Raw genomic sequence first — 107,678 nt, 5'->3', positions numbered from 1 at the left:
ATCAGTGGGTGGGGTCAGCACCAATGATGGGTGTGACCCAAGGCAAAAGCAACAGATGTGACTCTTGCCTTTGCGCAGCCAGCTGTGGTTCAACCACACAAGTGTCAGATTTGTGTGCACACATCTGTCATCCTCCATCCAGGCAAGCAATAGGTTTCATCACAGGTCAGGAACATATTCCAGTCAGGCAAAAGCACAGAGGGCCAGGTCTGTTGCAGGCATGGCCTGAGCAGAGTCCCCAGGCCTGGAGCACAGTATTTGGCTCCCAAATAAGAGGTTCCCCACCCCTGCGTAGAGGATCTCTGGTGTCATCATATGGGTATCTCGGGGGTAGTGGAAAATCACCTGCCAGCACTTTGGGGCCCCTTTTACAAGGCAGGAGCCTGCCTCTCCCCCCTCAACAAAGAAATAACCCAGGCCACAAAGTATAGATACAATGGGCAGCAACAGGGTTGTCAGGAGTGGGTAGATCTTTGAGGCTGGCAGCTGCTTGGTCCTGCAGGAAGGGAGAGATGAGCAGGAATTTGTTTTGACCTCATGCTGGGTCAGAGGAGCGAGGACAAGTCTTGCTGCTGCCAGTCCAACGCCAGAGACAAGTTGCTGTTCTCATACAATCACTCTGTGTGGAGGGGTCTGGTAGCTACAACAAAAATGGTTGGCTACTGAACCCAGCCAAAATTTGTGGACCCCTGATCAGGTGACACCATGGCAGGTGTTGGCAGAGAAAATGAATCCAGATGAGGCGGGAAGTGAACCCAGCTGCATGCAGCAGAGGAAGGCAACCTCCCCATACCCCACTTTTAGAGAAGCCATCCCTACTGGAGCAGAAACTTCTTCCTGGCTGCAACACGGCCACTTGTTTTAAACTGTTTTTAATGTTGTATTTTAAATTGATGTGGCCTGCCCCTGGGACCTTACGGTGAAGAGTAGGAAAATATATATATTAATGGGCGGTGTTCAACAAACTTGTTATGCCAGCGCAAGGATTTATATTTGCACAGTGAAACCTTCCTCCCCCTGTACAGTCCCTAGATCTGTTCTGGGGTTTTCCCCAACCCTCCAGAGCAGATGGTGGGAGGGCACTGGAAGATGAGATCAGGGGGAAGTTCCATTACATGAGTTGGAATGCTTGCATTAACAGAATGACCATATAGCGCTACATTTGATACCACGGAATAATAAATCACGACGCTAAGCATGACAACAAAACCCATCTCCAAGTCTTCATGCAGCTCCACGTCATTCATCAGTTGTGACAGCCACCCCACCCTGGCCACTGACTCAAGGATTTGGGCTCTTGAACTGTCACCTGTCTCAAATCTGACCCAATCACGTGCACCTCCAGGACAGATTACAGCAAACATCATGTCTACCACAAGACCTGGTAGTGTTGTTGTTCTTTAATTATTATTTTTTTGTAACACAAACCTTGCAAGCCAGGAGCAGGAACCCCAATGTGGGGGAAGGACCTCAGGGCAAGAATTAGCACCCTGTTTTGTTCTGCTCTGCCTCTCTGTGCTGTGGGAGCCACTGTAACACACTGCTTCCTGCACTGCTCAGGTAACATGAAAGCCTGCAGCTTTCTACATTACCTAAGTGGCTCCCATGCTACAAAGATAATGCAAGCGGAGGTCATGCCAATGACAAAAAAGGCAGTAAGCAATTAACTGTGGAGTAGCAGCTGGGAATAACAGGTTCTCACAATCTCATACTCCAGAGCAAACAGATAACAGTGCTGGAACTCTCTTGGAACAGTCAAATGCAGAACAGTCTGGAAGGGACGGACACTGCATCAGGTATTACTGTCTATGCTGGGCAAACGGGATAGCAGAAAGCATCTCAAAAGGCAGGGGTACCAACAGATGAGAGGCAAGAGGCATACGAAAGAACCACAGAGTCCGAATGTGGGGCTCACAGTAAGGAACAAGGCTGGCCAGGATGCAGCCAAAGGAAAAGTAAACACTTCTGGCAGGGGCACTGGTAACCGCCAAGACAAGGAGCATGAGTTGGCGTCTTGGAAAACCCACTGCTTTGACTCAGCCCTGATATTTTGCATTCCCAGGATGGTCTCCACAGCACAGGGTACACCAGAGGCAGCAGCCGTCCTCGCCTTCCTAAGTAACTGACAGGTGAACCAGCCCCTGCCCTTTGTCCTGACCATCTCAGAAGCTGGCTTCCTTCTTCCTTTTGCCAGACCACCCACCAGATCCCCATGGCAGGAGAAAAGAGGAAGCATCTGTTGGGTCTGGAGCCTATGGAGTACTGCTTGAAGGGTGGGGAGAAACAAACAGTCCCCTTCTCCCTGTAGCATCATCTGGTTCTCACGATGTGCATTAGAGGAGCACAAGGAGCCAAAGCAGGGCATTCATGACTCCAGGCCACCTACTGGGATTGGTGGAAAGCACCTGATAATCCATCCAGGAGCCTCACACAATCTGGATGCCCAGTTCCTCAGCTGTCTTCTGAAGCCTGTCCATGACGTTCTCCTCCAGGTCCGTGGCAAACCCACTAGGCGCAGCTGCCCGGCTCTGAGAGGGTGCATTGGCCATGACGTAGTATACAGTCTCGCTCTCCCCACGCTCGTTGGTCCTGTTCACAACACGAATGATGGGGCTGGATGGCGTACTTGGTTCTTGGTCTGGAGACGCATCAGCCTCTGGCTGAGCAGGCCCCTGAGGGGGCGTGGCAGCTTGCAAGTCCACGTCAGCATCTTCCTCCATTGACGGTTCCAGTATGATGCCCTGCAGGCTGCCCTCAGCCCCCGCCAGGACCACACACTGGGCTGTGTCATCCAGGACCTCACCCTGCTTCTCCCGGTCCTTCAGCAGCTGCTCTGTCAGTTCCACGCTTTCATAACGCACCAGCTGCAGCCTCATGTAGCCGTCCTCGTGTTCCTTGTACCTGGGGGAGGAGTGTTGTGGGGTGGTGGGGAGGAGGAATAAGCCATTATGGAACGCTGCATTCTAAGCTGTTTGTGCACAGCATCTACTAGGGCTGAAATCACAACCAGACCAGGTGGAGATGGCTGATATAAGAGATGGCCAATTTCTAAAGATCCAAGGGACACGCTGGAAAGGTGTCATGCCACCTATGGGGCAAATTCACATGGTAATTCTTTATACGGAAATCTCACCTCAAGGTGAGACAATGCTTTAAGGGCATAATAATCCCAGAGAAAAATATTCCATCCCACCTGGCTATTAAAGTAACGGGAAATGAGTCAAAGTTCTGTAAAAGGCAGAATATGAATGTTTTTGCAATGCAAAGGCTAATTGGTGAGTCTTGCAATGCCAACTGCCCCACCTAGTGGCTCTTGCAAGGAGCACAAGAACTGGTGATTTGATAGAGACTGCTTCAGCCTGTTTTTGCAGATCACAAGCCACTGTGCTGTGGCAACCACAGCCATTGTCGTTTGTGGCCTTGGATCCAACTGGATGGCAACATGCGTAGCCTTAGGGATGTGAATTGAGGAGGAGCAATCCTGCTCTCCAATTAGTCCCCTTGCTTGTTCTGTGCAGTCTGAAGGAAAAGGCCAGCAAGGCCATGTAGGTTGGGGGAGGGAGAGAGGTTGGAAGCAAAATAAAGGTAAAAACACCCACACCCAGCTTTGTTTGCCTTTTTTGGGGGGGCACATGATTTAAGAGGGGACTGGCTAGAGCACCTTGAAGGCTGGCAGCTCTGATTAACTTTCCCCCAGAATGCCATTGGGTACAAGATGGCAGCCAACAGCCCACTGCAGTAGCAAGCTGATTTCCCCCCTCAAAATCTTGCAAACCCCGCCCCCCAAATCACTCAGGCTCTCATTGCCTGCAAATGAGGGCCACAAAAGAGAGGAGGGAAGGATGAAATACCATCCCTAAGCCTACATACCTGAAGCGAGGATGACCCGAAGGCCACTTGAATTGGTGTTTTTTCCTGAGGTGCACAGTAAGGTTGTTCCCACGAGTGAAGCACTTGTCACAGACGTGGCACTTGTAGCGGGGCTCCGAGTCACCCTGAGCGGGTGCGGAAAAAAAAGAAAACAAAGGTATGCATCTTTTGGTTTGCTGGAAAGTTCCTATACATCATCTGCTTTCTGGTCAGTACAGCAGTGGCGAGGCACAAATATCTTCTACCAGTGCATCATTCAAGAGCACACGGTTAAAGTCCTGGATGAGAAATTCAGCATGCTGCAAACCTCAGCTTTCATTGTTGCTTTAAAAAGCAAGTTTCTAGATTAGGGTAGACAGCATGGTGCCCTCCAGATGTTGTTGAGCTATTACTCTCATCATTCCTAACCACTGGCCACTGGGAATGATGAGAGATGTAGTTCAACAACATCCTGCGGGCTTCACATTGGCTAACCCTCTACCCAAAAAGTCAGGCTGGTAAAATCTTTAAATAAGGGACTGAGCTGAATTTCCAGTACTGAAGGGGGAGAATCCCAGTTAGTCTTCACCCCACCCCATGGCTGCAGTATTTTCAGGGAGATAATAACACAAAATTAGCTGGTGCAAATATTATTATTATTATTTATTAATTTTGTATACTGCCCTATACATGCTGGTCGCAGGGTGCTTCACAAGATAAAACCAGAATATAAAGCCTCAAAATAAAAACAAAAACAGCCCAATAACCCTTCCCCAACACATTTTAAAAGGGCATAGGATGTCAATCAACCAAAGGCCTAGTTAAAGAGGAATGTTTTTGCCTGGCGCCTAAAGGTGTATAATGAAGGTGCCCTATATCCATATGCCCTTTTGCTGGAAAACTGAATTTCACTTTAGCTCTAGCCATTGGCATTGTCAAATCTCCATCATATCCTTCATGAATGCTGCAAAGATTTTTGTTGTCCCCTGGGCCTTGATGCTCATTTGAAAATCGAAGAGTAAACAGCCCCAGGCTCTGTGACTCCATCTCACCTCATGAACCTTCTTGTAGTGCAGCTTGATGGAGCAGAGGGACCGGGCGCTGAAGTTGCAGGACTCGAACTCGCAGCGGTAGGCCGGCTCTTTGCTGTGTGTATCCAAGTGCTTCCGTAGATCAATGAGATTCTTACAGCTGGAAGGAATAGGCAAAAGGAAGGATCTCAACCTCTGGCACACTAGGACCGCAGCTGACAGTCTGCAGAGGCTCCAAGCCAGAAGGTGCACATGTTGTACCTGCGCTGCTAGTGAAAACAGCCCTACTATTTTCAAGTGCAGGAGAGTTCCCAGGAAGAATGGCTTGGTTTTGCAAGAGTGAAAAATGTCAAGCAGTGACTCAATAAAAGCATGCACCAAGGCTGAGTTTTCCTGCTACTTTTGGACCCAAGTACTAGAGGGACTTCCTTCCACCAAACAACCCCCTGCTCCACATTCTATGATTATCCTCAGAAGCCACCCTCTGTTCACCCTCCTACCCGCAGATTGTGACCAGGAAGAGGGTCTTCTCAGTTGTGGTATCCCATTTATGGAATGCCCTCCCCAGGGAAGCTCATCCAGTGTCAATTCTGATGTCAATCAAGCATCAAACAAGGAAGCTTCTATTTACCCAGGCACTCCAACATTTAACATGTACTAGTTTTCAGAAGGCTTTTCCTGCTGAACATTTTTTGTTTTGACCGCTGCTGACCTACCAGCTTTATGCTTGTAGTGACAGACATATATTTGTTTTTACCCCTTTAATGTATGCAGCCCTGAGAGTTTTATACTGAAGGGTGGCATAGAAATTTTAAAAATGAAAATAAATAAATACATTTCCCCCAGAGGACAGGACAATAGTGGCCTGACAGATCAATCCTTAAATCCACAGATATTTGAATATCATTTGAATTAAGTATGGTGGCTTCTTTTATTAAAGTTAACAACCCCTATGTTGGGAAGATGGGTAGATTAGGAATTTTAGGCCACAATAGCAATAATACAATTCAGGGCCAAACAATGGGACACAGTTGTCTGTGTGTTTCCATCCCACTTACGCAATAGCTCTTTTTTGTCAAAACTCAGGCCTCTGTAATTCCCAAAATCTTAAGACAGTGAAAAAGAGCCAGTTGCAAAAAATGCTGCTTCCTTCCTTAATGTCCAGCCTCCCTCTCTACCTTGCTCTGTGATTCTGTGCCCACCCTCCCCCTGCTTCCCTCTCCCTGGACCAGCCTCAGTTTACCTGTGGTCACAATAATTGCACTTGAAGGGCCGCTCCTCGCTGTGCCTGAAGCGGATGTGGTTGCGCAGGGAGGAGGGCAGAGGGCAGGTCATGTCACACAGAGGGCACTTGTAGTGGTTAACTGCCGAAGAGGAAGAAGAGGAGAGGTTAGCACAGGGAGGGGAGGAGGGAACAGAAGGAGAAGCTCCTGCCACCACCTACCATGATTCCTCATATGATCACGCAACAACCTCTCTGTGGCGAACCTCTTGGAGCAGTGGGAGCATTGGAATCGCTGCTCTGTAAAGAGGAGGAAGCAGGTGAAGATGAATCAGATAGGGAACAGAGAGGGGCAAGACTCAGGTGGAGAGTGTTTCTCCCTCTTGGCACCTGTTGACAGCAACCAGCCCCCTCTAACTGCAAAACCCACAGAGGGTATCCTGCCACGGACCCTCGGAACATTCTCCCATGTGCAGTTCATGAAGTGGAAACAGTAGCAAGCTTCAAATGCTTCCTGAAAACCCCTCTATCTATGCAGTCTCCCCGTCTCACAAGATTCATCACACTGCTTTGTTCTACTGATGCAGACTTCCTATTCACTGGAATTTGTTTAAACTTTGCTTATAAATGCTGTGATATGGATTTTTTTTTTAAGAAATGATCTCATTGTGCTTTATGTAAACCACTTAGGGATCTCACACAGTAAGAAGAATAGTTCTTTATCAAGACGGTGGAACCTAGGAATTGACAAGTTATCAAAAATGGTATATGGATATTGTAAATAAACCATCCAAGTCAGGCATCATGGAACTGCCCTGTCTGTGGGCATGTCTAACAATTTCTGTTGCTTCTGGAAAGACATCTCAGGATTTCCAGCATCAGCTTAATTGTTTCTTTAAAAGGACTGTTTTTAGACCTCATTGTGATGCCTGTCAGAGGACATTTTCATAAGGGGCACAACTAATGCACTTTCATTCCCAGTATGGTTTTACAAAACGTGTAAATGTAGTTGACCTGTTATGTGGAGTGATGAAAAGTCTTTTTTTTTTTTTGTCCAAATGATTCCATATATGAGGACTATTTAAACTCATATATTGTGGACAATCTTCTTTTCTAGCTCTGGTAACTAGAAGAAGCTTTAAAGTTCCTAAAATACCACCATCAAGTGTCACTTTTGCCAGAAAGAAACTGTGTCTAGGCCCTCTGCCTGCTTGGCTGCTCAGATACTCACGTTCTAAAGCTGTCTGCCGCCGAATGTGGTCAAAGAACTTGGTGTTGTTGGAGAACATTCCGCCGCAGGTGGGACATGCCACCACCTTCTCCTGTGTGTGGCTGCGCAGGTGTTCACGCAACTTACACCGGCCTTTGAAGGCGCAGTCACAATCTAGACCCGAGAGGAAAAATGATTAGAATCATATTTGTTCTGAGCAGGTCTAAGGATGCTAGTTAAGTATGATCCATTATGAAATCATCCAGAGGTGCCCTCTGGGTTGTCTCCTGTGTTACAGAGGCCTGACTGACCTCATCTAGAAGCTGGGCATTTAGTGTTGCCCACCCCATGCTGAGGAACAGTCTTTCAGCAGAGATTCCACAGGCACTCCCTGCCCCGTTTGACTTTCTGGTGTCTCTTGAAAACTTATTTATGCCAAGAGCTTAATGATTATGTTTATTGTTTTTAAATGGTGTGTTTTATTACTACACGCTGCCCTGAGATTTTACCATATTGCAGTATAAACAAATAAATAACAAACACACTCAACAGAACTGTGAAAAAAGATTTTCTAAATCCCACAGTATTTTAGATATTTTGTTCTGGCTCAAAGCAACAGGAAAACCTGGAGTTGCCAAGATGCTCTGAATGCCACTGTGTAGATCCACTTCACCTCAAACCCCAAAGACTCTCATGCAAGGTGAACTCCTACCTTTCCAGCCACAGAAGAACATGTGGTTCTCCTTCCCAATTGCCTTGTACTCCGTGCAGAAACTGTGATCTTCTACATGCCTGTAGAACCACTCAGGGTTATCAAACCCTCTCTGATGAGAAGACAGGGAAAGGAAGATAATTTCCTAATGAGCTGCAAGTCGGGCAGCGGAGAAATAGTCACATCTTGTAAGCCAGCTAGAGAATATGTGGCAGGCCAGCTTATCAAAATTAAAAACCAATAGGATTTATATACATGTCAATCTCAATTTCAATCCCCAGACGTTTTTGGCCTACAACTCCCATGATCCCTAGATAGAAGGACCAGTGGTCAGGGGTGATGGGAATTGTAGTCTCAAAACATCTGGAGGGCCGAGTTTGAGGAAGCCTGTTCTAGAACTTTAGGTGTGTTTACTCAGTAGTGAGAAGAATTTGTACAAATTGATAGTTTTGTTTTAGAAAAAGAAAAGTGCAGTTTAGTTACAGTTCATTAACAAACTCCATTGCCTTCCTCATGGAATCTGGCTGTTCTCCAGCTTCATACACTGAACAGTCCACCCCCACCACCCTGATGCTTCCCCTGGAAATACTTCAACACCCATCCTGTCTCTCACCTCACAGTACTCCCAGAGGCAGAGGAAGTTCTCTTGGATCTCGGGGATAATGTTGCGACTCTGGAAGTCCAACTGACAGGGGGTTAGGTCCGACTGGCTCTGTAAGGCGTGTAGTCCCCACTGCTTTAGCTTGGTGTGGTAACAATGGAAGTAAACATGGCGGGCCAGCTCTGTAGGGCTCTCGGGAGAACAGAATCCACACTCCTGCCAGAGGCAGGAGTATTTTTCTAAAATGCAAGAATACAGGAATTCATACTTGCAGGTAGATGAGGGCCTGCAGGTCCAAGGAACTAGTATGCATGGAACCAGAAGACCTTTCAAAGGCAGTTCTCCTCCATAAGTATGGGAATGACAAGCTTTTTTCATAAAGCAAACAACAAAGAGTCTTGCTCACAATGTATCTGGTCTGTGGCAAGTGCTAGTTTTAGAGTCTTCCCTTCCCTTCTCTTTTGGGAAATACCACCCTAACTTATGTGTAAGGCTGCTAACACTACTTCTTTTTTTAAAAAAAATGTGAAAGCCTATGTTTCCCAGATTTCATCAAGCGGTGTTCCCTACTTTCTAAGCCTATTGGAATGCCCACATTTTCACTAGTCACATTGAAACTATACTGTGTGTTATCTGCTTGGTTCTTGCACTCCTGATCTGCCACTCCATGCTACTTAAATTCTACACACAGAGAACTGAGGGCACAGCAGAGAAGGACTTGCAAATTCACTTCATACAACCCTAGTGTGATCTGGACCACACTTTTGCATATCCCAAGCATTAAGTCTTTACAGCTGTAGTTTTCCCACTACTAGTGTCCACCACCAACCCTGGATACTGCTCTTCAGTTTATCAAACCACTGACGATCCCACCCCCATTCAATAAAATCAAGCAAGTCAATGCAATTGTTATGGCAGGGCTGGGGAAAGAGATCTGTCTTGTGGGGGGACCACAGAAGTAGCAGTTTTCAGAGAGTAACACTGTAACTTACACTAAAGACTAATTCAGGGTCAGTCTCATTTTATACTGCACCCCTTACCGAGAGAATCCACTTCATCATCCTCATCTTTGTCATGGAGATGCTGCTGCAAGTGCTTTGACACATGTTCACAGAACTCCTCCATCTTTGAGGCCACAAAGCTGCAAATGTCCCACTCACACTGCAGGACCAAGGCTTGCTTGTGGCTCACCTTCCCAGGAGGCATGTTAAGAGCACTAGAGAAAGACAAAGAAGAGATTCTCTAGAGAAATACAATCTCTCTTAGATTCAGAGATAGAGACTGACAGCCTTCCTCTCATTCTCTACAACAAAACAAATTACCTCAACAAAAGCATATATATACAGTGTGTGTGTGTGTGTGTATCAGATAGATAGGAGTATCATCTTCTCCCATGTGCCTCCCTTAGCTTAACATTATTTAGTGGAATTTTACTGGAAGGCTTTTGACTTTTTGTTTTTTAAAAAAGTATCCAGCTTCCACAATTAGAAGAACCTTGGCTTTCTTATATTTCCTCGCCTGCAAAACGCACACACGCGCGCGCGCGCACACACACACACTGCATTACACTACAATTATATTTGAACTTCTAAATGTGAACTTTTACAGGTTTTGCAGTAACCGTTTTGAGGCTGTGACTGCTATATAGAATCTCAAACTGAAGCCATTTTTAAAATTAAGATTTTCCATTTTTTAATCTGATAGTTGAATTAACTGTGTAAGGTTTAAACACCGGACAGAACAGAAATCCACACTTGGCAATTTACAGTTCAAGTGCTTTTTACATTATTGCAATTCGATGCACAGTTACCTGAGAGTAAGTTCCACTGAACTCAACAGTACTCACTTTCACATAGATATGCATATGATTACACTGCAAAGAAGGGGTTCGTCTAAAATGGGATAGTAAGCGAGAATGCAATGAACTATTTTCTAATTTAAGGTATCTATACACTGTTTTGTAGTTTAGCTTCACATAAAAAAAAACAGCCTGTAGAAATAAAAGTGATAAAATAATACAGAAATCTCTACATTGCACTTTTCAAGTACTTCAGATACATTACAGTACCTTGGTCACTCTTGGAACCACCCTTTAAAAGTGGTAGATTTTGTTATCTGACCCACTCTGCCAATGGGCAAGGATGGCTTAGGTGTGGGGAACCTTTGGCCCTCCAGATGTCGCTGAACTACAATTCCCAACAGCGTGAGCAAGGAATGATGGGAGTTCAACATCTGGAAGGCAAAGGTTCCCCACACTTGCAGGAAAGCAGATTGCCAGAGGCTAGTTTGAAAAACTGGACCACAAACCTTTCAACTTCCCCAGTCATTTTACTTATTATTTTTAGACCACACATAAAGCCCTGACAGTCCTAAGTTTTTCGTTTAGAGTTCCTGGCAGGGAAGCTGCAGCCTCTCCCAAAGCGAAAGGACAGTTGCTGGAGCGATAGATAAGAGATATATTTTGTTTTTCGGCTAGAGAAGTGGAAGTTGGTTATGTTTCATGGCGCTGCCCCTTACCTTCCTCAGATCAAGCTGTCCCCAAAGAAGGCCAAGGCAATCTCTCGATATACTGAATCTTATCTCCCCTCCTTCAATTCGGAAGCCACCCCCCACGAACGTCCCATTCTCCCCCCTCCCAGGCTACTCCACCCTGCCCGATTTTCTAGGGCTCCGAGCAAGACCAAGCAAGACAAGGCAAGGGGCTTCCCAGTCCCTCCCCACTCAGGAGCCCAATTGCCGAAGAAGCAGAAGCTCAGGGAACGAAAAAGACCTTCGGGCCTTGAACCCAGGGCTTAGAGGCCGGCACTAGGCCCCGTTTCCATAGTTACCGTCAGTTTTCCGCCCTTCCAACTTCCAGCGCGCGGTCGCCTTCCCCTCCCACCCCCGCCACCTGTGCGCCGACGAACGGCCCGGATGAACCCTCTCGGCCAATGAGACCGCCAGGAGCAGCTGAGGCAGCCAATGGCGTCGCATGAAGGGCGGGCCCCAGCCGGGCTGTCAAAACATAAAGTGGGTATCGGGCTGCGGAGTCCGGCTGGGAACAAGCGGCTCCAATGTTTTGGTTCCGGGTGGTTTGAAAGCCTCGCGGGTTTTTAAAAGGGGACATTTGTATGGAGAAAAACATAAACAAATCGAAGGATAGAAGAAGACGCTGTGCGCGCGTGTGTAGTAACTAGTACTTAGACATAGACGTTGTTTCCAGTTGTTATGGATTGGAACTAAGACTTCACCCTTCAGCTCGATCTTGTGGATGCTTTTATTTTTCTATGTAGTTGTGTGTTAGCCTGCTCATCAATAAACAGCCTCTTGTTTGGGGCTTCCAAAATGATTAAACTTGCCTTGTATTAAATAAGCACTGTACTATAAACGCCCAGAACCATCTCATGCCCCCACCCACGATGTAAACTTCTGGTGAAACACTCCCTTGGAGCCTCTCCCAGGGGATCTTGGGAATTGTAGGGAGCCTTCATAAAAGTTAGGGTCCGGCAGACTGCCACTCTAATTTGAGCCCTGCATATGAATTCAGTTAGCTTCTTAGCAAGACAATGCGCTGAACTGGGTGATCGCTAAGATCCCTTTCTACAATTCTGTATTCCATGGTTTCCACCAGCTGTACCAGACATTATACTGCTCCTGTTCAAAAGGAATAGAGTGTGCCTATGGAAATCTATGCCAGCATGGTGATCTCCCCATATTTTGGTTGGGCTGCCATATGCTCAACAGTGTTGGTGGTTTGCTTAAAAAACAAACAAACTCAACAACTGTTATGTACTGAGTTGAATAAGATCCAAAAATGCAGCAGTCTGATTGGTCCTAGAACAATAGGATTCAAAATGCAGCAGGAGCCACCCAATCCAGCTCCAGGTGGAAGTGAATCTGCAACCTGATTGGCTTACAGGAGAATCCCGGCATTAGCCAATCATGTGGGGCCCATTGTGTAAATAATGTATATAAAGCAGACATTCTGGGGGAAATTCCATTCCTCCTCACCACTATGAGCTGAATAAAGAGCATGAAATCCACTCTTGACTCTGAGTATATTTCAACAACTTTTGGGGTGTCCTGGTTTTTACTTTTTGAAATATGGCAACCCTATTTTTGGGTTGGGGCTGATGGAAGTTGTAGCCCCAAACATCTGGAGATCACCAAGTTGGTGAAGCCTGTTTTTTGGAACAGGGTGGCCCGGGCTAAAAATATGGCATAACCTTCTGTTCATGTCACTCCTCCGGTGGGGTGTTTAGTACCCTTTTATGGTTTGCCTCGGGCAAAAATGTATTGTGCCATCCCTGTGTGAAACATTATATGGTACATCACTTTGAATGTTGTGTATAGCTTTGGTTACTGCATTTTAAAAAGGGTATTGTTAGGGCTGTAAAGGTGCAGAAATGTGCATGCAAAATGGAGTCATTTCCCTTTGGAGAACAGCAGTCATGAAATTAACAGATGCCTGCTTCTTGGGAGAAAAGCAATGACAAACCTAGACAGCATCTTAAAAAGCAGAGACATCACCTTGCCAACAAAGGTCCGTATAGTTAAAGCTATGGTTTTCCCAGTAGTGATGTATGGAGAAGGCTGATCGCTGAAGAATTGATGCTTTTGAATTATGGTGTTGGAAAAGACTCTTGAGAGTCCCATGGACTGCAAGAAGATCAAACCTATCCATTCTTAAGGAAACCAGCCCTGAGTGCTCACTGGAAGGACAGATCGTGAAGCTGAGGCTCCAATACTTTGGCCACCTCATGAGAAGAGAAGACTCCCTGGAAAAGACCCTGATGTTGGGAAAGATGGAGGGCACAAGGAGAAGGGGACGACAGAGGACAAGATGGTTGGACAGTGTTCTCGAAGCTACGAACACGAGTTTGACCAAACTGCGGGAGGCAGTGGAAGACAGAAATGCCTGGCATGCTCTGGTCCATGGGGTCACGAAGAGTCGGACACGACTAAACGACTAAACTACAACAAAAAACAATGTTTGGCGCTTTTTAGTTTAGAAAAATGTCAAGTATGTGGGGGACATTATTCAGGTTTATAAAACAATGCATGATGAGCAGAAAGTGGACAGAGATATTTTTCTTCTCTCATAATGTTAGTACCCAATGGGGTCACCCAATGAAGCTGAATGGTGGGAGACTCAAGACAGCGCCAAAGTGGGGCAACAGATGCCAGGGACATCAACAGAAGGTGAACATTGTAAGATTCAGGATGGACAGAAGGGAGTCTTTGTTCACACAGCAGCACAAAGTTAAACTATGGAATTTGCTTCTGCAAGTTGCAGTGATGGCCACAAACCTGGATGGCTTTACAGAAGTTGAGACAATTTTGTGTAGGATAAGTCTGTCCCTGGCAACTAGCCACAATGACTATGTTTTGCCTCCACTGTTGGAGTCAGCATGCCTCTGAACACCAGTTGCTGGGAATTCCAAGAGGTATCTTGTTGGCCATGGTGGAAAACTGGATGGGTAGGTTTCTGTCTGATCCACCCAGGCTTAATCCAGGGATTAAGAGCAGTCAAGAGTTAGGCAATCAATCTAAGAACAGGAGGTGGGAACAAGAATTAACCAACTGGGCATGGAGATACACAGCCAAATAGACCTATCCCATAACCAGCCATTACTGTGAAATATTTATACCTAGCCAGGATAATCAAGGACCAAATCAGTACCGAATGGTGACAGCAAGCAGTGGAGGAAGGTGGAACAAAGGTTATGTACACAGTATTATATTTAAAGCCCACTTATTTCCCTAAAGAATCCTGGGTGTTTCCCCCCCACCCCCATGGAGCTACAATTTCAAGCACCTTAAACTACAGTTCTCAATATTCTTTGGGGGAAAGTAATGTGTTTTATACATGCATGGTGTGCACACAGCCAAAGACACCTGCAGGCTCATAGAGGGGCATCTTCGTGGCAATGGCATCCTAGCCCTCTGAATGTCAGGGTCTAGGTTTTGAGAAGCACCACCTCTCACACTTCCTGCATTCAGAGAAAATAAATTGGGTATTATTCAACAAGAATGGTTAAGCCTCATGTTCATATTCATCACATCCCCGATTACTAAACTCTGATCTTGCAAAGCTTATCTTGGGTTACTGATTGCTAAGAATTCTGGTTTGATCAAGCAGCTAAGCTTTGTGAAGCTTCAGGTGCTCACTGCTCATGCAGCTGGTTATCATGAGCTTTAGGGATTTCAGATGCAGCAGAATCCACGTTGCTTTTCCACTGAAATTTGACAAAGTGTTAACAAAACAAAAAGCTATTTCCTGCAACATGATATGCCCTGTGTTGTGCTGCATTCGATCAGAACATGAAAAAGACGCTGGACTTGTGTAAACAACTTGCTCTTTACACCACCATCCCATAATATAATCCAGCTCCTGACAGCTGCAGTTCGCTACCAAAGCAGAGTAAACACGAACCATTTGACTATTCATCAAGTAGATGGTTTCAGCTGAAAGATAATGTTATTGAACACAAATTGGCAAATACCCCCCTTTACTTATAGATCTGAAATTCTGCATAGGTGAATTTGAATTCTGAGATGCTGTCAAATTTTGAAGTGTACATTTCATTTCAGCTCTTTTTTTTAGAGAGAGAGAGAATAAGGCAAGGAGCATTTTCCTATGCAAAATTTATTAAGATTTAAAAATATATATAACAATAAATTATACTAGAAATGAAAGAGAAGAAACCTAACTAAAATTAGAACAAAATTTAAAAGTTTTGAAAAACTCCCTTTGGAAGAGGCTTCTAAAAATTGAATGATGTTGTTAATTGTTAAAGGTAAAGACTCAGGTAACCAGGCTTCTATGCTGTAGTGTACTTAGCAGAATGGTTCAACTAGCCCTTACAGGGGGGTCTCTTGACTAGCCAATCCTCTGTGGAACATTTAGTTCAAAAAGGGTCTCTGTAAGCAATTGAGTTACAAATGCTGAATAGAAATTCTAAGAATAATCTAAGCAAACAGTTTTGAACAGGTCCCATCATCTTTAAGCAGTCAAGCACTTGAGGAATTTTATGTTAAAACACTCTACTGCAAAAGCATTTAATTTTTTATCAGTAAAAGAACACCCCATTTATTTTATTTTTATTTTGCCCTCCCCTGCTTCTTTCTTCTGAAGTATCCTTTTGGTCCAGTGAAAGAGCCTTTTCATGGTGTTCCTCGCCGGCCATGCAAATTGCATCTAAACAGACATCAAAGGATTTGCATGTACGCAAATCCCAGGCAAGCCATTTCAGAGGCATTGCCCCAAATTGTGGAGAAGGCCATTTCCGTCTGGTTCAGAATCAAGCTTGACCAGGAACAGCCCTTTGCAGTGGCTTCATTTGCAGATCGGAGCTCATGAAGGTTGATCATCCCGCCGTGAAGTCCTGTCGAATGCAGAGGTGGAAGTGATCACTCTTCGCCATGGAAACGGGTAGGTGTCATCGACGGCACACTCTCTTGATGACAGTCGTGTGGTGATTGTTACACAAAAGATCAATTATTGACAATTGAAAACATACATATTTATGTACTTATTCCTATAGACACAAGACAGAAAATGGGGCCCCAGACTGGGGTGATGCCTTTGAAGGATAGGTCCATGGTGACGTTAAGAGCCTGATCATTTCATTCTTAATAGGGTAGCCTCAGGCAAGAAACCAGCCCTCAGGCTTAGTCCCATAAGAGCAGTATGGTAATGATGTCACTCTTTCAAACAGGGTTGTTATAGGAATAATGGTACATTTTGGACAAAGGTACTGTGGCTTAATAAGCTGAGATGTCCACTTTTGCCTATGCATGTAGCCCTTTTTCTTCTGCCTCTGCAGCCTGAACCAAACGTGGACATCTTCAATTAAACATAGTATCCTCTTTTGTCCAAACTAGGAAACTGTGATTACTAACGTCAAGATTTTAAACCATGGTTTGAGATCCTGTCTTGTCCTAACCATAGTTTCTTTATCTGGACAAAATGAGAAACTGTGGTTAGCTATAAATTTCTGCAGTTCATTCAGGTACAACACACAGAGAGGAGAGGAGAGGCCATGTATCTAAGCAAAAGGTTCCTGTCTGCACATTTCAGCCTATTAATCCAGTGTATGGTTGTTGAAATGCAGCCAATGTATTGTGTGAAGCATTTGAAAATGTGTTATGTAAATTCTACCTAGTATTTATTTATTTAGCATAATTTATATGCTGCTTGATTGTAACAAAAAATCTTCTAAGTGATTTAGAAGAATAAAACATTTTCATTATCAAGAAAAGGCAATCACTGAACATTTGGCAGACCAGAACCCACTAACTATGCACACAGGTTTATGACAAAATCTGACACATCAATCTTCTGTTTCGGGGGGAGGAGATGGAACTGGGGGAAACTTAATGTTTTGTTTATATTTTGTTGAAAATCAATAAAAATCTTTTATAAGAGAAAATTAAAAGACAATCAAAACCAGGTATTAAAATTTTCCAAAAGATAATTAAAATCAACACCAATATAAAGATAGATTAAAGCATATGTGATATTTTCTACATGTCTCTGGATAGGTTGCCTAAACAAAAATGTTTTAAGCAGGTGCCAAAAAGAAGAAAGCAAAGGTGCCTGATTTCAATAGGCAGGGAGTTTCAGAGTGTAGCTGTTGCCACACTAAAAGATCAATTTCTTACAAGTGTGGAACAAATATTATTTAGCACCAGTAACAGTCCCAGTTCAGCGGATCAAAGTGGTTAAGTGGGCATATATGGAGTAAGGCAATCCTGCAAGTAAATGGTCGTCTTCTTGATAGCTCAATTGGTTAGAGCATGGTGCTGATAACACCAAGGTCACAGGTTCAATCCCCATACGGGACAGCTGAATATTCTTGCTTTGAACTAGATGATCCTTGGGGGTCCCTTCCAATTCTACAGTTCTGTGGTCTTTTGTGCCAACTAGGAGTGGGTGGTGGCGATTACCTGGCCTCCTATTACCAACAATGCCATGGCTTATCAGGAGGGGAAGGGATGAGTTTGCAGTGGTCCTAATGCACCTACAGAGGCACTGGATTGACTCTGCTGCGTGTTTGCACTGTGCCAGTTTCGGTAAGCTCAGCTCCACCACTGACTGCTACTGGTACATATTACAAGAATCCTATCAGATTACTCTAGGCTCTCACTGGGCACTCAACACAACAACAAGGTGCTTCCGGGTGCGTGTTTATTGTGAGATTGGCACTCCTCGTGCACGCAAGTCTTTTGCAATGATGTAATTGGCATCAAAACACCAGTCAATTAAAAATAATTAAAATCCTTATGCCATCCTGATTTACTCTTTCTGGGAGATATCCAAGAATTCAAAAAAACTCTGTTGCCAAAAACCTGACTGAAACATTTCAGTGACTCATTTACAAATCAAACCCTCATCTGGAAGCATCCTTTGACTCCACTTATTAGCTTAGGGTGGCAGCAGTGTTGACCAAGTCTGCAGAGGTTCAGGGCATTTGATGTCTACAAATATATGCTTGCCTTTCCTAGGTGTTGGTGCCAGAAGCTACCTGTGCTATAAAAGGAAAAGTAACATTTATTCCCAGTTTTTAAATATAACCAGGGCTTTTTCTTCAGCCAGAGCTCAGCTCTGGCCCCTCTCAGATGGGCACCATTGCCACTCTAAGAGAACAAGGGAGAAGTTCATGGTGAGCTCCAGCACCTCTTTTTCTAGAAAAATAGCACTGAATATAACATATAGTAGGGAAAAAAGCAGAGCAATTCAAACATACCTTTTTTCAAATCCACAAGCCTGCCTTGGCCAAGTTGGGGTCTTCAGATATTTTGGACTATGACTCCCATCAGCCCCAGGCAGCATGGTCATTCTAGCTAGGGCTGATGGGAATTGTAGTCCAAGATGGCTGAAGAGTACCATGTTGAGGAAGGCTGCTTTAGCTTAAAGAACAAACCATTTAAATATCTGAATAGTATTGGTGGTAGTAGGGTAGATGAACCTTGTGCCTAGGGCTGTGTGCAGTGCACAGACTGCTATTATTATTATTATTATTATTATTATTATTATTATTATTATTATTCCCCTTTCAACATATATAAATACATAATGGAACATTAAACATTAAAAAAACCTCCCAATGCAGGACTGCCTTCAGACATCTTCTAAAGGTTGTGTAGTTACTTATCTCCTTGGCTCAGGAGTCACAGTACTCCATAGCCTCCCAACATTTCTCTGGTGAAAATAGGGATGTCATAAGTAAAAGCGGGACATTCCAGGACCAAATCAGAAACCAGGACAGCTTCTGTAAATCCGGGACTGTCCCTGGAAAAGAGGGACACTTGAAAGGTCTGACAGCCTAAGCGGGAAATTGGAGAAAGCTAGAAACCAGATGGTCAGCTTCTTTTTTCTTGCAGGTAATCTCAGGGCTCGTCCAGACCTCCGCCTAATGTGAGATTTGAACCCCTGGTACCTCCTTTAATTTACCCTCATCTGTGCGATGTTCTCCTCTGAATACTTCTGTCCCACGCTTTGTCCTGCTTAAAGCTGTAGACTCCCTATATGCAATCCACATAGCTCTCCTGTTTGGATTTTCAAAGTATGGGGAGACTCTGGATTTAAGGAGGAGAAAGAGCAGGGCAAAAGTAGTTGGAGGAGATTGCCACATGGATGATGAAGAGGAATTAAATGAGGCCCAAGGGGTTCACAATCCACATTCAGCCAAGGTATTTTATAGGCCCCCATTCTTGGGGGGTGGGGTGGGGTGGAGGAGCTTCTGTTGAAGCTCCATCCCTTCCTACCAAAACTAATCTGGCTGCCGCAATCCAGGTGAAACAAAAGCTCCAAATGCAAACCCACAAAAGGTCCGAATTTTGGAACGGCAAACCAGCACTGGGAAAGATCAAACAATTCCCCCGTAGGGCATGAATGTTTGTTTTAGCTCAGGAAATGCTCATCTTTGTTGTTTTCTAAAGGATTAAGCAGAGCACCACGCTCCCACCTGTAACATTTGACTAAAAGCTCTCTCCAGCCTGATGCAGGCTTCCATCACAGGTGCAGGCTCTTTCCATGGGGCAAATGGAAGAAAAGAGATCCTGCCTCATTATCCTGGGCTGGCTGGCACAGGGATGGGCACTCTCAAAAAGGTCAAAAACATACAAACAAATAGCCGGTTTAAAGGCACGACTCGAGAGACATAATGAAGTGAACAATGGGCATTTTTGCGAGTGCGAAACGAAATCCTTTGTTGCGAAGGGCTGGCACACGGTTCTCTGCACAAGGGGCAGTTGTTTGTAGGAAGAGGCAGCACCACTTAGCCAAGCTGAATGTTTTATTCATAGCACTAGAAATCACGGACATCCAATGAAGCCGAATGTTAGAGGATTTAGAACAGACAAAAGAAAACCCTTCTTCACACAGTGGAACTCACTCCCACAACAGGGTACCGACAGCCACCAGACTGGAGGGCTTTATTTATTTTAATTTTTTTCCAATTTTTTTATTAGTTTTCCAAATTTATAACAAACAAAAAACATCAAAAACAAACATACAAACATTTATCCTAGCTATAACAGTTCCACTTTTGTTAACATTGTTGGGTGACTTCCTCGAATCCCCCTGGCTGAGTTTCCATATAAATCCTTGTAGCAGTTTTCCAAAATTATTTTCACATAAAATTTACTTAGTCAATTAACATCTTTCTTTCTTTTCATTTCAGCTTTTAACATAGTATTCTACACCATCACATATTTAAATCCTAGACCTATCTGGTACTCACAAGTAATTCTATTTAAGTTATCTTAAAATATTTAGCCAAGTAATCTTTGAATTTCTTCCATTCCTCTTGGTACTCCTCCTCCTTCTGGTCGCGGACTCTTCCAGTCAGGTCAGCTAACTGGAGGGCTTTAAAAGAGTGCTAGACGAATTCAATGGCTACTAGACACAATCACCAGAGGTGGCTGGAAACTGCAGGAGGGGTGTATGCTCTTGTGCTCAGGGATGCTTAAGGGTTTCCCATGGGCATCTGGTTGGCCACTGTGAGAACACGATGCTGAACTAAAAGAGCTCTGGCCTGCTCCAGTGGGCTCTTTTGTTATTATTACTGTTGTTGTTGTTTAGTCGTTTAGTCGTGTCTGACTCTTCATGACCCCATGGACCAGAGCACGCCAGGCACTCCTGGCTTCCACTGCCTCCCACAGTTTGGTCAAACTCATGCTGGTAGCTTCAACAACACTGTCCAACCATCTCGTCTTCTGTCGTCCCCTTCTTCTGTCGTCAGGGTCTTTTCCAGGGAGTCTTCTCTTCTCATGAGGTGGCCAAAGTATTGGAGCCTCAGCTTCAGGATCTGTCCTTCCAGTGAGCACTCAGGGCTGATTTCCTTCAGAATAGATAGGTTTGATCTTCTTGCAGTCCATGGGACTCTCAAGAGTCTCCTCCAGCACCATAATTCAAAAGCATCAATTCTTTGGCCTTCAGCCTTCTTTATGGTCCAGCTCTCACTTCCATACATCACTACTGGGAAAACCATTATTACTATTAGTATTTTTATTAAATTTGTATACTGCCCTATAACCGTCAGTCTCAGGGTGGTTCACAACACAATTGTTACAGTATACAAAGCACAAAATACATAAGAAAAATAATCAAAACACAAAATACATAGTAAAAATAATCAAAACAAAAAGGCAGGCTCTTATCATGTTCATATTAGTTTCTGACTCCCACATTTTTAACAATAGCTACAAGAAAAGGCACCCCATCTAAATTAGATTGCTGAAGCAAAGAAAGTTTGTGGGGAAACCAGAACTGAATTTGTGTGTGAAAGGACTATGAGATGAGTTCTGGTCCTGAAAGCAAATTGCTGGGCTAAGTATGTGCACAGAGTATGGATGGGGGAGAAATCCAATATTGTTTGCATTTTAAAGAGACCCTACTAATTTAATCTCAGATCAATACATGAACCGAAACACAGCTATCCTCTGAAATTTGCAGTTGCCCAACCATTGTGTGCAAAAATGCATATAGGAAGGGAACCGTAGGCATAAAAATATGTGCATTTGTGAAAACAATGTACCGAAGTACATTATATTAGGGAAAATAGTTGTAAAATGTGTATATTAGCCAAAATCGCACACAGGATGTTTATCGGAGAAAATTCACACTAAAATGCTGACAAATTTTCAGGAGGACTTTAAAAAAAATAAAAATGCAAATTGCTGCAGAAATGTAAAGAACCAAATTTAAGAATGCAAAAAAGAGAAACCAAAACTAATGGACTCCTCCATCCCTACATGTGCTTTTTTGGGGGGAAAGGCTGTGCTGGCTGCAGCTTTTGGAAGCTGTAGTGCAAAACATCTGTAGGGCATCAGTTTGTTGGAGGCTTCATTGATCTCTGCCCTTCAGTCCACCAAAATCCATCAGGCTTCGCCCCCTATGTTATCAAAACCGCCCAGGCTTTGTTCCTGTCCCTGCCCATTGATCAGGGAGTGGCGTCAATAGCATTGCCTTGTTTTATCCTCACAACGACCCTGCAGAGTAGACTGGACTACCTAGTGAATAACCTGGCTGAGTGAAGAACGTGTGGGCCTCCTCAATGATTAAGCACTGGGCTCAGAATGAAGTCCCTTTTGGGTGTCCTCCTCCCCGCTCATGGTTCTTTCTTTGGTTCAGTCCCTGCAGACTACGGCAAGCGGGTTTACCAAGGAGTCCGGGTCAAGCACACGGTGAAGGACCTGCTGGCTGAAAAGCGTTCAAGGCAGACCAGCAGCTCACGGCTGAACGTAAGTGCATGTTGAAGAGTGCAGTGCAGTGGCGTCGCGTGGGTTGTCAGCACCCGGGGCAAGGCAAGTAATTTGCGCCCCCTAACCCATGGATTTGCGCCCCCTAACCCTAACCCCCAGATTTTGTGCCCGGTGCAGCCGGCCCCCCCTGCACCCCCCACGCTACGCCACTGGTGCAGTGTGATCTGGAGCAAGGATGCTGAACTGTAGGCTTGGGAGCCAAATGCGGCCTCTCTATCCGGCCCTCAGGACTCTCCCCAGGCTTCTAGGCCATGCCCCACACTGGCCCTGTGCCCTTCTTGAGTGCATTTGCTTGGATGAAGGATGGGGAGATGGAGGTGTGCGTGTCTTGCATGGTTGCAGAAACCTCTGGCTTGCGTGTGGCTGGAATGCAACCAGCCATTGCACAGAGGTAAAAGTCACATCCATTGCTGCGACTCTGGCCTCACCCATGTCAAGGTTCTTCCCAGACAAAGGAATGCATGCACACAGCAGACAGTTAAGTATTTATTGTCAAATATAACACTTCTGCAGCTCTGCAGACCTACGTACACCAATCTAACAGCTAGGCAGCTATTTCCAGGTCCATGCTCCATGGAGCAGTTGCATCAACAGGAGACCACTCCCCCTTAACCAGTTTATGTATCTTCCCCTGATGGGCTACACATACGCAAGCAGAGACTGTGCCTGCGTGGGAACTTCCTCTGCTCATCCCTTTTCATTTCCCTGCTGGTTCTGGAAGGCAGGGGTGCAGGAGGTGGGGAAGCACCTGGCCTTTCATTTGCCTGACCTGCCTCTTCCTCCGACCCATCCCGTGCTTCACCCTCCAGCTCTGAAGCTTTCCCTGCCTCTGATTCTTGCCTCCTGGCTAGTACAGGTCCCCACAAACCATTGCATCCCTCTTTTGAGTCTAGGCTCCAGTTAGCCCTGTCCTTGGTGTGCACTCATCAGCGTCTTGCTGGTCCCTGATATCTTTGGAAGTCTGAAAGAGGTACATATTGAAAGCAGATCTCAAAAAGCGCACTAATGCCAAAAGCTGGGTAATGATCAGTGCTGGTCTGCCTGCAAACCAGCAAAGCCACAGAACAAAGCTGAAACCTCTTTGGCTCTTTAGAATTGCCCTTTGCAGACTCTGGATCACAGGTGTTCCCCAGATGTTCTCCAAATGCTCAGAGATTCCCCATATATCTGAAATCTGTATTTGATGTTCAATGGTATTTGATGTCAGCATTTGACAGTTGAAGTACGGCAGCATTTGACAGCCGACATGCGGTGGCATTTCATACTTTACATTGATGGATGTCTCATACTTGATGTTGATGTTTCATACTTGATACTGATGGCACAAACAGCATTTAGTCATCTGGCATCATGCAATGACATACAGAATGTGACAGGGTGTGATAGCTAACATGCAGCGGCATTTAGTATATGACCACTTCTTAGGCGATTTCATATTTGAGGGCTGACAAAACAATGATGAGTTGCCAGCAAAGCCACATGTCTTTCAAGTCTTGGGTAAAAATTCACCTTCGAAAATGTGAAGAGGATTTAAAATCTGAATGACAAAATCAAGCTTAGAAGTTAGAACTATCCTGCAAGGTAGGTCTCCACATTTTGCAGATGTGGAGCTGAGGTTAGGAATGTCAGAGAATTTGGAAGAAAATGGGAGTATACCTGTATACATTGTTCAGCCTGGCCACTGAGGTCCAGCTCCGTTGGCCTTCTGGCAGTTCCCTCACTGTGAGAAGTGAGGTTACAAGGAAACCAGGCAGAGGGCCTTCTCGGTAGTAGTGCCTGCCTTGTGGAACGCCCTCTCATCAGATCTTGAGGAAATAAACAACTCTCTGACTTTTATAAGACATCTGAAGGCAGCCCTGTATAGGGAAGTTTTTAACGTATGATGTTTTACTGTGCTTGATTTTTTAATTTGCTGGAAGCTGCCCAGAGTGGCTGGGGCAACCCGATCAGATGGGCAGCATATAAATAATAAATTATTATTATTATTATTATTATTATTATTATTATTATTATTATTATTATAGGAAATTGCCAAAGTTTGCTTATTTGGCGCATATTTGGAGCAGAAATAAATCCATAGTTATGAGTATGACTGTTGCTGTTGATTTCAGTTTGATAAAAATACATAATTGATTATATACCCCATTTGCATTATGCTTCCTTTGCATAGGAATGAACGGGGTGGAATAATGTTAATGGAAACATAATTTACGCAGTTAATCATCTCAGTTATGTATATTCGCCACAGGGGGCAGTGAGGTGAATAGGGTGGTTCTTGGTGGCAGGTGAACTGTGGCTGAAGGGAAACAGTGCTGTATATGATGGATACAGGGCAAGACAGAAAACAATGCCTTCTTGCATCCCTAGCTGAGGCTGAGAGAATAACAGCTCGCCTAAGGATGCTGAGTGGGTGGCTGTAGGGCATCAGCAAACAGCGAAGCAAAGACCTCTTGGTTCACAGCCAGATCTGCCTCTCAGAGTCAATACACTCCGGCAGCTATCAATGGGCCCATTCAACCCAATCCAAAAGCTACAGTGTGGGAACAAACTTCCTTGTTTGCACAGAGCCCAGGCGGCACTCTGGTCAGTCTCGCAACAGTGTTATCACAGTTGTCGCAAAACAGATACTATAACCCTGAAAGCAAACAGCAGGTGAGTGGGGGTGATTCGGCCAGCTGATGAGGAAGGAGCTTGCCTTTCCTTGGAACTGATATTTAGTGCACCCAAAACTCTGATTTGCCAAAGCAAAACAAAAAAGCAAAAACAAAACTTTTCATGGGCAGATGATTCTAGACCTGTCTGTGGAGAAAGAGGGTGGGGTTCAGCAGATGGCCTCTTGTCTAAATGAACCATCAACACTGTTGGGATTTTGAAGTCCTGGCTCTTACCTGACAATCACGAGAGGCACAATTTGCATGGTGATGATATATGCGCTGTTTGCATTTTTTATTTCCCAGGAGGGTAGACTTGGGCTTCATGTGTGCCGTGGATCAACAGGGGTTAGCCAGGGGCAGTGGCGTAGCGTGTGTTGCCAACACCCGGGGCAAGGCAAGTATCCTTGGCTCCACCTGCCAATAGGTTGCAACGGACAGGCAATGGCTTGGCAACCTACCCGAGTGGCAGCCGCAGCACCCCATGAGTGTTGAGTACGGCAGAGAGCGGGATGGGAGATTGGTCGGGAGCGGGTATCTTTCTAAAGCACCATAGCAACCAGCCTTTTCCCAGATCCTCTCCTCTGTCCGCCGAGAGATTTTCTGTGTGATGGGGAGGGCAGGCTATTTTTTAATTTTTCATTACTTCTTTCTTCTGAAATTTTGCGCCTCTAGTAATTTTGTGCCCAAGGAAACTGCCCCTGTGGCCTCACCCATGGTATGCCAGGGGATTCATTTAGGAAAAGCAGTCCCTTAGAAAACGCCACTCACATTTCAGGCCACACATTCTTCTCCTCTTCCATATCTGGCCAGTTCTGCACATCTCTGGCTCTGTGCATCTTTTTCTTTTGGAAATGAGACTTGATAGTATAAAACTATCAACTAAAAAGGTTTGTAAAGTACCATGTGTTGCTATATAAAGCAGCAGCAGCAACAATATCCTATCGTCTCCTTCCAACTGTAAACTCAGCGGGTGAGTGCCAACTGCCATATAGTTAGGGATGGGTGAACCTGTCAAATTTGGCTTCTCATTTTTCCAAATTTAAGTTCAGTTTTCCACATCTCCACGTAACTTTGAGAATCTTTTTTACAAGGTCTTCATGAAAATTCATCAGCATTTCAGTGCAAAAATTCTCCTAATATGCACACAAACACCCCCCTCTTTGTATGCAATTTTGCCAAATACACACATTTTTGCAAAGTGATGTCCCCAAACATACAGCATTTTTGTATGTTACCTGCACTAGCATATGTAGTTTCTGGCACCCCCCTCCCCAATAGAGACATTACTAGGCTGGAGAACTGCATTGCAACATTTGGAGAATTGTGAATTCTCAAGGGTGGCTGCGTTTCTGTTCACCTATTGATTTAGGAAGTGCAAATTTGGAGGATTTGCCTCAAAATGCAAACTTGATTGAATTTCCCATCTTTCTCCACTTGTAGCCAAAACAGGGAAAAGCAAGAGGAATGTACTAGCATGTTCAGGAGAACCCAGAAGGGGAAACCTAAAGGTCAAACAAACAAACAAACAAACAAACAAACAAACAAGCCCTTTTGGCCAATGACCACAGAATGCTGTCTGTCTGTTTGGGGAATGAAGGAGAAAAATGGGGGATGCAATGAAGTTTCCTGAAAGGGGATATGGTTTCCCAGCTGGAATCCTGAACAGCAGCATTCAAGTCAGTAACATTCTGTTGCAGACCTCTACCTATTGATTCTTTTATAATTTTACATTCTTATGATGTTTTAAGATTTTAACTGTACATTGCCATTATATTTTTCTTATGGGTAGGGCTTTTTTGCCCAGCCAGAACTCACTGGGACTGAGTTCTGTCACCTCTTTGGCCTTTGTAGCATTGCAGTGGCAGGAGAAGAAAAGCTTTTTTTTTTAAAAAAAGGTCCTCTCTCTAAAAGCTCAACCACTTGGGTTGGCCGTTACCCCATTCCACCTCTTTTTCTAGGAAAAAAGCCCTGCTTATAAATTACCATTTTGTAAATATTCTTATAAAATAAACAACACTTATTGTGCAGTCATTTGTGCTTGAATATCCCAGACATCACTAAATGCAAACCAGAGAGAATAATAACTATTTCTAGAATTTGCAAATGCTCCTTTTTAAACACTCAGGGCAATTCCAGACTCTCAATATTTTCAAATGGGATTCAATCACATACCAGCATATTGAGGTTGTGCAGTTTTAAATTGTTGTTGTTGTTGTTATTAATACCCTGCTCATCTGGCTGGGTTTCCCCAGCCACTCTGGGCAGCTTCCAACAGAACACTAAAACACTACCTTATAGGGAGGTTTTGTGCAACAAACCCACTTCCCCCAAAGATCGGACTTGTTCTGCATATGATCTTTAAGAATTCTTGGAGAACAGGTGGGGTCCCTGCAGGCTGCAGGTGGGCAAATGTTGTCCACATCTTCAAAGGTGGGGGGGGGGGGAGACCCAGGTAACTACCAACTGGTGAGCTTGGCATTGATACTGAGAAAGGTTCTAGAACAGATCATTCAACGGTCGGTCTGTGAGCACTTAGAAAAGGATGCTGTGGTTACCAAGATGCAGAATGGGTTTCTCAAAAACAAGTCATGCCAGACGAATTTCATTTTTAAAAAATGGAGTTACAAGCTTGGTGAATCAGAGGAATACTGTGATTGTAGTGTATCTTGGTATTAAAGCATCTTGATTTCAGTAAGGCTTTTGACAAAGTCTCCCTTGGTATTCTTGCAGAGAAGCTGGTAAAATGTGGACTGGATGAGATAACTGTTAGGTGGATTTGTAGCTGGTTGAATGACTGGACCCACCAGGTGGCTCCACACTGCCAGTGATTTTGAGGAGTCGTTGGCTACAGACATCCCTGCCCCAGTACTGAAGGTCCCTATCTTAGAGAGCTTGCATTGCTGGAGAGCTCCTGTCAGCCAGAGCCAATAATACTCAGCTAGGTGAACCAATGTTTTGAGTCAGTGGTAGGCAGATTGGTAGGTAACCTAATGAGCCCCCCAGAGTGATGACGTGAATCGGTTTTTCCAAAACAATCCCTGGGATGGTGTCAGTTTCGACTTGCTGATGGAATATTGCATCGCTTCCCCCCCTGCCCTGTGGTTTGTAACTACGGCAAGATCCAATGAACTCATTTCCATGGAAGAGCACATGGCCAGGTGGGAAGCTGAGCGTTGTTAACCCAAAGGAAGTCTTGACACTGGCAAATTTTAATTCAAATCCAAACCTCTAAATTTGGTTGCTTGCCATGTCAGGAACTTCCTATTTGCACTATGCAAACTGGAAGGAGGTTCAAAGCCAATGGGAGAACTTCCTACTCACTGCAATAGTCTTGTTTTTAGTGGAGGATGGAGGTTTGGGCGAGAATGAAATGGCCCAGTTTGTATTGAGAGAAGGGAGCTCTCTCACACATCAGCCTTTGCAAACCTAGTAGTGACTTCCAGATGTTTTTGGACTGCAACTCCCACCAGCTCCAGCTACCTGGGGACCAGGTTGGCATAGTTTGTCCTGCATCACTGCCTTGTCACTAAGTTTATGCTAGCACTTCAAGCTTGTGTCACTGGCAAGGTATTACCCAGTCAAACCTGGTAAACGTGAGAGGGAAATTATTAAGATTTAAACACCTTGCTCTTTTTCCTTTCAGGGGAGTCTTGCCACAACACAGTCGTCATTTGTCCCACTGGCAGGTGAGTATATTCCTTCCTCCAAAGAGCCCATGGGGACATAGACGGGTTGTGCTGGTTTGTCTTTCTTGAAACAACTCAGTGAGCATGAGATGCCATAGACGTGTGTGTGTGTGTGTGTGAGAGAGAGAGAGAGAGAGAGAGAGAGAGAGAGGGAGAGAGAGAGAGAGAGACTGAGTGACTGAGAGATGGTTAAACATCTCCAAAAAAAAATCTCCTGGTCACGATTAGTGGGAGAGAAATAATTTTAAAGGGAATGCTAAAGAAGGGAAAGAGAAGGGTTAAAGTGATAGAGTTGATTTCTAAAGAAGCAAGATGGACCGTAGAGAAATCTGTGGCTTGCGCAATTTAGGAACTGACTATAGGGTATTCAACTAAGTTTTACTCAGAGTAAAAAGGTAAAGGTAAAGGTAGCCCTGACCATTAGGTCCAGTGATGGACGACTCTGGGATTGCAGTGCTCATCTTGCTCTATAGGCCGAGGGAGCCGGCGTTTGTCCACAGACAGCTTCTGGGTCATGTGGCCAGCATGACTAAGCCGCTTCTGGCAAACCGGCGCACGGAAACGCCGTTTACCTTTCTGCCAGAGCAGTACCTATTTCTCAACTTGCACTTTGACCTGCTTTCGAACTGCTAGGTGGGCAGGAGCAGGGACCGAGCAAAGGGAGCTCACCCCGTCATGGGGATTCGAACCACCAACCTTCTGATCGGCAAGCCCTAGGCTCAGTGGTTTAGACCACAGCACCACCCGCGTCCCCTTTACTCAGAGTAGATCTATTTAAATTAATGGACCGAACTTACTCATGCTCATTAATGGCAGCTCTGAGTAAAACATAGCTGAATGCTGCTCAGAGCAATACAGGCAAGAATTGGCCACAACAGCTGTGCAATAGGCCATTGACTAGTGGATAATTGTATGGCTATTCAACTGAGTTTAGGGGGTCTAAACATAGCTGTCAACGTTTTCCTTTTTTAAGGGAAATTCACTTATTCCGAATAGGATTCCTCACAAGAAAAGGGAAAAGTTGACAGTTATGGGTCTAAAGCAACCTGGAAATTCTGAACTATGGGCAGGGTGGGAAACCATTAAAGCTGAAAGCATTAGATGGGGGATGTTTTGAGCAGACGCCCTGTGAAAAACGAGTGAACAAAGTGTGGCTAATTCATAATAAATGTGCAGCATGGAAGCAGCCAGAGTGTTTCTTTATTCACAACGACTGTTTTTACCTCTATGCAAATGCAATCAGTTGTTCATCTCAACCTTAATACAATTAATCAGCTGTGATTACTTTAATGGGATGGCAGCTCAAACGTTAGTGTGTGTATTGATATGCTGTGTCTATCCCCACGTCAACTCACTTCTGGTGCTATGGTAACTGATTTCTCCACTGCCAATAGGTTCTTCTGCTATGTCTGGTTACTATGGCATCCGAAGATCCCTAATGGCAGATGTGGATTTACAAAACAATAAGCAGATCTCAAGTGACACTTCCTCTCTCATAGCAAAGCCATTTGCGTATGAATCACCGGCAGTTCAGGGATATCCTTCGCTTCTAGACACCCATTTCATTGACCAGTATACCGACCACCGAACTGCATCTGTCACCTCTGGAGCCTCATCCCTCTTTAGTGCCTCATCGCCACTGACGTCGGTCATGCCATCCTTCCCAAGTGACTCGGCACATTTTTTAAGTGTAAGTACCTAAGATAGAACACACCAGGCCCATTAAGCTGGATCAAGCCCAAAGGCCCATCTAGTCCAGCCTCCTGTTCTCACAGTGGCCTGGAACCAGTGTGGTGTAGTGGTTAAGAGCGGTAGACCCGTAATCTGGTGAACCGGGTTCGCTTCCCCGCTCCTCCACATGCAACTGGGTGACCTTGGGCTAGTCACACTTCTTTGAAGTCTCTCAGCCCCACTCACCTCACAGAGTGTTTGTTGTGGGGGAGGAAGGGAAAGGAGATTTTTAGCCACTTTGAGACTCATTCGGGTAGTGATAAAGCAGGATATCAACTCCAAACTCCTCTTCTTCTTCTTCTTCCTCCTCTGGCGAACCCCCAAGCAGGACATGAGTGCAGCAGTTTGCTCCCCACTTGAGATTCCCAGCAATCGGTCTCCAGAGGCATACTGCCTCGGACAGTGCAGGTAGAAAAGAACCATCATAGCTAGTAGCCATTGACCTACCTAGCAGATTCTTCTATCCAAGAGCTTAAGAAGAACCCTGGTGGATCAGGCCAAAAGCCAATCAATCAATCAATCAATCAATCAATCAAATAAATTTATACCCTGCCCATCTGGCTGATCCTCCCCAGCCATTCTGGGTGGCCCCCAACAGAATATCAAAAACGCGATAAAACATCAAACATTATAAACTTCCCTAAACAGGGCTGCATTCAGATGTCTTCGAAAAGTCAGGTACTTGTTTATTTCCTTGACATCTGATGGTAGGGCACCAATACTGAGAAAGCCCTCTGCCTGGTTCCCTGTAACCTTACTTCTCACAGTGAGGGAACTGCCAGAAGGCCCTCGGAGATAGACCTCAGTGTCCGGACTGAACGATGGGGATGGAGACGCTCCTTCAGGTATACTGGACTGAGGCTGTGTAGGGCTTTAAAGGTCACACTAACAGATTGAATTTTGTGCTCAGAAACATACTGGGGGCCAATGTAGGTCTTTCGGGACTGGTGTTATATGGCCTTGGCAGCCACTCCCAGTCACCAGTCTAGTTACCGCATTCTGGATTAGTTGTAGTTTCTGGGTCAGCTTCAAAGGTAGCCCCACGTAGAGCACATTGCAGTAGTCTATCTAGTCACCATTCTGTTCACACAGGGGCCAACCATATTCCCGTTATGGGAAGCCCTCGTGCAGGACCCTGATGTGTCCCTGCAACAGTTAACTCTCTCATGTATGCACACACAAAGAAATAAATGGAGACTATCTAGGGAAGGCCTTATCATGCCTCCCGGCCCAAGCTGCTACCTGTAACTCTGTAGGGAGGTTTGCTTCTTGACTCCCTTTCTAAGCTGTGGGCCGTTTTCTTCCTTGCAGAGAGACTCCTGGGAACAGGCCATGCCTGACAGCCTTGGCCAATCGGATGTGTGTCCTCCCGACTCCCTTCAAGCACCTTCCATCACTGCTGGCTGCCTCTCCTCTCATGAGCCGGGAGTTTCCTCCCAGTACAGAAATCCCAGCTGGAATTCGCCCATCTCTGGGACTCAGTCCTACTCTTTCCATGCTCTGGATGATGTCCACTACGCAGCCGGCTACTCTGCTGCGTCTCCCTACCCATTCTCATCTTTTATGTCCAGTGTGGCCAGTGACCTGACTCCCAAGATGCTCCAGACCTCTTCAGAGGAGTCTTCAGACACAGCCCCTCTCCCTGACAACAGCTCCCTCTGGCCAAAGGAAGATGGGAGCCCCCTTTGGGGGTCGTACGAATGTCGAAGGACTTACTAAACCAAAGAGACTCACGACAGAGACGCAAACATAAGCCCCTCTGGTTTTATTTAAAGAACTGCTTAAAGGGTTCTGACCATCTTGAGAGAGCCTTTGTGGTGTAGTGGTTGGAGTGTTGGCCTATGAACTGAGAGGTTCAAATCCCCACTCAGCCATGAAGCTTGTGGGGTGACCTTTGGCTCGTCACAATCTCTCAGCCCAACCTACCTCACAGGGTTGTTGTGAGGATAAACTGGAAGAGAACCATGCATGTCACATTGAGTACCTTGGAGGAAAGGTAGGATATATGTGTAATCAATCTAAGATGTGGGTGGACTTTAGGCTTACGGGATCTGTTTTGGTTTTTGCTGCCAGTATGCCAACTGGGGCTCAGTGCAAAATTGTGGCTCAGCTGAGTGAGTATTCTTGAATAAAAAAAAAATTCCAGTAGCACCTTAGAGACTAAGTTTGTTATTGGTCTGAGCTTTCGTGTGCATGCACACATCTTCAGATACCGAAAGCTCATACCAATAACAAACTTAGTTGGCCTCTAAGGCGCTACTGGAAGGATGCTTTTTTATTTTGTTTCGACTACGGCAGACCAACATGGCTACCTACCTGTAACTATTCTTGAATAATTGAGGAACATGGTGCCCCTAGGCACATGCTGAAGCCAAGAATGCGTGATCAGAACCAGTGGCGTAGCGTGGGTTGTCAGCACCCGGGGCAAGGCAAGTAATTTGCACCCCCTAACCCGTGGATTTGCGCTCCCTAACCCGTGGATTTGCGCCCCCTAACCCGTGGATTTGCGCCCCCTAACCCCCAGATGTTGCGCCCGGCCCCCCCTGCACCTCCCACGCTACGCCACTGATCAGAACTAGAGCCAAGCCTGCACAAAAATCCACTCCTTGTTTCCCCCCCAAACATTCTTTTCAGCAACCTGGGGACATTTTTAAAATGTTGCTGCTCTTAAGACAGCTGGCCATCAGAAGCCCTTGCCAATCTACTGCCGGTTTCCCAGAGATCTACCTTCTGCTCATCCCTAGACTAAAGCTGCACACACAGAAAAACTCCACACTTATCAACAACCAGCCAGTATCATCCAGATAATAAGGCCCCATCTGCGCTACACATTTACAGCAGTATCATAACCATTTTAAACAACCTTCCCCTAAAGAATCTTGGGAAATGTACAGTAGTTTGTTAAGGGCGCCAAAAGAAATTGGGAGACCTCTGTTCCCCTCAGAGAGCTCCAATTCCCAGAGTTCCCTGGAAAGTGGGATTAGTTGTTGCAGCACAATTCTATGAAGGCTAGCAAACTAAGATATTCAGGAGAGCTCACCCATACATACCAGTCGCCCCTTGATGGTGCAAGAGTCTCTGTTCATCACAGGCTTGTTAGCTAGGGTTGTGCAGAAGCAAAAATAAAAAATAGAAATCCAAGAAACTGGAATTATTCTCCACATCTGCCTTCTCCAACCTATTCTGCCCACCACACCCGTTTGGGATCCGTTTGGTATGATGCTGATATTGAGCAGGCAAGACTGAGATCATGCAGGAGATCATCACTGGATGGTTTTGACTCTGCATGAAGAAAAAGAAAGGGGAAATGCAAGATTCAATCATATGCTGACAGATTCAGGTTGCACGATTATAGTTCGTTGAGAGGTCTTCTGCAAACATACCCATGTCTGCCCAGAAACAGACCTTTCACAATCAGGAAAGTGGTGGGGGAAAACACGGCAAAGTGTGGGGTGGCACTTCCTTGATGCTATCCGAAAACAAAGCAGAATAATGTTCAATAAATAGCTGGTGTGCTCCAGCCTTCTCTTCCTGCAAACAAATCAGGGCAAATACTCAAGGAGCGATGCTGCAGGAGAAACTGTGGACTTCTGAGAATATTTCCTAGCCGCCAGGGGGTGCTGTGCACACACCATGAAACTCTGCCTGCATTTTGCCATCATTCAAAGCATGAAAAGAGCACCAACCTTGCATTGCAGCACTAATGTAACAACAGCTGCTTTGCTCTGCTCTGTTCTGCTATAAAAAATCATTTGCATGCCAAAAACCATTTCCTCCTTTAGGGTCATAGAACTCGGAGAGAACCAATAGGTCGCCTCCTGTCCAGTTCCCTGGGTTTCAGGCCACACTCATAATATGAATCCCCCCAACTTGAACCCTTTGAATGGATGAATTTTTCAATTTTGGTTTCTCATTTTTCCAGTTTTAAGTTCAGACCTTCATGTTCCTTCATCAGTTCATGAATAGTTTTGTTTTTTTAAGTCCTCATTAAAACCCACCAACATTTTAGTGCAAATTTCTCCTAGTACGCCATTTTTCCTGACATGCACATTTTTGCAAACAATTTACCACAACGTAAAGCTTTTAAATGTTATTTTCACTAATATATAGGCAGTTTAATGTACATTTCCCCCTAATAGAGGCACTTTTGTACACATTACTGGGTTGGATAACTGTTTTACAAAATTCAGAGAAGAAAAGCTGTGTTTCAGTTTGCAAACGGTTTCAGAAAATGCTAATTAAGGAGGGTCACATTAATTCAGAGCCAAACCAAATTTCTTCCCTTTTTTACCCAATAATTATTAATTAATTAAATTATTGCTTTCATTCTTAGATTTGTTAATTGCTTGCTACCAGACGTTTTCCAAGTGATTTACAATACTGTTTTAAAACACGAATATATTGATAATACCAGAAAACAATGTGTGTGTGTGGGGGGGGGGAATCAAACTCCATAATCGTCACAACAAGTTTTGGTAGCACAGAATAACAAGCAGTATCATCCTAAGTCTATCAAAAGCCTGGAGAAAAAAATGCAAGTATTTACCAGGTGCTGATAGAATGCAACTGCAGTCAGGCAGACCTCACTGGGGAGAGCATTCCACAAATGAGGAGCCAACGCTGAAAAGGCCTTATCAACAGCCTCTGATTCTCCCTTGGACGTGGGACCTGGAAAAGGGCATGAGAAGATGATCTAAGGGCCTGCGTGGGAGAGGCATTCTAGAAAATATTGGTGTCCCACGCAATGAGTAGCTTTAAATATCAAAACAAGCACTTTGAATTGGGCTCACAAGAGGCAGCCAGTATAGCTGGAACAGAAAATTGATGTTATATTATCTGTTCATCTGAAACCTGTCAACAGGCAACCACATTTTGCATGAGCTTCCAAGCTTGTTTTTCTATCACATTCACATTCTGTCACATTGACCAACCAAATGCATGGCATTCCCAGATATGATCACCAGGTGGTGGTGTTTGCGCATATACCCACCCACCCACCCCTGGCTTTTCTTGGAAACTTGCTGATGATGGTGGGGCTCTCAATATATAAGCACCCCACATGAACGATGCATTCTGGGATATATCCCAGAATCCTCTGCTGTGCACAGTGGTTCTGTGGCAAATGCAAGAGACTGCTCCTCAGTGGATAAAGCCAATGTGGGAATATTTCTCTGAGGATAGAAAGTGTCTAAAACTAACAGTATAGCATGTTAATTCAGAAATTTAAACTCACACAATAGGCATTTTTTATCTATTTTTCATAGTCCAGCTGTAAAATCCTAAATACATATTTTATATTATATCTTTATATATATGAAAATAGCTCTTTTCTGCTGTCAAACATCCACACACTGTCACAAGGGAGGCTCAAAAGCAGGGGAAAGGTTTCCTTTCACCAAAATATCAACTAAGAGAGATTGTCATAAGGCAGGCAGAGAAACCATTGAGTTTAGAGCCAGCCTGACTTCTGGGCTGGTTGGTCAATGGTTTCTGGCTCGCAAGATTCCTGCTGCATTCCCTGGAGGTTGAAAATGCTTCGGATCATTCGCTCTGCTATCTCCATCAAGCTGATCTATCTATGATACAAACTGAGGTGGTAGAATTCTGGATTGGACCGTTTTAGATTACACAGCTTGGAATGCTCTTCCCGTTTACCAACAGCGGCAATTCTGCCGTGCAGTAAGGTAGTTCACCAGAGAGAAGGTTTGAGCAAAGTATTTTGTGCTACTTTGCTTCACACAGGGGACCTGTGATGGAACACACACACACACACACACACACACTCCTACAGTCTCAAGTGTAGTTGGAATTCCTGTGTACAGTTCTGGTTGCTTCACCTCTAAAATAATATTTCAAAGTTGGAAAAAGGTTCAGAAAAGGGCAATCCAAATGATCAAGAGCAGGCATAGGCAACCTTTGGCCCTCCGGATGTTTTGGACTACAACTCCCATGATCCCTAGCTAACAGGACCAGTGGTCAGGGATGATGGGAATTGTAGTCCAAAAACCTGGAAGGCCGAAGGTTGCCTATGCCTGATCAAGAGGATGGAGCAGCTCCCTATGAGGAATGGTTGCAGCATTTGGGGCTTTTTAGAGGGAAAGTGAGGGACGCGGGTGGCGCTGTGGGTTAAAGCCTCAGTGCCTAGGAATTGCCGATTGAAAGGTTGGCGGTTCGAATCCCCGCGGCGGGGTGCGCTCCCGTCGCTCGGTCCCAGCGCCTGCCAACCTAGCAGTTCGAAAGCACCCTCGGGTGCAAGTAGATAAATAGGGACTGCTTACTAGCGGGAAGGTAAACGGCGTTCCGTGTGCTGCGCTGGCTCACCAGAAGCAGCTTGTCACACTGGCCACGTGACCCGGAAGTGTCTGCGGACAGCGCTGGCTCCCGGCCTATAGAGTGAGATGAGCGCACAACCCTAGAGTCTGTCAAGACTGGCCCGTACGGGCAGGGGTACCTTTACCTTTACCTTTAGAGGGAAAGTGAGTTAGAGGGGACATGATAAGAGGTGTATAAAACAGAGAAAAGCTCTTTCCCCCCTTTCATAGCACTAGAATCCAATGAGATAATCCAGTGAAGTTGAATGTTGGAAGATTCAGGCCAGACGAAAGAAAAGACATCTATGGAACTCACTTCCACAGGAGGCAGTTATGGCCACTGACTTTGGATGGCTTTAAAAAACGATTAGGTAAAGACATGGAGGATAAGGTTATCAGTGGCTATTTAAGCCATGACAGCTATACTCTGCCTCCGTGGATGGAGGTAATAAATGCTTCTGGAAACCAGTTCCTGGAAACTGTAGGAGGGTGTTGCTGCATTCAAGTTCTGCTTGTGGACTTCCAAAAATGGGCACCTGGGTGGCCGCTGTTAGAGCAGGATGCTGGACAAGGTGGGCCATTGGCCTGATCCAGGTGGCACAGCCCAGAATTATTAGGCCTTCCTGCTGGCTAAGTGAAGAAGACATCTGAAGGGGGTCCCACAGGTTTATGAGAGAAGGGTTGTATGGTTTGAGGAAGAAGACGGCTGGATTTATTATGGGAAACGGGTTCTCTTTTTGCATTGTGGTGTAGTGGTCAAGAGCGGTGGACTCGTAATCTGGTGAACTAGGTTTGCTTCCCTGCTCCTCCACATGCAGCTGCTGGGTGACCTTGGGCCAGTCACACTTCTCTGAAGTCTCTCAGCCCCGCTCACCCCACAGAGTGATTCTTGTGGGGGAGGAAGGGAAAGGAGAATGTTAGCCGCTTTGAGACTCCTTTGGGTAGTGATAAAGTGGGATATCGAATCCACACTCTTCTTCATTGCCTTCAGTTTTGAAAATTGGGACCAATTTTAAAAACCAGGAGAATATTGTGTTGCCGTTGTTTTGAACATATGGTGCCTACAGTTTTAAGGAATTTAGGAGCTTTTTTTTTTTTTTTTTGCAAAGGGAGGAACCCCCATTTGTTTTCCTCGTGTAAGACCAGGCATTTTCACCTTCCTCAAAGACAGCTTTCACCAGCCATGATGCTCTCCAGATGAGCACCAGGCCAGGACTGATGATCTCTACCTGACCTTGAAGCTCAATGGGTGACCTTGCATCACTCATTGTCTCTCAGCCTGTAACCTACCACACGGGGTTGCTGTGAGGAGGAAGAGAATTGTGCATGCCACGTTGAGCTCCTTGGAGGAAAAGGTGGGTTATAAATACGGTCAATTAATTAATGGGACATGTAGCCCAAGACCTCTGGAGGACCTCTGGAGATATCTGCCTTAAGATATCTGAGCAAATAACAGAAAGTCTGACTCCTTGGACTTGTTGGGTGCCGAAATTTGGAGCTTTGGATCCCAGCACCTGTCAGTTGCTCAACATTTCATTCCATTTTGGAATTCCTGGTCGTTTTTCTTCTCTTTCTCAAAACCCTGTTTCGACTTGTTAGGATGGAAACCCAATCGCTGCAGGCTATGTGCACAGCTGACCCAACCTCCTCAGGGTTACTTTGGGCTGTTGCCACATCGCTTAGGAGGCTTGAACCAAGCGAGACCCAGAGAGGAAAATTACACTATTATACACATATATATTCAAGCAATCCTGGACTTTGCCCCCAAGACAAAGCAGGATGTTAAGGAAGGCAGGTGCCACGCGACAGCTATGGCCCAGACTTGTGAGATGCAGATTATAGCCCGGTAAACGAAAAGGGCCCCTCATTTTCAGACCTTGCTTGCAACATGCAGTTCAAGGGCGAACTCTGCAGCATAGCTAGAGGCTGGGTTCAGCCCGCTGTTAAGAAAACAAGAGGAGGAGTCCTTTTGGATCGAATCAAAGATAGTTCGGCATTCTGCTTCCAGTTGTAGAAACCAGACTTCCCTCCCCACTTTTAATTCTTCTTAATTAGCTGTGTTTATATTCTGCCCTTCCTGAAATATGCCCTCAGACCTGGTACAGAGAGAGCACCTTAGAGCATGTACAGAGTGCATCTCTCACCACCCTCAGAACAGCAGCCTTTTAAGGAACTGAATCCTGGAAGTTTGCTCACCAGTGCTTCATTTGTGATCCTGAAAAAAACAACACATTTTGGATGCTATGATTCAGTTCTGCCTAGTATCTGTTGTTGGGGTTTTTGGTAGGTAACCTCTGGTACTTGCTTTGAAACTCCCCCATTTGGAGGTGGATAAAGAAGTACCTTGAACATATACAGAGTTCACATTTCTGTCATGCTGCATGAGAGGGATACTCAGAAGAAACAGGGCTGGCTCTTAGGAGCCCCACTTTGGTCGTGAGGCCTGACAGGCTTACCTGGTAGGAGAAGGGCTCTGCTCCAAGTGTCCTAAATAGTGGAAGGCTGGGCTAAGCACCATTAAATTTCCCACAGTCCCTTGGTGGAAGCTAAGGAACCACACCCTGTGCATCTTTCTTTGCTCTTCGGCATTCCAGGCAGGGATGATTTGGATTTAATCCCAACCAAGGAAGATGTAAGGGTGGGGTAGTCTGTTGATTTCAAACTCTCATTATTCAAGACTTCAGATCATCTCTCCACATTTCCACATCAGTTCGCCATTTTGTAAAATAATAAAAAGTCATCGTGAAAATTCACTGGCATTCCCCCCCCATTTTTATTAAGTTTCGCAAAATTATACACAAACAAAACACACAAACAAACAAAAATCATAACCTTATTAAAATTACACTTATTAACATTGTTAAGTGACTTCCTCGCTTCCCCTTGGTTGAATTTCCATGCATATCCTTATAACGGCTTTCCAAATCATAATTCTTATAAACTTAACTTAGTCCATTAACATCCTTATATCTTTTCAATTTGAAATTGTACATGTTAAACATCACTTAACTTATATAAATTCCTAAGCCAATCTGTTGCTTGCAAGCTATTTCCAATTAGTTTAACTTAACAGAAAATTCACTGGCATTTTAGTGCGAATTTCTCCAAATAGAAAAGCTTTTTGCAACACAGTTTCCCCTAACGTAATGCACGGCTGCATGTTATTTTCACCAACACATGCATTTCTCAAGCCACACTTTACCCTAGCAAATGCATTTTTGTATATGTTACGTGGCTGGGGAACTACCGTGCAAAATTCTGAGAAGTGCAGTTTTGTTTTGGTTTGCATCTTGTTTGTTTTGGAAAGGGAGAATTAGCATGAACTGAATTGAATATATCTCCCATCCCTAGTGAGAAGATTTTTTTTGAAAAAAACACATACACAACTGAATTCCAGATAACATTTCTTTTAGGAAAAAGAGTCTACATTCAGGTTGCCTCCAGACTGCCTGTATTTTATGGGACAGATTCAACTGCATGTTAGAACTTTGTTAGGAACATGAAGAAGAAATGCATTCAGAGTGTGGAATAAATGACTGACTAACAGCAAGACACGTATCCTCCACACAAGCAAATACAAATGAATGTTCAGTAAAGACCACAAATGAATGTTCAGTAAAGACATAATCTAGCCTCTGTATAAACTTTGTGCAAACAAATCAGAATGAATATACAGGTTATCTGGAGAAGCCCTCTGTCCTTTTTCAATGGTCAACTGAAAGCTGAGATGTGGCAGCTGGGCCCTGGGGCAAATTTTACTGGGGGTGGGGTGCACAAAGCCAGCTCCAGAAGCTTCTCCCAAGTCTCAAATGCCTTCACAATTCCTATAATCTGCCTCCTGATTTTAACAGATTCCAAAACACGTGGGCTTGCCCATTGCTCCAACATGGTCCATGATGGAGAGAAGGAAGCTCTTCTGACATGCTAGCCACCATTGGCCCCTCCCTCAATGGTTGCCTAGCAACAACCATTCCATCAGGCTACCCAAATGGTTTCCATTTCAGGGGACTCTTGTCAGAACTGTGGGCTGTACCAATTAGCGCCCTTATGGGGAGCACAAGGACCTTTGATCTGGTGGAGCTATCTGCTAGCAGAAGGGGATCCCTCTCCCTCTGACAGTGCCCAGCACCTCCCCAAACTGCTCTGGACAGTTGGGGGATCCCCTCTGAGTACAGGGTGAGACAGCATGACCATGGAAGGGCTGCTCCCCCTCTTTTACCATAGGTCTCTGCTGCAGAAAAAAACACACATGAAGTTCCAGTTGGATTTCCACCCTTCCAATTTTAAAAAAACGGTGCCTGAGCTTGTGTTTTTCCTCTTCCCTCCCTCTACCCTTTTCCATGCGTGCCACGTCTTTTACATTGTAATCCTGATGGCAGCGATGATCTTACTACCTATCTTGTAAGCTGCCCCAGCAGTTTTCCCAGCCTGGCAGTGGGGTTTTTTTTGAGCAGCTTCCTCGTATCAACTCCCTTCTCTCCAGAGGTCTCCTTGAGAGGAGGGGATTTCCCCCAAGACTTTTGCTCCAGAGGAGTCCTTGCCTATAGTCAGGCACTTCTCTAGATAGACCTTGGTTACCATCTGTTTTGGGACTCATCCTCATTGCAGAATTCTGGCTCTTTCCCCAAGATGGAGCTTGAGCTACAGAGCACTGTAAGGCCAGGGCGTTCTGGGCCTCCTCTGATGAGGACTCCCCTACAATTTTCCAGTGACAAAACAGCCCCAAAGAATTTTCATCAGCCAGTAGAGGATGCATTTCATCAGAAGTGTGGTGTTATCAATCTTCTCAAGGATGCTGGTTCAACTGGATGGGATTAAACAAGACTAATGTGTTGAGATGGTCTTTCAACTGGTATCTCATCTTCTGACAGACATTTACCCTGTTGTTTAATTGTTTTGGTATTGATGTATACGTTCTTCAGCTCAATCACAGTACCATTTTCATATTTGCATCTTGTTGTTTATGTACTGCTTCCCTGATCTTTTAATGCTAAACAAACAGTGCTGCATTTTGCAACTCATAACCAGATTTCACCCAAGCAAATACTGAGGCAGTGGAGAATTTGAGGGGTGGTTTTTGCACTTGCAGGATTGGAAGTATGCCCTGACACATTCAGTGGAACTTAGTATTCCCCCCCCCCCAAAAAAAACCACGATGCATAGGATTGTAGACTAACAGTGCAGGATCTGAGTGTCAGGACTGGACCACATGGATCCTTAACTGCCACCAGACAGCAGTTGGAGCATCAGGCCAGGACCAGGGAGCTGGGTTCAAATCTACACTCAGCCATGAAACTTCATGGGTGACCTTGGGCCTGTTGTCAGATACCCCCCTTGCTGCGATTCCTACCCTCAAAATGGATTTACCACAGATAAATCTATCAGCCTAGTCTACCTCCAAGGACTGTTGTAAAATAGGGAGGTTGGGAACCTTTGGCCCCACCAGATATTGTTGGACTGCTTTGTAAATGGATAAAATTCTGGCAATACAGCGTCGCCATGACAACCTCCAAATGCACTTGCCCCATGAACAGACTAATAGGAAGCTGTTTGTCCGGATAGCATGGGGCTGCAATGATGACGAATTAACATGGCCAGTTTCAACTTAAGTTACCACAGAGTGCCCTCGCTTATTTTATTCGCAAACTTGAAGAATGTCATTTTTCATTTCAGCCACATCAAAGCTGGTCTCAGTCTGGGCACAAGCCACAACTGGGCTGTCCACACCCCACCCCCATCCTGGGATTAGCAGCGAACAGAGCTTTTCCCTTTTGTTTTTTTTAATTAAAGAGGATAAGGGGGAGAGAAGAAAAAGAGACAACATTCACATAATATAAAAAATAAAAAAATAAATGCATATTGGGATTAAAAACTAGAGTTTATTTCTCTGAAATACAGTCTTACTCATGTTTACTCCAATGCTTGACAGAACTTTGGAGGCCCTTACTCTCTGGTAAGTGCTCATTTTACACAGATATTTTTATCACATAAAAGTGGTTTATATATATAAAAAACCCCACAACTTTTTAAAAAATGACATGTTGAGGTGAGGGGTGGAGGAGAAATTCAATTCAGTTTGCCTTTAAAGGCAAGCCCACCTAATTTGCACCTTCCAAGACACACACACAAAAAAGTGAACTGAAACATAGACATCCTTCAAAATTTGCTGAGAGTTGTTAAGAGACCCCTTTCTCCCTCACAAAACTACAATTCTCAGTGGTTTAGCAACCCATCCCTCTTCAGAAGCTCTGGAGATTGCAGCGGTGCGAGAGGAATAGGGGACTCCTAACATCTCTCAGCACCCTTAAGAAATGACAGCTCCCAGAATTCTTTGGGGAGAAGCCATGACAGTATAAATGGATGGCATGAATGTGGCCATTGTCTAACCTCCCCACAAGCTCTGTGCAAACGAATCGGGTTGAATGCTCAATAACCAGGTCATCTAGAAACAACCTTAGAATATGGCCAACTCAGAAAATGGCGCTTTATGTGGCTGGTTTTTTTAAAATGGTCGTGTCCAGTCCATTCACAGCTACCGCTTTCTGTCTTCAGTTGATTCCTGCGTTAGAGGCTACCATGTAGATTCTAAATTGTAGCATCAATGGCCAAATAAATGTTCGAACTAGAGCTCTTAAGACCTCTGCATCATCTCGCAAGATATTCGATTATGTTTCTAAAATTGGAGATCAAAACATATCTGTGTTTCAACCCATTCCAGTGGGTTGGTTTCGTTTCTCATCTCTGAAGCCCATAAATTAATTAGAATTCAAACTCAGAAAACTGTCTCAAGTAATCTGCCGCACCATTTACTTAAACAAAAAATCAGCTTTATTTTCACATCTCCCTCTACCTGTCAAGCGTTGAACTTTTTGAAAATATAAATTTGGAACACGTACATCAAGGCAGCGTCATGGTACCCTCGCTGGAATTTTTAATTTCTCCAATGTAAAAAGAAGAGGTTTGAAAAAAATGACTATGAATATTAAATCAACAAGAGAAAGCACAGCATACCCCATATATAGACCAATCAACTCAACTTGCAGCTACCCAATTTAAACAGGTGATTTATGAGAGGAGGGGAAAAAAGAAGTCTCCGTTTCTTTTAACATTAGACAGATCTGTCGTAATCCAAACAATACACTCGCTTCCTTTGACAGAACTCAAGCTCCTTTTGTTTTCTGTTTTTTCTTTCTTTCAAATGTTATTTCTTTGTTTCAAAAATCCAAGAGTTGAGAGTACCCAAGTTTTCGCACAGAAGGTTAGCAGTATTGCTATCAGGCCTTAATAGGGGTCTGTGTTCTGCCTTAGATGGCAGAATGCAGCCCTGGAAGAATCTAAGTAACAGCAACAAGGGTGTCCCTGAGCATGTGCAGAATGCCTCTCTTCCCAGATCAATCACAGCCCACTCTCGGCACATCTGGAATCGTGAAGCAAGGCTTCTGGGCAGTTGTCTTGAGATCTGGCATCCTTTCTGTTAAAAATTAACACACTAGCTGTTGCCACGGGTCAGCGATGTGTTCATGATTGAGCAGTAATCCAAAAGTGTCTGTTTAATAAATGCACACTTCAGGATGCGAGGCAGCTTCTCAGTCAAGTCCTCCACCCCAAGCAAATGTTCTGAACGTTCTTAATTGTCGCTTTTAACTTTAAAGAAGAACAACCTGGTAATTTAATTGTTTTGTCCTCTTTGTAAACCACTTTCAGGTTTTACTGTGATCAAGCTGTATATAAATCTTGTGAAATAAATATGCAATTTCTGCCTCTCGTGAGCAAAGTGTTTTTATCACTATCGATATGGTTTTTTGGGTGGGAAGCACAAGACACCTCCTCTTGAACAGATATCCAGTTATTTTTCCTGCATCTCTCAGAAGTCTTTTCATCCCCTCTAGTGTACTTTTAAGGAGATTTGCATATATATGTATATATGAAATTTATGTATATATGTGCATATATATGTATTATTATTTTTTTTAAAAAAGGATTACAGGTTACAAGTGCCAGAGTCTATGGAGTGATGAAAAGCCAGTAGAAAAGAAGTATTTCCAAACCCATACCACTCCCTAACTCAAATCAAGTTATATTTGTTGAACTTTTGTAATAAAAAAAAATGAACTGGAACAATGGCCAAATTATAACCAGGGTAGATGATTAACAGCTTCGCCTACACGCTGGTTGACCCAGCTGTCCCTGCCTGAGGCCTTCTGCTATCCCGTGAAAAGGGGGGGGGGGCAGGATTATGAAAATGCAATGTGAAATTTTTGGGAAATTTCATCCAAGGGCAACATTATCTCACAACACCCAGTGCCGCTGCGAGAGAACTGGGGCCGGGCGTGGGGGTGGGCAGCGATGCCAATGCATTTCTTTCCCAGAATGCAAACCAGAACAGCTGTATTGCGAGGGAGGGACACATCTGTCTACGTGAAGCAAAACTTTGGTGGGGTGGGGGAGCCACATGCAACGGGGAACACGAATAGGAAATGCCAGTGGAAGTGACTGTAGCTCTGTTGCCATCCGCAAGCATTCCTTGCAGGCCTCGACAGCCTTTCCTGGCCCTGCCACACCCCCCGAGGGCCATATTCGCTCCCAGAAATCTCACATGTGGCCCCCCAAAGCACACCCCAAACCCCACTGCCCCCCACCTGTTGCAGGAGCCCCCCCGACAGCTGGCAGGGGACATCAGAGGTCCGCAGGAGAGCCTGCCTTCCTCTCCCGTGAAAATACCCCCCATCCCCAGAGATATCTGGGTTGTTTGTGGCAAGAATGGTAAAAGGTGGGCGATGTCCCCCAAGCAGGGGTCCCAGGGAGGCATCAGCGATGGATTTTATTCCCTCAGACCCTCTGCTATGTGGGGAGATGCTCCTTTTCACTCAAAGGTAGGCCATTTTGTGGAGCCTTTGAATATTCAAATTGAAACTATCGCGCAATCATTGATTGTCAAATCATTGGATTCTTGAGGTTTTAAATACTTGGCTTGCGGGGAGAAAAATTCAAACTTATATCTGTAGGTATAAAACATTAATATTGTTTGTCTCCCACTCGAGATCTCCACAAAGGGTTTGGAATGATTTTTTAACTGAAAAAACCTTGTTTTCTTCTCTGTTTTCCTCTTGAATTAGGAAGCCCAGCTGAGGATCCCTTTTTTGTCCACAGAAGATCCCTGGGTGTAAAGGAAAAAAAACACAACCCAGAATAAAGATTTTTTCTTCTTCTTCTTCTTGCCCTGGAAAATGTCAGGTAAGTTTGATTTCAGTCTGTCTCTTTGTGGGGTTTTGGTGGGGAGGGTGGATTAATTCTCACCCGTGTAGTTTGTTGGGACAGTTTGCTTTCAAATAAAACAGGGTGGAAGAGGAAAGGGTGGGGAGAGTTAAGAACAGGAGGGCACCAGTGGCTCCAAAATGCAGTGAAATCAATGTTTCTTTAAGTGCATGCAAGTTAAATCTAACCAGATGCAAACTCATATACATAATAAATATATAAATATATATGCACAGGCGCACACAACACATCAGAGCAACAGGGCTACAGGAAAAAGAAGCGTCTCAGCTGGGAATGTTTAGGAGTGGAGCTGCTCCAAACTTCACTGTGAAAGGCAGCATTTAAATATATATATGTATATGTATAAGTATATATTTAAAACACACATTGCTTATGTGAAATTTTCACCTCCAAAGCCAGCCTCTCTGCCCAGGCAACCAGGGGCTACGGATCTCCAAATTACAAGCATTTCGCCCCCTCCATCCCCGGGGTGCAATTTAAGACTTCAGCCACGTAACTTGCCAGGTGATTAGTTGTGGATTTTAATATTCAGGGGACGATCAGAGCCCACCCACCACGACAGCGGGGCTTAGCCAGCCACCTGGCTCTCCCCACTTCCCGGGAGGAAGAGGAGAGGCTAAATGAATGCACCCCTAATACAGTAGGGTGGGGTGCGGTAGTTGGGGGGGGGGGGAGAGATGGGACTTTTTTTTTAATTGAGTGCGGCGCTCAATAAGGGTCGCTTGTGCCCAGATGTCCCCCGTGCTATTCCTTTTGCGTCCAGCGGCGGCGCTGCCGCGCAAGAAAATCCACGCGGGGGAAAAAAACCCCGCTGCGCTCCCCACGCGCGATCGCTTTCCATTCTTCCCACGCGCAATATACGCTTTCCGTGCACGGCTTGGGAAGGCAGGCAGATATGCGAGGTGGAAGGAAATGGGTATCTCAGGTGGGTCTCTTGCGGGTGGGGTGTAAAGTAGGGGCAGGGAGATTGTCGGTTGCGAAGAGTAGCTGGGAAGAGAAGCCGGATACTTCCGAGTAAACAGGCATAGGATTGCGCTGCACGCGAGTCCCATGGATTGCGACGGCTCTTTCTCCGGAGCCAACGTGCACAAGGTTGCAATTATTATTTTTTTGGCGGGGGAAAATAAATGCAAGCGATCATAAACTGTGTATAGAGTTTGCAATTGCTGTGCACGTTGACTTCGGAGTCCCGAAGCCGGATCCGGGCCACGTTTTACTCGGAAGTAAGCCCCACCCCCGTGCTCCACGGCGCTTCCTTCTTTCCAGGTAAGTAAGGGCAGCTTGGCAGGCGAGGAGTCGCCCGCCGCCTTGGCAAGGAGCCTGGCTGGAGACGGCGCGGCGCCTTTACTCCCGAGCAAGAAGGCTGCGGTCCCTCCTAACCCGACCTCGGGAGCCACCCGCAGCGAGATTCCTTGGAGCGGATCCGGCCTGCCCCCGCCCGCTTTCCCGTTCCCACGTGCAGGCCTCGGAGCGGGGGTCTGTTGGCTGGCGGCGCGGATAGAAGGCAGGCGCGGAAGGGAGCGCGGCGGCCCGCAGTTACTCACGGCGCTTACGAGGGAAGCACCGACCAGGCACCCTCCGGCGCAGCCAGCCTAGCGCAGGGCTCCGATCCGTGGCGCGCTTACTCCGGAGTAAGCCCCGTCGAACTGGCGTGCCGTGGAATCGGTTTGCAAACGGCTTGCAGCAGCCCGCTCCCCGTCTGTCCCCCCTGCTCTTCTTTTTCTTATTTTTGAGGAGCGGGGAGGGATCAGAGCCCCCCTCTCCAAATTTCACCGCTTCTTCTCTCCCCCCCCCCCAGTTCCCAGCCCTCAGATGCCTCTGCAAAGCTCTCTCTCACACACCCTCCCAAAGCAAACGCGGGATTTACTCACGAAAGCAAGGGTTCTTGGGCGAGATGTTTGCACCACCCAGAGACATGAAATGGCAGGATTCTGGGCTGCGGAGAGTGAATAGGCTTTTCCTTCAAAACTACCCTTCCCAGGCGGCCCCACAAGCCCTAACATTTAAACCGGATTGGGGATAAACGCATTTGTGACCTAGGCGCGCCTAGTGCAAAACGGACAGTTCAGGGAGCTGGCCAGACACCAGTTGTTCCTCTCCCTCGTGGGAATCGGCTCAAGTGTAGGTGGTTGGTGAGTGGCAGATACGGAGTAGCGGGAAAACATCATAAAGTTGGGCAGAAGAACCCATTTCATCCATACTTACCGCTGAGTTCAGAGGCCCACTACAATTTACAGAGTTGGTTTGCAAAGAATTACATAGGGTTGTACCCAGTGCTGGTCTTAAGAGTAGACCCATTGCCGTTATTGGAACTTGACATACTTAGGTTCATTGATTCCAGTGGGTCAGCTCTAGCATTGAATCCAGCCCACGATAGGAACAAAGGAAGCTGCCTTATATTCAGTCAGACCAATTGTGTGCTGTTGTCTAGACACTGGCAGGCAGCAGCTTTCCAAGGTTGCAGGCAGAGAGTCTCCCCCAGGGCATGCAATGCTCTAAGTTGCAGCTGCTCAAAAGCTCTTCTGAGTGCTTGCCTTGCATACCCATCTCGGTGGCTTTTTAAAAAAAACAAGGGATGAACTTATTTACTGATTGCATTTATATCCAACCCACTTTCCTGGTAGCGCCAGGTGGCAGGCACGATTCTCCGCCTCCTCCTTTAACCCCCACAGCAACCCTAATCTAAGAAGCAGCGACTAGCCCAAGGTGAACTTCATGGCTGAACGAGGATTTGAACCCAGGTCTCCCGGGTCCAAGTCCAACACTCTAACAACTACTGTATACCACACTGGCTTCTGGGTATTGCTGGGCTCTCATCAGCCTCAGCAGCAGGGCCAGTGGTGAGGGGTGATGTACATTGGAGGCCCCAGAGAATTTGGATGGCCACAGGTTCTTCACCCCTCTTTTAGACAGTGACCCTTGATTCCGGAATTCCGTTCTGCATGTTTGCAACACTTTGAGCCAGCCAAACTTCTAGAAGCCATATAAGTTTCTGGTTTTTCAGAAGGGGGTGTCACACCCAGTGGTTGTGGGGCGGGTACCACCAGCATAAGAGTGGGGGCTAGGCTACACCAGGATTCAAATTCCCTCTCCACCATGAAGCCCACTGAGCCAGTCTTCTGTCTCTCAGCAGAACCTACCTCGCAGGGTTGTTGTTGTTGTGAAGCTAAAATGGAGAAGGGGAGAAGAAGTGTGTACTTTTTGAGCTCATTGGAGGAAAGGTGGGATATAAATGTCGCCATGACCAAATCACTACTGCTTTGTGGTGCAGCTAGCTAATTTTATACTGTACTTTGGACTTACACAGGGGCCCACCTCTTTAGATAAAAGGTATAAATTTACTGAGTCTAAGGTGGCGCTGTGGGTTAAAGCCTCAGCGCCTAGGACTTGCTGATCGAAAGGTCGGCGGTTCGAATCCCTGCGGCGGAGTGCGCTCCCACTGCTCGGTCCCAGCGCCTGCCAACCTAGCAGTTCGAAAGCACCTCCAGGTGCAAGTAGATAAATAGGGACCGCTTACCAGCGGGAAGGTAAACGGCGTTTCCGTGTGCGGCTCTGGCTTGCCAGATGCAGCTTTGTCACACTGGCCACGTGACCCGGAAGTGTCTCCGGACAGCGCTGGCCCCTGGCCTCTTGAGTGAGATGGGCGCACAACCCCAGAGTCTGTCAAGACTGGCCCGTACGGGCAGGGGTACCTTTACCTTTACCTTTTAATGCGCCATCGCATGTAATGCACACCTCAATTTTCAGAACCTTTGAAACCAAAAAAGGTATTTGCTGTCGAATGTCAATGTGCTGTCGAATCTAATGCGCACCTTAATTTTCGCAACGTAATTTGGCCAAAAAAGGTGAGCATTAGATTCGAGTGAATACGGTACTACTCCACCAAAATGTGGTAAAGCAACCTTGCTGTGTGTGTGTGTGTGCAAATTTCCTAAAATCCTAGCCAGATGGCAACATTCCCGCATCATGACTGCACTCAATATAAGCAAGGCTGCACAGAATCTTGAAGCAACACAGTCTGGGTTTTTTGGGGGGGTGGGTTGGGGGGGTGCTACTTCCACCCAATAAGGCCAGCTAGCACTGAAAATAGTAGTGAGTTCCAGTAAAAGAAAGGCCTCTCGGTTTCCTTTTCCCATGACACAAGACACCTTCCTTAAAATAAAAAAAACTGCCGCTGATTATATACATTTAGGCATTTTGCAGTGGAATGGCATGGTCTCAGATGGTGCCAGATGCACAAGGGCCACCCAGGTTTCTACCCCTGCTTTGTTTCCCAAACCTCTGCAGGGGAACAAAATTGTTGCAGCTTCTCATCTGGCAAACTCATTCTAGGAATCGTCAGTGCTGTTTGTCAGGGCAGGACACTGGGCAGATGCCTGTGGTCCTCTAAGCAGAATGAGCAGGTCCCCCCCCACCGCAAAATAAAAATGGAGGCTCACTGACCATCCCTGGAAATCAATCTGTAACGCATTACTACCTAAGGACCCCTCCGTTCCCTGCAAACTGTCCTGCCCAGTTAAGACCATTAAATCCAGAATCTAACATTATGTAGCTGCAGCACTGAACGTTGTTGGCTGAAACTTGACACTTCTGTTTTCTCAGGACAGGTATCGCTTGTTTGGCTGTTTAATCCATAGCACTTGCATAGTACCTTTTGAGCGTTGTGGAAGACCTTCACATTTGCTCTCCTAGGCAAGCTTCACAACAGCCCTGTAATGTAGACTGACATCATATTCCCATCCCTTGGATGGGAGTGAGAAAGACTGAGACTAACGCTGTGTACACACCGTACATTTAAAGCACGTCTCCCGCCACCCAAGAATCCTGGGAAGTGTAGATTGTTAAGGGTGCTAGGAATTGTATCTCTCTGAGGGGTAAGCCACAGTTCCCAGGGTTCTTGGTGTGTGCTTTCAATGTGCTTACACAGCCTCTAAGCGTGAGCTAGAGTAAGCAGGTGGAACTCTGGCAAAGGCGAGGTTTGAATTGGGGACACCCCAGTTGCAAGGAATTCACAGCCAGGCAGCATAAGCACGTGCAACTCGGTTAGCTCAGTCAATAGAGCACACTATTCTTAATTAGGTTGTGGTTTTCAGCCCCACATTGGGCAAAAGATTCTTGCATTGCAGGGGGTTGCAGTAGACAGGCCTTGTTGTCCCTTCCGACTCCAGGATTCTCTCATTCTATGCATGTCTGCTAGGGATGTGGGTGGCGCTGTGGGTTAAACCACAGAGCCTAGGACTTGCCGACCAGAAGGTCGGCGGTTCGAATCCCCGCGACGGGGTGAGCTCCCGTTGCTCGGTCCCTGCTCCTGCCAACCCAGCAGTTCGAAAGCACGTCAAAAGTGCAAGTAGATAAATAGGTACCGCTTCGGCGGGAAGGTAAATGGCATTTCTGTGTGCTGCTCTGGTTTGCCAGAAGCGGCTTAGTCATGCTGGCCACATGACCCAGAAGCTGTACGCCGGCTCCCTCGGCCAATAAAGCGAGATGAGCGCCGCAACCTCAGAGTCGGCCACGACTGGACCTAATGGTCAGGGGTCCCTTTATCTTTACCTATGCATGTCTGCTAGGAAGTAGGTCTCACTTTGCTCAATGGGGCTGACTCCAAGGTAAGCCCGCACAGGATTGCACCATTAATGACAACTGTCTACTGCCGGGACAAGTGCTAGTTGTATCTGTATAACTGTGCAACGCTCACTTCCTGTTGTTTAATGACCAGCTGTATTTTGTTGTTTAATGACTGCTGTTATTTATTTATTTATCAAGACAAATATACCGCTTAATTATTATTTTTTAAAATCTCTTAAGCAGTTTACATAAAATGATATACATATTAGTTTAAAGTAGCAATAGAAACAGATAGTGTATTAGTGGTGGATTTATACTGGGCTGTCCGCACATCATTCTGCTTGGGAGAAGAACCACAAGGAGCAATGGGACATGCAACGATCTGAAATGAAGCAGTGCGCCATGAAGGCAGGATTGCGCATAACTGCCCCATCATGAGCACAAATTGTTATGAATGCAGAATTAAATAGATGTGCCCATGAAGCCTTGGATCACAGCATAACCAAGGCTCTTGGTTACTGCTGTATAAGAAAAAATATGGTGCGAAATATTGGGGTGTAGCCCTTGGCTGTAGCCAGGATTTTTGTTGGGGGGGCAGGACTTTTGTTTGGTGGGGGAGGGGCAGAACCAACGTGATTGGTCAGTTAGTTATGTATTTCTATTGTTTTACTTGATTGGGTGGGTAGCGGCCCCCTTGTCCCCTCTTGGCTACGCCAGTGGTATAGCCAACACCGGTCCCTATTCAGACTGTAAGTCAACCCATTGACATTAACGGACGTGGCGCAACTCATTTAAGGGTTATTGATTTCAGGAGGCCCACTCGGAGTAGTACTTTGTTGGAGACACCCCATTAGTTCTGCAGTAAGCTTCTAGGATAATCTCCCAGCCTTAAAAATCTACTTGCGTCTCCCCAGTCGTGCTGAAATGTGTTCTCCTCTCTGCCACCGCCCTCCCTGTGAGAATCAAATGGGAGGGTGCCCAAAACTGAGTTGCTGTTATGTGAACGGGAACTCACACTGGGTCACGACAGGGCCATCAGGTATGACAAAAAGATACTGAGTGCCTTCCCTGTGGTGTGTGTCGTGGGGGGGGGGGGCGGGCGCAGATTCCTCAGACTTACTGACCCAGAATGAAATAGACCTCCTTGAGTAATCTGGACTTAATCGGTTTATCGAACTCTAAACTCATGATGGGGGAAGCTTTATTTGACAAATGTTTGACAACACGCGTTCTATCAGGAAGTGTTTACAAATTAAGGAATGGTTGCAAGGCCATCAATAATATATTCAGAGAGATATATACTGACATCAAGTTTTCGTTTTTTTAAAAAAAATGCTTTCAATCATTCCACTCATCCAACCGTCTGCCATTGACCCCTTCTTTCTAAAGTATTTATATGTTATCCATGAAAGTCTGATAAATGTTCACACAAATACAGTTTTTAGCATAAGGGAATGATGGTGAACATTTAACAGTGTAGTCCTAACTACATATACTCAGAAGCAAGCCCCAATGAAGTCAGTGGAGTTTACTCCCAGGTAAGTGGAGGTGGGGGATGCAGGTGGCGCTGTGGGTTAAAGCCTCAGCGCCTAGGACTTGCCGATCGAAAGGTCGGCGGTTCGAATCCCTGCGGCGGGGTGCGCTCCCGCTGCTCGGTCCCAGCGCCTGCCAACCTAGCAGTTCGAAAGCACCTCCGGGTGCAAGTAGATAAATAGGGACCGCTTACCAGCGGGAAGGTAAACGGCGTTTCCGTGTGCAGCTCTGGCTCGCCAGAGCAGCGATGTCACGCTGGCCATGTGACCCGGAAGTGTCTCCGGACAGCACTGGCCCCTGGCCTCTTGAGTGAGATGGGCGCACAACCCCCGAGTCTGTCAAGACTGGCCCGTACGGGCAGGGGTACCTTTACCTTTACCTTTAAGTGGAGGTGGAATTGCAGCCAAGACAGTAAGTGCCAAAGTGGCATTGCAAGAGTATTATTATTCTTAATAATAAAGTGCTATTATTTTTATACTGCTTAATGGCAAAGTAGGTGCCTAGGTAATTTGATGGTAAAAGTCAATTACACGGACTTAAAATTGCAGGTATAAAAAACAATTATGCAAACATTAAAATGTAAACATACACAATGTGTTTCTAATGTTGTACACCACCCTGTGATCTTTTGTGCTATGTAAAGTGTAATAAGAATAAGAATAAATGCTATGTTGTGCTCAAGCTGGTGTAAAAAATCCAATTAAAACATTCAAAGGCTCAAACCACATTTTAAGGCTTTTCCCCTTACAAGTTTATTTTGACTTCCTGTTTTGTAATTCCGCATGACTTTCAGCTCCCTGCTACCCAGAAGTAAGTAAACCCTGTAAAGGAGGAAATATTTAAGGTAGTGTGGTCAGAATTAGAACCCAAGTCCTCGAATTCCTAAAGTGTGGAATCACTTGCTTAAGCAGTTTATGACTCCGAGCTGGTAAACCCTAAACTCACTTTTTACTTTTCAGAATATAAAATCCTATTGTTCTTTTAGGAAAACCAAAGGTCTATCAAGGTGTCCGAGTCAAGATTACAGTGAAGGAGCTTCTGCAGCAGAGAAGAGCCAAGCAGGCTGTGGCAGATGAAGCAGTAAGCATCTCCTCCTCTTCCCACAGTTGTGGCTAATTGCATCATCATCATAATAAACAACTTGTTATTTTCTTCCTTTCAATTGGTGACGTGGCCTGCACCAGGCCACTTGGTTGTGCAACACTTGAACGTGTGTGAACTAGAACCTGGGATCTTGAAACAGCTGTTCCCAGATAGCACCACTTCAGATTGAAGGGGCGATGCATTTGAATCCTTTCCTACCAAACGCCAAACCCTGCATGTAGAAAACTAGCTTGTCAGTGAGAAATGTGGGGCTCAGAACCCTTCTCCCTAGCATATTAGCTTTCTATTGCAAGGATTAAAATATATGCAAGAGCATTCACCATTGTCACCCTCCATTTGCAATCTGAAGCAGTCCAGGAACAGTTTATTGCTCATTTACACTGGGCCTGACTATAGAATAAACATTGTACTGGAGCTGATGCAAAGCCATATGAAAGTCTTCCTGCAGTAGTTCATTCATACATACAGTGGTACCTCGGGTTACATACACTTCAGGTTACATACTCTTCAGGTTACAGACTCCGCTAACCCAGAAATAGTACCTCGGGTTAAGAACTTTGCTTCAGGATGAGAACAGAAATCGTGTTCCGGCGGTGCAGTAGCAGCGGGAGGCCCCATTAGCCAAAGTGGTGCTTCAGGTTAAGAACAGTTTCAGGTTAAGAATGGACCTCCAGAACGAATTAAGTACTTAACCCGAGGTACCACTGTACTACCAATCACCCCTCAAGCACTGAACAGTTATCTGTAAACCAGCCATAAGGTGCCCTCTTTGTTCTCATAAATTAATGCATGAAATTTTTGACCAGTATTTTCTGACCAACCAAGTGTCAAAGTGTCTGGGGACCTTCTTTGTGTGCCTCCTCTACGAGAGGTCTGGAGGGTGGCAACATGAGAACCAGCCTTCTCTGTGGTGGCTCCCTGTCTGTGGAATGCTCTCCCCAGGGAGGCTCACCTGGTGCCTTCATTAGACACCTTTAGGCACCAGGCGAAAATGTTCCTCTTCAATTGACATTAGCATTCTATGGCCTTTAAATGTGTTTGTAGGAGGATGGTTATTGGTTGGTTTTTGTTTTCTTACGTCTTTTGAGTTCGCCTTTTGTATTTTTATTCTGTGACCTGCTTGTGAGCTTCAGGACAGGCGGCATGCAGATTTAACAAATGATATGAATGAAAGCCTAATCTGCTAATTTTAGCATAAGAACATAGGAAGGCGTATTATGCAGAGGCCATTAGTCCATCTGACTTAGCACTGTCTACAATAAATGGCAGTGGTCCTGCAGGTTCTCAGCTGTATCTGGAGATACAGGGAGACTTCTGCATGCAAAACTTAGGCTCTAACATCTCAACCAGAGGACCTTCCCTTTCTGTGGGTGGGTTGCAGAAAGTGGAAGTTTTTGGTCCAGAAGAAAGAGGCAGAAGGGGGTGGATTCAATGCTGAAGGACTGCTCCAGACACACCAGTCTGGATGTGGCACCACAAGTCAGCTTTTGCAATGCATAAACTGTGAAGGTGGAATTTTTCGGGACTGTGCTTGAATTTCTGCAGGAGTTGCTGCTCCAAAGCATCAGGGAGGGTTATGACACAGAGACCTGGGTGTTTCTGTCACCCTCTGATGCCTCCACTCTGGATGTTAGGCCAACGCAAGATTCCAGGTTACACCCATCCCTTTTTTGCAATTTAAACCATGGCTAGTCTTACATGGTCTCTCTCTCTTTTAAAAAAAGCTACAACTCCCATTTTCTAATGATGCGAGTAGGGTGGGGAGGCTGTAGCTCAGTGCTGCAACACCTCCTTCACATGCAGAAGGACCCAGATTCCAATCCCTGGCATCACGATCTGAAAGAATCAGGCAGCAGCTGATGTGAAAAGGTTTGTGTCCGAAACTCTGGAAAGGCGCTGCCAGTCAGAGTGGGCAATAGTGGGCTAGATAGGCAAATAGTTTGACCTTATATAATGTAGTTTCCTGTGTTATCATTTGTTACATTTACAAAGCAAGAGTGCGTAGACTTTTGAGTTTCCAACATTTGTCATCTTTGGAGTAGACCCATTGAAATTAATGGACGTGGGTAATTTAGATCTGTTAATCTGATGAGAGGGATTACTTGGGTGCAGCCCGTGATCTCTTAATAATAATAATAACAATTTATTATTTATACCCCACCCATCTGGACGGCTTCCAACAAAAGTTAAGGTGTAGCTAAAAAAAGGTTAAGGGACCCCTGAAAGTTAGGTCCAGTCGTGGCCAACTCGGGTTGCGGCGCTCATCTCGCTTTACTGGCCAAGGGAGCCGGCGTACAGCTTCTGGGTCATGTGGCCAGCATGACAAAACAACCAGAGCACTACACGGAAACGCCGTTTACCTTCCCGCCGGAGCGGTACCTATTTACTTGCACTTTGACGTGCTTTCGAACTGCTAGTTTAGCAGGAGCAGGGACCGAGTAACGGGAGCTCACCCCATCGTGGGGATTCGAACTGCCAACCTTCTGATCAGCAAGCCCTAGACTCTGTGGTTTAGACCACAGCGCCAGCCATTTCCCATAAGGTGTAGCTAATCGGGCTCAAATGCTGCTGATGGTAACACAGATCATCCTATAGCTCAGGAATGGGGAACCTGAGGACTTCCAGATGATATTGGATTACGCTGCCCATCATCCCTGATCAATGGCTGCACCGGCTGAGCCCAGGTTCCCTGTGGGAAAGTGTTAACGGCTCTGCGAGAGGAGGAGTGATTAAGAAGTCACACGCAGCACATTGCACTATGTGCAAAGAGCTCCCCTGGCTTATGTTGCTTTAGTGATTTGCATAAAGAAAAAGCCAGCCAAATACTGCTTCCGGGTTCACATCACTGGAGGGCTGTTTTCCACCTTCACAGATTAACTCTGGTACCCACCTGTTGCTATTCCTTGGAAAAGACATTTGCCCTTTGTCTAAGAAACTGGGCAATCTGGGAAGTATGTGTGTGTGTGAGAGAGAATCAATCAATCAATCAATCCCTTCAGCACTGAAATGACCCTAGTGAAGATACGTCTTCTGATGACATAAAAATCTGTGAATGTAGTTTAGTTTTCTAGCTGTGCTGTAAGAAAACAACGGCCGCTTTCTTATCTACTGTAAGCAGGAGGTTTTAGAACACAAGCAAGGCAGCCGTTTAGATGATCCTGCGGGCAGCCTGCAAGGGAAGGGGAGAGAAGAGACAGCAAAAGAAATTTTATGTATTGGGGCATGAACATGCAAACTGAAACACGGAATCACCATTGGAAATTTGCACTTCTCCAAATTTGGCAATGCATTTTTTCTGTCGAGTAATGTGTGTGCGATAAAGTGTGCATAAAAATGCAAATATTACATTAAAAGAGCATACACAAATGCTTTATGTTAGGAGAAATCGTTTGCAAAAATGTGTATATTAGAATCTGCATGCTGATGTGCAAATGTGTGTTTAAGAGTGGAAAAATGAGAAACCGAGAGAAATCGAAATTGATAGATTTGCTCACCTGTCATTTCATATCATATCCTTCCTCATGCAGGAAAGAATTTAAGCTTTTCTCAGTTTCTACTGACAATGGTTCATGAAGCTGTGTCATGTCTGCTCCTGAGGCTTTAATGCCATTTCACATTCCTGTTTCTGCTTTTTAATTTTTTTAATGTTTCTTAGCTGCCTTGGGAGTGCCCTAAGCATTGTGTGTCAAAAATGGAATGTTATAAATAGTTAAATATTTTTTAGTGTAAATACACAGATTAATAGCAATCCCAGAGGGACCTCTCCCCAATATTTAAAACCAGTGGGTAGAGGGTTGTTGTAACATGCAAGATCTCATCTGAGAAATTTCACTAGCTTTCTTTGTGACTCAGATGGCTTTCCTCAACATAGTTTTGGGTGTTTTAAACTGCCTTGGGTTTCGCTTGAGTCGAAACCTGGCAAGGAGTGGAGGGACTGTGAAACACCCTCCCCCCTTGGGGGGAAATTTCATTGATCTTATGGAGAACCCCTCTGTTTGTGGAAGAGCCATCCCATTCACTTTGAGCTGCCTTCGAATTCCTTTTTAGGTGAACTCTGTGTCTGGGCTCTAGACTTCTGGAGTTCAAAGCATCTGCCGTTCAGTTGGAACAGCTGCTGTTACAGAGCCTGCCTTTATGGATTTAACTGTGATCAAACAAAGCAAGGTTGTAAATTCCTGCGGGGGAATGCTTTGCAAATAGGGGTGACCTCCCAGTAACTTTTAAAAAATATTTCCTGCTCTCGGTGGCACTTCACCCTAAACACAGGCATGTTGATAGCAGGTTATTTAAAAAATAATAATGCCGAGAGCCTGTCCCATGGCAAAATAGTGCGTTCTTAACAGATTTCAGGAATTGCATGTTTCTTCTATGGGAGCATGCATCTTATGAGTTAGGTAACAGACTAACTAACATCTAACATGGCCACAACTTCAACCTACACAGATAACAGCAGAATCAACCTGCATTGCTAACTCCCTGCCTGCTCCTCTTGGAGATAAAGCCTGGACTTACCTCCACCGTGTTAAGGGGATGAAGGAAGGGGGGGAGGGAAGGAGGCAAGGAATTTCTTCTGCTTTATAAATGGAGAACCACCCAGCTGTGCTTTGCTTTATTCCTTGTGTTCTCAGGTTTCCGGAGAAGGCAGTGGCAACAATGTCCAGTTCACGGAGTCTTTCTCCCCTCCCTGTGCAGGTTGGTACAGGAGCACCTTTTCTCTCTCCCCCCCCACCTTTCCCCTCTCTCCCAAAACACATCCCACTTCTTTTCCGGACTTCCTAAACCTGGCATTTAATTAGGAACCTAGCCAATCAGAACTTTGCTAAATGCAGAGGGGGAAGCCAGCAAGGATGTCCTCGCCCCACCTGGCAGCCTCTTCATCTCAGTTTGGGGCTGACCTATAGACCCATCCTGTTCCCAAAAGGAACTAATGGACCAAGTTTAGTGGCTTGCTTTCTCTCCCGTCCATTTCTCTCTCTCTCTCTCTCTCTCTCTCTCTCTCTCTCTCTCTCTCTCTCTCTCTCTCTTCCTGTTAATCCAGCGGCTTGGGGGGGGGGTTAATCTTTTCACATCTTACATCAGCTCCTTCCTCCTGTACAAGAACTCTTACTGTCAGAAAGTCCTTCCTGATATTTAGTCCTTTCTTGTAACTTGAATCCATTGGTTCGGAGCAGGAGAAAACAAGTTTGATCTATCCTCCACATGGCAGCCCTTGAATATGGTGGTCATATCTTTCCTCAGTCTCCTCTTTACCCTAAGGCTACCAGATTCCCCCCCCCCCCCCAATGAATCCACTTTTCAATTTAAGTAGGAATGATAGGATTTTGTCAGGAGACTGATTTGTAAATCCGGGGACTGTCCCCAGGAAACGGGGACGTCTGGTAACCTTACTTTATCTGGCTAAATATACCCAGGTCCTTCAACTGTTCCTCATAAAACTTGGTTTCCAGACCCTTGAAGATCTTGGTTGCCCTCCTCTGCACACTTTCCAGCTTGTCAATATCCTTAAATTGTGGCGCCAAGAATTGGGCACAGTAGTCCAGGTGTGCTCTGACCAAGGCAGAATAGAACGGGACTATTACTTCCTTTGATCTGGGCACTATACTTCTGTTGATGCAGCCTAGAATAGCATCAGCTTTTTGCTTCTTTTTCTGCTGCTGCTACTGCATTGCATTGTTGACTCATGTAAAGCTTGCGGTCTGCTAAGACCCCTATATCCCTTTTACGTGTACTATTGACAGTCCTGGTGTCCCCCATCTCCTATTTGTGCGGCTGATTCTTCCTGCCTAGTGTCGAACCTTACACTTGTCATGTGTTCTTCAAGAATTGTGTTATTTTTATGGATTTTTTCTTGTTTGCTTGTTTTTGGCTGCCCTTTGGCTTGTGCGAAAGGGGGCATATAAATCATCAAAATGATGCAACTACAGTGGTGCCTCGCAAGACAAAAAGAATCCATTCCGCGAGTCTCTTCGTCTTGCGGTTTTTTCGTCTTGCGAAGCAAGCCCATTAGCGGCTTAGCGGATTAGCGCTATTAGCGGCTTAGCGGATCAGCTGTTAAGCGGCTTAGCGGATCAGCTGATAAGCGGCTTAGTGGCTTAGCGGATCAGCTGTTAAGCGGCTTAGCGGATCAGCTGATAAGCGGCTTAGTGGCTTAGCGGATCAGCTGATAAGCGGCTTAGCGGCTTGGGGAAAAGGGGGGGGGGAAAGGAAAAAAACCCCGCAGGAACTTGCAAGACATTTTCGTCTTGCGAAGCAAGCCCATAGGAAATTTGTTTTGTGAAGCACCTCCAAAACGGAAAAACCTTTCGTCTAGCAGGTTTTCCGTCTTGCGAGGCATTCGTCTTGCGGGGCACCACTGTAACTAAAATGACAGCTGTTTGTCCTTGCGTCCTACTGTCTTGTTCTCTCCTCTCCTCCTCTCTTAGCCCCTTACGTAGACACAGAACTTGCCTCTTCTTCGTCCGGCTGCGTACAACCCTGGCAGTTCCAAAACTGCACTGCCTGCGAGGAGCTCCCCAGTTACTTGGAGCAGCTGGTTGATTCCTGCCTTCAAACTGAGCTACCTTTGGATGCTACTATGGGGACTACCCAGGGCAACATGCCTTGCTCGCCCGACAGCCTCCAACTAGGCCCTCCCTACCTCAACCAAAGCCTGGTAATTGCACTTCAGTTTTTATGGGTTGGGGATCAGGGTTCTACAAAGCACCCGTATGCTTGGGGGATTTAAACAGCAGGAAAGTAAGAGCATGACTGCAGGGTAGAAATTGCTGAAAGCTGTAAATAGCTTTGGGAGAAGCACAGCTGCTCTTATGGAGCCCTGCTGTGGGGTCTCTGTTAAAGCAATTAAAGAAAGCCAGTGTGATAGTGTGGTTAGATCATGGGTAGGCAAACTAAGGCCCAGGGGCTGGATCCGGCCCAATCGCCTTCTAAATCCGGCCCGCAGACTGTCTGGGAATCAGCGTGTTTTTACATGAGTAGAATGTGTCCTTTTATTTAAAATGCATCTCTGGGTTATTTGTGGGGTATAGGAATTCGTTCATTCCCCCCCCAAAAAAAAATCCACCCCCCACAAGGTCTGAGGGACAGTGGAGCAGCCCCTTGCTGAAACCGTTTGCTGACCCCTCAGTTGGATTGGGAGACATGGGTTCAAATCTCCACTCAGCCGTGAACCTCACCTACGCCAGTTACTGTCTCTCAGCCTAACCAACCTCACAAGGTTGTTGTGAAGATAAAACGGAGAGGGGGAGAACAGTGTTTGCCACCTTGGGCCCCTTGGAGAAGAGGTGAAATATATAGCGGTACTTCGGGTTAAGTACTTTGTTCCGGAGGTCCGTTCTTAACCTGAAACTGTTCTCAACCTGAAGCACCACTTTAGCTAATGGGGCCTCCTGCTGCTGCTGCGCCGCCGGAGCACGATTATTGTTCCCATCCTGAAGCAAAGTTCTTAACCCGAGGTACTATTTCTGAGCTAGCGGAGTCTGTTACCTGAAGCATGTGTAACCGGAGGTACCACTCTAAAGGGAATCAATAAACGAAGCCTGGAGCCTTAATTATTATTGACTTTTTCCCTCAGATGCCTCCTTTTCTCTCTCCTCTCCCTTCTCTGTAGGGTCCCGGATCCCCGGATTCCTCTGACCCCTCCAGCTCATTTGATTACAGCTACTCTCCACCGCAGCCTCCTCCTTTCACCCCACTCTCTTACAGTTCCCCTTCCCCTCTGGATGCTAAGAGCTGCATGTATCCATCGTCGGAAGGAAGCCCCTATCACCAGCAGTCCCAGTTACAGTACAGTCACGCCCCTTCTGCGTGCTGCTGTACGTCTTGCGGCTCCCAGCACTTGGACGCTTTCAGAGTACCGGAATATTTCCCCTACGCAAACACGGACTGCAGGGACTATGCCCCTTCCGTCTCCGTAGCAGATGACTTCTTCCGGAGAGATCGGAGTTGGGATACATGCTACAGCTAATGGGAGAGCGTCCAGTAGGCGGCCGCTGTCCTAAACGCAGGAGATCAGCATAGACTCTGGTTGCCATTCTGGTTGGAGGAGGGTGCAAGTATCCCAGCTTCACAGAGTTCTTCATCGGGTGTAGTGGAAAGGGGGGTGACATTATTAGACCGTTGGTTCTCTGCGCTAAAACACACACACCGAGGAATCCACATTCTTCTGCACAGAGAAAAGCTGAATCCTGCAAGCGACTTAATTGATGTGAATGTCACTTTTTTTGCCTAATTTGCTTTGCCTCTGCTGGTTGTGGGGAGAATAAAAGGGGCTAGGCAGGGCGCTGCCGTTGTACTCCTGGCCCACTGGGTATCTTTTTCACCATCATGTCTTATGTCATTGAGCACTGCCTGTATACTTCTGTAATCATAAGTATTAGAAACTTCTTTTTTAAAAAAGGCTTGAGCTAAATTGTGCATCCAGCAACACATTTTGCAGTTCTTCTGTACATGATTGGAATTGTGGCATGCGCACAGCCCGTTGTTTAACACCCTGGATTAGTGGCATGTTTTACCCTCACAACCCGGCGTGCTCACTATATTTAAAACTTTGGTCCCCTCCAGATGAAGGGTTCTGTGAACCGCAAAAGCTTGCATTCGCCTATCCATAGAATATATATTCTGTTTCCTTCATCTCTTTCATAAATACAGCATGTATATATGTTTGTGCTCGGATCAGATAAGCCAGTATATTGCCTCCACGAACATAACCCAACCTTTTCCTTCTTCTGGTGGTGTTTTCTGTGGGGTTCATTTAAGGGTGCGCACAACGTTTTAAACCACATCACAGCATTTCTTTCGCCATCCTGTCATTCTTGTATCTTTGATTCCATTAAACAAACGTCAGCCAATTTGCCGCAGATGGGTGTGTTTTCCCCCTTTCATTCTCGCAGCACAAACTGATAGCTGGAGGCGTATTTCAGTGCATTGCATCCACACAGAATGAAATAATTGTGGGGTGGGCTGGGACCTCGGTGGCTATCTAGTCTGACCCACTTTTCAGTGCAGAATATGCAATTACAGCACCCCTGAGAGCTGCTTAAATGCCTCCAGTGAAGGAGAGAGCCCAGCATTTCCACTGGTGAACAGTTCTTGCCATTAGGAAATCCCTCCTAACACTTAGCTGAAATCTGCTTCCCTGTAGTTTCCAGGTTATAAATTTTTGTCCTGATAAAATTTTGATTTTTGTCGTGGGAGAGATACTTTCCATTTCCAGTAAAGGCTGAGTGGGGAGGTTTATTGGATATTCCAGAGTAGTCCTATAGACTTTGTCAGTATATGGGTGTAATCTACTATTGGGGATCAGTTAGTCAAACCACCCCATCTTTCCTCACTTATGGCTAGCAGCATGCATAGCCTGCAGAAAATTCACCAATAAACTAGAACTTGAAGTCCCAAGTAATTATTCTGCCTTTGCTCATCAACATGAAGCACTTTGGACATCGGAAGTGTGGCTCAGTCTTCTGAGATCTGAATCACACATTTTGAAGCCTATATCTACAAGGATTGTAAGAGGCAGACCCACATAGAATGCATTACAGTAATCAAATCTAAAGGTTACCAGAGCATAGACGACAGAAGTTAGGCTACCCCTGTCCAGATAGGTGCACAGCTGGGCCACCAGCCAAAACCGATGGAACAATAAAACAACAGGGTGGCGATACAATGACTATTGCAGTCGACGCAAGCTAATACTGTATCACCAACTGTCTGTAAACAAACAATAAACATCCATAAAAATGGCAAAAGTAGTTTCTTTCCCAAATAGGTTTTATCTTTATCAGTAAATAAAGAGTTCACTTGTATTATATCAGTGGTTCAGTGCTCATTTCTGTTCTTTCCAAAATAGATTTTATCTTGAACAATTGCAAACACAGTAATAAAGAGTCCACTTGTGATATACCAGTGGTTCAGTGCTCAGACGTTTCGTCACTAGGGAACCATTCACTAACAGTGCCGTATCTGGATTGAGTTTCAGTTTGTTAGCTCTCATCCAGTCCATTACCAAGGCAAGGCTGGTCCAGTGCTCCCACTTCTGCACCTGCAGTTGTAAAGGAGAAGTAGAGCTTTGTGTCATCAGCATATTGCTGACATCACACTGCAAAACTCTGGATAACGCCAGTAAGCAGTTTCATGTCAATGTTAAACGGCACAGAGGATAAAATTGAAGCCCGGGGAACTCCACATTAAAGGTTCCACAGGGCTGAAGAGCACACCTCAAGCATCATCCTCTGGAAACGACCATCCAAGTAGGACCAGAAGCACTGCAATGTGGTGCCACCAACCCCTAACCTGGACAGCTGCTCCAGAAGGATACCATGACCAGTGGTATTGAAAGCCACTGAGAGGTCGAGGAGAATTAACAGGGACACATTTCCCCTGTCTCTCTCCCAACAGAGGTGACCAAAGCAATTTCTGTTCCAAAACCGCACCTAAACCCTGATTGAAATGGTTCTGGAAAATTCATTTCCTCCAAGAATGCCTGGATCTAGTCTGTATTCACCAGCACCAGAACCTTGCCCGAGGAAGGGAGATTAGCAGCAGGTTGGTAGTTACTTAGATTTTCTGAATTCAGGGAGGGTTTATTAAGAATGGTGTGGCCTCCTTCAAGCAGGCAGGGATCACCCGCTCTCAAAAGGAGGCATGAATCGCCTCCCTGGCCCAGCCAGCTGTTTCCTCCCTACTAGTTTTTGTCAGCCAAGAGGGGCAAGGGTCCAGAGCACAAGTGGTGGCCCTAACCAGTCCAAGCAGCTTGTCCACATCCTTAAGCCTTACTAACTAAAACTCATCCAACACACCAGGACTAGACAGTGCTCTGAACACCCCTTGAGAGTCATCTGCTGTAATCGCGGAGTCAAGATCCCAGGGGATGCAAGGGATTTTGTCCTCAGCTACTGTTGGTTGTTTGGGGCAGCCTGTAAGAGGCCCCACACTACCCAGAAAAGCTCTGGCACAATGAGGATGCAATGGAGGCAGCAAAGTACAGTGGTACCTCAGTTTACGAACTTAATCCGTTCCGGAAGTCCATTCTTAAACCGAAACTGAGGAACGCTTTCCCTAATGAGGCCTCCCGCCACCGGTGCCTTTCCACCATTCAACTTCCGTTCTTGTTGTTGTTTAGTCGTTTAGTCGTGTCCGACTCTTTGTGACCCCCTGGACCAGAGCACGCCAGGCACTCCTGTCTTCCACTGCCTCTCGCAGTTTGGTCAAACTCATGCTGGTAGCTTCGAGAACACTGTCCAACCATCTTGTCCTCTGTCGTCCCCTTCTCCTTGTGCCCTCAATGTTTCCCAGCATCAGGGTCTTTTCCATGGAGTCTTCTCCTCTCATGAGGTGGCCAAAGTATTGGAGCCTCAGCTTCAGGATTTGTCCTTCCAGTGAGCACTCAGGGCTGATTTCCTTAAGAAAGGATAGCTTTGATCTTCTTGCAGTCCATGGGACTCTCAAGAGTTCTTAGACCGAGGTAAAGTTCGCAAACCAGGACACTATTTCGGGCTTTGCAGATTCCATAAACCGAATAGTTCGTAAACAGGGCTGTTCTTAAGCTGAGGTACCACTGTGTACCTTCATTACTGCCTTCACTGCCACATGGTAGACTAGATGATGAGCCCTCTCCAGGGTTTGATTGCATTCAACTGGACTTTTCCTCCACTTGCGTTCCAGCTGTCTCCCAGCTTGTTTCCTTGCCCTAAGCTCTGGATTACACCAGGGTTGAGAAGACGTGGGCTCCACAAAGTGGGAGAGGGTGCTCAGGGGCGCTCATGTCAACGGCCCGAGCCATTTGGATGTTCCAGAAGTGGGTCAAATCAGCCAGAAAATACCCCAGAGTCATCTGAAAACCCATTGGATCCATCAAGGTGGACCATCCCACTTGGTTCTTCACCTCTGTAGAGGGGGGAAAGTGCTGAAAGCCTAAATCTCAGCAGGAAGTGATCTGACCATGACAAGTGACCGATGTCAATATCACACACTTTCAGATCATCCTTTTCCTGCCCTGTTGAGAAAACAAGGTCCAGAATGCGGCCTGCCACATGTGTTATGTATAAACATCTGGATTTGAAGGAATGTTGTATCTCCACCTCTAGAAGCCCATAGTGACCCCTGCTGGACGTTTGTAAAATGTTCCATTTCCCCCCATGGCCTAATAGGAAAAAAATGCAATGCCTTTGAGGATATGTTCCTGTTATTCCATATAACAGAACATGTGTTTGGGTCAAAAAGGAGCTTTTTCCTTAGGTGAACAGCAGCATGGGGTGATTTTTGTTCAGATTGTGACTGTGGGCAGGGGGAGGCTAACCCTACAACTACTGCTATTGATGTCATTACAGTGGTACCTCGGGTTACAGACGCTTCAGGTTACAGACTCTGCTAACCCAGAAATAGTACCTCAAGTTAAGAACTTTGCTTCAGGGTGAAAACAGAAATCGTGCTCCGGTGGCACAGCAGCAGCAGGAGGCCCCATTAGCTAAAGTGGTGCTTCAGGTTAAGAATGGACCTCCAGAACGAATTAAGTTCTTAACCCGAGGTACCACTGTATTTAAAAACTGTCCTGCTTAGTTTGCTTCTGACAAACAAGCTTCCAAAGGGAAGTCTGTCTTTGCACAATGCAAAGAAACTTAATGCTGCATCTGTGCTATGCCTTTAGGGCTACTAAAAACAGCCATGGCTTCTTCCCCCCCAAAAATTCTGGGAGCTGAAGTTTGTTAAGGGTGCTGAAAGTTGCTAGGAGGCCCATATTCCTCTCACGGAGCTGCAATTCTCAGAGTGGTTTAGCAGTCATTCCCTCCTGACATCAGTCTCTGGGAGTTGTAGGGAATTGGTAATTACAGAGTTAAACATTGTTTCCGGTTACTATGGGTTGGAGCTTAGGTGCCACGCTTTAGCTTTTTTAAAATTGTGGTTACTTTCATTTTCCTGTGCAGTTGTGCCTTAGCCTGTTCCTCAGCAAAGAGCCTCTTTTGTCCTTGGTCTCCAAAGTGTGTAATCTTGCTTTATATTCGCAACACCTGTCATCTCCATCAAAAAGTATTCTGGGCAGCAGGCGATGGGCAAGATCCTCTCTGCCTGAGGCTCTTCAGGAACCCCACACTGTCTGAACAGACCAGAGGTAGTCCGTGTGGCGCTCTCTGGATATGGTGAGATGACAGCTCCCAGCATCCCTGCCCACTTGCCATGCTGTCTGGAGCGGATCAGAGTTGTAGTCCACTAACACCAACACTGCTGGAGGAGACAGTACTTGGCAAGAGGGATGAATAGTCTGACCTTGGGGAAGGGTTGTAGCTCTGTGGTGAAACATCCACCTTGCATGCAGAAGGTCTGGGGTTCAATACCCAGTTGCACCTTCAGGTGGGGTGGGGAGAGACTCACTGCCCAAACCCCTGGAGAGCTGCTGCCAGTCTGTGCAGACAATACTGAGTGGACCAAAGCTCTGACTCGATGTAAGGCAGCTTCCTGTGGACCTGCGACCTGGAAGGAGGTTGCTTTCTTATGTATGGCCCGAAAAAAGCAGGATTTGTGTCGCCTTCTGTGCTCCCTGCAAACACTGATGGAGGAAGGGTGGGTGGTGGATGCCGCCCACCCCGGGTGTCATTCCTGAGGGGGGTGACATCGCCGCGTGGCCCCCCTGGGATGCTTGCCCTGCCCCTGCACAGCATGTGTGCCGCTCAGGGTGCAAGAGCAGCTAGCTCTGCCTCTGCCTGCAAACAGTGCGCCTGCCAAAAGTTCCTTTTGTAGTGCAAGAAGCCATGATTTATAGACCCAGATAGAAGAAGCCCCATTCCTCGGCTGTTGTTCCAAGGCCAAGCCTTAACAGACGGAAATGAGATTAATCTTTATGGGTGTTTTGTCTTCACGTACCTGCAATCAGTTGGCCGCATAAAGCAGTTGCCTCGCCATAACAACTTGCCATAATTTCTCTGATTCCACCGCTAGCAATATGGTTTTCAGAAGAGCTGTTGTACATGGGAATTCTTTTTCTGTGTTGTTGTTTTTTTAAAGTCCTCATGAAAATCCATCAGCATTTTACTGGAAATTTCTCCCAAGATTCACATTTATTTATTTTTTGCAAGCAAGTTCCTCTGAGAGAAGGCATTTTATATTTTCACCAATTGCACCACCCAACTCGGCGAGGTGCAAATTTTGAGGGACAGCTGTGCTGAGATTGGTGTATTGTTTTCAGAAAGTTTGAACTGGATGGGGAGGGTCCTGGATTAAAATCCTAACTGGATTTATCCTCCATTCCTAATTCAAATTCAGCGCCTTCCCTATGTGTTAAGGAAACAGGAATTAAATGTGTGAACTCTAAACCTCCTCCCCAACTCCCTGCCCCACAAAAGCTGGACCAAATAAGGAGAGCCAGAGGCTGCTTCAGAAATTATTCAAATTCTTCTACTGGAAAAGAAAGATTGTATTTTCCTTGGGAGGGGGGTTGGTCGGGGCAGGAAGGATGGTCCAGAGACACTTCAGAGATAAACTAATAATTTGCAGGCAACTCTATCAATGTCCACAGTGAATTTATGGAATTATCAGGAGACAGTGGCAGGAATGTTTTTTTAAAATGGAAGACTATTGCCCCATACAGTGGCTCCGGAAAGATAAAGGAAAAATTACAGGGTGGAGGTGGCAGATGAGCTTCAAGACTGAGCTATCTTGGACGAGTGATGCGAAGTGAAGATAACTGTTTTTGGCCCATTTTTGCAAAGCGCAAAGCACAGACGCTGTCCACAATCAAAATGCCTTTTAGAATTTCTGGCTCACATACCTGCGGTTTTGGGAAAGACGGATGGCCAGAGAGATGTTCAGATTACTATTTTCCAAAGATTGTGGCAACATGTTTTACACAGAGAGGCAAAAGAAAGAGAGAGGGCTTGAAATGTTGACCATGTGCACTGAATTTTAAAAATTCCGAGCATGATAATTTGGGAGAGAGCAGATTATTTGTGATAAAGATGTTGAAAGTTTTGTGGCATCCAGAGGTCACAATGTATAACTTGGATTGTAGGGTAATGCAAGTACATGCATTGATTTCAAAAATCCTTTGGTGGACTCAGCTTTTGAACCCAAAGGAAATAGTTTGCTGTTTAAGCTTGCTCACTTTCAAAACATGGACGTAATTTTAATAGAAACGTTACATTTACCTGTGAAATTTTAATAGTAGAGTCACTCAACAGTTTGGGGCCCATGGACTCATTTGTGAGTATCTTATGCACACTGTCACAGTGCACAGACTGCAGTCACAGATGTGCATGTACACTTCAACCAGGCATACTAACTCTTCCTTGCCCCCACCAACAATTAGGCATGAAAATGGCCCTTCTCCTGGCAGCAATAGAAGGCTTCTTTCAAATCTCATTTCAGTAGGGGAGGGATATGAGTTCAAGGGCTGCTTGTGCCTTTAGCGCCATAGGACACCTTCCCTTGCTTTACAAGATGCATCTTCCTGGATCAGACCCAAAAAAAGGACCCCTGGATGGTTAAGTCCAGTCAAAAGGCGACTATGGGGTTGCGGCGTTTATCTTGCTTTCAGGCCAAGGAAGCCGGTGTTTGTCCACAGACAGCTTTCCAGGTCATGTGGCCAGCAGAATTAAACTACTTCTGACGCAATGGTACACCGTGATGAAAACCAGAGTGCACGGAAATGCTGCTTATCTTCCCGCTGCAGCGGTACCTATTTATCTACTTGTGCTAGTGTGCTTTCGAACTGCGAGTTTGGCAGGAGCTGGGACAGAACAGCAGGAGCTCACCCCATTGTGGGGATTCAAACCGCCAACCTTCTGATTGGCAAGCCCCAAAAGCTCAGTGGTTTAGACCACAGCGCCACCAGCCCATCTGGTCCAGCATCCTGTTATCAGAAGCAATCAGCAGGAAGCAACACCTTCCACCGTGGTTTGCCCTCAACACCTGTCACTCAGAATCTTTGTACACTGAAGTTATTGGTTCAGTATTGCAGCTCATGTCATCACCATCACCATCACCATTTTATTTGTATGTCCATTCATAGCCTTGCATGTCCATTCATAGCCTTCATGAATTTGTCCTCTTTATTTATTTTTAAAATCTAAGCCAGCCCGTCCATCGCTGCTTCAGTATAGTGTTAGTTCAACAACCAAGCCCCAACCAAACAAGTTCACGGCTGCTTCGCAGACCTGCTGTCTCCATGGTCAGGAACCAGGTGTTATCCCTATCAACAGCTGCAAGGGCTGGTAGGTAACCATCTGCTAAACCATTTTTTCAAAAAAGAAAACTGGGGGGAGAGACAAGAATCTTGCCTCTAGCCTGGTGATTTTCTTGTACCTCTTGTAAAATGTGACTTGAGGCCACACGTTGCTTTCAACCGCTCACCTCCCTATCTTACGCTTTTCCTACTTAAACTGCTTGTCTTTATAGCTCTCAGGTTCCGGAGCGATTCAGTAAATATTTGTATGCTCCGGGCCCACGGATCAAACACTTTGATTAGCAGTGGCATTTACTGGGGGACAGAATACACACACCTGGCTTTTCTTGAGTGGAAGAGAGAATCTGCAGTAAGGGTAAGGACGCGGCTAAACCCACAGATCTTGGAATGAGCCCTGACTTCTGGTTTTACACAGAGCAATAACTAGCGATATAGGAAGCTGCCTTATCCTTGGGCCAGGTAGCTCAATACTGTCTACATTGGCTGGAATTCCAGGATTTTCAGCAAGGGACATTCCCAGCACTCTGGGGTTGCCGGGGATTGAACTTTCGACTGTCTGCATGCAAAGCAGTTACTCTGCCACTGAGCTACAGCCCCTCCCTTAATCCACAGGAACATAGAAATATGCCTTATACTGAGGCAGACCATTGGGCCATCTAGCTCAATATTCTTTATGCTGAGGGACCAAAGGCAGACAGAATTTCAGGCAGAGTTTTCTCCCAGCCCTGTCTGGGATTGAGCGTGGCACCTTCTGCATGCAAAACAGATGCTGTTGACCATTGTTGATAGACTTCTCCTCCATAGTCCAGTCACAGCAGAATGAAAGTCTATCTAGCCCAGCATCCTGCTTTTGACAGTGGCCAGCCAAATGCCTTCAGGAAGCCTACGCTCCCATGCAGCGCTATTTTTCTAGAAAAAGAGGTGCCAGAACTCACAATGAACACCTCCTTCATTCTCTTAGAATAGCAGTGACGCCAACCTGAGAAGGGCTGGAACTGAGTTCCTCCTGAAGAAAAGGCTCTGATTGCATGGCATGTCTGTACTGCATTGTTTTCCTCCATACATTAATTGATGAAATTTCATATTTGATGCCTACCCAGATCAAACCTGCCAAGACATGGCAACAAGTCTAAAACACTTATACCAAGTTAAATCCTACATTAAGAGTTCATGCTCCAAAATGGAAAAAAAACCCAAATGTGAAAGATCTGCATTCACCATTGGCAGGGCAAAATTGGAACGTTTGCCAAGTGTGGGCTATTTAATTTTTACTGTGATGAAAGTGAATTCTACCATCCTGTAGGCAACCCAACACCCCTTGCAATCTTCAGGAACCTGAAAGCTCTGCATTGCATTCTAAGTAAGGGGTGAAAAAGAGGCTCCCATCCTGTAGGGCAAAGCTCAACATCGCTTTGCTGCTCTTTCACATCCTGTTAATACAGACATCAAAGCTTTTGCAACACAGCTCTCCTGGTACGAATGTGCACAAAGGCACATGCCCAGAGCTGGAACATCAGTTTACTTGTAAACAGCTCTACTAGCTTCGGCCAGTTGTGGGAAGAAGAAAAAACAATATTTCCCCTCTGTTTGAAGTCCATGTTCAGAGTTCAGCAGATATGAATTTTACTTTACAGTGGTGGGAAACCTGGCAATAGAAACAGATGCCATTGGACTCCATTTCCCATCAGCCCCAGTCAGCACAGATAATTGTCTTGGGATCATGGGAGTTGTAGTCCAGCCATATCTGGAAGGCCACAGGTCCTCCACTACTGCATTACAACTTAGGACCAAGGTAGCTGGAGGATTGCCTTTCATATTGCTTGCGGATAAAGCTTGGGGCGAAGGAAGGAAGGAAGGAAGGAAGGAAGGAAGGAAGGAAGGAAGGAAGGAAGGAAGGAAGGAAGGAAGGAGAAAAGAAACACCCAGAGAAGAAAACTGGCAAACGCAATTGCTGAAAATGGCATGATGATTCCACTGGTAGGGTAGAAGGCAGGGAGGCCAACAGTAGGTGGCGCCAGAGCTAACGGCAGGCAGAGGCAACTAATTCTAGTTTTGTCTCCATCCTCCTCCATACTGAGTGCCACAAGGGCAACTCTAGGAGGATGGTGACAGGTACTGCCACTCCCTGGACTAATTGTTAAGTAAGAAGGCAAGTGGGTGGGGGCTGGCTTTTGCTGAATAATGTTGGTGAGGCAGTGCTCTGTTCCCCCCAGTAAAGTGGCCTTCACTGTGCAAGGGGTGCCAAAAGAGAGTAGGTTTGAGAGGGCAGAAAAAGATTTGGGCAGGTGAGGGTGTCAGGCTTGAAGGAGCATAAGCCATAGGGTTATGCCTGCGTGAGCATGCTGGATAATTCAGGTTCTACCCTACAGAACTAGACCTGACTGCTTCCATTTAGTCTCCCAGGCTTTGTTGATCTTTTAGATGAAGAATTGCTACACACAGCATTCAGTTAAAGCAACGCTTTCCCCGTTCCCAGACAAAGAGTCAGTTGTTTCTCCAGCAGTCGAAATCCAAGCCAAAAGAAGGGGAAAGGTGCAGAGGTGTGTGTATTGGGGGGGGGGGGGAGGGAGAGAGTCTTAAATTGCCTTTTTTTTTTTTTAAACTGCTCCGCTTGGCCCTCGGATCCTGCAGACAATATTTGTCCCCAGATTGTTATACTGTACACACGATAAAAACTTTACAGCACTGAGTGCTCAGAATGTCGACAGTCCTTTTGGAAATGAAGCAATGCCGTTTGCCAAGATAATGTTGAGTGTACATTGGAAAAGTGTCCTTTCTTTAAGAGGGTTTGGCTTTAAAAGGTGCTCTCTGTAGCATCCTTCACAGGGGGAATATTCCTTGCATGGGAAATCATTCTTAGGAAAATGCGTATGCAAGCAGAGCCATTGGAACACTGGGAATGTGCTACATCAATGCTAGGTTTTATTATGATTTTTGCCTAAAGAAATAACAGCACCCAGCACAAATCCCTTCTTTAAAATATAACAACAAGCCAGATTTCAAAAACAGCAGGGACCCAGGTTGCCTTTCCGTCATCTTCATTGGTTTATCCTGACTATTATATACAAAGAACTGGGAGAGCTCCTCCAGAGTCCAGACAACTCTGTGCATACTTTACTGAGCATACTTTTTGATTTGTTTACAGGGTAGTTATACGACAGTAAACGTTCATCCTGCATTCATCCTTATTTGCTTGTGGGCTGTTTACTGTGAGACAGCCACCCACCCCACATTTGCCTGTCACTTTCCAAACTGCAAAAAGTTTTTTTTCCCCCAAACGTGGATTTGGGGTGCTAGGACGATACTTTTAATTACGCAAACCTAAAGCTCGGCTATGTGCTTAAATCTCTCCTGGAAAATACTGACATTCTGGGGGGGCACTCTGAGTATCTTGGTGTAAGAAAACACAGAAGGTGAACTCTACATTCAAATATTTCATTTTTTTTTAAGTGTATCCAATCCTACTCCTACTCCGAGTAGGCCTATTGAAGTTAATAGACATGCCTAACTTGGGTTTGTATTTTTTTATTGGCTCTACCCTGAATAGCTTGTGATAATCCAGTGTTTCAAGAGATAATTGACAAAAGACACTTAATATGACAGGATATTTCTAAATAGGTTTCGTAAGGGCTGAGCGAATCTCAGAAGAATGTGCATCTTTAACAGATTGAGGGAAAGGAATGTAATGAGCCTTTCCCAACGTGGCGCCCTCTACATGTTTTGGACTACAACTCCCATCATCCCGAGTCAACACAGCCCAATGGCCACAAGCTGATGGGAGTTATAGTGGAGGGTGCCAGGTTGTGAATGGCTGGTGTGAGCACTTGGGGCTCTTTTTGTGCCATGATTTCTAGGCACAGGTCTGAACAGTTTTTGGGGTTTATTATCTTGCTGCTTCCCCCTGGAAAACCAATGCTTTACTGCTGAATTGGAACAAACGTCAGGTTTTCCATGAACTTCTGTTTGTTCTGATCCAGTGATAAACAGTGGGTTTGCTCGGGGAATGCAGCGGTGTGACCAAAACAAAAAACCACCCATGCCTACAAATCATGGACCAATAGAAATTGCAGCACAGATGAAAGTGTGGATAAGCCCTTGATCTACAGGTGTGGGACTTCCATCCCAGGAGTCAAATGTGGCCTTCCAGGCCTCTTTGTCTGCCCCTTGGGACTCTGCCCAGACCACACCTTCTCCTTAGGCTAGCAACACTCCACACCTTCCTTGAGCACTTCTTCTTAGAGTGTGACAACTGTCACTTGCTTGCCTGGAGGGAGAGGGGTGTGAGTGGGAATGGGCACAGAAACCCCCAGTTGAATTCAGCCTATGGTACATTCCTTGCAAGGGAAATGTGTCCCCGTCTGCTCCTTGCCCCCTTGAAAGATTTTTCTAGAGGAGCCCATAAGTAGCACCTATTCAATTCCCAAGTTCCAGGCAGCCTCCTGAGCCACTCATGGAACTGGGTGGGTGCTTAGCCATACGAATTAAGGTGCTATGGGGCTCCCTGGGTTGTATTTAAGCTGAAATAGGGTTCTTGTGGCCTGCCTTACCACTGCCCCCCTGTTTCTGCGCTTTATTCCACCATCTAGAAGGAAAGAGCCTATTCACAGTGTGGTATTCCTACTTGTGGGGCTGGGCTGCTGTATTTCTTTTGCCAAAACACGGGTGCTGAAGAACTGCCCCTATAAACCGCCATTTCTCTGCATATGCAATATGAAAAGGGGCTCAGCACACAGAAGACAACCTGGGTTTTCACACCCAAAGGAGAGACGCAGAGAGAGAGAGCTGGGTTGTCCTTGAGCCACAAAGACCTGAGACGTTTCAAGCTATCCCTGTATGCCGAAACTCTGGCTTTAAAGGCCTTCGACCGGGAGGCTGTTGCTCAGATCGTATGTGCCGTTGTTTTCATCCTGCAGAAGAAGCTTCTCAATGGTCAGGGTGCCCATTTCCTTCCTTGAGTCCTCCAGCTCCTCGGGGACCGGATCTGGGATTGAAACGGGAAGAGGCAGAAACTGGGGTGCAGGGAGGGTGGTTGAAGCCGGTTGGTATTGCAGGGACGGTGCTGGTAATGTTGAAATAGGCTGAGTCCATGGGAAGTAGCTCAGAGGAGCTTGCTGGTCCATGACATCCAAGTGAGGCACAACAGCTGGTGTAGAAGTGGGTCTCGCCTGTTTGATTAAAAGGAAAGAAACAGATTGACCCATCACTTGTGCTTCTCTGGAGCAGGAGAGGCTAAACTTTTTTTGGGGGGGGGCAAATGTTTTGGGTCTCCAGATCTTACCAGCCCCAGCCATGATGCCTCCATTCATTTATTAAAAATAAATAAGTCAAATACAATGGTCAAGATTAAAATCCTCCAGACAAAAAACTGCAAAACTAGCAATGAACCATTACAAATAATGAAGGATACAGTATGGAAGTGAGAGCTGGACCATAAAGAAGGCTGATCGCTGAAGAATTCATGCTTTTGAATTCTGGTGCTGGAGGAGACTCTTGAGAGTCCCATGGACTGCAAGAAGATCAAACCTATCCATTCTGAATGAAATCAGCCCTGAGTGCTCACTGGAAGGACAGATCCTGAAGCTGAGGCTCCAATACTTTGGCCACCTCATTAGAAGACTCTCTGGAAAAGACCCTGATGCTGGGAAAGATTGAGGGCACAAGGAGAAGGGGACGACAGAGGACGAGATGGTTGGACAGTGTTGTTGAAGCTACCAGCATGAGTCTGACCAAACTGCGGGAGGCAGTGGAAGACAGGTGTGCCTGGCGTGCTCTGGTCCATGGGGTCACGAAGAGTCGGACACAACTAAACAACAACAACAACAACAACAACAACAGTGTGGTTGAGTAACTAGGCCACAGATGGGGAACGTGGGTGTTGTTGAGCTCCATCTCCCATTAGGCCCATCCAGGACGGCCAGTAGTCAAGGTTGATGGGAGTTCTAAGATCTGGAGGCCCTTGGGTTTTGCACCCCTGCAGTAGAGTGTTGGCCTAGGATTGGGAAGACCCAGGTTCAAATCTCCAATCAGCCATTAAGCTCCCTAGGCAACCTTTGGCTAGGAATGTGGGAGGATACCATCAGAAATGGAAATTGCCACAATTTGCTTGCTCACCCACAGGTCAGGAGCAGAAATTGCACAAGCGAATAAGAGCAGAATCACTGGATTAATTTTTTTTTTAGTCTGCAAAGGTCATATAAATAATTCTGTCATGCCAATGTGTCAACATGGCTCCAACCTCATTGCCCCTCTGCTAAAGAAGCAGCAGCCTGCCTGAAACATGTCAATATAAACAGTAATGCCGTTCGCATCAGGAGGGGTTTTGTGACTTTGCCCCACACCCCACCAACTGCTCCTGGGCCAATCACTCACTCTCAACCTCACCTGCTTCATGGGGGACATTGCTGGAGGATAAAATGGGAGTTGGCAAAAAACCATGGCAGCTGCCCAGGGCTAATGAATAAATAAATTCTCCTAACTGATGCCATGAAATACCTGGGAGGAGAGGGAAACAACAACAATGGCAGCGCACTTGCTTTGCATGCAGAAGGTTTCACATTCAATCCCCGGCAGCTCCAGTTTTAGAAAAGGTCAAGTAAGTATTGACAGGAAAGATCTCTGCCAGAGTGTCACTGCCAGCCAGTGTGGTTGACTCTGGGCTGGAAGGACAAAGTCTGACCTTGGTATGAAACAGCTTCCTTTGAGCCTACAGCCTACTCCCAATTAACTCTCCTTGCATTACTTTATTAGGTTCTCAACTTCTGGACCTGCCAAGAGAGACGCCAGAGAAATCCGAGGATTTTCAAACTGTACCAGAAACCACCTCAGTTTGTGTGTTCGTTCCCAACCCAGAACAGAAAACCTTCTTCTTCCACATGCATACGAATGGGAGAGTTATGTATTTGTTAACTTGCATAGTGGGAAATAGGCTGGATTCCTTAACATGGCTGATGCGTCGAGAAGCCCACCTGCTACTAGGCACCCTTGGAATAACAGGGTCCTTAAAGGTAAAGGTAAAGGGACCCCTGACCATTAGGTCCAGTCGTGACCGACTCTGGGGTTGCGGCCCTCATCTCGCTTTATTGGCCAAGGGAGCCAGCATACAGCTTCCGGGTCATGTGGCCAGCATGACTAAGCAACTTCTGGCAAACCAGAGCAGCGCATGGAAACGCCATTTACCTTCCCGCTGGAGTGGTACCTATTTATCTACTTGCACTTTGACAACTGCTAGGTTAGCAGGAGCAGGGACCAAGCAACGGGAGCTCACCCGGTCACCGGGATTTGAACCACCAACCTTCCGATCAGATCAGCAAGCCCAAGGCTCAGTGGTTTAGACCTCAGCGCCACCAGTGTCCCTAACAGGGTCCTTGCTGTGGTGCAACAAGATTCCTCCCTCCCCTATGCTGTTTCTAGGGATGCTGCCTCTTCCTTCCCCATATAGAAATTAATGGAGGCATCATGGCATTAACTTGGATCAATCACTTGCGGAGGTGTGCATACCTGTAGCTGAGCAAAACAACTACAAGAGAAGAACAGAACATGTGATCTAAGTTCCTCCCACCTTCGGTGGCACATAGCATGAGGCAGTGTTGATCTCTGACAGCAACAACTACATTTGCAAGAAATTCCAGCCCCGTGGGTTTCAGTGTGGAAGACAGCCCAGTATCTGCAGACTGTCCCTCTTGATCATGTCTGAAATCAATGGGTGATCAGGTCTTTGGTTGGGAAACAGGCCTCACTGCTGCTTTTGCTATATACAGTTGGTCTTGTGCAAAGTGTTGTTTTAAAAAACAACAACGTAAAGCACCCTGAAAGCCATCAAATAAAATACTTATTCATAGCATTTGAAATGCAGCTGAAAACAATGTTGTAAAAAATATTGTGTGGAAACAGACCAGGAAGAAAAGGACCCAGGTGCTCCCTGCAAATATTCAGATCCGATATTTGATATTTTGGGTAGCAAGACAGAACAATGCAATTTATTGCACTCTTCAGTTACAGCAATTCAGAAGCTGGCAGTCGGAGCGATGAGATTCCTTGCTAGTCAAAGCCAATACTAAGCTGATGACTATACTCTCACTTTCTCTCTCGTCCCCCCACCCCCCGGTGCACACAATGATCTTAATTTTTTACTTCTCACATGAGGAAGCTTAATTCTATAACAACCTGTGCTTAAATTAGAGTCGAAGAGGATTTGCATCAGGAAAATAATCCCTTTGTGATGGCCTCTGAGAATTGTGATGTCAAACATTCACTGTATATTTAAATATCTGATGAATGCTTACTGGATATTGCATACAATGTGTATTTGTCACCCAGTGATACTTGATTTCAACAATACTTAATGTGCAATCTTGAGGGAAATATTTCACCAAGCCCTCAGGAGCCTGACACCAGCTTGCTTAAAGGACCACCTTATCCCACTTGACCACTTTGATCTATAAAACTGGCATTCTTGCAACTGCCACACACTGTTTGCACTGCACTTGTAAAAATAGAATTGCCCCTTCAAAGTAGCAGCATCTTCTCTTTGGAACTCCCTGAAACAGGTGCCTTCGTTGCACCCTTTTCTACAACTGCTAAAAGCTTCATTGCTTAGCCTAACCAAAAATGTAATTTTACTATGTGTATTTATATTTAAAACTGTTGCTTTTCATCGATATTTTGATCATGTTATCGTCTCTGTGTTTTTAAAGTTTGCTGATTTTATCTGCGACATCTTATAAATGGCTGATATAGTTTTAAGTTAAACCACCTAGAGGCTGCTGTTGGTTTTAGGTCTGGGGTTGCGGCGCTCAGTTCGCTTTATTGGCTGAGGGAGCTGGCGCACAGCTTCCGGGTCATGTGGCCAGCATGACTAAGCCGCTTCTGGAGAACGAGAGCAGCGCACGGAAACGCCGTTTACCTTCCCGCCAGAGCGGTACCTATTTATCTACTTGCACTTTGACATGCTTTTGAACTGCTAGGTTGGCAGGAGCAGGGACCGAGCAATGGGAGCTCACCCCGTCGCGGGGATTTGAACCGCGACCTTCTGATCAGCAAGCCCTAGGCTCTGTGGTTTAACCCACAGCGCCACCCACGTCCCAGTGTTGTTAGGAGGCATATAAATCATGTTCAATAAAAATGTAAGAAATTAGTAGAACTGGTACACTGCAGTGACCCAGCCAGACTCACCGCAAAGTTTGTGATCAGTGGCTGAGATGCATAAGTGAGCACCGAAGACGTTCCGACGAGTGTGTAACTTGGGCACATGGGCTGGACATACATGTCCGCTGAATAAGGACAGCTGACAGCTTCATGTGAGACATAATCTGGGTAGGTGGTCCACTGGGTCAAAGGCTGCAGAGAGGCTGGAGAAGGTTGTGTTAACCACCCGGAATACAGCGACCCATCATCCATCACTGGCAGTGCAGAAGTGACAAAATCCGAATCTGTGCAGACCTGGCCTGTGGAGAGAGGAGAGTCTTGAAGGTAGGGAGAGGTAAATCTGTGAGTTTCAGCTTCTCATTTTTTCCAATCTTAAGTCATTTCCACTTAGGGTTGTTGTTTTTTAAGGTCCTCAGAATTCATCAGCAACAACAACAACAACAATATTTATTACGGCCATAGGCCCATACAGGTAAAAACAACACATAAATAACAGCTTGTGCACATGGGGAAAAAAAAAACAGTCGCTAAAACACCACAGTAACAATAAAATACTATAAAATGGAATGGCATACTACGCCTTAGTTAGTTTGTAGTGCTCCTTGGCGTCGCTTTTGGGTAAGGACAGCGACCAGGAACCTAGCCACATTCAGGGTCGTATGGGTATCCTTATCCTGCAAAATTTGAGCAAGGTGGAATTTTGGTGGGGTACCCTCTAGTTTCTGTATGATTGATCCCAACAGATTTGCCCGTGGCACATTGAACAGGGGGCAAGTGAACATGATGTGCAAAGTTTTAACATACATATTTTCCTATGCAATTTTGCCTGATAGACACATTTATTTATTTTTGCAAACCGTTTGTTTCCCCTGCATATATTTTGCACACTGTTTTCGCTAAAATATTCATTTTTAGAAACACATTACTTGACTGGGAGATCTGCACAGCACAATGCAGAAAGGTGCAAATTTCAAAGGATGGTTGTGTTTCGGCTCACAGCTAGCTTTGGGAAAGGCCAGTTAGGAAGGTTTGCTTCTAAATATGAACTGAATTGAATTTCTCCCCCAGCTGTACTTGAGAGTTAAGCTGTGAGAAGGTCAGAAACAAACCGGTGAGCAAAGAAGTAGAAACAAAAGCAAAAAATAGAATAGACTAGAATACCGAGACACTTACCAGTGGGTGAATAGGAAGGGACAGGCTGATGGGGGAAAAATACCTAAAGGAAAATAATAGTTTGACATCAGCTATTTAAGAAAACGAAATACCAGAGAAAATATTACTCAGAGGCCAACTAGGAAACTCATTTCAGTGATATTTAAACTGCGATCAGACTTCAAGGCCAGCTAATGAGCTTCCAGGTCCAGCATATGGTCAGGGCAGTAGGGAGCTCGCTTAGGCCACCCATGTGCCTTACATTTAAAGCACTATGATGTCACTTCTCCCAAAGAATTCTGGTAGCTGTAGTTTGTTAAGGGTGCTGAGAGTTGTTAGAAAGCCATCTCTTCCCCATTCCCCAGAGCTCCTTGTGAAGAAGAGTTGACTATTAAACCACTGTGAGAATTGTAACCACTCTTGACAAGATGCACCTCCCAGAATTCTTTGACGGAAGCCATGGCTGTTCAAAGTGGTACCACGACGCTTTAAATGCAGGGCGTGAATGTGGCCTTGGTCATTCTGCTACCCTCAGAAGAGCAGGGAATGACAACCTGGGAGAAGACTTTCTCTGTGGCAGCACCTCAGTTGTGGCACTCCTTTCTGGCAGACGTTTGTCTACCATCTTTGTTGTACAGCTTACCACAAATCCTGAAGATGCACCTCTTTACCCTGGCCTTTGGCAGTTGAGGTGTTTTGTTTTGCGGGACCCACCTCATCAGTTTTGATTTAAAATAATAATAATAATGGTTTTACTTGCTCTTGTAACTGTATTATATTGTGAGAACCCGTCCCAGGTCTTGATGACGAAGGGTGGGTAAGAAATCTTATGACCAAACCAAATAAAGGCTTTTGATTGGAGAACAAAAGGGCAGAAGGAGTGGGGTGGGAATTCCACAAGCCACGCTGCCCCACAACAGGCCACCTTTTATTTCAGATGTTTGCAAGTGCTGCTTCTCCTGGCTCAGTTTTTAAATTCAGATTTTCGCCACGTGAGCTTTGTACAAAGCTCGATTTCAGATCTGCTTAGCCTGCCAGCTCTGAGCATAAGACACCAAGCTTGGCGTAGGTGACATCATGATGGAAACCCATATGAATCAACAAGGAGATTCAGAGAGGAAGAGGATCTTGCCCACAAATTGTGGTTTTGCCCACAGCTCTTCTTACCGTCGTCGCTGCCCCAGCAGTGGCCACGTTTGCATTCTGAACACTGCCACGCTTTCGCTTTAGGAGTTCCTTTACGGGCTCTTTGACACGGACGCCTTGATAGGGGCGGGTTGGGGGCGGGGGCTGCTCGGGTGCAGAACCTGGGAGGGGAAGATGATAATTATTTTTCTCTCTCAGTGCTTCAAATATTGCACCTTCCACTTGTGCAATAGAATTTCCTCTTGCTCCCTTCCACCCACCACCCCCAGTTTGAAGCTGGATTAAATGTGCAGTGTAGACATACCCTGACCATTCCTTCCTCTCTCTTTTCTAGCAAATTAAAACAATTGCAAATCGTGAGGTCTGAGCCCCATGGCTTGCTATAAAACCTCCTCTGAATAATCAACCCGGCAGTCAGCCAAGAAGCCACTCTGAAGCCTTGCGATAGTGTGAGTCACAAGGAAACACAACTCACTTCTGTATCTGAAACAGGTAAGCTTTATCACATGCAAAGCATTTGGCGGCGATGACTTGACACCGTATCAAAGCTTACGGGCGTAAGGAAATATTGATAAATGCATTGACGGCAGCAATTTCCGCGGCAGAGGGCTTTGACTGCAATCGGTAGGCATACCTGAGCTGCTAACCAGTGCTTCCTTCCCAACAAAGTTCTAACTAATCAAAACAGGTAACAGTCCCGTTCCTTTTCAGAGGAGTCCAGCTTCACCCTCTCTCATTAAAGCCATATAGAAACATAAACAACTTGAATGGTCGGATGCAGGAAGCAAGCTGATTTATACAGATTCTGGCCCATCTAGTTCAATACTGTCGACACTGACTGGCAGCTGCTCTCCAGGGTTTCAAGCAGGGGTCTCGCCCAGGTCTTCCTGGAGATGCTGGGGATGGAACCAGGAACCTTCTGCATGGAAAGCAGGTGCTCTACCACCGAGCCACAGACCCAGAGGGTTGTGAGCAGAAATGGGGGAACACAGATATGTGCCTTTCCACATAAAAATGCTGCTTATTGCCTTTTAACAGAATATGTGCAGCTTGCAGACTTAACATATAGAATAAGAGAATAAGAAGAACACACATTTAGAGAAGACTGGAAAACGTTTGTTGAATATATGGGAAATTACTGTGTACAGCTGAAAACGTTGGCAGCATTAAGATAAATTCAACAGTGTATGTTTTGATGGATGTAATAATGGAATACTGAACGGTATAGTTGTTAAGTTGTGGGCAAACATATCAGACGACACAGCGATTCTTCCAAAACAGCTCTTTATTTGTAAGCTGGAACAGAACTGAACTGAGGAGCTCAGTCAGCCTGCTTATATAGAGCTCCAGAACAATCGTAACTGTTGCAACTTTCTAAAACTATCCAATCACTGAACGTCACTTTCGATCCTTCATTTGCATAACTATCTACAGTATCCCCCTGCTGGTCCAGGGTGAGAACTTCAGTACATAACAATAGGTTTTGTAAAATATGCAGGGATTTATGATATGTAAAATGAACCTTGGAAAGAGCAGAAGGGAAGTCCTGGATATCTTAAGGGTGCACTTTAAATTGTAAAACTGAAAATTTAATAAAATATATATTAAAAAACAAAGAGAAGGATCTTTGCCTTTAGCAGGTACAGTCATACCTCGGGTTGAAGTAGCTTCAGGATAAGTATTTTCAAGTTGCGCGCTGCGGTGACCCAGAAATAACGGAGTGCTTTACTTTCTGGTTTCGCCTCTTGCGCATGCGCAGACGGTCAAAATGACATCACACGCATGCGCAGAAGCGATGAATTGCAACCCGCGCATGCACAGACACAGGTTGTGTTCGTTTCTGGATGCGAACGGGGCTCCGGAATTGATCCCGTTCACATCCAGAGGTACCACTGTATAAGCAAGATCTCTAATGGTAGCTAATTTTTAACAGAGGCCTCCACTGCCAGAGGTGGCACCTTGTTTATGAATTGCCCCCTTCAGAGAGTTCCACCCAGCACCTTCAATCCTGAGGGGAGGGTATGTCACCCAGTGGTCAAGCACTGACTTTGCACACAGAAGGGCCTAAGTTCAATCCATGGCATCTCCAGTTTAAAGAGCCTCAGGTACCAGGCAACAGGAAAGAGCTGGGATGGCTGGGGTTGATGGCTATGCTGCATAATATCTGGAGGGTACCAAGTTGCTGGTGGCTGATCACAGCCGGAGGAGAGTTTCCAGCCAGGCAAAGCACTCAAAGAGTAAGGAACAGGGCCAGGGAGAGGTGTAGCTTCAGGATAAATGCGGCCTGGAAAGTAGGCTATAGACTGGGGAGTGTCCTGAAGACCAGGCAGAAGTCTTTGGAGAGCACATTCAACCCCAAGGCCTGTGGTCTTCCAATTCCTGCTTTACAGCCTCAATTCAAAGCCCATTTGAGTCGAAAGCGGTGTTTCAAGTCATAACTTTGAATCTGGACCACCAGTAAAAGTTTTGCAAAACACTAATCTACTGTACCAATCTGCTACACACTGTTACCTTTCACCCCCATCTCGCCTCTGTTCTAAACGCAAGCACCAGGAAACCGCCTTGTCTTTGCCAGAGATTGTTCTGTAAATATTTCTACTGACCCACACATATTTTAAACATTTTGCAACTGACGACAAATACCTGGCTGGAGGAAATAAAACCATCTGCCAGTTTCAAAGCCATCCAGCAAAAAGCCTGTTAAGGCAATGTGGTTGGCTCACTAATCCTTGGACAAAAATTATATCCAATGCACATTTTATACTAGTCTGAAGATTCCCCTGAGGTTTGGGTACAATTTTACAGAGTGCTGCTGTGGTCTGTCATCCAGTCCTTGATGGAGCTGCCGACGGGCTTGTGCCCAAATCCATATTAACCCCATGCACTTCACCGCATCAGACCCTCATGTTGCTGGCCGATTCCAGACAGATGGAGTTTTGATAAAGATATATTGTTTTAAGCTGTTTCTGTCCAGCAATGTGTTCATTGTAACCCATGCCAAGCTGTGGGGACTGGGAAGACTAGCAGCACAAGGAAATAACCAGTGCCTCCTCCCTACCCCAATGAATGGAGTAAATAATTCAGGAGTAAACAAAGTGTGCACCTAGACAACCCACCAGAGATATATGAAGCCTTTGGACCAGCACTTACTCCACATCACCAACAAAAACATAGGGTAAGTATATATGACTCTACTTGCTCTGAAATAGTCCCTGTCTCTCAACCCACCCCATATCTTCTATCGACCATCAACTTCCCTGTGTCCCCCATTGATCCCCGTGCCTCGCCACTGACCCTCTACTTTCCCACAGCCTCTCATCTCTCTCCCTCCTCTTCACACCTTTGTCAAAAATCACATTGTAAGCTCTTTAGGGCAAGAAACTATTGCTTTATCTTATGTTCTTCTGCAAAATGCCGTAAACATTGATGCCTGACTGCACAAATAGTGTGATCTTCTGATAGATAAACAGACAAGCACTGCCAGAGAATGAATGAATCACACTCTTGCACGCCACAAAACAGAAGCTTGGCTGGCAGGTAGGAGAGGCCAGATTCTTACTTCCTGCGGTCACCATTCGTGACTAGAATTCATTTATATGGGGAAGGCTAAAGTCTGGCCAGGGCAAATTGTGTCCTACGCCCCTGTCATTGACAGGCTCCCATAACAGGGATCCTGTTCACCCAGGAAACCATGAAAAACACAAGCCCCATCTCTACAAAACACCTCAACTATCAAAATTACGGGCAGTTTGCTAAGTCTGTGATGACAACTTTAGGAACTAGGTCCCAACACCAGAAAAAAATTGAGACGGAGAGGAAGGGGTTGTATTCATATTAGTGCTGAGTAACACATCTCATCAGCAAAAGGATTTCCACTTGTGCAATGGGACTTCCCCACTCTCCTCCCCCACCCCCATAAATCTGCTGCAGGGATTCCTCCAATTCTCCAGAGCAGATGTGAGGACAGTGCAGGACACGTGGCAGGGAGGAGAGTGCAGGAAGACCCATTGCACAAGTGGGAATTCTTGCACTAATGGGATGCATTAGTTGCATACCACCCATAGCCTCCCAAAATATGGAAAAACAACAACAGACAAAGTCACATGAAAAAAACACCCCGGTGAAAAGAAATTTATTAATTGACAAAACAAGACTGCATGTAAAATGAAAATATATGCACATATGTGGTAGCTACTGTTGGGAAACAATTACAACAATTTCTCCAAACATGGCAAATGATCTCCTGGGTTGCACCTCTTTTCATGCTCCATCAGAACAAGTAGAGAATTTCTCACAGATGGCCGCTGAAGACCACTCCCTTAGAATGTCTGGTTGATCTTTTCAAAACTATGTTGATCTTTGTGCTTTTCAAAACTAAATTCGTCTGAGCCAGGGGTCAGCAAACTTTTTCAGCAGGGGCCGGTCCACTGTCCCTCAGACCTTGTGGGGGACCAGACTATATTTTGAAAATAAAACAAACAAACAAACAAACAAACAAAACAAATTCCTATGCCCCACATATAACCCAGAGATGCATTTTAAATAAAAGCACACATTTTACTCATGTAAAAACATGGTGATTCCCGGATTGTCTGCGGGCCAGATTGAGAAGGTGATTGGGCCACATCCGGCCCCTGGGCCTTAGGTTGCCTCTAAGCTAAGCTCTTCCTCAAGAACTTCATAGATGGAGCTACTAACAATGGATGTATTGTTCTCCAAAATTGTAGTTTGTGGGGACTCGGGGAGAGAGTGTCAGCCTATGTTGTCTCCTTAGGGAAAGATGAACATCAGTGAACAACCACATGCCCAATTATTGACTAGAATGTCATCACAGAAAATGGCAAAACTTATGTATGCAAGAAAGGGTATACACAGATAAAGAGCGAGAAACAAAGGCAGAATTGCAACTCAGGATTTTTAAAAAGACAGAAATAAAAACAGGGGGTTGTGTTTTTCTGAAAAAGGAAAGAAGAAATAAGTTGGAAGATTACTGGGAGAAAGATATTTAAAAAGTTGTTAAGGCAACATTTGAAAACTCGCCAGTCTTTGCAGTGACAAATGTTTCTGGGGAAATGAGCAAGACAGGACATCGAAACATACTGAAGCTGCTGGTGGTATGAAGGGAGAAAGAGGAGGAAACCCAGAACCAAAAAGGCTCCTCAGATGATGATGTTGCAAAGAATGTGGCAGAGTTCAGCGCAGATAATGAAAAGGAATAAAGAACCAGGAAATTCTCAGCGGTGGTGGAAAATGCTGCCCAGATGTATGGATGGTGGTGTTTGAACGGGTTGGAGAAAGACTGAACATGCACCACAGGAAGATGTGTGAGATCAGTTTCAGAAGCTATTATAAGATGCACAGGTTGGGAATCAGAGAGGGGGAATCCTCAGCAACCTCACGAGCTTATTTTTTTTTTAACTTAGTACCAACTTCCTGGGCACAGAAAATTTCCCAAAGATGAAACAAAGCTGTGACACCACAAAGGTGGATATAGGCATGTTGGAATGTCTGTAATTCAGGGGCATTGTGGAAAGGGGAAATACACTTGCAGGAAATGTTGGCAGACTAAGGAATTTGGAGTTTATGGGAGAGGGCCACATGGAACCATAATTAAGACATTTGTGGGGAACTGTTAAGTAAGAAGTGAGAATGTTCTTACTCAAGGAAGTATCTGAGAATTTAATCTGGGAGAGTAAAGATAGATAATGTATCTATTCAACTTGTTTTGCTGTGTTGTTTAATGCTCTTTTGCTTCAGTTATGTTTCATAAAGCCCGTTGTTTAGGGAAACAGGGAAGAAATTGAATTGTAACAAGTAGGGTTGAGGGCAGGGATGCAGGAGAAGTTGAATTCAGTTTGCATTTAAAGGCAAATCTAATTCTCATAATATACAAATGGAAACACCCACCTTTTGCAATTTGCACTCCTCTGAATTTTGCAATGCGGTTCTTCAGTCAAGTGATTTGTACACAAATGATTATATTAAACAGTGCATAACATGTATTTATTATCAGAAATAACATACAAACATGCATTATCTTAGGGGAAAACTAAGTATTAAGGAAAATATACTTTCAAGAAATCGTGTATTAGGCAAAAATGAATACAAAAATGTGTATATTAGGCGAAATTAGCACTAACACACTTTCATGAGGATAATTTTCATGAGGATTTTGCTTAAAACCAACCAACCACAAACTGCTGTAGAAATGTGAAAAAGCTGGATTTAAAATTGGAAAAATTAGAGAACCAAGGTTGACAAATCCTTCCACCCCTGCTCACAGTTTCACACATGAGCCCATAGGTCCCAAAACATGGGTGATCCATGTCCTGGCGATTCACAGATAATAAAAAAGGTTTCTATTAAAACAGCATGGCTGTTATGGCAGTGGGTAAGCTTTGCCAGCAAGCTCTCTGCCTGATGCTCTAGCCCACCAAATAATTTTTGAAATCAATGCTTGCACTCTCATCACTCTGCAATCCAAGCATTCTCACAACTGGATGTCACAGCTGGATGTCACAAATTGTCCAACACCTTTATCACAAATAATTTCCTCTGCCTATTCTCTCTCTCTGCCTCTCTATTTCGCTTCTGTCTCTGTATATGTAAAACATGTTGCCACAATCTTGTGAAATAGTAATCTGTGCCTCTCTCTGGCCAGCCACCTTTTCCCAGCCTGCAGATATGTAAAGCAGAAATTCTAAAAGGTATTCTCTTACAGAGTCCTGTTGATCACAGATGGCGTCTGTACCTTTCACCTTGCAGAAATGGGCCAGAAGCATTTATCTTCACTTAACATCACTTGCTCATCATCACACAGTCTCCCGCCACAGCCCCACCCCCATTCTTCATTTATCTTTCTGGAGCCACTGTATGAGGCAATAGCCTCTTCTGTTAAAGAATTCGTGTCTGCCACCGTCTCCAGAGAATTAAGTAAGTTCACAGTTGACATTGACAGAATCACCTGCAAATCACAGAATCACAGCCATCCTTCAAAATCCCCTCTTCTCTTAATTTTTCAGTGCAGTTTTTCAACCAAGCACAAAAGTGCATTTGCTAGGGTACAGTATGCAGGCAATTGCATATATTAGTGAAAATAACATACAAAATGCATTCTGTTAGGAAGAATATGCCTTGCAAAAAATGTGGATATTAGGCAGAACTGCATGCAGGCATTAATTATAGGAGAAATTCACACTCATATGTTGACGAATGTTCGTGAGGACTTAGAAGAAAGTGCAAACTGGTGTTTAAACATGAGCTGAACTTTTTTTGGGGGGGGGAGAAATGGGGAGAAGCAAAGACTATCAGATTTGGCCATCCTTGCTCAGAAGAACACTTGGGCAACTCTGTATTATCAGCAGGGACAAGGAAAAAGAGACAGTAGTGTTGATTCATCTCTCCAGAAAAGAATACTGCTTTGTAGAGGAGAGGGTTATATTCTGGGGAAATGGATCCTTACCCCAATTTATAATAAACACCATTTAACCAAACTGTTGTGTAGTCGGCTCTTCCCAGATGGCGTAGTGGGAGTGTAGCTTTCCACCTGGCACAGATTCAAGGGACCCCTGATGTCTTACTTGCAAGTGCTATTGCAGAGGGGAAATGCATTTAAGTCAGCATGTCCTAGAGAACTTGAGATTATGAGAACCTTAAGAACAGACAAGGGAAATTAATGCCAAGCAGATTGATGGCACAGACAGAGGACTCTCTCTCTCTCTCTCTCTCTCTCTCTCTCTCTCTCTGCAAAACCTTGGCTCCTGAAGCAACTGAGATGCAACTCCTTCCAGCTCTATTGGCTTCCTCCACCACAGAAACATGCTTATCGCTGTTCTGTGTGTTGCACCAAGCACCACGGCAGTCATAGGAATGATAGACAGTCAGGAGGAATCTTGCTTTGGGAGATTCAAATTGGTGTGAGGTCTTTCTCCTCCCTGCTCTGCATCTTGTCAGGGCCCGGTTCTTACCATGAGATAAGAAATGTTGGCACATGCCTTCCAGAACTGAGGAAGGGAGCATGTATTATTATTATTAGTTTGTTTGTTTTTAAAGAGAAGTGATTTAAACACAAGCCAGATTTCATTCTTCACCTCCAGCGCATTCACAGTCTCACCTGCCGACAAGCTTCAAGGGCAATTAATGGTTATCGAGGAAAGATAACGTGCCCAGTAATTTTAATGTCCACGATTGTCAGAAGTCTTCATAAACACGCCTGCCCGATTTTAACCTGTTATTTCATGTCTCTCTCCCTGGGACTGATGCTGAAAACTGATTGCAAATATGACCTCTGACTCTGGCCTGGTCTATCATTGCGACAAAATGAGGTGGTGTTGTCAGAATGGCTCTGCCTGCTTGAGAATGTATTCAGAAATGTGATACCTGTGGGATGTTAGCATCCAGAATGCATATGCAAAGAATTGATTGCAAGAGCTGTAGAACTCTATGATGTCAAAGACTCTGTGGCAGTTATTTTCAGTTGGTACAGTTATGGCAGTTAATAGAACAGTCGTAACAGTTGTGTTGTGCTGCTTCCATCTGCCTCAGAGTTAGTCTGCAACAGTTTAATCCAGGCATAGGCAAACTCCAGCCCTCCAGATGTTTGGGACTACAATTCCCACCATCCCTAGCTAACAGGACCAGTGGTCAGGGATGATGGGAATTGTAGTCCCAAACATCTGGAGGGTTGGAGTTTGCCTATGGCTGGTAATCTATGTAAGACGTATTAGCATCTTAAGAAACATCCACCTGCATTGTATATATTTTATCTGCCACTGAAAGTACAGTGAGTAAAAACTATATGTTATTTAAACTTTAGAAGAGAGGGTCTTGAGTAGTTTTTATAAGATGAAAAAAAGAGAACTAATTAGAGAGTCAAACAACCCAGGGCTGTCTTCCGCATACTCTGCAAATGGGAACTAGAGTCTAATTCCCACCATTCTACTTAAAAATAATAACAACTTTACTTAAAGCTAGGAAACGGCCTCCCACTAGGTCAGAATATTGGTTTATCCAACCCAGTATTGGACTTCCCAGTTGGCAGTCTCTGAGGCACAGCATGATCCACCTGATCCCTTTAACTATAAACACCAAGGACTGAATTTGGGGTCCCCTGCATGCAAATTACATGCCCTGACACTGAGCTATGGCCCCTACCCTGTTGTTTGCCTTTACTTATTTCCTTACATTTGTATTGTGCTTTTCTTCTCTCATGGGACACAAGGCAGAAGACGTGGTTCTGTCAGGGACTGGACAGAGGAGAAGAAGACAGTTCATAATTACAAGAGGGGTTTGAGGGAGATCACAGCTCAGAGGCAGATGAGGGGGAAAGCTTGGAAATAATTTTGGTAATAATATTTATTAAATTTTCCATTTTAACAATCCAATAAAAACCACATTAAAAACATTCCAAATTATAAAATAATCAAACTATCCAAATTTAATGCCAAATTATGTCTTGGTTGGCTTTCCATGCTCTGAGGTTGAGGCTGACATGTTATCACTAGAAAGCATTCCAGACCCACCAGCTCCCAGAACCTGGCAAACCTTAAAAGTAGGAGACCAAAGGACTCAGAGACAGATGACCCTAAGCGGCAACCGTAGAGGGGGTGGTGCTGTTGATGAAAGGAGAAGTGGAAGAGAAGTGTGTGTGTGGAGATTACTTGGGACAACGCCATTATTCCAAGTGGCTGCATTCCCAAGGCTCTCTCTGTAAATACTGAATAAATAAAGTAAGGCAGCTGCTTCCTGTACCATCTTCAGACCAGCCTTCCCCAAGCTGGTGCCCTCCAGGATGTTGCTGGGCTCCATCAGATGCCCCCAGCTGGAACTGCCAATGCTTAGAGGATGGTGGGAATTGTAGTCCAGTGACATCTCATGGGCACAACATTGAAGGAAGTGGCCACTTCAGACCTTGGATAAACTTCAGAGGCACTCAAGGTTTCTTCAAAAGCCACAGTGAAAGGCAACGTTAACCAAGGAGAAGCGTCCAAGGGGCCCAAGAGTTTGCTGAGGGATTTTGAAAGGGTTTATTGGCAACAGCCCGTCACGGATATTCAGATCACAAAGGAGCTGAGCCCTCTTTTGAGAGCCTGCCAAGCTTCACTCACACTACCTCTCCAAAGTTAGTTGGAAAGGACTTTTTTTAGATGAGTCACTAGGACTGTCCACTGAGCCAACTTTCCACTGAAAAGAGTTTGTCACCCTGCAAGGGTTTGCATGGCTGACTGGTTGCCTTTCAACCCCCAAAGTGCACACTTTCCGCTAGGCCTTTCCCCACCCCCTCCGACACTCTGGCAGGTGAGAAATCTATCAATTCAGAGGCGCAAACCAGAACACACTACTGTTTTCCTTCCCTCCCCCCGCCCCCCGCTTGCATTTCTGGTATAATCACAAACACACACACACACACATTAAAATAATAAGCTCTTGAGGAGATACAATGGAAATCCTTTTCTGTTTGCAGAAGTATGGAAAGCAAACATTCGCTTGATAACACAAACCCCAAGGAGCATAATTGTTATGATTCAGAAAGTGTTTCCTTCTCAAGGCAGTTGGGGATCTTGGCTTGTTTCTCAAAAAATGAATTACACAAAATATTTTCTCACACTTTGGCACACACTGTGCACATTTATTTATTTTTTAAAGAAAAGAAACCATTCTAAACTTTGTACTCATGCAGGCCTGATTCCTTGTGCACTACAATAATGTACAGTGGTACCTCAGGTTAAGTACTTAATTCGTTCTGGAGGTCCGTTCTTAACCTGAAACTGTTCTTAACCTGAAGCACCACTTTAGCTAATGGGGCCTCCTGCTGCTGCCGTGCCGCCGGAGCACGATTTCTGTTCTCATCCTGAAGCAAAGTTCTTAACCTGAGGTAATATTTGTGGGTTAGGGAATCTGTAACCTGAAGCGTATGTAACCCGAGGTACCACTGTACACTGTGCATACAACAGGACAGCAGGGGCGTTCTTGAATAGCACTCACAGGCATGCTCACATTACAGACCACCACCTCCTCTTCCAAGAGAACCATAGGAACTTAAGAGCCCTGGTGGATCAGCCAACGGCTCATTTAGTTAAGCGTCCTGTTCTCACAATGGACAACAAGATGCCTATGGAAAGCAGGACCCTGGGAGTTGTACGTCTGTGGAAAACACTTCACGAAACTACAGCTCCCAGGATGCCTTGCAGGAAGCCAAACTGCTTAAAGTGGTATAAAACCACTGTGCATTTGTAATTTAGACGAAATCTTAGCATAGGCAGTGATTGCGCTATGCCCTCTGTACAGTCAAAGAGGAAGTATCAGAAGGCGAAATCGTTTGCATGTATGATTTGAGGCCAGAGCACAGACTACCCTGTGGCCTGGTAAACGGAAGCCCGTTAGCATTCGACAAACGCAGAAGCAAAACTGAGACCCTGTTTAGACAATCATGTATATTATTTCAGTTGTGACACACAGTTCACACTTACTCTGCCTTCTCTCGCCACCATTCCAGCTTGCTTCTACGTTCTTCCCTTTTTAAACCCACTTAAATCAGAGCACCATCACGACTACAGGAATAAAACAGAGTTTGCACCGGCTGCCCCGACACTGAGCACATTTACTCCAGAATAAGCAGCAGTTTGCTGTCGAAAATGGTGTTTCAAAAGTAATAAAAGGAGCACCTGTCACCAAACCTGAGTTTCAGGTGAAGCATCCTTTTGCGGTCAGGCTCATTAACATGCAGGGGGGTCCCAATACATCTGGCTGCAAGAAGTCAAGGACAAAAATGGTGTCTTCCTCCCATGGTATATTCAGAAGCAAATTGGACCAGCAGCTGAATCTTAACATCAGCAGGGGCAGTGGAACAATGTGTCTCCTTCAGACTTCCTTTGTTGCTGCATTTCTAGCCACAAGCTGGCACTTTAAAACTCCTTGTCCTCTCCCCCCCCCCAGTACTTTCCCCATAAAAACTTACTCTTTGCCACTGAATCAGACCAAGCTCAAATTGCTGTTTGTTCCAATTCAGAATGGGTTTTCATGGGGGAAATGCCAGAAGAAGAAGAGTTTGGATTTGATATCCCGCTTTATCACTACCCTAAGGAGTCTCAAAGCAGCTAACATTCTCCTTTCCCTTCCTCCCCCACAACAAACACTCTGTGAGGTGAGTGGGGCTGAGAGACTTCAGAGAAGCGTGACTAGCCCAAGGTCACCCAGCAGCTGCATGTGGAGGAGCGGAGACGCGAACCCGGTTCACCATATTGCGAGTCCACTGCTCTTAACCACTACACCACGCTGGCCAGGAGGAAGAAAATTGCTTTAAAGTGCAGACTTGTGCCTAGGAAGCATGGGGCAAAAACTAAGTGTGGATGAACCCAATGTCTTCCTGCTGGGAGCAGCAGGCTCGTTGAGGGGTGTGCAGAGCATGCGCAGGCCATGTAATAATAATAATAATAATAATAATAATAATAATAATAATAATAATAATAATAGTAGTAATAGTAATAATTTATTATTTATACCCTGCCCATCTGGCTGAGTTTCCCCAGCCACTCTGGGCGGCTTCCAACCGAATATTAAAAACAAGACAGCATCAGACATTAAAAACTTCCAATAATAATAATTTATTATTGGGCCATATGGCTCTGTCCTCCTCAAGCATCACACTGTCATTCCCCATTTCCCAGAACCAGCTGCTTGAGGAAGTTTTCTCAGTCTGGCTAATGGTAGGACCGGCCCTATTTATATGCACTTAGGGTGGGGAGAATGAGCCTGACTGAGTCTGGACTTCATGTTGATCTTGGGAAGGAGGATAAGGACAGGGACTTGGCACCCGGAACAGAAAGTAAAAGAGGCAAGCAGGCTGAGATCAGGAGGACCACAGGATGGAAAGAAATTGGGAGCCAGAAGAAACCGGGTCTAGCTGGACCATACATGCTGGAAGCAAGTGCAAGAGGAAGCAATGAGTATGGGGGCAAAAAAGGGGAATATCTGGTAGACATGAATGCGAGGAGGAAGCCTATAAAGCCGGCAGTGTGAGGAAGAAGCTGTTGAGCTGCTCTATTTTCCTTCCTCTTGGAGAGACTAACTGGAAGCCGGAGCTGATCAGACAAGACCACAGCTGGGACTATTTTGGGTAGGTAATCTCAGAGCAGGTGGCTGAGTTGAGGAGGTGCAGAAGGACATCTGAAGGCAGAACAGCCTTTGCTTTGAAATGCTATTTTAGATGGTTTTGAGCGTGGGAGGGAAACGGTAATATATTTCAATGGGGAAAAAATAACTAATTGCCAGTCTGCATGACAGGTTATTTACCCATCGAGCCTAGTACTCTGACTGGTACCAGCTTTCCGGGGTCTCAGGCAGGGGCTCTTTCCAATTCCCTGTTAAGTTCATCTTCTCTCAGCTTTCCAGTTTTCCAGTCTTCAGTCACACCCATAGCACACTTTTAAAGTGCTCCCTTGAATCCTGGGTTCTAGAGTTTACCCCGTCACAGGGCTATAATTGCCAGCACTTTTAACAAACTACAGTTTCCAGGATTTCTTTTTTTGGGGGGAGCAATGTGCTTTAAATGTACTTACGGTGTGGATGAAGCCACCTTCTCGGCATGTCTGGGTTTGTGGTTTATTTTTTTTAAAATATTTGTTAGCGTTTTAGTGCAAATCTCTCCTAATACACACATCTTCATATGTAACGTTACCTACTAGAAACATTTTTGCTAGCCGTTTCCGTAATATGCGTTCTGCATGTTATATTTTCACAAATTAAATGCATTAATAAGCACACTTTACTAATGTGCATTTATGTACACATTACTTGGCTGCCGAACTGCAGTGCAAATTTTGGAGAAGCGTGGATTTCAAAGAATGCTTTTCTTCACGTATTCTTCCAGAAAGTGTGCGTTAAGCATGCATGCATTAAAATGTGAACCAAACCTAATTGCTCCCCCATGTCTACCTGCAACCCCCAACCCTTTTAACTTGTAATGCAGGGCCTTTGACACCTAAAGTGTGTCACTGAAAGATAGCCCATTCGCATCAAGGAGGGCCCTGCCAAGCAGAATTGCCTGGGATCAAATCAGGGCACATTCAGATTTCTAGTCTAATGCTCTCCCAGCTGAGCTACTTTGGCTCCTGTGTTCACAAGGACGTTGCCACATCCATGCCCTCTCCACACCTTCCTGTGCCATCAGGGTAAGACTTGGGGACAGACATTCAGGGCCCTACTCAGCAAAATGAGCAGAGATGAGGGGCCCAAATGCAGTATGGTGGGCTCTGTCACCTGTTGAACTAGGTGAATTAATATTACACATTACGAGAGAGAGAGAGAGAGAGAGAGAGAGAGAGAGAGAGAGAGAGAGAGAGAGAGAGCACACACAAAAACTCTTCAGCCTAGGGCTCTGCCGTCCCAGAGGATGTCTTTGACTCTAGTAAGTGCCGTATTTTCCGTCTATAAGACGCCCCCATGTATAAGACGCCCCCTATTTTGGGGGGCTCAGATTCAAGAAAACGGGGGGGGGGGTGTGTATCAGTGTATAAGACACCCTCTAATTTTTGACATTATTTTTTAGGAAGAAAACCTAGTCTTATACATTGAAAAATACGGTACAGTGGTTCCTCTGGATACGAACGGGATCCGTTCCGGAGCCCCGTTCGCATCCTGAAGTAAACGTAAGATGCAACTGTGCGTCTGTCCGTGCATGGGTCACGTTTCGCCGCTTCCACGCATGATGTCATTTTGAGCATCTGCGCATGCGCAAGCGGCGAAACCTGGAATTAACGTGCTCCATTACTTCCGGGTCACCAAGGAGCACATCCCGAAAATACTTAACGTGAAGCTACTTCAACCCGAGGTATGACTGTATATGCTTCCTACGACCCCATGCTCTGTGATTCTCCTGAGTTGGTGGGAAAGTGGGGACACAAGAAGAACCAGGTGCATCCTGGGACTCGAAGTCAACAGCCCTCTTCCATTGCTTGCCTCCCCCCCCAGCAACCAGTAGTAAGTGGCGCAGGCTGCCCCTGAACATGGAGGTTCTACTTTGCCACCATCATGACTTTGACAGTTTGCATGGACAATAATATGGAAGCCACACAGCTGTGCCCCCCCGTAGCTATGCTGCCATGTTTGTCCCTGCAGCCCTCAGAATCTCAAGAGGAGTGCCAAAAAACGACACTACCTCGGAAGGGGTCCTGAAGAGGGATCTCTCTGTGACCTCAAGAGTACCTTTTTCCTCCTTGGCTGCTGTGCAGCTGTGTAAGAGGTAGCTGGCCTGTGGGATTGCCTTCTGCTTCCTACTGCGGTTGTCAACTCAGTGCTGGGTCAACACGCAGAAGACAACCCTTGTTTTCTTGACTGTCAATTGTTCCCATCGCCCTGTCAGTGAGCTTGTGGCCTCAGTTTGACGCTGTGTGTGTCACCGTGATCCCCCAACAGTGTCAATTATCCAGCAACGCTCACCCACCCACCCTTGGTGGTGCATGTTGAGGCCTGTTTGTTGGAGAGACTCTTGCAGGCTCCCTTCTGAAACTGACACGGGTCTAGCTTTTCCCAGGGTGGCATTTGATTTTCTGGAGCAAAGCTGTCACTTAAAGCTGGCAAGGAATGGATCCAACCCCCCCCCCCGTGCCCTCCCCATCTCTGGTCACATCTGGGTCAGGATGTTTCAATAAACATTTAACCCTGTGCAAAGATATTAAGCAAACACCAGGCTGGGAGTGTTTACTCAGTGATCAAAAGCCCTTGAGCAAAAGTAGAGCTGGTTATAGAGCTGGAGAATTCTGAGTATATGGCTGACAGAGCATGTGGGGAAAGCGTTTTGCACGGGCCTTATTGGCGCATGTGGCAGAAGAGGAAAACTCCACCAATACAAAGCAGTAGTGACCTATGTCCAGTGCTTAGCTCTGAGTGCTAGAATGGTTAGGTTGCAACAACCGGAGAGGCTGCAGACTCCTGGATACTGAGGAGTCCAGCCATGATGGTGCTTGCACAGAGGTAATGATAGCTCTGTCAGTGGTAAGGGAAGGGCGAATCCTGTCAATTTTTGTTTCTTCCAGTCTTCACATTTCCACATCAGTTGTGATTCATTTCTATGCAATTTTTTCATAATAGACACTTTCTTTTCTGTGCAATTATGCCTGATACTCATATTTTTTGCAAAACAGCTTCCTCTAACATACTGCATTTATGGATGCTATTTTCGTTTATGCACCTTTTTAGGCATGCAGTTCCTTAGCTTGTGCGTTTTTGTAAACATCGCTTGGTTAGAGAACTGCACTGCAAAATCTGGTGTGCAAATGGAGGTGCGCAAAATGCCGAAAGGCGGCTGCATTTTGGTTCTCGCACTATTTCAGAAAGTAAGTGCAAATTAAATATTAACTGAATTGGATTTGTCTGCCAGAAGGTCCCAGATTCAGTCCCTGGCATCTCCAGTCATAAGGACCAGGTAACAGATAATGGGAAAGCCCTCTGCTGTAGATCCTAGAGAGCCATTGTCTGGCTGAGTATGCAAAGATACTTGCCTTTGTAGAAGGCCAATACCTCAATGGCAGAAGTCCCCGCTTCAGTCCCTGACATCTCCAGGTAGGGCTGGGACAGATTCCCTGTCCGAAACCTTAGAGAGCTGCTGCCAGTCAGTGTAAACAACACTGAGCTAGATGGACAGGTGAACTGCCTCAATAGATTGCAGCTTCCGGTTTTGTGACAAGATTGGCCTAAATGGGAAAGGTGTCTCTTAAAGCAGGGTCTTTGCTTATATGTATATCCTAGACATGTTAAGACAGCATCACAGTTCCTGGACTGGAGGTTCCTGGCCAGGGAATTGATGAAGAGGCAGGTTTGGGAGGCAACAAGGGGTTGGGTGGCAGCCAAGATGTATAGCTGTGTCCCTCTCCAACAAATATATGCCACTCTGAGGGAGTGCAAGTCACTGATGCAATATAGTGGGCTGTGACCTGGGATTGGCTCTCCAGGATCACATGACATACTCCCAGGACCAAGAGGTCTCTGGTCCATGATATGATTCTATCCTGGTTTAAGCTACAGTTTTAAAAATAAGGAGAAGGAAGTTGGGATCCAGAGGATGCCAAAGTCCGCTCCAGGCATCACATGGTTTGCTCACTCTGCCATGATGGCAAATACACATGAAGTGAGAAAATGTCACGCTTCATGCTGGGCTCTCTTTGCTACCAATCATAAGAGTGTATGAAGAGCCTACGGGATCAGGCCAATGGCCCATCTAACCCAGCATCCTGTTCTCACAATGGCCAACCTGTGGGGAAATCGCAAGCAGGACCTGAGCACAAGAGAACTCTCTCTACAACAACAACAACAACAACAACAATTTATTATTTATACCCCGCCCATCTGGCTGGGTTTCCCCAGCCACTCTGGGTGGCTTCCAGCAAAATATTAAAATGCAATAATTCATCAAATATTAAAAGCTTCCCTAAACAGGGATGCCTTCAGATGTCTTCTAAAAGTCAGATAGTTGTTTATTTCCTTGACATCTGATGGGAGGGCGTTCCACAGGGCAGGCACCACTACCGAGAAGGCCCTCTGCCTGGTTCCCTGTAACTTCACTTCTCGCTGTGAGGGAGCTCCAGAAGGGCCTCAGAGCTGGACCTCAGCGTCCAGGCAGAATGATGGGAGTGGAGACGCTCCTTCTAGCAGATGGTAATCAGAAGCATTACTGGATCTGACCATGTGCTACAGTTAGATATGGGGCAGAAATTTGATTCAGTTCACAATTTAAAGACAAACACACCAAATCTACGCTTTCTGAAGCAGTACGTGAATCGAAACACAGCTGTCTTTCGAAATTCAAACGTCTCTGAATTTTGCAGTGCGGTTCTCCAGCCAAGCTACGTGTTCAAAAATGCACGTACTAGAATAAAGTCTGCATATATTAGTGAAAAGAACATGCAAAGATTCCTTATATTAGGGGAAACTGATTTGCAAAACTGTGCATGGTAGGCAATATTGCATATAAACTGGGAGAAGCCGAAATTGACAGATTTGCCCATCCTTAGCTGCATTTTACATTTCAAGAAACAAAAAAATCTACTAAGAACCCTGCTGATGTTGTTGGCAGTCAAGCAGCTGTCTTACGAAGCCTCAATGAAGTTCGTTCCCCCCACCAACTTTTCCCAAGGTGGCTTCGCCTGAACGGAGGCGCACATGATGGAACACATCACACATGGCGGTTTCATCTTTCGGTCTCACTTCTCAAGAACTCTCAGAGCTGGGTTCTTAACCCTCACCTGCTGCAGAATCAGTGAAGGATAAACATTTGACATCCACCTTTTCATTTCAACTGGCTGTGCTCGGGATGTCCAAATATTTGATGTCCTGAATTTCCAAGGGGACTCATTTGCACAGTGGCAGTTTAAGAACTGCGCTAAATGGATCCGTGGTCCTGCATCCTTTCTCCATCAGTCACCAACAAGATGCTTCTGGGGAAACCCCAAACCAGGGTGTGAAGGAAAGAACCCCCCCTCCCACTATTTGTCCCCAGCACCTGGCACTCAGAGTGTTAAGTTGTGGGTGAACATATCAGACGACATAGTGATTCTTCAAACAGCTCTTGTTTATTCACAGGCCAGAACAGAACTGAACTGAAGGGTTCAGCCACCCAGCTTATATAGAGCTCCATTACAACGCAACAGTAACCACTTTCTGTAACTATCCAATCACTGAACGCAACTTTCAATCCCTTATTTGCATATGTGGACCTGAGTGAAAACTATCTACAGTATCCCCCTGCTGGCCCAGGGTGAGAACTTCAGTACATAACACAGAGGGACACGGCCTTTGAACCTGGGGTTCTATTTTGTGTCCTTTGATAGAACCATTTACTCCATGAATTTGTTTAATTCTTTTTAGAATCTCCCTAAGCCAGTGGCCATCTTATGGCAGCATATTCCATAAATTAACTGTTGGAAATGCCCAAAATAAGAAAGCACTTCAAAATATATGTTGGTTCACAGCCAGAATGTGGTTGGTTAAAAGTTCGTTTTTTTAAAAAAACATTCACAGTAATGGCGAACCAAATGGAGTAGCAGCCTCCAGTTCCAATTGGGATGGAGGAGAAATTCAGATAGCCTAATTCACACTTTTCAAAACAACGCACGGACCAAAACACCACTATCCTTTGAAATTCACACTTCTCCGAATTTTGCAGTGAAGTTCTCCAGCTAAACAAGGCATACAGAAATGCATGGATTTGTATAAGATAGGGTTGCCATACATCTGGAATTTCCAGGACATAGCCGGGATTCGGCCGTTGGAAACTGTGTCCGGGCAGAAATTGCTGAAATATATGGGAAAATTCAGACGTATGGCAACCCATGTCAGAAGTGTAGATTTTGGCGAATTTCCTTAAAAATTGCTTTAAAACTTCATTATTATTTTTTAAGATTTTGCCATAAAAGGCTAAAAAACTTTTGGATCTGGATTTTCACTTTTCGAAATATGGCATCCCTAATATAAAACTTGCCTATAAAGGCATGTATTAGTGAAAAATAACAAAAGTAACATTTATTAAAGGAGAATTGCATACAAACATGAGTTTAATAGGCAAAATGTGCGCTTAAATGGCACTTAAAGTTCATGAGAACTTTAAAAGTAAATAAACATAATAAACGAACAGAAATGAGGAGAACTGTGCTTAAGATTTGGAAAAGTAAGAAACGGAGAGAACCGAAGCTGAAAGCTTCATCTATCCCTGTTGATGGAGGTACATACTGTACTTTTACCTGCTTTTTCTGATTTGTCAGCCACTTTGAATCTATGCTATATAGAAAAGAAGGAGCGAAAGAAATAAAGGCGGTTGGGTACCCTGTAGTTACTAACAGGCATTCTGCACATGCTCAAATGCAACAGCCCAACAGCAGCTGCCAGTGGCCTGATCGATGCCATTCCCCTTAACTCTTTGCTGATTATTTGACATTTTTTGAAGGCAGATGCAAAAGATAAGATTCACTTTCTAAAATGGAAATTGTTTGGTTGGCAACCACTGCTGTCATTTTTTTTGAAAAAGCATTGCTGCGATCGTGAATCATTCAGTGACATTTGATTCATGGTGACTAATCTGACAAAAGCATTGGAAATATTCTCTCTGCATTATACATGCTGGAAATTTGCTTGCCCCACAGAAAGTAAACCGACTCGCCAAAAAAGGTGAGTAAAAAGGGACATGACAAGAGGTAAATGATATTATGCATTGTCTAGAGAAAGCGGACAGTCTTTATCCCTCTTTCAAAGAAGCTGAATGTTGGAAGAAGGTTCAGGACAGACCAAGGCAGGTGCATAGTTAACCTATGACATTTGCCCCCACGCCCTGCAGTTACAGCCACCAACTTGGACGGCTTTAAAAGAAGGTTGCATAAACTCCTGGTGGAGATGGCTACTCCTGGCTACTAGCCTGCTGTCTATACTCTACAGTGGTACCTCGGGTTACATACGCTTCAGGTTACATACGCTTCAGGTTGCAGACGCGCTAACCCAGAAATAGTACCTCAGGTTAAGAACTTTGCTTCAGGATGAGAACAGAAATCGTGCTCCGGCGGCACGGCAGCAGCAGGAGGCCCCATTAGCTAAAGTGGTGCTTCAGGTTAAGAACAGTTTCAGGTTAAGAACGGGCCTCCGGAACAAATTAAGTACTTAACCCAAGGTACCACAGTACTTGCAATGTCAGAGGCAACGTGTCTCTGAATAGCAGTTGGTGGGATTCACAGTTGGGGAGCGTTGCTGTTGCGCTCATGTCTTGCTTTTAGGGCTTCACAATTGACTACTCTGAGAACAACATGCTGAACTGGAGGGGATTTTGGTCTGATCCAACAGGGCTCTTCTTAGATCATTATGTTCTTAACATTCTTTCATCCTCTATCTCTGTAAAACGGTGCTTTAACTTCACCACTATCCTTGGAATCCTTAGGTAAGTTACAGTGGTACCTCAAGCTGCATACTCTTCAGGTTACAGACTCCACTAACCCAGAAATAGTACCTCGGGTTAAGAACTTTGCTTCAGGATGAGAACAGAATTCGTGCTCTGGCGGCGCGGCAGCAGTGGGAGGCCACATTGGCTAAAGTGGTGCTTCAGGTTAAAAACAGTTTCAGGTTAAGAACGGACCTCCGGAACGAATTAATTACTTAACCCGAGGTACCACTTTACCCTCTGTACGCTCCTAATGGCAAGCTTGCTCGGCTGCGGGCAGATAACACGATGCTGTGACATTTCCTGGGATTCCACGTACCTTGGTCTCTAGAGAATAACAGTGCCGTAATTTACTGCAGGGGTTGACAGGCTTCAGACTTGCAAGACCTGCCATATTTATGCATATCTAATGCGCCATCAAATTTAATGTGCACCCTAATTTTCTTTGATGTAATTTGACCCCAAAAGGTGTGCATTACTTTCAAGTAAATGTGGCACATTGTTTTTCAGTAGAACTCCAGGACTCAATTAGAGTGAGGTCAATTATCTATTGCTCCTCACAGATGCAAATCAATATCTAAGTTATGATTGATCAGGGATCCTGACACAAAATTCCCTGATCAGTAGTAAAGCAGCACAAAGACCTGATCAAAGGCAGGCAGTTATTATACAGGTGAGGATCACTGAGGCTGAGAGGAAAGAGGTTTCCACAAGATCATCCATAGCAGATTTTTTAAAAATCCATTTTACTTGCTATTGTTGAAGTATTGGGAATCAGAAATCCTTGCCAAACTACTGCACATAACACATCTATCAACTAGGGGATTCTGCTCTCTTTCTGCACACCTAACATGCTTACTTGGTAGCAAGTCCCATTGTATTCTCTGCCTAAAGCTGCTGAGCTATTACCCACTTACCTTGGAGAATCCTCCATTAAAGGTCAGTGGGCTCTACCCAGCTAAGTTAGAGTAGACCCATTGAAATGAACGAACCTAAGTTAGTCGTGTCCATTAATTTCAATAAGCCTACACTCAGTAGAATTAGCATTGGATACAACTCAGCAGGACTGGCTTCTAAGTAAACCTATGCAGGATTTAAATCGCACTGTGAATTTGTATGTGTGCCAGAAAACAAGTGATGGTTCAGATAATTTGCCTTTCCAGCACACAAAAGCCAAACGTCTTCTCTGAAGGCATTGCCACAGATCTGTCAGCCTCAGATCTGTGGAATCTGAGCAGGCGCACTTGAAGCAAAGCTGAACGGTACCAAGGTGAGAGTTAAAAGAGTAAGAAGAGTTAATTCTATTCTGTTGGTTGCCAGCCAGGATTCAGTGACAAAACGTTGCAAGGTAGTTCTAGAGAGCAGTGTTCATCTGAGCATATGCAAAGTGCTCACCATTTATCACCCAGTAAGCATTGTTTGTTCCAAATATGCCAGAGAGCAAGAGGAAAAGGCTTCAGCACCTTCTTTTTATGCTGTGAATGATTTAATCTGGAAGAGCTCCAGGGCCATCTCTGCTTAAGTCACAAACTCTCAGCCTCAGCTGCAAAATGTGAATAAGAATAAAGACCTACCTCAGAGCGGTTCCAATACAATAAAAACTGAGAAGCACTTTGGAAAATCCAGAAGGATAATATAAAAATAGCAGTTCTTCCTCTACAGTTTTGCTACAGTACTGTTCAACAGTGCAATCCTAACAATGTCTACTCAGCAATGCATCCTATTGAATTCAGTAGGGCTTACTCCCAGAGCCTATCTTTGCATTCTAGTTATTATTATTATTTTAAAAAAAGAAGAGTCCAGAACTCACATTTTTGCCAGTGCATATTCTGGGGCAGGAGGGGGTCCCTTCTACCCCTCTTGGGCTTATTAGTTGCTCGTTGCACCTTGATGTGATAACAGGCCGTCAAGATGTTCCTTTCAGCTTTTTTTTTAAAGACCAGGTTCCCGCTGAACGGCGTGACGATGTCACATCCTCTAACCACAAGCACTTAAAAAAAAAATTCCCTCCCTTTTGCACAGTGCTGTTCTTCACCACAACATACAGTTCCTCCAAAGTTACTGTAATGTGAAAGATGTTGGGCACAAACGGTACAAATTTCTTATCTGAGCATTAAAACAACAACAATCACCCCACAAAGAACATCACATATTTTCAGCCTAATAAAGTAAGCTGTTATTTATGGGAGGAAGGCACTGTTGTAGGGTTCTTAAGGCCAGTAGACCTTTTATTAGGGGAACTTCAGACCCAGGAACTAAATGTGGCCCTCTGGACCTCTCTGCCTGGCCCTCGAAATGCTCCCTGGCATTTCCCTAGGCAAGGTCCTGCTGTGCAGTCTGAGTGCTTTTTGCCTGACTGGAGAGTATCCTTGAACTCTGATAAAGCATTTTGCTTGTCTGAATGGAGGATAGTGTCAAAACTAGTCTGTAGTACAAGACTAAAATTTACATAGGTCGCTCCACCCACTTTTGCCTCTGGCTCCACCCACCAGTCAGATGTGGCCCTTGGAAGCTTGCCCAGAAGGGAATGTGGCCCTCTGGCTGAACCCATCACTTAGATAACCTTGTGAGTGCCTGCTCACAACCAGTGGAAATTAGCCGGGTGAGTCATGAGGAGCCCTTCTGCTCATATTCTGGTGTGAGCTAGAGGATTTGGGTGAAGAGCTGCAACTCAGAAGTGGCTGCTCCTTTGAGTGCATCACTTCAAACCTTGGTGATTCCAGTCAAAAAGGACCAGGTAACAGGACCTTGCCTGAGACCCTGCCAGGCAGAGGACAAAATCTGACCCTGGAGATTGAGTCTGTTTTAAGGTAGCTTCCAGGATACTTTAAATTCTCTGCTAAAACCAGTTGGCGGTTCTCCTCATTTATTTACACCAAATGAAGGACTTGTCTCAGTAACGATTCTCAAGAAAGGTGGCTGGTGCTCATGTGTGCGCCCCCACTCCAGTTTCTTTACAAGAATCTGAAGTCCCAGGGGTCCCTATGTCAGAAATTGGGAGGAAGCACCTGTAAGAATGTCATGCCTCATCGGACAAAGACGACCGATTCCTTTCGGGTTCATGCATGTGAAAATATAACATTTCCTATAAGGGGTCAGAGCACGGTTAGTCATTTTAAAATAAAAAATGCCGCTTTAAAGTGGATAGAGACTGACAGATGAAACAGCCCCAGCTGTTTCAGTGAAGTCTTGTTTTTAGAACATCAGGGCAGCCTGGCTGCTGGAGCAGACCAAAGGCCTATCTAGACCTGCAGCCTGTTTTTGACAGCGGCTGACCAGATGCCTGAAATACAAAGCCCATGGGCAAGAGATGAGCATAAGAGCCCCTTCTTTCTGGAGGTGGTCTAAAGGAAAAATTCAATTCAGTTTGCATTTAAAAGTGAACCTACCAAATTCTCACTTTCCGAACCTAAACACAGCCGTCTTTCAAAATCTGTGCTTCTATGAATTCTGCAGCGCAGTTCTCCAGCTACATTACCTGTACAGAAATTAATATATTGGAGTAAAAAAGAGTGCATAAAATGTGCATATTAGTGAAATATAAACCTTGGGGTTGTAAGTTCTGCTCAGAGTAAACCCACCTAAATTAATGAGCTTAAATTAGTCATGACCACGAATGTCTATGGGTCTCCTTAGATTAGGAGCAGCATTTGAAAGAGGCCCTGGAAATGTTGACACTGGGCATTCCATGTTGTTGTTGCAAAATGGTGGTTGACAGCCATTGACGGGGTCCATTCCAAAGTGCCACCAATGAGAAGACATGCCCAGGGAGGGGAGGGGAGGTGGGTGACTGGCGGCAGTAGACACATTCTTCAGTAGATGCAACACAAGGTGTGTTGGGGTGAAGCAATGCCAAGCAATGGTTCAAGTTGTTGCAGCTCCAAGCTGTGAGTCTACTCAGGGAACAATTCAAAGTGTTGGTGCTGACTTTGAAAGCCCTAAACGGCCTTGGTCCTGTATATCTGAAGGCGCGCCTCCATCCCCATTGTTCAGCCCAGACACTGAGGTCCAGCTCCAAGGGCCTTCTGGCAGTTCCCTCACTGTGAGAAGTGAGGTTACAGGGAACCAGGCAGAGGGCCTTCTCGGTGGTGGCGCCCGCCCTGTGGAATGCGCCTCCCATCAGATGCCAAGGAAATAAGCAACTATCCTACTTTTAGAAGACATCTGAAGACAGCCCTGTTTAGGGAAGTTTTTTATGTTTAATTCTGTATTGTATTTTTAATATTTGATTGGGAGCTACCCAGAGTGGCTGGGGCAGCCCAGTGAGATGGGCGGGGTATAAATAAAAAATAATTATTATTATAATTATTGTTGCTGCTGCTGCTGCTGTTGTTGTTAAACACTGGATTTAGGGTGGTGGAGGTGGTTGCTCCACACAGGGCACCAATCCAAGAGGGCACAAAATATTAACAATAACAATAACAACAATATCTATATTTATACAGTAACTACTGAGGAGATTCATGAAAAAGCAACTGTACAAACATGAATTACTGTAAAAATAAGAAATATTGGAGGGCCCCCCAAATTTTGTCTTCACTGAAGGTGCCATATTACCAAAGCCCCCCCCCCCCCCGATTCAGGTCTGGCACTGGCACCATTTTCTGTAGTGAAGCAAATCTTTAACAGGCCAGTCTCTGGATGGGATATTGGTGGGGAACTGGCCCTGAGTTCCATACAACAGAGGATATACAAATGTAATGAAATAAATGACTAGTCATGCAGCACAAACCTACACCTGCTTCCTTACTCTCAGGAAAGTGTGCATTGGGATTGCAGTCTTGGTCCGTTCATTGGTGCCCTTGACTGAAGTGATGGCTTTCACCGCAGCTCAAGATAGTCTTACAACTGACAAACGTAAATAATACCAAACTCCTCGTTGGTATTTCATTAACAAGTCTGAGTGCATTTGAAGATGAA

General features: G+C 45.4%; 5 protein-coding genes and 1 long non-coding RNA gene across 10 annotated transcripts in view; 2 read left to right on the top strand and 4 right to left on the bottom strand.

Annotated features, from left to right (window-relative positions):
* LOC309357676 (inactive serine protease PAMR1-like) overlaps positions 1-1,249 on the bottom strand; it is a 15,830-nt gene extending 14,581 nt beyond the window's left edge. Inside the window, exon 1 of the mRNA XM_081890060.1 lies at positions 1-1,249. This exon is cut by the window's left edge and continues 1,189 nt beyond it. The gene's annotated coding sequence lies outside the window, so the exon portion shown is untranslated.
* Positions 1,250-1,385: 136 nt separating this feature from the next.
* On the bottom strand, positions 1,386-11,551 carry HINFP (histone H4 transcription factor). Of its 3 annotated transcripts, none has more exons than XM_081889904.1 (10): positions 11,454-11,551; positions 9,666-9,841; positions 8,638-8,864; positions 8,025-8,136; positions 7,334-7,486; positions 6,325-6,402; positions 6,124-6,244; positions 4,902-5,040; positions 3,871-3,995; positions 1,386-2,901 (listed from the first exon to the last, which is right to left on the bottom strand). In XM_081889904.1, exons 2-10 carry the CDS (start codon positions 9,829-9,831, stop codon positions 2,427-2,429), a joined length of 1,596 nt encoding a protein of 531 aa, XP_081746030.1. In that variant the 5' UTR covers positions 9,832-9,841; positions 11,454-11,551; the 3' UTR covers positions 1,386-2,426. The 3 variants fall into 3 exon arrangements, with proteins under 3 accessions (XP_081746030.1, XP_081746031.1, XP_081746029.1); XM_081889905.1 differs by having other exon boundaries at positions 11,396-11,488; XM_081889903.1 differs by lacking the exon at positions 11,454-11,551 and adding an exon at positions 11,143-11,447.
* A 3,868-nt stretch (positions 11,552-15,419) lies between these two features.
* POU2AF2 (POU class 2 homeobox associating factor 2) lies at positions 15,420-32,582 on the top strand. Of its 2 annotated transcripts, XM_081890007.1 has the most exons (5): positions 15,420-16,039; positions 22,247-22,356; positions 28,675-28,717; positions 30,112-30,407; positions 31,760-32,582. In XM_081890007.1, the coding sequence occupies exons 1-5, from the start codon at positions 16,030-16,032 to the stop codon at positions 32,165-32,167; spliced, it is 867 nt and encodes a 288-aa protein (XP_081746133.1). In that variant the 5' UTR covers positions 15,420-16,029; the 3' UTR covers positions 32,168-32,582. The 2 variants fall into 2 exon arrangements, with proteins under 2 accessions (XP_081746133.1, XP_081746134.1); XM_081890008.1 differs by lacking the exon at positions 15,420-16,039 and having other exon boundaries at positions 21,740-22,356; positions 30,217-30,407.
* Positions 32,583-45,881: 13,299 nt separating this feature from the next.
* Positions 45,882-58,859, bottom strand: LOC309357726. The gene is made up of 3 exons (XR_014163202.1): positions 57,732-58,859; positions 57,128-57,406; positions 45,882-45,916 (listed from the first exon to the last, which is right to left on the bottom strand). It is a non-coding gene; the product is annotated as an uncharacterized lncRNA (long non-coding RNA).
* Positions 45,972-64,042, top strand: POU2AF3 (POU class 2 homeobox associating factor 3). 2 transcript variants are annotated; one of them, XM_081890006.1, is made up of 5 exons: positions 45,972-45,993; positions 54,119-54,213; positions 58,866-58,929; positions 60,660-60,889; positions 61,844-64,042. In XM_081890006.1, exons 1-5 carry the CDS (start codon positions 45,987-45,989, stop codon positions 62,198-62,200), a joined length of 753 nt encoding a protein of 250 aa, XP_081746132.1. In that variant the 5' UTR covers positions 45,972-45,986; the 3' UTR covers positions 62,201-64,042. The 2 variants fall into 2 exon arrangements, with proteins under 2 accessions (XP_081746132.1, XP_081746131.1); XM_081890005.1 differs by lacking the exon at positions 45,972-45,993 and adding an exon at positions 46,730-46,960.
* A 9,263-nt stretch (positions 64,043-73,305) lies between these two features.
* Positions 73,306-104,599, bottom strand: POU2AF1 (POU class 2 homeobox associating factor 1). Its single transcript, XM_081890025.1, has 5 exons — positions 104,569-104,599; positions 81,869-82,008; positions 80,723-80,765; positions 79,577-79,848; positions 73,306-75,570 (listed from the first exon to the last, which is right to left on the bottom strand). The coding sequence occupies exons 1-5, from the start codon at positions 104,582-104,584 to the stop codon at positions 75,256-75,258; spliced, it is 786 nt and encodes a 261-aa protein (XP_081746151.1). The 5' UTR covers positions 104,585-104,599; the 3' UTR covers positions 73,306-75,255.
* Between the last annotated feature and the right edge of the window lie 3,079 nt (positions 104,600-107,678).

The sequence above is a fragment of the Podarcis melisellensis genome (genome assembly GCF_964234715.1).
Source record: "Podarcis melisellensis genome assembly, chromosome: 15".
NCBI lineage: Eukaryota > Metazoa > Chordata > Lepidosauria > Squamata > Lacertidae > Podarcis > Podarcis melisellensis.
Note: the sequence above shows the minus strand (reverse complement) of the source record. Positions and strands in the feature narration are given on the sequence as shown.

Excerpts from the sequence above, each read along its gene's own strand:
- HINFP (XM_081889904.1), bottom strand. The coding sequence starts at position 9,831 with ATGCCTCCTGGGAAGGTGAGCCACAAGCAAGCCTTGGTCCTGCAGTGT. Across the intron at positions 7,487-8,024 it reads GTTCTTCTGTGGCTGGAAAG|ATTGTGACTGCGCCTTCAAA; the intron begins GTAGGAGTTCAC and ends TCTCGGGTCTAG. Across the intron at positions 2,902-3,870 it reads TCGGGTCATCCTCGCTTCAG|GTACAAGGAACACGAGGACG; the intron begins GTATGTAGGCTT and ends CTCCTCCCCCAG.
- POU2AF2 (XM_081890007.1), top strand. Across the intron at positions 22,357-28,674 it reads CCAGCAGCTCACGGCTGAAC|GGGAGTCTTGCCACAACACA; the intron begins GTAAGTGCATGT and ends TTTTCCTTTCAG. Across the intron at positions 28,718-30,111 it reads GTCATTTGTCCCACTGGCAG|GTTCTTCTGCTATGTCTGGT; the intron begins GTGAGTATATTC and ends CACTGCCAATAG.
- POU2AF3 (XM_081890005.1), top strand. The coding sequence starts at position 46,768 with ATGTCCCCCGTGCTATTCCTTTTGCGTCCAGCGGCGGCGCTGCCGCGC. Across the intron at positions 46,961-54,118 it reads GAAGGAAATGGGTATCTCAG|GAAAACCAAAGGTCTATCAA; the intron begins GTGGGTCTCTTG and ends TTGTTCTTTTAG. Across the intron at positions 60,890-61,843 it reads CCTACCTCAACCAAAGCCTG|GGTCCCGGATCCCCGGATTC; the intron begins GTAATTGCACTT and ends CCTTCTCTGTAG.
- POU2AF1 (XM_081890025.1), bottom strand. Across the intron at positions 80,766-81,868 it reads CTGCTGGGGCAGCGACGACG|GTATTTTTCCCCCATCAGCC; the intron begins GTAAGAAGAGCT and ends ATTTTCCTTTAG. Across the intron at positions 79,849-80,722 it reads CCCTTCCTATTCACCCACTG|GCCAGGTCTGCACAGATTCG; the intron begins GTAAGTGTCTCG and ends CTCTCTCCACAG.